We start from the raw sequence: 133,099 nt of genomic DNA, 5'->3' as shown, positions 1-133,099 counted from the left end.
ACACTCATAAACTATATCACAACATCCAATCCACCACGGGATTCCCAATTTCATTCCAAACACGCAATGGTGAATTTAATTAAGAATTATGTAACTGACCTTTTATCTCTCTAATCATAATTCAGATGAAATGAAGTATACTCTCAGCGGTTATCTTTGCCGAATTATCTAATTTGTGTGTTTTCTCAGTCACGCAATTAATATTGAGTTTAAATTGATGCGGATTTATCGAGTAATAATGAAAAAAAAAATGGGAATAAATTAACAGTATGGGATGAGATTAAGGTTGAATTAAGGTTAGACGGGTATAAATTGGAATTGAATTGATTTTGATTTGAATTGGGGCAAATTGAATGGTTTAATCTGTGACTGTTTGTTAAGAATAAGCTTATTTATTGTTAATTCATAATGATTCCATCCGATGCTTAATTTGGAAGCTTTTTAAAGGTTACACGGAGATCAGAGAAATGGTTCTCAAGACAGGATGGGTATCTGAGTGTTGTCTTGGCCTCCATCTTGGGAATTGGTTGTAGAACTCCTGTTTGGACTTCTAACGTCAGTGTTCATGTGTGTTATTATGTCTCATTTAGTAAAATTCTCGAGTAAGGCTGTTTTTTTTGAGAATTTCATAGCTTAAAATACAATTTTGGGTATAATTGACGAACCAGGCTATTCTTTCGAACAGCACGGTGCTGTAAAGTTTGAAGTAAACTGGATCCTACTGGATCTTGTTTCGTGGGTCTGGAAGTGTTCTGGATCTTACTGGATCTTGTTTTTTGGGTCTAGAAATAAACTTTACTTCAATTATAAATGATACACCAATAAAAATGGGTTGGAATCAGCAGTATCATAGCAATCAGCATACTCTCAAGTCTATCAGTCAACATAGCAATTTAGCGGCGATTTAGCGTCTTTATTATGATGTTCGGGTCTACTTCTTTTGGTACCACAGATACTTCTCGAAAAGACAACTTCAGAAATTTGCCTTAAATGCTACAAAACTTCCATAATCAATACAATCAATAACCAACAACATTTATCTCTCTTTTCATCTTTTCAGTTCCAAAACCCTTCCCCAACTAGACTTCAAAATGGCAAAATTAATATCATTTATGATTCTCTGTTGCATCTCCACATTTATCAATGCGCAGACGGTTACGAAGCAATGCAGAGGTGAGTTTCGACATTCAATTTATCATTATTATTTTTTTTTTTGACTCATACGGAGAGTTTGCACATCTTTTATGTCTGTTGTGGTCTTTCATTGTGTGACGCAAATTTAAAGCTAGTAAAGAGTCAACAGCCTATCGATTGCAAAAATTATTTTTGTATATAAAATTTGCATTTTTGTTGTTGAAATGAATTTTGATGACTAAAAATGAGTAAATTGAAGGTTAGGACATTTAACACGTATTAATAGGTTGACTATGAATGTCAATTAAGTTGTGAATTAATATATTAAATATTTATTTGGAAAATTTAAGTGATTTGTTGCATTTAAAAGGTGTTTAGGCATACTTAATTGCAAAGTGTTAACAAACTATCAACTAAGCAGATATTGCAAGATTTTAGATGTGAAATTCTCAGTATAAGTCAGTGGTGGACAAACTTTTTTGTGTCACATCACACCTTAGTGGTAAACCGCGACCGAAATACCACACGACGTACGGTTTATGGCATTTTCAAAATTGTCTGAAGGCAAACTAATGAGCCGCGGCACACAGGTTGCTGACCACTGGCTTAAAAATGTGCGAATAACATTTTAATTATATATAGACTTTGAGATTTAGTTAAGCTTATTTGAAGTTGCTTTTAAAGTTAAATATGTGTGAATTATAGTTGCAATTGAAAATTATTTACAAATCTGAATGATTTGTCGTTTTGTGGGATCTAAGCAGAGTATCTAGAAAGCAGCAGTTGCGTAGTGGTTAGAGTGTTGGCCTACTGAACCAAACGATCTGGGTTCGATCCCAGGGAAAGTCAAGCCGGATTCGGGTGTTTTTTCGCTGCTTCTACTCATTCCAACTCGATTTGTGCATTCGGGACACAAAAATTGTGGCTTCATAATAGCGAGAATTAATCGGAATCGAGGTCAAGTCGTGGCATCAGAAAAACACAGTTTAATATCTATAATTAGAATTAAAATCTTATTTAAAATCAATTTAAATTCAATTTTATCTTATTTGATTCAACATTTGATCTACAGATCTCATTATAAGCTAATTACTAATATAAATTAGCCTTCCTGACTTCTTCAACTTCTGTTTAACTCTTCCCAGAACAAATTAGTTCAATTATTATACTTGACGTCATGAATGACTTTCAAATCATTATTTCAGAAGCCAGTCTCAAAACAATAATGAGAACTTAAAGATTGTTTTGACTCATTTGAACTTTAACTTTACTTGTGATGCTGAACGTTTTTTTTTTGCGTAATTCTATCCAGAACTAAGCAATTAAAATTCAATTTAAAAGTTATCGAATCTTTTTTTATTATTGACTAAATTTTGCTAAATCATTCTAAGATGCCATAATACTGATTTAAAGCTGTTTTAATTTACATCATGTCACTTAACTAATACGTTAAGTCATCGGTGTCTTATCCAACACGTTGTGCTGTTCGGGATAAACAGCCAAAGAAATAAATATTCAAAATCTTGTTAAGTTATGTCTACATTTGCACAATAATTGACCAATACTGCAGTATTTACATAAAATGCATTAGAAATATCTCGAGATTCAAGTTTTTAAGTTTATTTAATTGACAATTTACTAAGAAAACTGTTGATTTGCAAATAATTATGTGCTAACTATTTTTTGCTGTCCACACAGATCACTCGTGATTCATAATTTGCTCAAGCTGTCGCCGGGAGCTAACTTTATCTTGATGATGTAAAAAAGCATTTTTTGCACAAATTTTAGATTGCTTTATGAAAGTTGATGGCTATTAATCTATCTGTTTGATTTATATGACATTAGGCATTATGACATTAGGCAGATCTTACTGCAAAAAGTCAATTTAGATCTGAATTGTGAATTTCTCTGGTCTGGAATGAAATTAAGAAATTATGCAAAAAACCCGTAATTATCATTAAAAATCAATCCCGAACAGCACAACGTATTCGTTAAGGAACGACTCAAATTCCGTTTTTACGGAAAAACGAGCAGTTGATATGAATGAACTATGAAGGTTAACTCGTATTGACGGTGAAAATGCAGTTCGCCGTATTGTGCTGTTCGGGATTTTTGTATCTAAATTGATTATTGCATGTTTATCAACCTAATTTCTACGCAACTTATCGCTGAATTATTGATTTTTTACTAATTGATAATCAATTCGTTCGACTTCCACGCGTACACGCGGAAGTTATAAGTCAAAAATATCATTCAAATCCTCTCGCTTGCATGACAGTTCCGATGATAATTCCATTACACTCCTCTATTTTGTCTATTAAATTATATTTAATTTGATGTCAATGCCTTGTTCTTGCTCTTGAAAATTTAAACAGGTTGAAATGCTCTGAGCATGCACAGAATACATCTTGTTCACCTTCAAATATGTGTGTCTGGTCTAATTCATAAACATTCTCAAGTATTTTGTTATAAACTTAGATTTTTAATTACTTACTTGCGGGTAGTTGACAAGTTTCATAACAATTAGGCAACAATTAGGTGAATGTTAAGTGCTTTTTGGAATAGTTGTTGGATTTTAGCTTTGAGGTAGTTGCGTAGCTTTGAGGTTGTTGCATAACTTTGAAGTAGATGCGTAGCTTTAAGAGTTTATGTTAATGGAATCAGATAAAGAGATCATCAAATGATTTTCTTGGATTTTAAGTCCTGTTGGCTCTGATATGCTAGTATTCTGAAGAAATGAACTTGATCTTGACCGATTTCAGTCAAATCCAGCCCCGCACTAGAGTCTAGTTGCAAATAATTCACATCTTATTTGATTTCTATTCAAAATCCACAAACCAATAATCAATAGTAGCTGTAAAAATCACACAAATAAAATTCACACGACATCACTTAATTAATATTCAACTTCCTTTTCTCATTTGTCATAATAAGGAAGTCAATAATATCAATGACCCTGCACCTGAATTGATTTTATTTAAATATGCTTAATTTAATTTTACTAATTTTAACTTTGTTTATTCATTTCAGGTTTTAGAAAACTAGACACAACTGAAGTATCACTCAGCAACTGTCAAAAAGGAATCTGCAAGTTCCCACGAGGCAAAACAGTTGAAATTGTTCTTAAATTCACACCGGATAGAGAAAGTAAGTTGATATTTTAGGTAAATTGATGCTTTAATCTTGTTAGGCATAAAATATGCTCATGGAGTTGAGTGTGCTCTTGAGTATTCTTGGTTAGATTACCCGAAAGGCACACGGAGTGAGAAAGTCGGAAATGTGCCACTAGGCTGATCTGTGTCTAGCTTCCAGGAGCTTCATATCTGTCTCAGATGTGCTGTGGATGTATAAGAGTCTATGTGCCCCATGATATCCATTATCAAAGCCTTAGCCAAAACCAATTTAGTCCAAAACCACAAATTGATCGACATTCAGTTACTCTGTCAATATACACAACAATAAATATGTCCAAAATCTCCTCAAATCCAATTCCATTCATAATTTACTGTGGATAGTCGTTGACATAATTATATCAACCGGCTGCTTATGTCACCGGTTAACAAATCATTTCAGTTTATTTTGATATTTACATATTGTTCGGAAGTCTTTTGTCTTCAATCTGTGTATATGACAAACTTTATGTCTTTTATGGATGTGTCAGCTTCCTAATATTCATCTTCCGCTCGCGCATACAAAACCAGATTTTAATAATCAAAACAGCATTTCAGACATCAAATAGCTTTGTTATCAAGTCATCAAACTTTAATTCCTCTCAAGTTCATTCAAACCTGCCTAGTCATCGACCAACAAGAATTTCCTGCAGAATTTAAAGAATCTCATTAAAAATTCAAATTCTATTTCCAGTCAAATCCCTCACAACAAATGTCGAAGCCAACATAAATAATATTCAACTTCCATGGATTGGTGTCGATGGCGCAAGTGCATGCAACAGCATATTCAATGAGAATGGCGAAAAAGTTTCATGTCCATTAAAGCCAGGTCAACGATATGTCTACAAAAATAGATTTGATGTTTTGACAATTTATCCAAGAATTCAAACTATTGTACACTGGGCATTGAAGGCTGGTCGACATGATCTCATCTGCTTCGAAGTTCCTGTCAGAATTGTTTGAAGGAATTTAATTTAATTAATTTTTAAAATTATTTTTAATGTGATAAGAATTTTGTTTTTAAATATTTTTGTGGTTGTTGAACATTAATTTCACTCATTTGAATCTTTTATGGGGGTTGTACGTAAGTGATGGTTCATTGGAAGTCATGAAAAATTGAAGAAAACCGGTAAATTTTTAAAAACCATTAGAAAAGTTTAAAATTTTGAATTTTTAAAAAATCGCTATCAGAATTTGAAATATTTGAACTTTTAATACGGTTTTCAGGGAGTTCAAAATTCAAATTTTTGAAAACCGTTACAAAAATTTGAAATTCTGAATTTTTAAAAACTGTAAAAAATGTGAAATTTGGAATTTCTAAAACCGTTACAAAAATTCAAAATTTTAAACTTTTGTAACTTGTTTCAAAATTCAAAATTTCACTCTTTTTTAACGGCTTTCAAAAATTCAAAATTCAAAATTCGCTTGGAAGATTTGAATTCAAAACAGCCATCATTTTCAAACAATCCCCACCCATTCCCATTTGTGTTTACCCTAAAAAAAACATGTGACAGTATTTAATTTGCATCTTGAATGAGTCAACTCACAAAAAAAAAACTTATTAGTTTGGTAAATTTTAAAAATAAACATTTGTGAACCAGTTTCATCTGTGTCTGAATCTGAATTTTAAATTTTTTTTATATATATATTCGGGGCTTTTTTTTACAGTTTTGCGCCTCTATGGGAATCTTCATTTTTCAGTATAATTTTGAGGCTCTTATAGTAAACATCTGACAAATTTACTGTTTTATTTCAAGGAATTTCAAGCTTTTAAAATGAAAATTTCAAACTTTTTAATACTTTTTGTGTTCCTTATCATTTTTGACTATGCCAATTCAGTCGGTTTTGTTCAGGACGCGAGAATTGAAGACTGCTCGACTGGACAGTGCATAGAAATGTGTCAATATGATAATTTAAAATTACTGCCGGATACTGAAGAGGTTAATGACGGAAAATGTAGGAAAGTTAAGTGCAATTCAGACTTTTCTGTCGTTATTAAATAGTAAGTTGATTTAATCCTTAAAGATGACTGATTTAATTCAATTAATTTTACTTTAGCTGCTCACCGACAAACGATAAATGCAAGAAGTTGAAGGATGGCACGAAGAAGATTCCATTCCCTTATTGCTGTGATGTTTGTCGTTATGATTCGTAATTTAGTGAATAATAAATATTAATTTAAGTAAACTTTGAGTTTTTGTGTTATTTTGAATGATTAGTTGGTGATTGGTGCTTGCAGAGCTTGAATTCGACATTGTTGAAGTCAATCCGACTCAAATCAAATCTAATTTATGTCGATTCTTGTCAAAAATTGAAATTAAAAGACAATTAATCGTCTTTCTGATATTTAAATCGTTCAACGGTCAAGAAATATTTGAAATATCAGTTCTAAAGTTTAGTACAGAATGTAAACATTCAGAAATTGTGAAAAATCAAAAGTGATTATTAATTTGTGTATTTAAGTAGAATCCGATGTGAATTAAGCTATTATTCGTGTAAGTAAGCAACACCAGAGCACTGTAAGTCAAGTAAGTAACAAGATTCATACTAAATAACAAAAATAAGCCATCCAAATACTAAAAACAAAGATCCAGTATTCAAATTAACTTCCAGAAATAAAACTCCAGCCTTAAATCATATTTAATTATAGACCATGATATAGATCCATAAAAAAATTTATTGAAATTTAAATATCACTCAAAAATAAACATAGAGGTACATAAAATATCAATCAGAATCGTAGTCAAATAGTATAAAAAAATAAATCTTTTAAGAGTAATTTTGAAGGTAATTTGTTGACAGTCAATCCACACATAATTTGAACATTATGGTAAGTATTAAAAATATAAGAATTTAGAAGGTGTAAATAGGAACTCGGGAACATGATATCATCTCCCTTGAATTCATTGTCCTCCAATATAAAGAGCCACTTGACATCTAAATTGAAGAAGAAAATAAGATTAAATTTTTGTGACTTGATTGGTTTTAATCATCGATTCATCTAGATTCCAGTCTTATCAATCACGTAGAAATTTTGAAAAGTTACTTTTCATACTCACCGAAGGCATTACTTCAGGCACGTAAAGCATGACTGTAAATCTCAATAGATTGTCTGTAACAGACAAACAATTGCCCAAGTTACAGTGATCAGGCAGAATTAGAGCTGTATGGATAGAAATAATTGGAAAGTTAGTGTCAAGAGTTAATGAATGCAGTATTAAGGATAGTTTGGATGTTGTAGATTGCTTTGGGAAGGCAGTAACGATTAAAGGACATTGTTTGTTAGGGATTGACCCGAATTGACTTAAGTAGCTTCTTCCAAACTCAAAAGTAAACAGAAACAACCATCGTGAGTCACTTGACTCTTAAAATACTCAAAAACACTTACCCGTGTACTGTGTACCTGCAAAAAATATTAAATTAACGACATTAATCTCTTGATAAAAATAAAAATCAAATAAACTTACCGCTCACTAGCCAATAAGCCTCAAAAGTCACAGAATCTGTCTCACTTGCATCACCTGTTGGACAAGTTAAAAGTAGTTAATCAATATAATGAAATTCGGAAGTAAGTATTGTATTATAATTAATTTCTACCGGTCGAAACCTCTTATCAAATCTTGTGCAAATTTCTTCTTATCAATAATTATTGATTTTTTATAAAATAACAAGCTTAATAGGGATTTAGTAAAGAATTACAAGATAACATTCTTGTTATAGACCGTTATAGATAAAGAAATTGTTGAAAATATATTCGATTATTTCCCTTTTCATCAGAACAATTGCAAAAAGAAACTACCAGAACATGATTGGACAGGCTTAAATTTCCCTAGATTTTTACACTGGATTGCCTTCACTAGATTGTCAGAAAAAGAATCAGGTCCATGGCATTTCTTTGAAACCTCCATAAGATCATGGTTGTAGTAAGGAATATGGGTGTCGAACTCTAATGATGAAAAATTCCATATCCGAACAGTATGATGCGTCGACTCACAACAGTATGATGCGTCGGCTCACATATTTCGCTTTAAAAAAGGCTCGAAATCAGCATTCGTCTAGATTTGAAGGCATCTTCGGGTCATGCCATTAAAGCAGTAACGCAGAGGTCCCTCAGTGAGATAATTGTAGCATTTCGTCCAATCGGTAAGAAAGCAGATGTAGCGTAGTGGTTAAGGTAGTAGCGAACCCAATTTAATAACCAAGGTTCTATTCCAGAAAACATCAAGTCAAATTTGGGGTGTCTCACAAATTGTGGCAAAGCACATTGCATTGATATACCTATGAATATTCAAGATTTACGCCCAAATAGCACAGCTTGACAGATATAATTGAGTATGATCTCTGTCTGTTTAGAACAGAGATGGGCAAATTGCTAGTGATGGGAATATTAAGGCTTCCTACCACTGGTTTTGGACAACGTGTTCGCTAGGGCACCGATGTGTCACTGTATTGACGGTTAGATATGAAATTGTTCTGATGACATCGTGACTGCTTATTTCGACCACATTGCGCTGCTCAATAGAGTCAATTAGACTAGCAGCTTAAAAGACACATAACGGTCATATTGACTATCAATCTTATTAATTAATAATGCGCGAATTTGCACTAGTTTAATGATACTTTTTTGAGAACTAATCGATAAATCACGAACAATCCAAAACAAAGAACAACTTTCAATCACTTTAATACAAAGTCAATCACTCACTTTTCTCCAACTCATAAGTAATCTCAATAAGATTCCCCTGCCTCACTCCACATGGAATACTGTCACAATAAGCAATATCCAACGTAATAATGTCATATTTGCTTCCTAAAATGTTCATAATCACAATTATTATCACTATAGTCCAAAACTGCACAGCTTAGGTCCCTTACCACAATCTTGAAAATCAAGTGCATTCTGAAATGCCTTTGACATTCCATCCTTAATATTAAGCAATGACAAAATTAAGACAACAAAAATTTTCTTGCGTGTAATCATTTTTCTGTGTATATTTAAGTTATTAGCACTGTAAATTTTAAGTCACAAAGAAAGTCTATCCACGAGCAGCACAAAACGACACAAATTCACTCGACAAAGTTCAGCAGCGAAATAAACAGAAACGACTTTTTTTTCTGCCAGATTTTTTTTATTTTGTTTTTATATAAAAGTGTATTTGACTATCTTCATTGTTATCAGTGTACGGTTAATTCCTTTTGATAAAAGCTTTTATTTCTAGGAGGATTAAAGTCACTGATGTCACTTTTGGTTTGCGATTCGCAGGTTTAGACATGAAATAGAGAATTGGATTTCACCATGGAAGATACTTTGTCTTTTAATTTTGCGTTCTGTGAAGGATTTGCAAAGACTTGCAGTTTTTTGGGAGAAATTAAAGTTCAGGATTTGGGAATTTATTAGCAGAGAGAGTCAATGTTCAATTAGAAGGAGAATTAAGGAATTTGAGAGGATTAATAAATTAAATTTCAAGATAAAATGTAATTTAAGAACCGGTGAATCAATATTGAATGTCATAATCAGGAATCAAGCTTAACTGATTCAACTTAACGATCAAATCAAGGATAAATCAGTGATAAAGTAACGACTTTCCTTGATTGTCAGAAGCTGAGATGACTTAACAAACAGCGAAAGCAAACTAACATGGAAACGGGATAACATCATCGCTGTGCTGGGTTAATTCGCGATTAATAATTGCTTGACTAGTAAGGTTGCGCTTGATACTCAGTTCCTACAGTTTAAAGTGGGATCAGAACCACTTCTGTGATCACATTATTGTCTGTAGTCTAGAAATTAAGGCCTGGAGCCACGTTTCCACTTCATATGATTTAAAAGGTATTTGAATATGCTAAGATAAATGGCTAGATTTATAACTAAATGTACCTACACAAGAAGCTAAGTGTAGACTGCATTTTGTCGTATGCAAAACCTAGATCTAGTATTAGCCTCAGAGCCCCAGCTACCCCAGAACATTAGATCTAGGTCTTTCTTTTTCCACATCAAAGCTTTGTTGTTCGTGACAAGTCTAGACATAAATAGTCTACCATGAAACTCAATTCCTTGAGAATTTAATTAATAAATATAAACTATTGTTGGGTATAAATGATTTATTTATTTGTTCCGAGTACTTTTCAATAGCAAATACCAAAGCTTGAAGTTGACTAGGATTTTGAATTCAAATCAACTTAAGTCAACTACAAGCTTAAGCATGTAGTCGTCATATTAAATTGTCATCTTTTTTCTTCTTTAATTTCATTCTAGCTTTATTCCTTCTCATCAACTCTTCCGAATATTTGCACTCCCATTTTGGTTACATGACTTTCTTCATGGTCTTGAGATACGAACATGTCAACACGATATCCACCAGGTTTTGCAAATGCCTTGTATTTGCTGCCGTTGCAGATATAGTCCTTAATCCAGTAGTTGCCCTGTTGAAGTTTAGAATTGATTTATTTTGATAAAATTAGGAATTTTAGATACTTACAGCCTTGATTGGACAAGTTTCAGGTGGTGGGAAATTTGATGTCTTTTCCAAACTCTCCCAGAAATATTGCTTGTAAGTTGTCTTCATAAATTCACAAAACTCTTTTTTTGGTATTGACATTAGTGGCTTTTCATCAAAGTTCTCACTTCCATCTTCATTGCGGTAGATTTGGATCCAGAACTGAAGTTCAAAATTGTCACAAAATGCTCGAAGAAATCAATTTGCCATACTTACATGCCACTCAGCATCCAAATCCACAAACAAATCAATCTCAGCATTTGCTTTAAAAGTTGTTTGATCTATTTTTTCAACAGATTTTAAGTCATATTTGAAGAGTTCATCACTGTCGTTCATTTTAACCATTTTGATGAAATGGTAGTCCAGTTCCTAGATTAATATTCATGAAGAAATTAGTTTGGTAAATACTTAAATGTTTTGGAGTGCTTTAAGAATTTGGAATTTTAGTCAATTTTGGGGCAGATTTAGAGGATGTCAATCGATTGTTAGAAGCTTTAAAAGCTATGAAGTGCTTGTGAACCAAAAACAATTCTTTGAACTAGTTTTCTTCAAGCTTCCCATCTTAAAATACTTCAAACTACTCAAAACTCTTCAATACTATTTATTTCGCTCTAAATCCTAACATTTCTCAAGAACCACTCACCTTACAGTCTCCATACCCAATTAACAAAGTGGAACAAAGTCCCACAAACGCTACGATGACTAACTTATTCATCCCAATGATATCAAAATTCAGACAATCATTAAAGCTAAAATATGAAATTTTTATGCATTTATAGATGTTGTCAATCAAAATTTTAGATCTAATGCTCATTAATGGATGATGATATCTGTCATCAGTGGGTGATTCTGTGGGATGTAATAATTGCTGGAATCGGCAAATCGATTGGTCTGTTAAACGATCTTGGGTGTGGTCTCACGCTGGGGTTATACTGGCATAGTGCCGGATTCAAGCCGAATTCGACTCCAAATCAGAGTCACCAAGTCAGAGTTACTTGAGGGACTTACTTACTTACTTGGGGAAGGCGCACGAGAGCCCATTGCAGTATATAGAGCTCGTCGATAGTTGAATCTGTCTTTAGATAACTTCTGCCACTTTCTAATTCCCAGCACTTTTGCATCGTTGCTCATACAGTATTCCCAAGAGCTCTTTGGTCTACTTGACATCTAGAACTCATTAAATCAACTGATTGCGAGTATTTTAGAGAATTTCAACAATTAACTGTGACTAATCCCATTACTGACTTCAAAACTGCTATCGCGGTGCCAATATCACTCTTTAATTTCATAACTTGGATTAATACACATTAAGTACTCCAATACATCTTACTGCCAAAAAAGGTGATTCCCAGTTTGCGACTTACAATCTCATATCTCAAATCAGTTCCAATCTGAATTTGCTTTGTAGAATTACACATCACATGAGCATTTCATTCATAGGAAGTTCGATTCAAATCAGTGAAATGCTTGTTTTTATAATGAATGTACATCATAACAATTGCTCAGCTGTTAATTTGACGACATTACTCATCATTGCAGATAATCAAACAATTACGTGGCTCAAATATTTTTGATATATATTTTAATTGTTTGTGAAATTTGTTAATTGTGAACTTGTTTGTTAAATAATTGTAAATTGAGGGAGATTGGTATCTGTAGTTGAAGTTGTTGTTGCTACAGCTGGCTCATTTGTTCGGAAATGTTCTGGAAGTTCATGCAAAGAGGACAAATTGGTTGATTGATCAGAATTTGGGGTTATGTCGGCGTTACTCAGACTTAAGGATGGATTTGGATCAAATCCAAAGTCAAGTCAGCCTAACTGACTACTTTGGATTCATTAACCGTCTTGTGCTATTCAAATGAGGCTGATTACTATCAAAAACCCTAATATAACCTCAAAATCTTCCCAAAATCTGTGCAAAACACTCACTACTTACTCAAAATAATCCTCAAAAATACATCAAAAACATCCATAATCCTCAAAACTTCCCGCAAAAAAATCCCATCGATTCTTTTGCACAAATTTTATGAATTTTTAATAACATTTTTTTAGCAAAACATTTTTATATTTTATCATATTTAGAGACATTTTTCCTCATGATTAAATCCATATTGGCATTTAATGTTCCTTTCATATTTTACTCAATACATTTCCATATTTATTGTACATTCACAAAATCTGCCTGTGCATGCAGGAACAGTAGCAGCAGAGACACATTAAAATCTCGTTAAATATTCATATGTAATCGCTCTTAAATATGCTTTTGATTTGATGGATTGAATAATATTTTTTTGTATGTGAACATAAAGAAGTAAGAAAAAGCAACTCCTTTATGGCTGTTTGGGTTTCTATGTGATGGTTGAATTTTTTCGTGGAAAATTGCCTAATTTCTGTTAGTTTGGACCTTTCTGGATATTTATCAAGAATAATATGACAATTTTAATGTTCTACAAGGGCATATCCACCTCATTTTAATATTTTGCCGTCTACACGATTTCAGTTGCCGCTTGTAAATGATTTATCTCTAAATTCAGTCAAAATTGTTCAAAAACACCGCGATTTTATTTCCCAATCTTCGATTTTTTACCCCTTTTACTTAGATAAAACGAAGCACACGCAACAAATTCACTGCATAAGCATGCCTGCTTACCATTTTCACAAACAATTGATACATTACACTCCATATCTCATTGTATCCCACCTCACATCGTCATCATCATTCATTGATGAAAAAAGGTAATTTTTTAATAAACTGTCAAGTTCATCACGGTCTACTGGTCCTTGACATTCGCTCATCAACTCCATGGAATTCTCATTTTTTTTTCTCTTCATTATGAGATGACTTTTAATTGAACTTTATTAAAAAATTTTTCTCTCATTTTCATCGTCAATTAAGTGGTCTTTTATGAATAAATTAAAATGTTGAGGAAAAGAATTCTTGACAAAAAAAAGTTAATTAATTAATGAAAAAAGTTTTCATCTTTCGATATTAACACAGTTTTTTATGAGGAAGATGATTATTGTGAAGAATGAATTTGGTGACTTGATGTCGTTCCGTGTGCTGCGTTTAACATTCGCAAATTGTAATGTCGTGAAAATTGTGAGAATCCTTGTCATATAGACAGTATTCTATAGAATGTTTGAGAGATCATCATGAGAATCGAACCCAAAGACTCACTAAAAAGTGATTCAGACATCCGATTAGTTGCCTACCCACTCGGCCACAGAGGCTTTCATCTTGCACTGGCAGATTCTCCTATGTATGGACTGACTCCCGAGATTTCATTCAGTTCAGACACCACACAGCTTAAGATGCTGACTTCCAGGCTGGCTGATTGATGGCCGAACGAATAATAATAAAGTAAAGCTCACCAAAAGCAAAAAGTCCACCAAAATCTCAAAAAACAACATTAAGAACAACCAAATCACCTGACATTCCGACAAAATCCATCCCCATTTCTCCCAATCATTCACAAATCTTCCCTCTCAAACCGGACGCACGAAGGTGTGCGTAATTTAATAATAAAAATGTTTCCATTGTTACATCATTATAATTGACCCCCATCTATTGATCAAAATTATTATTTCTATTTCCACCCTTCATCCATTGACTTCCTACAAAAACATCCATGACAAAATAGGAAGCAAATATCATTAAGTAAGGAAAATTCCAGTGAAAATTGCTTCCTTTAATCTATAGGAATCAACTTCAATATCCCTGTCTATATATGTGGATGAAGAATTCAATTCAATTTAATATAATATACTTTTACGGTCAAAATTGCTTTGTTGTCTCACGAGATTTGTACTATCGTGAAGCAGAGTTGGTGATGCAGGGATATTGGACTGTCTAAGGGTCGTTTATGAGTCCGAAGGTGCCAAATTACGATAAATTGCAACTTCCGGATGTTGGGAATCATCGGAATTTTTCCACACCCATAGCCCGAGTGGGATTTAAACCCATGACTTCCTAATTCTATGTCAAGTGCTCTTACCAACTGAGCTATCGGGGATTGTTAAGATGCTTGGCACAATGATCATTTAAACCTGTTTTTATACGTAGCATAGCCAATAAAGCTACAAAACCCACCTTTTCCCAACTCTGTCCAAAAATTTGATGAGACAGACCAGAAGAACAACGAAGACATAAAGATAATTCAACCTTTTATTTTTATTTTCTTTTGATTGTCCATGTGAAGTGCTTTTAATAATCATCGTACAGAACTCTCCGGACGACAATCCACAGCAAATTGCACTCATGTAAATTGTTTCAAAATTGACCATTTGCATGTGAAAATGTGGTTGTTGTTTGACACAAAAGAAAAAAGGAAGGAAGGAAATTGCGAAACAATTTTTTTTACCGTCGCCTGCTAATTTGTGAGTAAATACTTTTTAATTATTCAACAATACTAATTAAATAAGAAGTATGTTTGATGTGCCCGAGTGACAAAGCATGGACAATATCAATATTATGCCCGGGGGCTGGAGATATGTTTGACCACAAAATGTAAGAATTCGAACTTTTGGACTCTAAAGGGGTGTGAAACTATGAACAATATGAACTTCTTGACACCGAGGGGTGTGAAACTATGATTAATTTGAAATTTTGAGTCTAAAGGGATGTAGAACTAAAAAACATTTGAACTTTTAGACTCTAAAGGGTGTGAAACTAAGAAGAATTTCAACTTTTGGACTCTGAAGGGTGTGCAACGAAAAAAAATTGAAATTTTTGGCTCTAAAGGGTGTGCAATTAAGAAGAATTTGAACTGTTTGACTCTGAAGGGTGTGAAACTAAGAATGGTTTGAACTTTTTGACTCTGAAGGGGTGTGCAACTAAGAATAATTTGATTCAAAATATATGAAAAATTATGAAATGTTCAAACTTTTGTTCAGCAGGCTTGTGCTGCTCGGGTTCCATGCAAATTTTTCATACATTTTTCTTAGAACTGAAAAACTTTGAACCCTTTTTGATTTCATTTGATTCTTGGAATTAGAACTCAGGGTGAGAAATATTTCAGCAAACCTCAAAGTGCGTTGAACGGAAAATTTCTCCACTTGAACTATAATTAAATTTCATGTGTGTGAACGCAACAGAAATGAGTAAGAATGATTTCTGCGTATGAGAAATTAAAGTAATAAGTCGAGGGTGTAAGAATAAATATAAAAAAATGTCTATAAAATCACCTTTCATTCAATTTCATATCCCATTATATTCTACTTTGTGTTATGTTAGTAGAAAATAAATCCACAGCAACATAAAAAAAGGAATTAAATTTTGCACATTCGTGACAATATAAAAGGAGACAAAAAGAAGATCAAGAAGATTTCATCTCTCAATGCTACATCTAACAATGTTAGGATGTGATATGCGATGCGATTATTAAATTTTCCTTTTATGCGCGCTTTTAAATTAAAGAAAATGAAGCGTATGTGAAAATATAGAACAGCACTTGCAGTGTCGTAATCTCATCATCGATTTTTCTTCTTTCACTTCCTTTAATGTACATTGAATCCACATCGCTTTATGTCGAAAGAAATTTCATACAATCTTTTGCTATTTCTTCATTTTCAATACCAATTTGATGATATTTTGAACGGAATTAAATTACTTACCTACCTATGCGAGATTGTGTAAGATGTATGTGTCCTTGAGGAGATATTGGGTGGAAATGGAACAAATTTCACACCCCTTTAGAGTCAAAAAGGTTCAATTTATTCTTAGTTTCACACTCCTTTAGATCCAAAAGTTCAAATTCTTAATTTCACACCCTTCAGAGTTAAAAAGTTCAAAATTTACTTAGTTTCATGCCCTTTTAGAGTCAAAAATTTCAAAATGCTTCTAAATTTCAAACTCTTTCAGAGTCAAAAAGTTCAAATTCTTCTTAGTTTCATACCCTTCAGAGTCAACAAGTTCCAATTATCTTTAGTTTCACACCCTTTTAGAATCAAAAAGTTCAAAGTTTTCTTAGTTTCACACCCTTTAGAATCAAAAAAGTTCAAATTCTTCTTAGTTTCATACCCCTTTAAAGTCAAACAGATCAAATTCTTCTTAGTTGCACACCCTTTAGAGCCAAAATGTCAAAAAAATCAAACTTTCCTTAATTTCACACTCCTCAGAGTCAGAAACAACAATTTTCATAGTTGCACACCCCTTAAATTCCCAAAACTCAATCAAATTTTTGAGTAACATCCTCACAAGGACTAACGACACAACACCATCTCTACACATAATGGATTATTATATTAAATATAAAAATTTCCGATTGCCTAAAGGCATCGAGGTGTGGTGTGGCTTTTCTATGAAGTCAAAAAAAGAGATTCTTTTAATGGATTTCATTTCAGTATAGATAAATATTCACTTTAATTACATCATCAGGTTCTGTTTATTAAATTGTATCAAATTTCAAGTTGTAAAATGTCAAAATCATAAATCCGCAGAACATTTAAACAATTTTCCCGACGACGGCAAACAGTTCATTGTGAAAATGTTAGGGAGTGAACATTAAATCCCTGCTGTAAACATTTTTTACTCCTCATTTGCTTTATTTTATTTCAAAAAAATTTCTTTCTCATTGTAAACATGGCAAATTAGCACCAACAATTTCATCTAGAGGGGGTTGATGAGTGACTGAATGGTTAATGAGACGGAAAAATATTTTCTACGTCATTATTGGATGGAACATGCCACAAGGGTAAGCAGTTGGAATGAAAATTGTTAATAAAATCTTGCAATTAAGCACTTGACTCATCGACAGTAATTTGTTGATAATTAAAAATTGAGATAAAAAAGTCGGCAAGCCACCTGTCTTTGAGTATTTCTATTAGTCACAAGAATGTACACCTGGATTTTGTTTTGGTTTGATTAAGGTTGAATAAATTTTAGTTATTTTGAAGTGATTTGGGCATCTAAGAGGGTTATTGAGTATCCCTAAAGGAGTAGAGATGAGTCAAATGACCTAAACTGTGGCATTAACTAGAATATTGATGTCAAATCTGCAATGATCCTCATTTCCGGTCAGCAATCAAATTAATGATAAATTTTTTGAAATCTATGCAATTTGGCTGCTGGATTGGATGTGTAGAAAAGGACGCTGAAGTCCTTAACATTCTGAACTGATAGACCCGGATAGACCTGTCTTTAGACAAGTGCGCCTCAGCCAAGAAAGTATGCAATTTGGCTGGTAAACCTTAGGAGCGTCACGTTCCTGAGTAGGAAGGAAAGGGAGGTGTCGGTTGTCAGAGTTGACCTAAAGAATGGAAATTCCGAGAATCTCATTGTTGATTTTTGAAAAAGTTCGTTATTCTGTAACGTAATAACTGTACGATCATTTATAGGAATTGAACTTAGGATTCCTAATGTCGAAAATGTAGCGAACCACATTAGCTAGTGCTACTATACCAAGTCAAAGTCTAATTATGCCAAATCTAAGAGACTATCTTTCTGAATCACCAAAATTACCTACAACAGCCAGACTTGATTCTTATAATGTTAATATTGGTCAGCTTTAGCACTTTAGCACCATATATCAACCAAAAATTGAAAAATCATTCACATAATCTTATCAGTCGAAACTACCAGATGTTACTATATCTTAAACACCTGTGCCTTAAGCAATCATCAAAAAAAAATTTGATAATTTTAAACTATAAAAGTAATTCCATTTTTCCAAAAAACCATCAGTTCCAAAGTTCCTGTGCTTCAAACAACATTAAAAAAGTGAAAAAATGTTCAAATTAATCGCAATCCTCGCTGTACTTCCAGCAATTGCCTTCTCAGCAAGTCCAATGTCAACATGTCTTAGAACAAGTCATCCACTTCCAACAGCAATTTTCTTCGGTGGACGTGATAGTCCATGCTTAGCTGAACCATGTCCAGTATTCAGATCAATTGGATCAGGCACAACATACATTGACTTTACACCAAATCGTCAAATTACTGGACTTAGACCTGAATTAAGAGCACGTGTTTTGGGACTTAATATTCAACATCCACTTCCACAAGACATGCAAGACAATCCATTCAATTATCTTCTCGGATCATCAAATCCAATCGCTGCCAATACACCAGTTACATTCAATTTGACAGTTCCAGTTGAGCCAGATACTCCATTAGTCACAAGTGTAAACATCTTTACCCTTTTCGATCAGAATAATCAAGTCATTTTCTGCTACGAAATCCAAAGCGTTGTCAGGAATTAAGTTTTTAAAATGTCAAAGTAATTAAGTCTGTTTGTCCGCACCCCTTTTATGTGACCTGCTACACCTTAAATTATATTATGACCTTCTGTATATCCGAATGTTTTTGTATTATTGATAAATAAATTTATGTATTGAAAATTTAAAGGATTTTTAATTGAATTTTAGTCAATTCAAGTGTCATTGTCATGTAGTTGCTCAATTGGATCTTGATCATTGCCATGTAAGTTTATCTTATCGATATCCTAACCTACCTCAACTATTGATAAGGAATGTAATGGTTTGATAGTTACAATGTATAAGCTATTTGTTGTTTACGACATCAATATGTGGTGCCATAACAAGCAAAGGTCAATCCCGAGAAGCTCAAGTCGGGGTAATTGATTAAGGCATCAGTAAGTTGTGCCATGACAAGCAAAGGTCAGCTCCGAGTTTTACAAGTCGGGTAATTGATCATAATCTGGACTCAGGACGGAAATCGGGAATGGGATCGGGAATGACCTTCGGAAATATTCCTTATGAAAACATATGATTCTCGGAAATTCCCGGGATTATTCCCGTTTTAGGAAACCCTAGCGTGGCTCTGACTTGGTGTCTGATTTGGAATGAATTATTTGACAATTATTGAAATTAGCTTCAGTACTTAATCAGGGTGATCAATGTAGATGACAATACAACACTAGTGCAGTCAAGATACACTTGGAAAGAAGCTGTTGAGAGAGACAGGGTAGCATAGTGTATTGGTAATTGGCAAGGGGCAACCAACTAAGTATAGAGTCAACTTCAGAAGTCATCTAAGAGATACCATGGATCACAATTGATATGCACGGATACCGAAGTAAGTAAGTAACCAAGCACTTAACCATGGATGGTCCGTTCACTTATTACTTTACGCAAATCGACTTTAACCGTCTCTAAGAGCGTTTCGTAATAATTGAGCAATCCCAAACTTAATAAACTCACAAAATTATTCCATAAAAATGTCAAAATTTCTCAAAAAAATTCCACCTGAAAAATGAAAAATTGTTGCTACCGTAAAGAATCTTCAAAAGGAATTTCAGCAATCACAAAGAATAAAATATCCGATGACTACAAAGAGACAAAATTCCTGAAATATATTTAATAATTATTCACGAATATTTCCGATACAAATTTTATCCGTCCCCTTATTCCATCTCAATTTCTTTTGTATGTGCTATTAAGTAAACCAAATTACATGCATGCATTCAATCACTCAACCCCTCAATAATATTCAACGTAAAGTATGCGAATATAAAGGAAATTTTTTCATCCATGCGACATTTACAATAGATTGAAGGAGAAAATCATTTTTCCATGAACTTAATCGTCCGATTGTCAATTTTTTTTTCTCGTTCCTTGTCATTCTCATGTGAACCCAAAATCATTTAAATTCAATCAAAAGCAAAATAGATTGAAGACGGAATTATTATGTAATCCTCTATCGACAGATACCTTTTTTGTGATCGGAAAAATATTAAGGAACATGCTAGACATGGGAATAGATGAAATTATGGAAGCTGTAGCGCTTTTCTATAAAATTTTTAAGTTCGTTTACTTTTAAAACTGAAGAAACCGTTAAATTTAGAGCAAATTTAAATTTTTTGCTCATCTCGCATTTTTAAGGTTAAAAATCTTAACGTTCATAGCTTTTCTCATGAAATTTTCTGCAAAATCTTGTTAATCAGCAGTGAGCACATTTGTTTAATTCAAAAAATTATTAAAAAACTCAAAATTTAAAAAGTTAAAAATTTGAATTTTAAAAAACCGTTAAATTTTGAAATTCAAAAACACCAAGACAGTCAAATTTTCAACAAACCTCATTTTTCTCCTTTTCATGTTAACAAATCTTCCAATACCTTCCAAAATACACAACCTTAAAGTTTATTTATAGCTATGCATATCCATCCCTCCTCAATCATATGTGAATATTCTTTCCTTTGATGCCATCTCAGGTCCTGCTGAGTGATTTCAACTGCGGTCGACTGTTTGAAGTGTCCTTGTGGCTTTTCTTTAGAATCTTCTTCATCAATCTTTCCGGACACAAAAGGGAAATTACCTTTCAATGGACGTAAAAAAAAGAAAATTCATTGACAGTCGATGAAGGCTGATGGACAGGAAGCAATGGAAATATTAAACATGTACAAAGAGAGATTAAGGGAAAGTAAAATGAGATCAAATGGCATCAAATCAACAATACGATAATTCCAAATTGAGAAAAATTACGAAAATGACAATCAAGGCTTATGTGTGTATGTGAAGGAAGATGTAGGACTGCATATGAAGATTAAGAATTAAGCCTTGAGGAAGCATTTCTTTGAATAATTGAATAAGATTATGTCAATGTTAAGCTGACTAATTTTTATTAATTTTTATGGGAGAATGGCAATTAATATGATAAACAAAGGTGGGAGGATGATGAGTTAGAGGATTGATGAGTCAGTTTTGGTAGTTGAGTGATTCAGACCTACTAGGTGCATCTAACTGCAGATGAAAATTATGAATTTTCTTGACTTTTCATTATTCATTGTTTAAAAAAGCACAGTCTTGCAATTTTAGTCATTTTAAATATATTATCACGTCATTGACTTTGGATTATTTCATTTTCTCACACATTTGCTCACCTCACATTTTTGTGATTGAAAATCTCTATGTTTAAAGCTGTTTTGTTGAATTTTCTTGCAGAATCTTATAAATCAACAGTGAGCACTTTTAAATAAATCCATATTTCACTGAAAAACTCATAATTTCATTAAATATTTTCAAAATTTTCTATTTACAACAACAACTCGTCTGAAAAAGTCAAAACAATTCAAAAATCAAAGCCTTCTATTCATAACTAAAACAAAAGAGCATAAAATTTGATTTTCAATGTCAAATGATGTGTCGAAGGGTAAAATGTAATCAAACTGTTGCTATTTTCATTCTTCAATTTCCTTCCCTCCTTACTGATCTCATTCTCTGTTGACGTAAATATTTTGATTCTATTTTAGCTTCTGAAATAGATTTTTCCCTCGGAGCGTTTTTCACATCGAAGAAATTTTTGCGTTTCCCTTTTTTATATCAAAACAAAAATTTTATTCATATTCGCATGAATTTTTGTTCAATATGTAGAACAGTAAGAGGGTGTTTGGCAAGTGTTTTACGAGCATAATGTGAAGTACCTTCTTGAAATTGAATAACATACGCATTAATATTGAATGTAAGAGAATTAACTAAGAGTTTATGAATAATTCATTATTAGGATTATTATTATTATTAGGAATATTAAATGATATGGAATGGGATTATGGGAATTGTTGATACTTGGGATATCGCTGATGAGATTGAAGTCAGTTGTCAATGAAAATTCAACAAGTTTTGATTATTTGAAATTTATTACAACTGTTAAACATTCAAATTTCAAATGACAGCTAATAAAGCGATTCAATTTTTTGCAGCCGTTATTTTGGAAATTTGAAAATTTTTTAACCGTGATTTTTGAAATTAGAATATTTTTCGACCGTTAATTTTGAAATTTGATTTTTTGTACAATTTTTAAGAATACTTGTTGTTAACTTATTTTAAATCTGAAATCAATTTGATTAATTTTTTTACATCACTGACGTTGGATTATTCTCATTTTTTAAAAAAAATTTTCTCATCTCGCATTTTTGGAATTGAAAATCTTAAAGGTAAAAGTTTTTTTGGTAAATTTTATTGAAAAATCTTTTAGAACAGCGTTGAGCACCTTAATTTACATCAAAAATTCTCTTTATAACGCAAAACTCTGTTAGATATTTAAGAAAATAGCTTTATATGATAATCAACAACAACAAATGTTCTAAAAATTGGTCAAAAATCAACCATAATTTTTGAATTTGAATTTTTTGTGATCGTTTATTGCAAAATTTGAAATTTTTGGCAGTTATTTTTGAAAATTTGAATTATTTTGAGCGTTAATTTTGAAATTTGAATTTTTTGTGACAGTTGATTTTAAAATTTTGACTCTACAGTGCAAAAACTGCATTTCCTTGATGAAATGTTTAAAAGTTCAACAAGCAAAGTCCCTAAATTTACATAACTCACTCAAATTTACTTCCTATAAACAACAATTAATCATAAAAACTTCACAAAACTCAAAATTCCTTTTACATTTCCTTCCCATATCCACCAAACAAAGCACTAACAAGCAGCTATTATAAATTCACTCCACAAAATTCCATTAGGCATAATTTACATGCATATTGCCAATTTTCGTACGTCAACAACCACTTTAGAAATATTTTTTTTTTATTATATTAAATTTAATTATGCTACAAATTGTTTTGAAAATTGTTTGCTTATGCTCAATTGAATGTTGCAATTTAAATGCAAATTTTTCTCCATTCTCGTCGTCGACATCGAGTTGAAGTAGTTTGAAAATCAATTTGTATAGTAAAATTAACTTAATTTTACCTACGTACTTGAAGGAATATTTCCATGAATATTTAAACAGGCGACAAAATTGCGACTTTTTAATAAAATTTTCCCGAAAAAAAAGAAGAAAATTCAAAAAAGGCGGTCGCCATAGAAACATTATCACACAGCATCAGAATTTTCCACAAATCCCAGTTCATAAAATAGCGATGGGCGGCGTTTAAAGATTCTTTTTTTTTTGCTGTCTTCTTTGTGATTCAAAATTGAATGGAAATTTTGTGAAGGTGAAATTATGCGGAAAGAAGTCATTGTATGGTGACTTTAATTTGATTTAATTGAATGTGAATAGGGAAGTGAATGTGGTCAACAGGTGAATTGTAATTAATTTTTGTAGGTTATATGGCTTCGCTGTTGTGCTTTTCTGCATTGTAGTTTAAGGAAGTATGAAAATAGAGTTCATTAATCTGAGTTAAACTTTAATACAGAGTTGACAGGACTTTGGGAGTTCGGACTCCAAAAAGACATATCCATTGGATTCTGGACTTGGATAAAGGCGTCTCAACTTTGGAGTCCTGCCAGCTCTTTTGCAATCTCACCAATTCATGAGCTACTGCTAGTCAATACATGGATTTCTGCCATATTTAAAATATAGCAAAATTTGTTAATCAATCAAAAATCCGGCTTCTGATTGACGTGACACTGACTTGCCAGAGTTAGAGTTTGACTGGCCAGAGTTAGTCTTAGACTTGCCAGTCAGAATAAACGTATGTCATGCCAAAATAAAGCTTTGCTTTGTCAAAATCAGACTTTCACTTGCTACAGACAAACTTTGACTTGCCAATGTCTAAATTTCACTTAGTAGTATCAAACTTTGACTTGCCACAATCAGACTTTGAGTTGTTAGAGTTCCATCGTCCTAGTGCAGCAATTTGAATCGATTTAGCTATTTATGCTATTCGATTAATGAAGAATTTTGCTATAGTTATGTAAAATACTCATAAAAGTAGTCCAGAGAACTGTCTTAGAATTTAGAAAATCAAAATCTAATAACATTGAACCCCTGTTACACGCGGAAGTTAAATAAAATTTTAAAATTTTACAATAATTGTCAAATTTAAATGCTGTTTGGTTATTTTACAAGCTCATAATATGTTGAATAAGTAACTTTCAGCAATATTCTAGCAAAAGATCAATAGTTTGACATGTAATTATGTCCAAAAAAGCAATTTTTTTTTAAAAATAAAGAAAATTTTCAAATTGTAAACAAATATTTGAATTTTTAAAGTTTTAAGCTCTTTTAATTTACAAAATTGCTCTTCAAAGTTGTTAATTCAATTCCAGATATCGATGTCGACTTGAACTTTGTATGAAGTCGAGTCGACTCCATACCAAATCTTTGTCGAATTTAAGATTTGTTTAATACTTTTAAACGTTTGAAAATGTTCTTTAATTAATATCTAATTCGATATCCTATTACAGTTCATAAAACATAATTCCATATTTACATATCTTCATAATCCATCCATATTATTGTACCAATTAAAAACACAATAAACTCTACAAATCAAATTAATTCTCAAACAAAAGAAATTATCCACACTTGCAGTCATGTCAACTTCATTAAAGTTCATTATCGTCACATTAATTAAATTAAAAATTGAACAAAAGCAAAATTGAAAATCTATGCAAAAATAAAGTCCATATATTCATCAAAATTTCAATTCACAGACATCTCAAAATAGGCGTAAACAAATAAATATCGCAGAAATAAAGCATAAAAAACATCGTTGCAGGCTGTAATGAATTTTCAGCCCGACCAGAAAAATAAAATAATAAATAAAACAACTTGTTGAATTTCAATCGGAATGAGGCGAAGCACACACATATTTTGAGTATGTAGCATATTCATGTGAGTCAGCCAAAGAGACGAGAAGAAAATTTCTTTGCAGATTTTTCCCATTGCGACAGAGTGTGGAACAAGTAAGGAAGTTATTGAGGTTGTGGGACAAAAGCGCATTTTTTTTTTGAAAATGTTGAAAAATAACAATCATAATAAATTTGAAAAATAACGGTCAGAATAAATTTGAAAAATAACAATCAGAATAAATTTGAAAAAATAACGGTCAAAATAAATTTGAAAAAAATAACTGTCAAAATAAATTTGAAAAATAAAGAACGAATGACTGACAGTCAGACAAACTGAAAACATCAAAAACACTCAAAATTGACAATTTTCGCTCAAAAAAGTAAGCAGAAAATGCATGAAAATTCCAACAACACAATATCAGCATGTTTTTGGTCCAACCTACAAAGCCATGTTGCGATTGTGCGCACATCGCATCAGCTATTGTACATTCTGTGAGGTAAAGAAATTCTCAAGCTTTTAAATATTGAAAAGGAACGGAAAAATTTTCCACACATTCGATGGATGGAAGGAAAGTAAAAAAAAAAGAGAATTTTTCCACTTCTCGCATTGGTTGTGTTGTGTATGTGAACGCAGGACAAAGAAAAGGGAATTGTTGGTTATTGTTATTATATAGGAAAATGTGCAATGCTATTTTTTCGTCAGTTTTTCATCGTTCGCGGAAGGATAAAGACGGATTTTTTTGAAAAGAAAAGTTTTTTGGAGGATGTGGAAAAATTTGACTTAAAGTTGAAAGTTTGACTTTGGAATTTTGTGAAAATTTGAATGGAATTTATGTGTTCATAAAGGAATTTGTGATTGTGAAGCAATAAAAGTTTGAAATTAATAAGAACTATTAGCTTGAACTTTCAAAGGACTTCAACATAAAGTTAATAAAATATTAAAAATGGAAATTTAAATAGAATTAAAAATTTGAATCAAAAAGAATGAAATTTTGAAAAGTTTAGAATTTAAAAAAAACTCAAATGAAAAATACAAAATTAAAAATGAAATATTGAATTCAAAAGTGAGAAAAATAAAATTCAAAAAACTTAAAAATTTAAATAAAAAAAATAATAAAATAAGAATTCAAACCATTGGAAAATCGAAAGTTTAAAATTTCAAAACTTGAAACTTAAAAAAAAATTTGAAATCTAAAAGTTAAAAAAAGTTAAAGTTTGAATTTTGAAATATTTCAAATAAGAATTTTCAAAAACAAAGAATTCGAAAAGATTTTAAAATTAGAAAATTAATAATTGAAAATAATTAAGCAAATAAGATATTTGAGTTATAAAATAAAAACTATGATAAAATTGACTTTTATAAATTAAAAGAAGAATAATTTCAAAAATAAAAGAAAGTTTGAAGATAATTTTTAAAACAAAAAAATTCTTACATAAAAGTGTCAAAAATTTAAATTCAATCAAAATTTATTTTAATCAAAAAATAAACTTTTAATTTTGACAAAAAATAAAGTTTAAACAAATTAAAAACCTTAAAAACTAAAAACATAATTTTGTTAAATTTAAAAAGAATCTTGGCTGACATAAAATTAAAATAAAATTTAAAATTTTAAATTTAATTTTCAAATCTAAAAACTCTTCAAATCTTTTGTTCAAGAATATTAAAGAATAAATAAATATTCCTAAAAACCTAGTTTAAAGTATATTAAAACCTTTAAAGTTAAATCTAAAGCAACAAAAGAAATAAATTAGAAATTTAACAAGTCTTAAGAATTTTGTGAAATTTTTAAGAAACATTTGAAATTTGTAATAACTTGGCTAAAAATTACAAAATCATGGATTTTAATTTATAACAGTGAAAAGATAAGAATTTAAAAAAAAATTTTAAATTTTTGTTAAAAAATCAAAAACTTCCTGAAAATTTGAATTAAAAACCAAAGAATAAAAATTTAAAATTCAACATAAACTTGAAAATTCAGTAAAAAATGTGCTAAAATTTTCTGAAATTGTCAATTTATCAACAAAGATATAAATGATGCATTCCAATGGATTCCCCTTCACCCCCTCCACCCCACCATCATCAGCAATCTTATATTCACCAGATTCTCTAAGTGCCACACGATTCATAAGAAGCGGTGAAATTCCACTAGATTTATCAATTTTCAAACCAGTCCTAACACCACCAACAACTCCATCACCACCCCGAAAACAACCAAAACTCCTCAATTTAGATCTTAAAACTTTCGATGTTGCCAATTCCAAAAATTCATCGCAATTCCTCAAAACTATTTCAATTGATGACAAAAAGTATTTCCATAATTCAATTCCGTCGTCGATTGAGGATGTTAATGACAATTCTGAGGAATATATAGACATAACTAGTTCCGATAATGAGATGGAAAACTTTACATCCACATCAAGTGGACCAAAGCTGATTGAAAATGATAATTTACATTCAAGTGACTTAACGGATGACGATTCCAATCAGGATTCCCTTGATTCCGATGAGATTGTGGATATAGAGTCGAATGAAGACTCTGTAATCTTCTCATTGAATGACACGGACGACCACGGTGTGCTGGAAAATGGACAGCAAATATTCGAGGATCCAAAACATCACTCAAAGGCTATTCAAGGCTTTGCGATGCTGTTTGAGAAGAGTGTCTACACAGGTTCCGATAATTCCTTAAAAAAGTCATCACAGAATCGCCATCGACATGAACGGAAGCGAATGAAGCTTCGAAAGCAAATTGTTGATGAAGAGAATACAAGTCCAGTGTCGGGTACGATAATAAGGAAGTTAAATGATGGTGAGGAACTAGTCGTACGTAAAGGTGATATAGATCCAGCATTTAATATTGTGGAAGTGACAGAAGAAGCTAAAGCTGCGATTGCATTGATTGAAAATAAGCTTGGAAATTATATTTGTCAGCTGTGTCGGTCAATGTATGATGATCCATTTGGACTGGCTCAGCATCGATGTAGCCGAATTGTTCATATTGAATATCGATGCTCGGAATGTGATAAAGTGTTTAATTGTCCTGGTGAGTTGAATGGAAGTGGTTTGTAGTTGAGGATTTAGGGATGAGTTACTTGGTAGCTGTACCTAACATGTAAAGAGGCTGCCTTTAGGTACCCTAGTGATCTTTCTGTGCCATGGTGCAATGCCGAATCTAAGTGGAATTTGAGCAATTTAGTCGGCCTTAGCTTACAATTTAGATCAGTGCTGGTCAACCTGTTTACCGCGGTACATTAGGATATTGACAAAAATTGTTGGAAATGCCATGAACCGTATGTCGTGTGTAATTTCGATCAAGGCTTGCCACCAAGGTGTGCCACGAATAATAAAAGGTTGTCCACCACTGGTTTAGATCAATTGTGATTCATAACCTAGAAATTGTGTCATATCTAAGTTAATCTAACAGATTTAAGGCTCATAACCCTATTTGAAGCTACAAAATTGACCAAGTTTCAGTCCCAAAGCTTTAAATAAGTATTAAGCTTCAGTCTTGACAAAAGCAAGTTAAAGTTACTTTCTTACTGGCCGTACAGATCAATTGTGATCCATGGCCGTCCTCAGATGACACCCAAAGCTTGCTCTATCGTTGGCTTCCGCTTGTCAATCACCAATACCGAGACCAATAACCAATCAAGCTTTATAACCCAAAAACTAATAACATTTATAACCATTTCAGCCAATTTGGCATCACATAAACGATGGCATAAACCAAGAAATCAAAATTCTCAAAATACTGAAAAGAAATCATCGCAAGAGAAAAAGGATGAACCAAGTTCTGAGAAGAAAATGCCTTCTGAAGCTGCTTCAGAGATGGCTGGTGTTGATGACAAGTTTCCGTGTTCGCATTGTGGGAGGATTTTTCGAAGGTAAAATTGAAATTTTATGCTGAAAAGGATATTTTTTTGTGGATGATCTGTAGCTTTAATATGACAGAGTGACATAAATGACGAAGGCTGTTCCATGGAGGTTCTAAGGCTACACTGAAGCTTTGTTGTAAGCATCAAATGGAAGTCGTCGTGAATACCGCATGGATTCCTATTTGTGCATCCAAGTGGATACCTTATGACAGCCATTTGGATGCCATATGAAGGTAGCTTCCATTTGATGCTATTGAAGGAGGTTTAGCAAAGCCTTAAATGCTCCATACCAAAGCCTTATTCATTTAAGTCGCATGGGATCATCGAAAGATTCGCGTCCTAAAGTAAACTGTCCAAAAATCTAAATCTTCCTTATTCAACCTTTCCAGAGAATCCTACCTCAAAAAGCACATCATATCTCATCATACACCATCAACTGACACACCTTATCAGACTCAACTGACTCCAGTTAGCAGCAAAATTACCGAAATGCAAACTTTAGTTCAACAAAATGTCCATAAAAGATTCTTGGACTTTGAGAGAGAACGAAGAAGAATTCAGTCATTTTCAGAGCTGTACTTCCATCAACGATCAGCCTTTCAGTATGTGTGTCATCAGAGTTATAGGTAAGAATGTGAAATTAAGGTAGAAAAGCCTTCGAAGGTCAAAATTTGCTAAATTCAAGATTAATCAAGAAGAGATGCAAGTTGAGACTTTTGGGGGGTCTGCAGGAGTCAAAGGAAGCAATTTGGAAGTCTAAAGCAGTGCTGTTCATGCTGGGTGCAATGAATCACATGCTGTATGCTGTATAGGTTGTGACTTATCACCAAGATGCTGGACAACACTGCTGTAGACTCTGAATAGCTTTTTAATTACTGTCAAATTAGGTTTTGTGTTGCTTGGGGCTTCAGTTATGCTTAATATGAAATAATGTGGGACTTTGGGACATAAGATCCAATTTTGAGACACAATTAAGTTCCTGTAAATTGCAACTTTCTACAGATTCTCATTAATCCAGCTCAAGAATACCCAATTTTGCTATTAGTTCTTGTTCCTTAATCACATACTAATTCTAGCTCATTATCTAATCCACAGAACCCCTTACGACACCCTCGCCCTATTCCCAACATCCAATACAATCCTTCGTCCAGTCGCCCGTCGTCCAACATGGACAACATCATCATCATCAGCTGCGACAACTCAATTGCCAACACATCATCATCATCCACACTCGACAAGTGGACTTGCAAATAGTTTTGAATTTCCAATAAAAAATTCAATTCCGTTTTCGTCCGTGAATTAAAAAAAAGAATTTGTTTTTAATGAAAAATGTTAGAAAATAATAAAAAAATTATCGAAAAATATTCTAGAAAAAATGACATTCTTTTATTACTTCATCAACTGCCATGTGATGTTCATGCAGTCTATAATTGTCGAATTAAAATTTTATTGAATTTTTCAGCAAATTTTTCAATCATTTTTAGCTTTCATGTAGAAAATGGGATGTTAAGTATGAATTAATGATTAGGTATTGACATTATAATTTCTGCACATCATTTGTTAGTTTTCACGCATTCTGTTTGTCATGCTAATGGTTGGGAATTTTTTGTTAGAATGGTAAGTGGATATTAAAAGGATGTTAGGATTTAAGAGAATATAAAATTGCAGGCAATGATGGTCAAATGAATATATTAGCAACCTTATACTCTGGTCCAACTGTATCCTAGTTCCTTTGATCTTTTCTGGACTTTCTGATAACATTCATGCTGTATTCTATGAATTGTCACGCAATATAGAATCTTCAGACTTCCTAGCATTTCCGAGCATCACAATGTAATCGACAATGTGCAACTACGTCGCTGCATTGAGAGCAATACATAAAGATGCTCTGATGACTACTTGACGACTGATTCAGTTGCGGACTGAGGCATGAGTTCATAAGATTTAGAAAGCCGATGTTTGACTCCGAAGCTGATAAAATTTCAAGTGCACACCTTCATGTGGAATCCTCTATTACAACTAAATGCACTGCTTTTGACCAGGCATTGTGCCGGGATATGTGATAAGTTTAACAATCTATAATAAATAAAGGAAGTAACAGAATGCAAACAGCACTGGACTAAAAATTTGAACAAACCAAGTGACAGAGCAAGCCACAGAGTTGGAAGTATAGCATTATTTTATAGCATCACATACATAGTAGCATGGTTACATTAAGTAAGTCAATGACTATATTGGAATCAGTTGCATACTAGATTAGCAGACTCTCGCTGGTCTGGAATCTGATTTGTCATTATCTCAACGTCGTGTGCTTTCCGGGATTGATTTGATTTCACTTAACCAGGGTGGGTTTTCAAAATCATAAATCAAATCAAAATCATTTTGAAAAGATTTTAAAAATGATTTTGATTTAAATCATTTTGTTCAAAGATTTTTTTCAAGATTTATGATTTAAATCATTTTGTATGAAGATTTTTTTGTGATTTATGATTTAAATCAAATTGTATGAAAGATTTTTTTGGGATTTATGATTTAAATCATTTTGAATGAAGATTTTTTTTGGGATTTGAGATTTAAATCATTTGCATGAAGATTTATTTTTTGAGTTATGATTTAAATCATTTATATGGAAGATTTTTTTGGGATTTTAAAATCCCTCTGTATTAAAATCTTCCTTGAAATATTCCAAAAGTTCATTACATATCCACAGTTTCATTGATTGTTCCTAATGATGATCACGCAAACTGAATCTCATTTGATTTGCCCAATTCCTTCCAGGTTCCAATGCTTTTAAAGTCGGTCCTGACCGTTCCTGCAATGAATGTTTAAATGCCGAAATGTGACTATTGGAGCTTTTACATAAAATTGAGTTTGAGGACTTATCAAATTAACATATTCATACTGGATCTGGATTGTGTGGCTTTAAAAACCGTTACTGGATCTTTTAGATCCAATCATTTTAGATAAAAATTACAGCAACCATTGGTTTTATGTACTTTGAATGAGAACAATTTTATTTTAGGGGTTTCTGTTTCCTGTGGACTGTTGCTTAAGTATAAAGACATTTCTGAGGCATATCATGATCGTTCATGCCCGGATGTAGCTGGAAGTGAGGAATTGACTACTTCTAATGCTATGAATGCATGTTTTTGCGTACATTCATTGTGAAATTGATCAAAATTGGTTTAACTCAGTCACAGGACTGGATAGGCACTGGAACTGCCCAGTTCCTTTACATCCAAAAAAAAATTTTTTGTTCCTTTTTTATCAAGGAATCACCTCCAAAAGTTTGAAATTTTTTGCGGAACTGACCGGTTCCTTCGGTACCCAATGGTTCCAAAACATGTACATGAAGTCAAATAAGTATTCCTTTCAATTTAAGTAGTTTGCAGTTATTGGGTACCGAAGGAACCGGTCAGTTCCGCAAAAAATTTCAAACTTTTGGAGGTGATTCCTTGATAAAAAAGGAACAAAAAATTTTTTTTTGGATGTAAAGGAACTGGGCAGTTCCAGTGCCTATCCAGTCCTGTGACTGAGTTAAACCAATTTTGATCAATTTCACAATGAATGTACGCAAAAACATGCATTCATAGCATTAGAAGTAGTCAATTCCTCACTTCCAGCTACATCCGGGCATGAACGATCATGATATGCCTCAGAAATGTCTTTATACTTAAGCAACAGTCCACAGGAAACAGAAACCCCTAAAATAAAATTGTTCTCATTCAAAGTACATAAAACCAATGGTTGCTGTAATTTTTATCTAAAATGATTGGATCTAAAAGATCCAGTAACGGTTTTTAAAGCCACACAATCCAGATCCAGTATGAATATGTTAATTTGATAAGTCCTCAAACTCAATTTTATGTAAAAGCTCCAATAGTCACATTTCGGCATTTAAACATTCATTGCAGGAACGGTCAGGACCGACTTTAAAAGCATTGGAACCTGGAAGGAATTGGGCAAATCAAATGAGATTCAGTTTGCGTGATCATCATTAGGAACAATCAATGAAACTGTGGATATGTAATGAACTTTTGGAATATTTCAAGGAAGATTTTAATACAGAGGGATTTTAAAATCCCAAAAAAATCTTCCATATAAATGATTTAAATCATAACTCAAAAAATAAATCTTCATGCAAATGATTTAAATCTCAAATCCCAAAAAAAATCTTCATTCAAAATGATTTAAATCTCAAATCCCAAAAAAATCTTCATTCAAAATGATTTAAATCATAAATCCCAAAAAAATCTTTCATACAATTTGATTTAAATCATAAATCACAAAAAAATCTTCATACAAAATGATTTAAATCATAAATCTTGAAAAAAATCTTTGAACAAAATGATTTAAATCAAAATCATTTTTAAAATCATTTTTCAATGAGATTTAAATCAAAAATCAAAATTCAATTTGGGATTTTGATTTAAATCGCAAAAAAATCCCCCACCCTGCACTTAACTTAGATTAATCGTCACGGTGCAATCAGGGTAAATAAGCTTCTTTCCATAAATACAGCGACGTAACAGTGTACTTGATAATACATGCATTGTGCTGTTTGGGAACACTAATATGAAATCCTCTCAAAATATTTTAACTCTCAGCAATCTTTAAAATTCTTAATTTTCCTTAATTTTCCTCAAACATCTACCAATTCCTGTGGTTTCATCACAAATCTTGTAAAATTCAAATCCCAAAAGCTCTCAATTTCAACTGATAATTCCACAAAAGCTCCCACCTCACCCAAGACGCATCAAAAAGCTTTCAATTCAAATCTCAAAAATCCGTTACACAAAAGAAAAGAAAATTTTCTTCAAAAAATTTCCACGTCGAATTTTCCAGCTACCCACAGTGGTGTTTCACTAATACAACCACAAAGTTCACACAACCACATCCAAAGGATTTGTTTTTAATGAAAAGAAAAATCAGGGGAAAATGTGTTTACGGCGTAAAATCATCAGTCATTGAAAAAATATAAAAATGACAGATCATTCACTTATATCACTACATGGATGTGCTGTATAGTCAACAATAATAATAAGCGAGTACAATAGTGAGTTATTCTATCTAAAAATGGATTAATGATTAATTCCAGTTCAATCAATAGCTTAAAAAACTGCCAATTCATTTTTGGTCGATGGAAAGAGGCTATTCATTAGTTCCAATAACAACAACAATATCATTGCTCTATTCTGTGCAAGTGCTACATATCCAATAAATTTGTGCACGCGTAATGGAAATGAAAAAGAACTTCTGCATACATGCAAAACAAGCTATAGCTATAAATTTACAAGCTAGATAAGTGTTCAAGTTCAATGTTAAAATTTTTCTCACTCTAGTGCTTTAGCTCAACCCATTCCACTATGCCACATCACCAGAATAGAGTTTTAAGCCTTCTTTCTCGCCTCATGAAAAAAGTGGATTTAGGTTTGGGAAATTGATGCTATTTGTTATGTTGTGTCCGACTGTCCGCATATTGGGATATCTACTCCAAAGCAGCAAAAAAGCGACAATGGTCTAGTTGGTTAGGAAGTCGGGTAGTCGATTCAAAGGTCCTAGGTTCGATCCCACTCTGTGTTGTATCAGATTGAAGTAGGATGCAAGTTCAAAACTGCGTTCTAACCGGAGAACGACAGTTAACTTTTTTCAAAAAGTATTTTTTGTCGTTAAAATTCAATTTTTTTTTGACCGTTACTTGTCCTTTTGTTCGTAACGTAAATTTATGTTTTAAAATAAATTGAGTTCGAATTGTTCTAATGTCGAAAAACTTGAATTTGAGTCGACCACACTCTGACTAGTATATTCTTGTATACCTATCAGTGGAAACACCACATTATGTGCTAAAGACCTCAAAACTCCATCCAAAACACGAACTGACCTTCATAACTAGAACGAAAGAGTTTCGAAAATTAGACATGATCTGGGATTGAACCCAGGACCTTTGGCATGAGAGGCCAATGCTCTACCATTAAGACCACTGATGCCATTTCACTCATTGAGGTAAGTAACTATGTGCTTCTTAGGTTTGAACTTATTTTAAATTTCATTTAGCAGTTATTTTCAAATATTGTTTGATTGTTATTTTCAAAAATTGTATGAAAATTTAATTTCAAATTATATTTGACGGTTATTTTCAAAATTCATTGAACCGTTATTTTTGGCTGCTGAATTTTATGTGACTTATTTTCAAAATTCATTTGACCGTTATATTTCAAATATTTTTAGCCGTTGAATTTCAAATGATATCTGATCGTTATTTTTAAATTTCAATCAACCGTTATTTTTGGCCGCTGAGTTTCAAACCAATTTTGTCAATTATTTTTCAAATATTTTTTAACCGTTAATCAAAAATGTTACATCATACATCAATTCACTTCAAATAATGTGCTTCCATTCCTCATCTATGACTAATTTTCATACCAATTTAATACTTTTTTTTTCTTATCCATCCAAAAAAACCAAAACATCGAGTCGAAGAGAAAGAGCGAAAAAAAAAATCGTTAGCTTTAATAGTGCCAGCGATTGGTGAGTGAATGTAGATATCAACACACAACTCACCTACACATCGGGGAAGTACGATGAGAAAAAAAAAATAAAAAAAATTTCAAGTTCAAGGTTTCATATCAATGTGTTGGAGCTTTATTATTGTTATAGTCTCTCTCGCTCTATGTTGATTCTTATTTTTTTTTGCACATTCACGCAAAAATGATGATATCCAGCTTGTTTCGATGATAAGGGAAGGCATTTTAATGAAAAAGTTGTTTTTTAATGGGGAATTGTGAGATTGAATAGTTTGATAATGAAAAGTTTTGCTTGTAACTATGCATGTTAATTTTTTTACATTTCTAGCTTCCTATTTTACTACTTTGATACTGTTTTATTGATAGAAATGGTTGAAATGAGGGGTTTTTGATGTAATTAAAATGCATGGAAGTTAGGAATTGTTTGAAGTTGAGTGTGGCAGAAGCGCATAATGGCTGGGAACTGTTCAGCTTAGCAACCCGCAGCAAATTGCATTTTTCCGTCTTCACAGTGCCGTCCGTGCAACTTAGTGTAATTCCGTTGATACGGCGACTTAGCGGTGCCCTAGGGAACATATTCGGGCAGTTGACGTACTTAAGCAACATTTATGGCACTTTTTAAGGGCATCTTGCGGATTCAAAACTACATTCGTACCAAATCTAGATTTTCTTCGACATGATGACAGCCTGGTGCTGAATTATTTTACAACAATAAGCTTCCCGAGCTTATGAATCCATGTTGAACTTCAAGAATTTTGAAGCTGTAAAATACAGTCATTGATACACATCCTGACTAACTACGAGTTTCATCCCTGAATAGCACAAATTAGATAAGTAGACTGTAGCAGCAGCTTACTGTACATAGCTGGTAACTGTCCAGGTTTGATATAAAATTCACCACCAGTTTGGCCTGTCTCTGGGCGTGACATCATCCTGATGAGTCACGCCGACCTGGTTCCTGATTCAAATTGATTCCAACACCAAGTTAGACTCACACTAGGTCAACATTTTATAAAGTTGGATTGACTACAAAGACATGCTTGTGTTTAGCACTTTTAATGTCAATCTTGAAAGGAATCTGACGATAGAGTCAGCTTTAGGTGACAACTGAACGCAATTGTCAAGCTGTAGTTTGCGATAAGACAATCATTGGGGTAATTTAAGAAGTGTCATGGACCAAAGTTGATCTCTTCTGCTAACAAAGTAAGTAAATAATTAAAGAATCAAGCCTTGAAGGTCTATCTAGACTTTTGATCTAAATTTCAATGCAAAAGATGCAATTTCTCTCATTCTTCAGCATTAAACCTCATTTTCCCCAATAAATCAATACCTTTATAAATAAATCAATAATTCTAGAAATTCTCCATCTGAACCAATGCAAAAGTTATTCTGACCATAAAACCTTATCATATCACCAAATAATTCAACACTCAGCAAAAATTTTCAAAACATTTATAGCAACCATTGCCATATCAAATTAAATCGATAAATCATATTTTTACTTAAATTTCATAACACTGCAAAACTCATTCCAGATTATCCGATCGTCAACAAAAAAAAAAAGTCAACCCAGTAAAGGCAGCACGCTTGTGTAAGTACACAAATTTCAATTATATCATACATCAGCAGAGACATTCAAGTCTCTGGAATGAAACAACTATTATTATCTTGAAAAATATAAAAAAATTATAATTTTAAGTCACAGCAAGATGAAAACGGAGGAGCTGGAAAATATTGAGCCACAAAAGGTAGGATATAAGGTAGGTAGGCACATATTTGTAATGATTTTTTCTCTTTTCTACTTTTGCTGATTCAATAAGTGCTCTTTACATATGTGGGGTGGATTTGTCAGTGATGAGAGGGATGTGGAAGCGGGAGATGCAATCTAGCTGATAAACATGATTCGATTGATCGATCCAAAATCTGAAACAAGACTGCCGTGACTCTATATCCAATCCAACACTAACTCAGATTTACCTTGACCTGGGGTCAGTTTTTTGGCAGATTAATCGAGTTGTGGTGTTCGGGCTAGTATATGAGCTCTTAGAGTCGCCACCAAAAGGTTCCGAATAAAACAAATCGCTTGCCCGAGTAGCAAACTGTACCTGATAGGGGACCGCAACTTTGCTGCATTAACTGCAAGACGCAACTTTGCTGTATTAATGGTAAGACACAAAGTTGCCTTGATGTGCCCCTGATGACAGATTTCGAGCCATTTTCACAGATGAAATTGCGGTTCGTTGCATTGTGCTGCTCTGGTTACTTCTTACTTCCTTGGCTGGGATACATGGGAGAACATTGCTTCGTTTAGAGAACGTCTGTTGACAGCTCTAATTTTTGATAACCTTTGCCAGTTCGGGATATTAAGAACTGTAGTTGCTGCACGGGTTAGTCGATCTGAATTCAGGCACCAAGCTGACATGACTCTAACTTGTTGTCAGATTCGATTTAAATCTGGCATCTTGTCAGTCTTGGAAAGAGGCTGTTGATAGCGACAGTGTAGCATTTGGTATTGGGAATTTGGAAAGGCCAGCTAGCGATAGAGCCAGTTATAGACGTCAACTGAGAGAAGCCATGGATAACAACTGATCTTTATGGCCAGCGAAGTAATTGAGTAACAATCCCCGAATCATTACAGCTCATTGCCAGATTTAATTTGAATCTGGGACCAGGAAGTCATGACTCAGATTAGGTGCCAGATTCTGGATCGATTTCCCTCAACTCGACGTCATTCATTAACATCCCCAATTATTATTATTATATTATTTTTTTTGCAGATATGTACGTCCGTACTCACTACACACAGGCCGTTTCGCATTAATGCGCAAACTCCAACTTGATACTTTTTTTATATTTCTCTTCTTGTTATTTTCCCATATATACATATATACATAGTTCCAACGCAAATTGCCAGATGATTATTTTCAAGTTCAAGGACATATAAGATGTATGTTGTGACTATAGCGCACGTAATGAGTAAATGTAATGGCCACAAATATTATATGAATCAGGCAAGTCTAATTTTTTCTTCTTCACAACTGTATCATCGACTACAGACACACAGAGAATAATATACAGTATAACATTTATGCCTGTATATATTCTGTTTCTTTCTTTACTCTTCATCTATCCACCGGGTTCGGGTAATATTTTGATCGTTTAGGCATACTGTGACTCGAAAAAAATGAAAATATACATAATAATACACATTTTACAGCGGCTTGAAAGCGAGGGTAGACGTACTGTGTGTCGACTCTTCTGTCACTTCTCATTTTTTTATATTTTATTTTAAAAAAATTAAATTTTTTTTTGTTATTTTTAGTTTTGCAAATGTTTTTGTCTTAAAAAAGTCACAAAATTTGTTGTTTTTGGAACAGATTTTCATTGTGTTGATTTTCTGGCTTGTATGGAAAATTTGCTGCGACGCAATAGAAAATAATTGGAAAAAGAAGAAAAATGTTTGTTGTTTTAATGATGAAATTGGCTGAAAGTGATAGTTTAAGACAGTTTAAGACTTGGAAATGTTATTGATTATTGTGAAGAATTATTCAAAATTGTGTTAGGGATTGATTACTTAATGTGCATCTATTGATGTTGTTGTTTCTACACTAAGAGGTGCTAAAGAGTCTCCTAATACATCTCAGAGTGTTTAAGGTATGTATCTTAGGAAAATTTGTTTATTATGCTCTATATAAACTAGAAAATATGATTATTGTTGTATTTCGATCCAAGTGCTATAATGGCATATTCAGGGAGGGGAAGTTGACCCCCTGTTTTGTACAAATTGTTTAATTTGCTAAGGTTTTTCGTGAATTAATCATAAATATCACTCTACCATTCTTCCTCCAAATTGTTTGCAATCCATGCAATTTCAACACTTCTCCTTTTTGGCTACTCTCCTAGCTTATCAAGGCCTCATCCTTGAACTCAACCTTGATACTCAAGGGTAACACTATGGTGTGTATCTTAAAGCTCTTGCATACAATTCTTACAATTCAATCCCCGTATTGAAACCCTTCTTAATGTCAACCTTCTTCGATCAGAATTTGGTAGCAAAGATGAATCACGATAAAATGTAACTGATCGAGAATGATATCACGGAAAATCCCGATTCCGATAGCGAGAAAGCATACTGAACATGGTTTGAGGAACACTAGATATCTATTTTCGCTATTTTCCTAAAATAATTAAATTCATTTTCCAGTTAGAGTAGGATTGGGGCTACTAGTTAGGCTTGAGTATTCCTGAGAAACTACACCCAGATCGATATTTCTTTCAATTTTGTTCAAGGTCCACAATTAATTAAGCATATGTAATGACTAAGTTGAGTGGAATCTGTGGTAATTAATTACTTCGCTGATCAGTTATGAACGATGAACTCCCACAGGAATCGCCTGAAGCTGGCTCTATCGCTGTTTTCCACTTGGAACCTGTGATATCGAGTCATTTATAGACGAATCTGCCTGTACGACATTAAGGCCTTTGTGGCCGAATAGTTTGACAGCAGATGAGATATCAGTATCACTCTTTTGTGAATACTTGGGTTCGATTCCTACTAAAGACCGATTTCTCAATTGTTATGTAGATAGTTGTCGATATATGTCAAGAATTTCCTACAATTCTCACAACATTACGTCATATGACTGGGTCAAAAGAGTTATCCGGGAAAGGTTATTAGGATCGAAACCTTCCTGGATTTAAGATTGGCTAAGGAGGTGGAAATTGACTCCATGACCTTAATATTTTTTATTTTCCTAATAACTCCTATCTAACTTCTCATAAAACTCAAACGTTTAGCCCAAATTCTGAGAAATAATTCAAAATATACTCAGTATCTTACTTCTCAGAAGTGGATTCCCTTAAGGGTAATACCCAATAAGTACCTCAAATTGTAGAATCTCCTCTAGATATCAAGGAATCCAACCAAAAATTCAGTTTCATATTCGGAAAAAAACTGTGACGCATTTTTTTTCATTTATCACTAGAAAAATATTTCATTTCTCAGTTGTTTATTGCCGCTGTGTGTGCCACATCATGCACAAGAAGAAAGGAATTTTTTGTGTTTTTCTTTAAAAAAAATTTGAGGTGCTTTTTTTTGCACATTTCTTATCCACTCGCAAATGTATAATTCGCTACTCTTTTTTATTTCATATCTCATATTCATCCCATATAAAAAGAGAGAGATTCCATCCGTAAAATAAAGGAACAAGAAGCAAAACTGTGCGCGAAGTGTGAAATTCGAAATTGAAAAAAATGGAAAAAAATAATTGTTAAAAAAAAGAGACCACAAAGAACTTTGTTTTAATTCAATTAACAAGAATGTATGAAATGATGATTCAACTTCAAGAACTGGCCGTGATGGACGAAGAAGAACTGAAACGAATGAGGTGAGTTGATGCTTCTTATTGAATAATTTAGTATGAAAAAGTTTAAGTCCAGATAATTATTTTGGACTTGTGTTGCTTCTTGATCGGTTTTTTTGGGCTTGTTTGTCCAATTTGTGATGATTTTGAGTCATTTGAGTGAATATTTAAGTCGATATGGACTTGTTATGGTCCATAGGGTTCCTATCTAAGTGCTGGTAGATGATTCTATCACTAGCCATCATTTAATGGTTCCTATAGTCTAATTACATACTCCATAGGTCTCCTATGAAGTAGTTGGTACCTCTATCTACCACCAGTCATCACTTCCTCAAACCTAAAACCCAACAAAACACTAAAATCAACAAAAATTCTCCAAAAAACCCTCAAAATTCCATCAATTCACAAAATAATCACTTTTCCTGAAGAAAATTCCTCATTCCTTGCTAAATCCCCAACAATTTCAAACCTTTCCACCCGCACGTAAACCGAAAAAATATATTCATCTGAGTAAAAGTACTGCGTAGTATATGAGATAATGTTCTGGAAGGTTGTGGATAATTTCTTTTTATTGATTATTCTTGATGAGATTTGGGGTGTTGGTGGTGGGTTCGGGTGACCTAAGCTGGGTGGTGTTAACTGGAAGCAAATGAGCAGATGTTGAATAAGTTTGGAAATTGGAATATAAGTGGATATTGAAATTCTTTTGTTTTAGGAGTGGAATTAATGAAAATCTTGATTAGAATTTTCTGAGGTCTTGGTTTTGATGGATGTGACTTAATATCGACACCATGCCAGAGCCCTGTCTGTTTTTGGCCAGATTTTGTGTCGATTAAACAGCTTGTGCGGTTCGATTTCGAGAAGTGAGTTTGGTATCGGAACGAGACCCAAACGGGGACCGGGGGCAAAACATAGACCATGACAGAGACCAAGGCAGAGACCATCTCAGAGTCTCAGTCTAAACAAATCTAGAGACCAGGAAGTCTTGAACTTCTTAATATCGACAAAACCCTTAACCTTGAAGAAGTCTTAACCAATAAAATTTAAATTCTATAAAAAATTAACAACAATTTTATTAAAACTACAGCTAAAAGCTTTACCAAGCACGCAATGTGGTTAGATTTTTGACGTCATAAAATTTCCATTTATTTTTTGCTTTTTCTAATTCCTTATGGAACAAAAAAAAAAATATTTTATAAATACTTAAAGGTTAAAGTTTAAAAACTGAAGAATTGTATCTTGGGTGGCTTTTATATCAAAGAGCTTAATAGGTTATATTCTGGTGTCATTCATCTAAACAGGATCTTTTGTATCTTAGGATGTTAATCTTGTTATTTGGTTGCTTAAGGTTAATTGCAGTTGAATATAAATAAGCAGAACTTTGAATGATCCGAATGGACAAAAATAAGTTAGAACTGACTAACTGATCGAAATCAACTGTCATGGTGCCGTCACTACAACTTTGAGTATTATCGTTGATAAGGCGATCTAGTGGTGTCCTAGCGAACAAGCTGTGCTGTTCGAGCTAGTCATTAAATGGGCATTAACTTACTTATTATCTGGTATTAACGTATGCTTGTCTACTCGTATGAATTTTGGTTAGGAGAGCTATTCTGTAGTCAGGATCTTAGACTGGCAAATAATATAAAATTCAAATTTAAAAATGCCATATTTTCATAGAAAAAATGAAAAGTCAATTTTCTCCATAAGAAGAACCTAAATTGCGCATTACCATTTCTACATACATCTCCTCGGAAATTATCAATAGCAATATGATGATGCAATAGCTCATTCCGAATATGATGCAATAATTCACACCAATTTATATCAATTAAAAAGTATAAAAATTCTCATAGGGATGAAAAACTTTTTTTTTTATCTTCTTAATTATCAAGCAAGACACAAAAAAAGAAAATATAAATCATGTCAAATATTTACTTTAAAATGAGTCATAATTCACATGAAATACTTTAGTGCTTATCAGAAGAATTTTTTATTTGTTTCATAATTTTTAAGGAATAAAAATAAAAAGAATATTATACGCAAAATAAACATCAAAGAAGGATTTCATTCATGCGAGAAGGTATTCTCGGAAATGAATGTTTTTATTTTTGTATTTGCCAATTAATATACTTTTTAGCTATGTTTTGTAATTGGCTTGAAATTTCACTTTGGTTGGCTGGGTGGTTGACTTATGGAGTGATATCAAAGCAATTAGGCATTGTAGAGAGCTCTAGTTTGAAGTATTTGGTCTGTGCCAACTTATTATTGACTTATTGATTAGTTTTGTAGCTTAAAACTATGAAAAAATGCTAAAATTATTGATTTTTAAACTAGATATGCAAAAAACACGTGGAATTTTCACTTTCAAATTTTGAAAATATTTCAACCGTTAATTTTCATAATCAAATTGGTCATTATTTGCTGATTTTAAATTGTAAATACAAAATTTGTTAGGTGGCTGATTATGGAGTGAAAACACAGCAATTAAACAGCGTAGAGAGCTCTATTTTGAAGAATTAGGCCTGTTCCATCTTGTAATTGGTGTATTGATTAGTTTTGTAGCTTAATGCTTTTAAAAATGCTTTAATTATCGGTTTTTAAATTAAATATGCAAAAAAACACGTGGAATTTTTCCTTCAAAAATTTGAAATTGTTTGGATCGTTAATTTTCAAATTAAAACTAACCGTTATTTCTTGGTCAAATACTGATCCTCAGCCAACAAATGCGCTGATGTCCCACAATCAACCACAATCAAATTTTATCATTTCTTATGTCATACAGTGTATTTTTCTTACATAATTTTCACATTTTAAACGTGACAGATGGATTGAATATAAGTAGATATATTTTTAAACATTCTCACATGTTTTTTTAAGCCATATAATTAATCGATATACGAGTTAAAGTTGAGGGATTATTGAAGATTAATTACACTAAGCTGATTGGCAACAATGCGATCGACAAGATAAGGTCCATTACAATAATTAATCATATGATTAATATTATTCTATTTTTTTGAATGATTTCAATCAAATTAAATGAGTTATTTGAGGAAATATGTTTTGACATGAATTGTTAGGCTTGTGATGAGACTTCATGATGATTCAGTGACTAGCAATAGTGAGGTTAGACTTAGAATTATGGAAAATTCGTGGAATTTTCATGAAAATTGAGAATTTTTGAAATCTGATAAGCTTGTGTAAAGTCGACTAAATTAAGAAGCTTAACAGTTAGTTGTCATATAAATTCAGCCTACACTTTAACCTTTTGATACTTTTGCAATTTAATGCTATCGATACACTCGTTGCTGTACACATACTTTTGATGTTAATTAAAGGATATAAATAGACATCAAGTACTGAAGGTTGGCAACTTTCAATGATGAAACCCGGAAGGTTGGCCAGATCTAACCCAATTCTACCTCCAGGCCAGAGTTACAGTAGCTTGACCTTCCGGGGATGAATAAATACTTTAACATTTCCAGCCTTTACCAATTTGACATTTCAAAATAATTCCAAAAAGTTTCATATTTCTCTTCATTATTTATTAGAATCTTTTTCCAAAAAAATATCTCGAGTTTCTGAATTTCTCTCGAGGAATGTTGACTTCCTTGTTCTCATAAGCCTATTTTTATGAAAATAAATGCTTGTGACCTTTAACAACTCAAACAAGAAGCGGAAAAAGTGTAGAGAAGAATTTTTAAATAAAAAAGTCCTTTTTTAATCACTCGAGGGCTTCCGAATGAGGATATTAAAATTGTTGGCTTTGAGCTTGCTTTAAGCTTTAGTTTTATGTTTTTAATTTGTAGTTTGATTAATATTGTGATGGTGATGAAGGTCTTCGTAAGGAGGGTGAGGTTGAGACACAAGAGTCTTTGTGATCAATCTGAGCTTAGGATTTAGGTGGGTTCTATGTAGCTGCCCTGACAGGGTCGTGGTGGCGCCGTGAAGGATGATTTCGACCTATCGTACCCCTGAGCTATGAGCATGGTTCCTCCTTTACTCCAGATTGAGCTCATTTGATGTCTAGATCTAATGAATATCCCCAAGTGCCCAGGGTAACCATCAACTGACCTACATACCTAACGATGCCATATGACGTCATTAGAAATTTTCGACATTATTCTCTTCCAAATCTCAGAAAATTAATCAATTTTTCGCCAAGAAAATGAAAACTCCCCCAAATTTCTCTCTCGATACACGCCTTTCAGTATTCATATGGCATCTCTTAACCCATCAATCATGAGCAAAATCATGGAAATCCCCACAACATGAGCAATCGTTATCGATTTTTGGATTGTTCTGCAAATTTCCCTCTTGTTCCATTTCTCAAGAAACAAAAAACAAAACTTTAAAGGTAGTATTAACTTTCTTCTTATTGCACTTAACATTTTTACTACATATCCATAAAGTAGGCTAGTAATTACGTAAATATGATGGGGAATCAGAGGTGGAATTAGATTGTTGGTTTAGTTTTTAAAGGTGTAGTTAGTTGGGCATCAAATTTTGATCGGATATGACCCGATCCGGGGTAAAGAAAGGATTTCTGGGTCAACTCTGGTTAATGTGGAATGCTTGATCGTACGGAAAGTTCCGCATAGTTGTAATTGCTAGGGTCTTTTGACAACGTGTTCAAAACTATGCAAACCACTTGGAAAACGTATAACTCGTTATCTGGGTACACCCTTGTTCTACCTTATCCCCCTTGTCATGTCTTAGCCTCCTTGTCTTGTCTTAATCCCTTTGCCATGTCTTAATTCTTTTGTCCAGTTTTAACTCCTTTGTTCTGCCTTAACCCCTTGTCCTACTTTAATTCTTAACCCTGCATTGACCTCCAATCCTAGTTACCTTGCCTTGCTTTTACTCAATTCCCACGCCTTAACCTCCTTTCTCTGCCTTAACCTCCTTGTCATGAATTAATCCCTTTACCCTAGTTTAGCTCCTTGCCCTGCCTTGATCGCCTTACCTTTGTATAGCTCTAGGTCTGCCTTGACCCTATTCCCATGCCTTGACCCCATTCCCATGCCATAACCCCTTTGGTCTACCTCAACTCCCACTTTCTCCCTAACTATGCCCTGTCTATGCCAATGTGCAGAGAATATGAAACTAAATACACAAGAAAGCGAATGATGAAACTAATTGAAATATAATAAAGGAACTGAAGTACAGAACAATAATTTTTTCACATTAAATAATTCTTGGAAAATCCCACTTTCAGTTTTAGTCAGCCATAATGAACGTTTTGAAGATACAATGAAACCATTAGTGATGTTTGATTCAATGGAAAAATTTTCTTGGTATACAGCACTTTAGAATGAAAATGAAGCAATTAGTGCAAATCCCTGTGCTGCACATGAACAAAATTAATCGATAATTTTACCTGAAAACATTTAAAGGTTATCCACAGATTAATTGATACTTGATAATATTAAATTTATCCTCATTTTGTGCTGTGACTTAATCTTTTTGTCCTTTTGACCGTTCTCATGTTAATGGCTATTTAATTTAGTCATATAAACAAATAAAGCCATACAAGTTTTTTTTGGCAAGAGAATCGGAAATAACAAAGTCGTAGTCGCGTTTAGTCATCAAAATAAATATCAATTTAGAAAGTATTTCTGGTTTCGTCCAGTAAAAAAATACGGATAGACTTTGGGCTAAAAATAAATTATTTGCATATGCAAGCTCATTATCATCCCCAAAATTTATCGATTTAAATGTGTCGTTGATATTTGTTGAAAATTTTTGTTCTGAATATTCTAGATGATTCATATGATAAATGATTCATGATATGTTATTTTGGTAGACTTTATGGAGTTGATTGTTGTGTAGGTTGTGAAATCTGAAATCAAAATTGATCAATTAAGTGATAAAATGATGGAAAATTGACACTTTTTCAATTAATTTGTGGATTATAAACATTTTATTGCGATGATTTGACATTTAATAGCAATTACTGATCTAACGGACTTTTGAAATTCAAATTTGTTGTTTAATGTAGTTTCATTCCCTTTTTGTTTACAATAATATTTCAAAGAATGTATTTAATTAAATTTATCAGTTTCTGTGAATTAAATAACAAATCACTAACTAAATTCAGTAAGTATCAATCTCAGATAATCAATATTAACCAAATTAATTACCAATTTGTCTTTTAAAAGTACAAATATTGACAATCAGATTAAATTCAAATAAAAATTTACAAAAATTCTAACAAAATCAAGCAAAAAATCATTAAAACTAATTAAAATTCCACTTAACTTCCCGTTAGCAATAAGATAAAAGATCAAGATAGCTTGAAAGGCAAATAATAAACTACATTCACATACTTCCTCGACTAATATTAATGATCAATTTTATTAATCATTCATTAGATTAAATATGTGTAGATCTATTGATAATTAAACATTGCAATATATTTCCATACTCATTTTCCTTGGTATTCATTCCTCATTATACTGTAAATTGTACTACAATTCCTTAATTATTTACAAAGACTTGAATGACTGAATATTCATCAAATGAATGATTATTTAATAGAATCTCATATGAAATATTAACTATAATACAAAAAAATTGTGAATTTCACCATTAATATGATATAAGAGATATATGAAAGCTCGCACGTGACACTCGGGACAGAAGTCAATTAATCAAACGATTATAGCTTCAATTTCCCAGAAATTTTGAGTATAAAATATTCAATAACATCAATTTAAAGTCCATTATCGATATGTTAAGCATTTAATATTGTTCAATATTGTTGATTTTATCATATATTTTAATAGTTAAGAGGCAATTAATTGATCTTTAATTAGATTATGTATACATATGTATTGGTGCACGATGCCCTATACCCAGTCACGCGAAATGTGTTTAATATTATTGACTGTTGCATTTCATAGGCTTAGACTTCAACTCATTTAGAGTTTATTAGCTCAGAAATCTGTTAGGTACACTATACCTCAACATACCAGAGTACCGCAGCACACAGGTTACCCACCTCTGTCCAAGATCAATAACTACTTACTTCCTTGCACACGAGAGCCCATTGCCGCGCGGAAAGAATGTCTAAAGACAGCTCTATCCTTCGATACCTTCTACCAGTTCGGGATATTAAGGACTCTAGCGTCATTTTCATCCAATTCAAGAATTCTTCGGTCCAAGGTCAATAATTTCCATCAATTTTTCTATCCAATATCTCAAAAATCAATCAAAATTCAACTTTTTCCTCGTTATGAAAAGCAATTTAATGAACCTTAAATTTGGCACCCGTCCATATGTGACAAAAATATACTGTCGAGTGCCAATAATTTTCCATACACAAAATCCATCTTTCCATCCGTCAAAGGCTCCATCATTAGTTACATAACGACTCAGAATAGAATTACAATATAGTAAAATAATTGATTTACGTCAGAAACCAGAACAGATATCATAGATATACTTTGTAATTACTGCAATATTGTAAGCACATGCCATATGGGATGTAAATAAATCTTTTAATGTGTATATCTAATTTATTTAAGCAACAAGATGAATTTCTATATGAATATTAATTTCACAATAATGAGCAAATGTGATGTAAATGGCAGCCATTTTGACAGAGTTTTTTTTAAATTAAAAGAAGAATTTTTTTTTTGTTCGTTCTGCTTGAAAAGTTTTGAATGTAATTTAATCCATACAGAAATATCTTCCATAAGCCCTAAGACTTGTTCATATGAATTATCATCAATATCGATTTTTAATTGAATTAAATTTTTAATTATCATCCAGTCCTTCAAACTTTATTTCCTCACACCCCGCTTCACATCGACACACATAAATCTTAAAATATATATACATATATGTGCAATTGCACATCGAGATATCTCTTCGACGCAAATGCAATTATATATATTTTTTTCCTATGCAAGTCAAAGTGAGATAGCATGACACGCGATGGGATGGGATGATCGGGTGTGGAAAATTCCAGTGCACTTTTGGCATTGAAAAATTGGCTGAGCTAAAATGAACACGAAAATATTCACCTTGATCTTGAATGTTTTTTTGTTTGTGCTGTTGTTTTCATTCATTCTTGTTCGTCACGACATGCTGAACAATATTTGGTCTTTTTCAAATTAATGACAGGAGAATTGCTGTAAAATTATTGATTTTTATACAGAAATAACAAACTTTAACTGTTTTAGAGATTTTGAATTTCAAAAAACCTCGTGGTTAAGATTTTCTCACTTCGAAAAGTAAAATTCAAATCAAAACCATATAATCCAACATCAAGTTTGACTGTTTTGCAAATTAGAAGCAAAAAAGTGGCAAAAATCGACAACGCAGCCTTTGAAACTCAAATTCTCAGCTGTTCCACAGAAATTAAACATCATAATTATAGTATTATGCAACAATGCTCTAACCATCTCTAAATATAACTTTTAATGTACTTCAACTTTCAAATTTTCCTTTGATGTATCCATTCTCATTGCGTGTCATGTAAGAAGAGGTCTTGAAAAACAAGCTTAACAAGATGTTTTCTTACGGATATGGATGAGAATAATATTCATTTTTTTCTCGTTCTCATTCTCATTGTGCTTGAGTCTCACTACAGGAACCCCAAGCAAGTAATCATCAAAGCATGAAGAAATATTGTGAAAAATCGAAAATAGAATGAAGTTACATAATGAAAATTCCATTAATCATCTTTTTTTTTCACTCCCATGTTTGTTGTGCTTGTTGAACCCCGTCATTTATGTACTCTATCTACGTACACATCAACAAGATACACACATACATGTGCGAATTTGCAAAAGTCCCATATGTCAATTATCCCCCCAATCCCATCTGCTATTAACCTTGAAAAAAATATACTTTATATACTAAATATTTCGTCCACATAACAATTTAACTCTTGTGTTCTTGTTTTTTATGCCTGTACTTTTTTTTTGTTGTTGTCCATTGATTTTCTACTTTTTTTTTCTTTTTGGTACCGGGAGCAATCAAAACAATTGAATGATGAAGTCAAATTGAATGACGGAATGGCAACAGAACATTAATTTATTCTTCTTCTTTCTTTTTTTCCATTCGCTTATTCGTCTTTGTACTTTTAATAATATTTGTTACATAACAGTTTGGGGGTTCTGGATGGCCGTGAACTTGAGGAATATTGTTGAGCTGTGTGAAGGCTATGTGGATGTGTATGAAGTAGTGTGGGGGTTATATGGAATGGTTTTTGTGGATGAGTGAAGTGATTTTGAGATTGAATTGGTTTTAAGTTGGCTGTTGGCAGGGGCTTAGCCGATTATTAAGTAATTAGTGTTATTCGATGTCCTTAGATTCAGCAATTGCTTGAGATAAGGTTGATATCTGCATGATTATTGATCCGGACATTTCTAATTGACAATATTAAGTAGGTCAAGAGAATCTGAAGCTTAAAATACTTCGTAGAATTAGATTGTACCAGATTTTAGGTTATAATCTACTATTTTAGGTTATAACCTACTATTTTAGGTTAAAATCTACTATTCTAGTGTATACACTACTGTTTAAGAATATAGCTTACTACTCTACCAAGAATCTTCCTAAAAAAAATAAGATAATACATCATCTCATCCAATATTCTGATCTATATGACCCCTAACATCACATCCAAAAAGTACACATCATACGTCACTCTACATCAGAACTTCTCCATCTCCATTAATACAGTTGTACATAATAAAAACTCGTATATATATATAAATACATATTCCCAGAGGAACATTCCGAAGTCAAATTGTGTTGACATTGAAAAGATCAAGGAGCATTTTTGTTGTTTGCCGAATCACCAAGGCAATAATGTGAATAATTTTTTCTGTATTTCTTACCTCAACTTTAATTTTGTATTTTGTGAATCGTTAAAGTTAATAAAAGAAATTGCATTGTTTTGTTTATCATGCAAAAAGTTGAGTAATCAAAACTTTTTTTTTTGTTGTTTCTCGCCAATTCTTCTTTTCAATTCTTTTAAATTTAATGATAATACTAATGAAACATGCTGATGAATACAATCATAGTTGCTATACTCTTATTGCATTTGTATGAAGACTTGGTGGTAGGGAATTGTGGATTTTGAGGTTAGGGATAAGGCGCTGTTGGATTAGATTGGGATTGTGATTAGTTTGGAGTAACGGAAACTTAAGGGCAGCTATGATGGGTTGATAAAGGTTTCTAACAATATATGAATCGGTACCCGACACCGTAAACCCTATACAGATTTTGAGGTTAGGGATAAGGCGCTGTTGTGTCAGATTCGGATGGTGATTAGTGACGGATATTGGACATTCTGGGCATATTGACAGCTATGATGTGCTTATATAGGCGTCATACTAAATAGGAATCGGTCTCCGTTACCCTGTACCCAGCCACCCAAACCGCCTTCAATACCAAACCAAGAAAATTCTGAAAAACAAAAGAAAAAGCAACAGAAAACCTAAGTATATAGGTAATTAACATTCTACAACATTTGCGTGATGTCAGATTTAATTTTTTTTATATATATTCTATTTATTTCATCTGCAAAAAAGGCACAGATGATGTGTAAATATTTCTTTTGTATACACGATCTCATTCCACATATTAGATCAGTGAAAGGAAGAAAAAAGAAGCAAAAAGAAGTGGAATGAAACACTTGGATAGTTAAGAAAGAATTTGATAGCTCTTTGGATGGAGGAGAAAATGAAGCAGTCGAGCATAAATTGAAGAAGGAAACAACCAGCGATGAACTTGATTATGTAATATTAGCATGAAAACATACAATAAATGTATATATAGCGTGCTGAGGCATTAAGATGAAAAAGAAGAATTTCATAGCAATTTAATTCTGAATGTTGCTGATTTTTTTAAGAGATTTAAATAGGAATTTTGATCACTTTGGATGTGATTTGATTAGCATGAATTATTGATGATTGCGTAATCAACCTGTGTCAAGTTCCTTATTGTGTGAATTAATTTTTGGTTGATGTTCACGGTAAATTATTGAAATTTAAAGCTTTTTGTTTGATATTTGGACTTTGTTTCGGGATCATTTGATTGATTTGTTTGGATGTTTGGATGTATTCAGGAGCTAGTTGGATGGATTATTGGAAAATTCCATTGAAGTTTGAATATTTGATTGGAAATTCTATTAAATTTTGAACAATTGACTAGAAATTCTATCAAATTTGTTTGTTTTAATACTTTTGAGAATATAACAGCTATTTAATATTTGAATTGTATTTGCAATTGAAGTTAGTTGATTTTCCCCTTCATAGTTGCAAACCCTTTTCTTAGAAATATTTAGTTTGTTTTGAATCGTCAAATAATAAACATTTGTTTGTTAAAATCAACTTCATTGCTCTTAAGCTGTGTATTAGATAAGATTACAGTTCTGTCTGCTAGTTCACAGCAGATTCAACAAGTTTAAATACTGAATTAAGTGAGGAATTTTATGAGTTTAGTTGAATATTTCAATCACTAAGTTTCTAAATTGTTTGATTCTAACTAAACTGAGTTTCAAGATCCAGTTGGTCTGGTTTGTGATCAAGATTGCAATCTTACTTACTTCAGTAACTGTACAGATCAGTTTAGATTTATGGCTGTCATTAGATACTGTAGGAAGTTGATTCTATCGCTTCTAAGAGCTTCTTTGATGCTCACAACTTCTTCTGTAAGTCAAATTACATAAGAATTCCTGGATTTGATGTGTAGAAAAAACGCTAAAGTTAACTAGTTAAACTAGCAGAAATTCTCGAAGGTTAGAGCCGATTTTTATCTACCGTTTTCTTCATGCGGCAATGGGCCTCATGAGCCTCAGCCCTAGAAGTAAAAAGAAATGAGTGAATCAAATTATAACCAAATCCTCAAAACTTCAAACTCTTTCAATTCAACCATCCAACTTTCCATAAAGAAAATCAAATCCAGTAATTCAATCTTCTCTACTTCACTCCAGAACATCACAAAATTTGCAATTCTTAAATTTCAAATTCGCTTTTGCCTTCTTCAACATTTGATTTCTTTTTTCTTCTCATTTACTTTTATTTCAACTTTTTCTTTCATTTCATTTCATTTTTTTCTTTTATACATTCATACTCATTTAAAGTTTTACTTTTTTTATTTTGCACATTATGTTCGTACAGAACAGGACAAGAAGAAAAATTTTAAAATTAAGCAAGAAGAAATCAGCAAAGAATGATTTTTATATAGTAAGCATACAGTTGTTCTGAGGAGGTATATCTTCTTGACTTTATTGTTGCTGTTTCGCATTAGTTCTCCCGCATTTGACTTGACTTGTTTCGTTCTCTTTCGTTCTTATTCATTTTTTTTTCATAAATATTCTGGATGGAATTAGACATGACTCCAGGTTTAGTTTGCTGTGTGGCTGTGTGTGTGTATGTAATGATGATGATGATGCGAATATGTAATCGCAATGAGGTTGTACAATTTGCCTTTCTCGCTCTTAATTCTGTGAATATTATGCTTTGAGGTGGATTGGATGTTAGGTAATGATGTGGTGTAGGGTTGTCGGATTCTAAATTGAATATCTTAGTTACGTGTAAGGCTTATAACTCTACAAAGTATAATTTGTGATTTTGGCACCTAAATGTCTGTTTGGTGTCTAATTTGCACTAATCCTTGATTATGGCTAGTCAACACTACTGCTTTTTGCCTATTTGACATTTGGAATTGATAACCCTAGTATATATGACTAGCATATGATACCTTAGTATACATGATAACCTCTAACATGAGTTCTGGATATAGCAATCTAAACCAAGACTCCAGGAACCTTCAACCCCCAATACAAATTCAATTCCATATCATAATTAGCCTACATTCCCAAAACATCTAATTTCCCACCGTCCCAAAACACCCAAAACAATCCTCTCGACATAAATTTCATGTACAATTTATTTAACACAATGTAGATGAAGAAATATGAAATGAAGGAGGGAACATGTTCATGTAAATGGCAAGTGGAAAACTTCCAAGGTCACTTTTAAAAAGCAAATAAGAGATAGGAATGAGAGGTGGGAATTATTTGTCATAAATGTCATATGAATTATTATGTCACTGTGTTGTCTATAGAGATGGTTATTGATTAGTGTCATATGGTGATGATGTGGCGGATCAGCTAATGGGGAATTGGAAAATGGGAACGTGATTGAAGGTTAAGGTGTAGAGCATACTAGTTAGTATACTAGCTAGTGTAGTAGATGATACTAGTTAAATTAGTATAGGATACTACTTAGTATGCTTTAGTATACTACTTAGTATGTTTTAGTATACTACTTAGTATACTTTAGTATACTACTTAGTATGCTTCAGTATACTACTTAGTATGCTTTAGGATACTACTTAGTATGCTTTAGTATACTACTTAGTATGCTTCAGTATACTACTTAGTATGCTTTAGGATACTACTTAGTATGCTTTAGTATACTACTTAGTATGTTTTAGTATACTACTTAGTATACTTTAGTATACTACTTAGTATGCTTCAGTATACTACTTAGTATGCTTTAGGATACTACTTAGTATGCTTTAGGATACTACTTAGTATGCTTTAGTATACTACTTAGTATGCTATAGGATACTACTTAGTATGGTATATCCATCCTACCACACCACACTAAATGCTAATCACTACAACTCTAATAACCATCTTTAAATCATCAATCTTAAGTCATTCCCGCAATAATCACGTTACAACTTGTTAAAGTATCCAAACAAGCTGTGCTAAAAATAATTATTTTTCATCCATCATCAAAATTTATCTGTAGACGAATCCCTCCTCCCGAAAATTTTTCTTACTTTACATCTTTAGCCATTCAACAGAAGAGAAAAAGTCTATAATAAAAAATAATATACAATTGAAATAAGAGAAAAAGAAAGTAGATCATAAATGTGATGTTCCGGAAAATCATTTCTGTCATTTGGCATTTCTAGTTCTTCCTATTCATTCGTTTTACATTTTCATATTGATTGTTGGTTTGAAGAAAGGCTGAAAAAACATCACACAGAGATTTTTCAGAAGCCAAAAAGCATGACGTCATTTGGTTGTTTTGTTAGTGAATATAGTCATACTTGGCACAGGATTTATGCAAGTATATCGTGTAATTTTCATGTTGGGGATGTTCTAAAGTGACGTCTATGAATGCAAAAATCAATATTTTCTGACAATTGTCATTCAAAAATAATCTGACCGTTATTTTTCAAATATTTATTGACCGTTATTCAACGTAAACCTTGAAAAATCTCAAAAACTGCATTGACGTCACATCCAATCATTAAAATTACATCAGAAAACCCCCTAAAAGTGCCAACCTGCACTCATACATGCACACAATAATATCGACAGAACAAAAAAAAAATCCTTTCAGTTGCCAACACAGCAACTATCTGCATAGCATGCAATACAAATACATCACAGTAGGAAGCATAAAAAAAATCGATAATAATTCTATACATAAAGTACGATGTAAAATAGGAAGTAAGCATATCAACACAGTGTAAAATGCAATCATCCCACTGCCCCACATTACTTCTCTCTCTCTCTCTCTCTCTCTCTCTCTCTCTCTCTCTCTCTCTCTCTCTCTCTCTCGCTCGTTGTAGTCAACATCATTATTATTTCATACATCACATCAACTAGGGATGAAAATAATATGAAATTATTCCCCATACATCCACAAAAGTTTTACTACTCTTTTACATTTATGTCACTATATTAGAGTTGCATCATCCATCCATCCTGCTCTTTTTGGGTATGATGGATGGAGTGTTGTGATGTGGGATGAGTGATAGCAAGGCTGAAAGTGAAGAAGTTCTCATTTGTGAACCTTTTTTAAAATTAATATTGATAATGATTTTTTGTGGATGGTTGATGAATTGATGGTGGTTTTGTTAGGTGGGGTGAGGGATTGGATTGAAGATTGAGGGTTATATGATGGTTTTGTATTGTAGAAATTGTAGGATGCAAGGAGAAAAGTTGGATGATATTTAATCATAAAGCTTTAGCGTGTCGTTGTAAGTAGTGTAGTTGATCCTTTGGGACACCTCGATTGCTATTTTGAACGATATGCAATAGCAAGTTTCGTTTTTTGATGTGAAAATTGATCTTGGAAAGAACACAGCCAGGTCAAAATTTTACAGAATTTTCATAAAATTCCTTTCCGGGAACTAACAAGTCATAGTGTCATCTGAACAATTTTATCCTTTTGACATTTTGTCGCCCACACGATGAAGTAATAGCAATGTTTAATCAGCTACATAATGCCATTTAGGATTGTTTCTGAATATAAATTCAAAAAAGGAAGCAAAAAAGACATTTTTTATTTGGAACGAAAAGCCTTCATTACCATTTTCTTAGGATTCGAACCTTAAATTTACAGAATTTCGTTATTACTGCCAAATTCTCATTAATTTATGATATTTCTTGACTGCAATATTCCAATTTAAGTTCCACTTTAAACCCTCCCACATCAATGCACATCAAAGACATCTCCAACCTTCAATTTAAATCCATACTCATCTTCATGTAATATCTGACATCATAATTTGTAAATTGCTGCATGACATAACCTTCTTCCTCGCCATACCTCATCTATACTTTCATAATTCACCGTGAATTTTTATCATCCTGAGTAGGACGATGGAAGTGATCGCAATAAGGCAAAGAAAATTAATTTCTATTTATTTCCTCGTTTATGCGGATAAAAAATATTGAAATGAAAATAGATTCTTCATTCTTGGATGTAATATGCTGGCAAACACATTATCATGATCCGATATTTACATCCTTTATTGATGATGTTGTTATTATTTTGCAACTTAATTGTTTATTGGCTCGTCAAAATTTTTATATGCTTGTGACGTAGGTTAGAAATAAGGCAAAGATATTCAATTAAGATAGAGATTAGTGAGTTAAGTTACGGATGTGAAGCAAATCGGGTGAGAAAAATTGATTAAATTTAATTAAATTAAAAATTAGTTGAAAATTGAAGGTTTTAGTTTATATTGACGATTTTGTAGAAATTAGAATTAAAATGAAAATGACTTGATTAAGTGATGTGGTTAAGGAATCGTAAACTTCAGTTTGATGATATCAGAAGGTTAAGGGTTCGAAACCCAAAGTGGCATTATTTGAATGATATGTGAGTACAATTCGGATGGACCATCTTTTTTGTTGAAAATTTAAATTTTAAATACATGAACTAAGTCTATTCAAAAAATTTGGGTTGTCAAGTTCAGATCTTGATTCTTTGGATTAATGATGTCTTGTCCTCATATTGCTTAGTAGCTTGACTAATGCTAGACACAGCATCATCGCTAGAGTACTGCTAGGTCGCTGTGTTGATGGCAAATGTCAATATGATGCAAAATTGCTCTGATGGTATTGTTGCTGCTGTTCATAATGCATATTTGGCTGCACAAAAGAAGACTTGCAGTATTGCGCGGTTCGGGCTAAATGTTAGTTTCAAGCAAGTTCTTTGCTATTCCTTATGAGTTAATCTTGGCTATACGCTTGCTTAAAGCATCCTGTTTAACGAATTAGTAACCAAAACTCAAAATTACAGTCTTAATTCCCTCGATTCCACTAAACTCTAACCCCGCCTAACCCCATCATACCAAAATTCACCAAAATATAATAAATAAAAATATTATTATTCAATTCCAATATCCAAAAAGGACAATTTTTAAGGCTTTATTTCCTTAATCTTTTCCTTTTCATCTACGCCATTTTTACCCTTGGGTGGACTCCTTCCTCCCTTTTGTGTCTTCTTTTATATTTCAATATCAAAAAATTGTATATTTCAAAATCACAATTCTATTCAAATTGCCATCAAATTATTATTACTTTTTTTTTTATTCTTATGATATGACAATAAGTTGAAAAGAAAGAAGGGAACTTGTATTGTTGAAGGAAAATTCATGGAAAATACAACAACAGTGAGTAACATAGGAAGAGGCTGAAAAAAATTTCTGTGGGTTGAATTCGATAGAAAAAGAGAATTGAAGAATGTAAACATAGATTCATGCATATGAATAAAAATAAGTTGGGAAGTTACTTGGGTTGAGGTAGTTAGAGCGCATTTTTGGGGGATTTGTTACTTATGGTTTGGGAGTTTTTGTTGATGAACTTAAGTTAAGTCTAAAAATTTCAACCGATTGAAGAAAAATTAGTAAATTTTAATAAGTTCTGCTTGTTGGTTAAGCAAAAATTGAAATTCTAACCTCAAAATTGTTCAAGACTACTTCAGAGTCAAATTAAATTGTAGAATTAATGAATATTAAAATTCTAAGAAATATTTTCAGAATGCTGGAGGATAAGTTAATGTTATTTAGATTTTAACCTAAACATTCCAAAACATAACCTCAAAAAAGATAAAAATTGTTTAAAATATCATGCAGTTGACCTAATGTCATGAATTTCTTGAAATTCCACTTTACTCTGATCAATTTTACTATCCAAACTTCCAAGAATCAATAACATAACCTCAAAAAATTCTCAAAATAAACAATCAAAATAATCCCAAAAAACATAACCTACAAAAAAATGACATTTCCAAAGAGTCAAAGCAACTCAATCCCTTCATTCACAAAAATTGCAGTCAGATACCTTAGTATAAGTAAAGGAAAAATACAACATAGCATGTAAAAGAGAAGGAGAATGAGACAGAGAGGGAAATGAAATATTATATTGAATACTCAGCCCTGACCTTGTCCTTTAGATGGCATTTGCGAATGCGCAGTATCGCATTTCCCCTACTTTCTTCTTATTCTTCTTATTATTAATTTGTCAGTGTATAACATCATTGCAAAAACGGCAAGTGTATCACAAATATTAAGGAATTAATGACGATGATGATGATTTTTTGTGGAAGGTAGGATGCCACGTCGCAATATCGTAGGTAGAATAAGAAGATTTGTTACAAATATGCAAGTGATCCACACTTTTGAAACTTATGCTGGAAATTGCTCCATATTGATAAATATTGTGCAAAAAAAGCATAAACAAATTGATGATTTTATGATTAGGCGACAATCGGACGCGAACATCAGGAATCAACGATATTTTCTCCTTCCTTCCGTCTTGAAATGATGTAAGTGTGACGCCAACGCTTTTACATCAACTTTGACATTTGAAGCGATTTTCCAATAAAAAATTGTTTTTTTTCGGGAGAATTTTTTCCTCGCTTCCTTGTCGAGGATATTAGGCATTATTTTATGGCGAGTAGCCCACGCAAGGATAGGCTTCTTCTTGATTACGTCAAATTATTAGGACGCATGCTCTACGTATTGTGTGGATGATCTTTTATTTTTGTTTTGAAAAATTCTAGCAGATATTGTGAAGTTTTTGAAAGTTGAGGTTGATTTAGAAGGTATTTTGTGGTTGGAAGTGCTGTATTGATGTTTAGATTGTGTTTTGCTGAGATTTTTTGGATTAGTAAGTGATGAAAATGGAGATTTATCAAGAAAATGTAAGAATTTCAGTATTTACTAAATAACGGCTGTTTGAAATTCAAACACAAAGGGTGTGAAACTATGAAAAGTTGTAAATTTAACTCTTGGCTTGTAACGGCATTTTATGATTTGAATTCAAAAGATGCAAAGTGAGCAAATTGAAATTAAGTTCGTAACGATACTTTGAAATTCAAATGTTTTGAGAGTGTGAAAATCCAATAAGTTCAATAATTAAAACTAGACTTAAAACAGTTTTTCATAATTCAAAGATGTTAAGTTACAAGTAAGGTGATAAGTTAACCAACGATTTCTCAAAATTCAAATTTTGAAGGGTACAAAACTATGACAATTTTTCCTCTCACTTCGAAAAGTTTTTCTTAATTTGCAAGCTTGTAAAAGCTTATTTACATACATTAATACTTGAAAACCATTAAAAATAATGGCAAGATATAATTCTAATTAATCTAAACTCCTTCCACTGCCAAAATTACACAAAAATGAGCAAAAAACTGTCTACATTGCAGGTTAACAAGACCTCCAAAATCCCATTACACCTTAAATTACTTCTCTACACCCACAAACAATCAACCATAAAAGGGGACGACAAGGAAATTACATCCACTGCCCATGCATATTAAAAGTCAAATAATGAAAATTTGATGCTAATCTATTTATATACTCACATACAATGTGATTATATGTGCTTATTACATTACAATGTGAATATTATATTTTTTGTTCTCATATAAAAAAAAAATATTTAATCTCTCATCGTGTATAATTACACGAGGCTCACTAACAATTACATGCAATAAAGGCAGAGAGCAATTGAAAGTCAAATTTTCACGTTTTACTGAAACGCTCAGCTACACGTGACATTAAGATACATTTCAAATCTATTATTTGAGAAGTAATAATCATGATGATGAATAAGTTTTTTGTGACTTAAGTTTTACTTAGTTTCAATTTTTCGTTCCTTATTTGAGGGAAAATTTGAGGAAAAGCCTGAGGAAAAAGTTTGGAAATTTTTTTGCCACGTGTCAGTTTTTCATTGAATTTTAAAAGTGAAAAAGGTTTTGCAAATTGTAATTAAAACACTAAATTGCAGCAGTGGCGTAGTGGTTGGAGTGTTGGTCTACCGACCCTAACGACCTGGGTTCGATCCCAGGGAAATTCAAGTCAGAATCTTGTTCTTTTTCACTGTTTTAAGCTACACCAATTCGGTTAGTGCACCTACGACAATCATCCTCCAACTTTTGTGGATCTTATAGTTCCATTCTCTAAAAATAAATTGCAAACCTAAAGAAACCAACAAAAATCTAAAATAAATCACGTGAGGTTGCACTACGTAATGATAAAACGTGCAAATAAGATAATCGTGATTACAGCTTGTTGAAAATTTTCATAAAAAAAGTTCGATGGGAAAATAATATATGTTTACTGTTTTGCAAGCTATTAATGACACGAGTTTGCACTTTATTGCTGAATTGAATGAAATAAAATTGATTTTTTCAAATGCATATGGAAGTGTATTTTGGGGTCAGGTGGTGGAAGTTGAAGGAATTTAAGGTTTTTGGGGGAACTTGGGTTGCACTTGTGATGTTAACTAACCTTCCCATACTGAATACACCCCTGCAATAGACCAGGATATAACTTCCAGACTGTATTTACTTACTTACTTCGCTGGCCGTACAGATCAATTGTGATCCATGGCCTCCCGCAGATGTCGCCTATAACTGGTTCTATCGCCGGCTTCCGCCTGCCAATTGCCAATACCAAATGCAATGCTGTCTCTATCAACAGCTTCCTTCCAGACTGTACAAGGAACTAAAATATGAAATATTATGTAACCGAGTCAGCGTTGTCTTCTTTTTTAATAGCTAACCTTAGAGATAAATTGTGATCCATATTACTTACTTACTTCGCTGGTCGTTCAGATCAGTTGTGATCCATGACCTCCCACAGGAGTGGCCTGAAGCTGGCTCTATCGCTGGCTTCAAACTTGCCAATTTTCGATACCAAGCGCAATACTATCTCCATCGACAGACCTTCCAAGAGTTCTTTGGACGTCCAAGAGCTATTTTACTGTCCAGAAAGTCAGCTTTGAAGACTTTAATTAATGGAGTGATCCGTATCCATCCGTTATTCACGGTCTATTTAAGAATTCTTCCAAACATCCTTACAAATTCCTTCCTCAACTCCCTTAATAATCATATAATATTCATATCCCAAACTTCCTTTATTCCTCAAGTACTTTTTCAATCATAATAGTTTATAGTTCAAATAGAATTTTTTTCCCATCACATGAAGATGTTACGTTCTCAAGTCAGAGAGTTTGACGTCATTTAGTGTTTACACTTGCGGATAAAATGGTATGATGTCATACAAATCCAGAGAAGATACAAAGTACCACATCAAAATCAATATTTGTGGGATATTCTAGTGAAAAAGTACAAAAATAGATGCTGAATATGAGGCTTGTTGTTGAGGATGCGATGGAATTTTTGAGTAATTTTAGTTCCTCAGGCATAAAAGCTTACCTTGACCCAAATATTCAAACAATTCGTGACTGTAAATCTGCATACATTTCTCAAATTATAATTCGGAATGTTGAAGCTGAGTACGAATATGTGAGATATTTTCATGCAGCACATCCTCTTATTTATCCACAAATAAATTAAAAAAATAAGCTGAAAACTGAAAATTTTTCTTCATAAATCAATGAAAATAGCCACAAAATATGAAAAATTAAATAACAAAAAAATTCACAATACATTGATAAATTTTTATATATAATTTATATACAGTTTTTTTGTTGTTTTCGTCGACTATTCCCAGTCGATTCCCATATTTGTGTTCGGGAGAGGAGAAAAAAAAAGAAATCATTTGCATTTCAATAAAATTCCCAGTTGCTGACATCATAAATGGTCATATACATATATTTAGGAATCGGGAATGGAGAAAAAATAGCTTTCGATACTTATTTTTGTTTATTTAAATCTTGTGTTGGGCGCTAGAAATGGATTTGGGAATTCTTGGAAGTAGAACATGAAGATTGTGATTCTGAGGAAATTATGAAGTTGCAAAAATACATCAAAATTAGCTTGCAACCCTAACAGGGAAAGAGCATGCTTTCTTGGTATAGAAAGACCACTACGGTACTTAAAAGCGGTCTCTTTGCCTGTGGAAGGTAAAGGCACACGGCGTGAGAATATTAGATATTGATGTTTCCGACTTGGTAATATCCCAGACTCAAGTCAAAGTCATGCTGACCTGATGACAGTATTTTCCGACTTTTTCAAACCGTATATCATTCGGTGAGTTAATGTCTAGTTAGTGACTAGTTTAATAGAATTAAATCCATTCGGGCTAAGCTTAGAAGGTGGTTATAAGTGTGGTGTCTGAACAGAGTAGAATCTAGTGCATCTAGTCATATATAACCGAATCTGTCTGTACGACTATAAGGTCTTTGTGGCCTAGTGGTCAGGCAACAGATCGACTAACTCTATCACTCTTGTGTGGATGCGTGAGTTCGATTCCTACCAGAAACCGATCTCTCAATTCATTATATATACCAGTGGTGAACAAACTTTCGTTTTTCGCGACACGTCTTGGTGTTAAGCTGGTTAAACTGATGCTCCAGGCATTTCCAGCATTTTTTGGCGACTCACTATTATTCCACGACATACAGGTTGCCCATCCAATAGAGTCCAATAGAATGTTGTCAATATGAGAACGATTAGTAACACTGCTCACGACATTACAGTAACCAAATGTCGACTCGACTTTTATTACAAAATTTCAAGTTGACTTCGAGTTCAGGACACACAAAATTTTGATGTGCGATAAGAAGTAAACAAATTTTTATGATGAAATGATTCATTATTTTTTGACATTTGCAAATTTTTAATGATATCAGTAATAGAATATAATCATATAACAGTCATATGCCTGTACAGTAGGTTAATCGATCGAAAATCTGAATTTAGTACGGCGTGACTCGGTATTGAATGGATTAGCTTGAATCCGGCACAATGTCAGAGTCACCCCGACCTGGCCTAATCGAATTGAAGGCAGATTCGATTTGAATTCGGCTTTAAGTCAGAGTTACGCTGACCTGATGTCAAATTTTGAATCGATTAACCTTTAAATCCGGTACCTGGCCAGAGTCACGCCAATCTGGTCTAATCGATCAAGAATCCGGACTCAGGACGACGTGACTCAGAATTGATACCGAATCCGATATAATTCTGGTATTATGCTAGAGTCACGTCGACCTGGTGCCAGTGTTTTGATCGATTAACCTTTAAATCTGGTACCATGCCAGAGAATCCCTGACCTGATGGTCAGATTTCGGATTTGTGCTATTCAAGATAATCTCTTAAGTGCTGATGCAAGAAGAATTAAAAATGATAATCTACGAATTTGAATGAATCAAGCTAAAAGAATCCATTAATATACATCTAAAAGAATATCAGAAAATCCATATATAGAGCTAGAATTCAACAATCAATTTTAAGAACACTCGAGTGAAAAAAAAAGAGTAGAATAATAAATAATTGGAATCAGAGTGAGAACGACTAAAGAGAAAGCAAGTCAGCAAGAAAACTACTTTCATCAATGTGTGAAAAAAAGAGAATATTTAAGTAATAAAAAGTCCAAAGACTTGTTTTGATGTGGGTGAAATATTCACGACCAAGCTACACTCACACATCCAACCATATTCCTTCTTTCAAGTTCAAGATCAATTCAATTTCCATTGAAGGTCACGCGCACTAGCGATTTTGATTCTGTTTGTAAATAAATTTCCAACCTTAATGACACATTTCTATTGATTTGAGTACGAAAACTTGAATGCAGTCATTTATCAAATTATCTCAAATAAGTGTCTATAAATCATAATATATATGATGAGTAATACTGAACAGCTTTTGCTGTATAAACACACAGAGAAAGAAAGAAGAAGCAGATACAACAAAAAACATATGGGAAGCCTGGGCCAAAATTTTGCCTTGACAATGAAAACAAAAAAAACTAAAAAAAAGAAATCTTCGATTTTTTTTAGCGAGGCACAGAAAAATTTCCAAGCTTCTTAAGCGCACGTTTTTCCGATTTTTTTTTTGTTCAGCAATGTCATGCAAAGCACAATACATGCACAGGATGAGGGAGGGCAAGCATCAAATAGTTTTTTTTTTATATATTTTCACTGTCATGGCCACAGCACAAAATTATTGATTTTAAAATACAGCAAGCTCGTGCAAGCACTGCAGAATGAGATATTTGGTGCTGTCTTCTTCTTGTTCCCGTGTACTGCAAGCTTCATACATGACCCATTTTTATACATACATAAAAAAAACTGAATTCGGACAAATTCTTGTTTTTGGACTTCTTCTTCTTATTTTTTCCCATCCAATTGTATTTAAATCATCATCATCGTCATCGTCATTTATAGAGCCGAGGTAGAACGAGATGGAAGATATTGTGGCTCACTAATACAGATGCACAGTTGGCATCATCATCATGAAATGAAAACGTCGACATTGAACTTGAAATTTTTTTATATATATATTCATATATTTCTCCAACACACGAATACAGTCGCAGTTCATGAGTCGGAAAGACATTGAAAGGAAAGCTCTTTTTTTTCGTATTGTGTTTTTGCAGTTGTTCAGTTGGGAAGGGACTGTGAAGCGATTAAAATATTAAAATGGAAATAAAGCTGAAAAAATATAGTTTTTGTGAATTTTTACATTTTAAATCCAAATTTGGTGTGAAAGTTGAAGCTGCAAATTTTTTTTAAAAATTCTCAGATTTTTTTTGAATTTTTTTTTAAAAATAACTTTGTGAATTTTTTTTAAAAATAGAAAAAAAAGTCTTGTTTTTAATTGAAATTTAAAAGTATTAATCGGAAAATTTTCTCAAATTTCATCACACTTTTCACAAATCGGCGTAAAAATTGAAATAATTTTCAATGTTTTCAAAAAAATAAAAAAATATATAAATATATAAAGATATTGCGTTGTGGAAAATGATATCGCGTTTGTGCGTGTGAATATGTTTTTTTTCTCTTTTTTGTGTATACGTGCGTAGAGTGAAATTCTTTCACCGAAATTAATGTTGAATAAGAAGTTCGTAAAAGGCAAGAAGATGTGGTCAGAGTGGAATGTCCAATTTGTAAGTTTTTTTTAATTAATTTTTTAAATTAAAGTATTCATTAGGTGCGTTATGTGCTCTTGATTTAGCGAAAAATTGAGGTTTTATGATTCTAAAACTGAATTTATTTTTGACAGTAAAAATGTTGCAAAATATTGAAAAATTATTGGAAAATATTTCAAATTCGTTGAAAAATATTTGAAATTGGTTGAAAAATTTAAAACTTGAGGAAAAAAATATGAAATTTATTAAAAATTATTTAAAATGATATAAAATATATTTCACAACGTTTTGAAATTTGTTGAGAATTATTGATATGTTGAAAAAATTTATCGAAATTATTCAAAAATTAAATAAATTTATTTGAAATTGCATAAATTAAAGACTTTTTAAGCAATTTTAAATTGAATTGAATTTAAAATTTCATTGAAAATGTTGAACATTTGGGAAAAAAGTAACTAAAACTCAATTAAAAATGTTATAAAATGAATTAAATTAACAAAAATATTCAAAAATTGAATAATGTAATTTAAAAATTGCAAAAAATTAATACTTTTTTTAAACAATTTAAAGCTTGATTAAATTTTAAAGGGTTAAAAAATGATCAAAATTTGATTAAAAATATTTTAAAATAGAATAGAATTTTTTGTAAATATTCAAATTTTTAAATAAATATTAAAAAGTTAATAAAAATATTTTAAAATTGTTTAAAAGTTGTTGTAAATTTAAAAAAATTCTAAACAAATTGATTAAAATCATTCAAAAAGTATTTTAAATTTGTTTGAAACACTTCAAAATCTTTAAAAATTGTTAAATTTCATTTTAAAAACTGAAAAATTCTTAAAAGTCTTTAAAACTTCCAAAAAATCTTCAAATTAAATTCTCAAGTCTGAAACCTAACCTCAAAAACCTTCCAAATCCCCAAAAACCTATCCAACTACCTCCATACAACCTATTAAAACCTATAATCTCGTCCACAAAATCGTTACGATCATCACAACAACAAAAAAACACTCTGTTTTTTCACAACAAGCGCAGTTCGAAATTGCGTTTCAGAAAAAATTGAAAAGAAAGCAACAACAATGAATGAAAGCTCTTTCTCTCTGTCTCTCACAGTTTTTCCTCCATCGTACGACGTCACTGACTGAAAAAAAAGAATTCTTGTGTGGCTAAAAAATTAGGGAATGGGAGGAAGCAATTATTGTGAGACTTTCTAGAAGCCTTTCATTGATGAGACTTGCTTCTTTTGTTCGTTTAGCTGCCTTTTAAGCTTTTTTTTTATGAGAAAAGAATAATTGTGCTCATTGTTAAGACGATTCATCGACTGCTGATAACGGGGATTTTTTTAAGGTAGAGAAATGAAATAAAAGAACATGATGGTGATTATGTATGTGAAAAATAAGAGTTGAGAAAATGCTTATTTTATCGTTTTGTGGGGTAAGAAGAGCATTTTTTTTTGTAGTCGATGGACTGGTTTAATGTATGAGTGGTTAAATAAAGATGGAACTTTAGGTTGAGTTTTGCTTGCTTTTGAGAATTTCAATGTGTAACGGTTTTGTAGACATTTGAAATTTTGATCTAACGGTTTAGTAAAATTTGAATTTTATATTTAACGGTTTTGTAAAATTTAAATTTAGTATTCAATGGTTATGTAAAATTTGAAGTTTGTATTCAACGGTTTTGTTAAATTTAAACTTAGTAATACGGGTTTTGTAAAATTTGAATATAGCACTAAACGGATTTGTAAAATTTGAATTTAGTACTCAACGGTTTTGTAAATTTTGAATTTTGAATTCAACAGTTTTGTAGAATTTAAATCGTCAAATTTCAAAAATCAACTAATTTATGATGAAGAACTTTATGTACTTTAATATTTTTTGCCATGACTAAAACCAGCCAAAGCACATCAAACAACAATCCCAGTTCTCCCATTACTCAATTCCTCAATTCCCAAAAGCAAAAAGTAAAACTTTGCATTACAATATACAAAAGTCAATAGAGAGACTTCAAACAATTATCATACGATTCATCCCAGTCACATGACTAGGAATATTCACAATAGAATGAAACAAAATAAACAAAAAAAAATATAAAGCCTCACTCAGTCCCAGCAAACAGCGCATTACAATTTAGCACATTTTATATATTTTTTGTTCGCTGTAAAATCGCATTTCATTAACTTTATCAGAAACAAATACACCGTTATCAGTTTGTTTCAATAATATTAAACACGTAAAACTGTGTGCAAGAAGAAACGACGACTAAAAGCAGTCAAGAAGACATAATGTCTAAAAAAGGAGGTGATTAATTTCAATTAATTAATCAGTGACAAGTCATGATACTGAAAATGGCAACAAATTACACATGTGAACGCGATTATACGGGTGTTTTTCGTCTCTCAGTTTTTTTTTTATATATTCTTAACTCAGGTCTTGTTAAAGTCAATTTTGATATGAGAGAGTTTAATGACGAAGAAGAACTAGCGTCGTTGAAAGGAAATGTATTTAATTGATGTTTCTTTTTTTTGTTTTGTTTCGAGATGGAAACAGAACTGAATTTTTGTAATTGTTGTTGCTGAACTACATGAATTATAGTTTTGAGCATGGGAAATAAGTTCATGTAGATTTTAATTGAAAATTTCCGGAAATTGGTTTTTAATTGATACGATTATATGAAATATTGATTTACTTTTGTGAAAATGTTGATGTTGGGAATCGATTTTGAAATTGTTGGATGTTAAATTTGACAAATTTTGATTGAAAAAGGCTTAATATATGTAAATAAAGCTTGAAGCTTGATAAAATTTCACTAAACATTCAAAAATTGTGTAAATTTGGCAATAATTTGTTTACTTTCACTAAATTTGATCAAAAAAAGCTTGAATTTGATAATCACAATGTTTGATTAATCAAAAACTTTAAATATTAATGTAAATTTATCAATATTTACCTGTGAAGCTTAAAATTCTTTAATTCAATGTTTATTCTTTGAAATTTAAATAAAAAACAAATTTTCTTCTAAAAGGGAGAACAACTATGAACAGGGGAAATCAACCATATTTAGTTGCTCAGATTATTTAAATTTTGAATGATCGTTATAAATATTTTTCTATGAAATTCAATAAATTCGACAAATATTTGACAAAAACTATCAAAATTGAAGTTCTAGCTTCAAAATTGTCATGAAAAGTTGCCAAGTCACTAAAATGTATCATTTTTTATGCCTAAAAACCCATAAAGCCTACAAAATTCTTCCAAAATCCCACAACATTCTCAATTTTCTCCTCAAAAACCCCTCGCAAACATTTCAAGCATTTTCCATTTCCTCAATTAAACTACAAAGTATCGATTTGAATACAAACCTGCTTGCATAATCTAGAAATTCTCGTTTATTCTTTGAAGTATTGCGAAAAGAAACGGAAAGTTGAATTAAGTAAAATAAATACTACACTATTTAATTCCTCAATTTATATTTCCTATTATACAAAAATACTCACTTTTCACCTTTGGTCGGATCTTTAAGTTTCTATATAGATCTATCATCATACATGAATAGCAAAAAAAAGTTTTAATTCTAATTGGTATTCAAACAATGAATTGTGATTATGCAATAAAGAATGTTCTTCCGTCTTGGTGATGTCACTAGCTAAGACCTACGCTCTATCCATGAATTAAAGAATGAATAAATCGATTTAAGTTTTGAATGGGAAAGAAGATATAATCAATATTGATGAAACTGCATGAATAATTGAATGTGGGGTCGGTCGTAGATGATGTATGAGTGGATCTACATTAAGGGTGGCAAGAGGTGGTTGACAAGGGGTAACTGCTTTAAACTGGTGCAAGATTGCATCCAGTGACAAGAAGGAGCAATTTCCACATAATTTATGAAAAAGTCAATGATTACTTAGATTTTGTAGATTGAGGGTGACATGGGGTTGATTGACAAGGGGTAAATGCTTGAAATCTGATGCTACATGCCAATCCAAGTGATAAAAAGCAGAAATTCCAACGTAATCGATGCACAACCCCCCAGAAATAATGCAATTCGACAAAGTTTCATGACAGCCTTTATAAAAATTGCATTCATTTTCATTCCTCGTGCGCCACAAGTTTCTCATTTAAATATTCTTTTTTTGTTTTTGTTCGCTGTACAGAGTCACACGAAACATTAAATATTTGCAACAAAAAAAAAGCAAATGAAAATACATCCATATAATGGAAAAACGTGAATTTGATTGACGAACCGCCAATGAAGGTCATTTTGTGTTTTATTTTTTTTGCGAACAAATCACAGAATTGAAAACAGAGAACTTAGAACTCGGGCCAGTGGTTTTTCTTGATTGAAATTTAATACAGTAAAATTACTTGATAATTCGCGATTTTGAACAGATTTTATTATTGTATGTCAAATGAGTCATGGAGTGTATCTGATTTACGTAATTACATTCATTTGATATTTATCCGTCTATTTATGGATGTTATAAGGGGTTGTGTTCTTTCAAAAGCGAATTTGATACTTTTTTAGCTGCTTGTCAGGATATTTTAAGACTTTTCAACATTTTTTTTTTTGTTATAATATCACAAAAGTTGCTTCTTTTTCTAGTTTTTCAAGCTTGAAGCTTCTTAGAATGTATTTTTAGAACAGTATTTTGTTACTGAATGAAATGTGCGTTAATATTTAATTTGACTGGATGAGTACGACGAAATAAGAAGCTATTTTTGGGGCATATCGGAAATAAATACACCTGAAAAATTAATGAATCTCATTTTATTGATTCAGTTGTTTGTGAATTACGGAGAATTTGATGTAGATGAGCTGGTGCCACTTTTTTCTGATGGAAAATGTCGTTTTTGTTGGAATTTGATAGGATTTTGGGTGTAAATTTGCAAGAAAACTTTTTGAGGTGAGAAAAATCCGCCATTATGAATTTTCTCAAACTGCAATTTATTGATTTGAATTTTGAAAAACCGTTGAATTTGGAAGTATTTTAGATGAATTTTGACTAAAATTTTCAAGTTTGTTACAAAAATGCGTATTTTTGCCACTTCCAAAAAAATATTAAATTTTCAATAATATTCCATTTCCATTTCACACATTTACGGATGCGATTAAGATAAAAAAATATAAAAGTTTCACGTTTTTCTGCCACATAAGGAAGTCAACAACGGCAAAAGTCAGAGTGTGATTATTTTTCCATCACGTATTAACGCTTAAAGCTTCAACACAAGCAACGTCAACTTGCCTTATAATAATAATTGAAATGCTGCAAACAATTGAAACTTTTCCGTGATGTCAGTGATTTGGATGTGTCTGTAGTTTTGTGAATGAATGCTGCACACAATCACAATTAATAAATGTTGAGTAATAAATTGTTTTAAATTACCTACATAGTCATTTGATATGAAAATTACACGATTAAATTAATTATAAAAAAAGATTATTTAAATGAGGAGATTATCTGAGATCTTTTGGAATTTAATTATCTTTTTTGATAAATTAATTAAATTTTATGACAAAATTGAATTTTTAAAATTGAAGCTTTTAAGGTATTTTGCTAATTGAGATATTGCTGATGATCAAGATTGACAGAGACTGGTTGATTGAGTATGAATTTGGCTTATTCTGGGTAGTTTAGGACGTCATCTTAGAGCTTATTTAGGATAGTTGCTAGAAGCTACTCTACGCTAGCTGATAGCTGCTAAGAGCTACTCTAGACTAGATTCTAGGAGCAACTCTAGACAAGCTTGTAGGAGCTACTCTAAGCTAGTTGCTAGGAGCTACTCTAGATTATCTGCTAGGAGCTACTCTAAGCAAGCTGTTAAAGGTTCTAAAAAAAGGAACAAGACAAGAACAATTTCAAGATTCCCAGAGTTTGCCTCAATTTAGATCTTTTGTTGAATTTGAGACAACGGGAGTCTTCACTGGTTACTCGAGTACATTTTGTGGGTGTCTTGCGTACCCTTGGGTAGTTGCTTGAGTGTTCTCTTGAATAGTTGCTCGATTACAGCTTAGATATGGTCTTGATCACGGTTCTTTTGAAGCTTCTGATTTTACTTTAGTATGTTGCAATACATAGGCTATTCAGCACAGCTCTAGCAACTTTAGACATGTCTCAGATACTCAATATAGTTAACTAAACCATCCTAGCCTTGTCTCATCAAATCCTAATCCTTATTTGCATCCCCACACCCCCAAAAATCTCCCAATTCTCCTTCTATAACTCAATTATTCCTAAATTATCAATCACTTCATTTCCTATCCGCAATATAATTACCAAATGTTCATTATCAAGCACTCAAAAATAAATTGACTTAAAAAAGAAGAAGGAAATTTTTCATTCACAAAAAGAAAAAAAAATTGCGAGAAAAATAATACAGAATAAAATTAACAGCCCATTTTCAAGGCACAAACACAATATTCATACATTCATACATTTTAGTCGATAAAAATATCCAAAAATATCATATAAATCAAATTAGCAATTTAAAGAAGAGAAAATACGACAAAAAAGAAATAAATTTAGACATTGTTAAGGAATTCATAACTTGGCAGTGATAGATGAATATATCGACATTTTTTACATTTTATGAGATTTGAGATAAATTCTTTAATGATTACGTCATGGGATGTATTATATGAGGAAAGATGGAAAATGAGTGAAAAGTCACGACTGAATGTTGACTCGTGTTGGATTATTTAGTACAGGAAATCCTCCGCGAAAAAAAATTTGTTGTGAGATGTGTTTTGGGGAATTTGAGAATTGAGTTTGGGGGTGGATTGGTATGCTTTGAGAGACTGTATCTTTAAGGTGAGCTTTACTCGCATAGCACAAGTCAGTTAATTGGTCTAAAATACGGCTGCAGGATGGCGTGACTATGGTATGGAGCTGCATTTTAATTGGGGGGTAATGATTGGTGTACATTGAGCAAGGGAAAGTGTATCCACGGAAACTGGACTCGTCAGTTGTTCATCTATTACTTTATTTACTAAGGTGCTTACTTTAAGGTATATCTTACCATATAGACAAGTTTAGATGCATATCTTGGGTAGGGGTAGGTGTAGATGTAGGGTTATTCAGATAATCGGGTAAATCGGATAGTAGGTATACTATTCGGGTCCAATTTACCAGTTCTAGAAGAAATTCCAAATTAGGAATTCAACCTTGGATCTTCGACCTGTAAATCAAATGCTCAACTAACCAAGCCATCAATGTTACGTCAATAAATAATGATAAATAGCCATAAATAGCTCTTAATTCTCAACTTATAATTCCGACTAACAAGCAATCTATAACAAGAAGTCACAACAATCTTGCAAATATTTCATATTATTTTTATCAGACACCATCCTAAATTCAATGAATTTCGGGTACCCCAGACAACCATCCAATTTTATCGAAATACGTCTTCAACATCCACACAGAAAAATCATTCAAATAGCAACAATCTTCAACCTTATCTCCCCAAGCAACTCATAAAAATTTACATTTCAATTCATTTCCAAAGTCATTCCTCACAATAGCAAATCATTACAGTGCAGTTTTTATACACAAACTATTTGACCGCCCTCTCAATTATAATTGCCGTGCATGCATGACGAATTGCATTTTGTTGCTATTCAAATTCGCTAACTCTTATTCATCATTCTCGTTTGACTTTCTGTTGAGAATCTACAGCGTTGTGTTGTAAATTACAATTAACTCATCACCTTTACAGGAAATGTAAAAAAAGATGTTGATTAATTTGCACATACGTGAGAGATAGAATGGCTTTTTATGGAGTGAAAATGCGAAAAATGCTGGGGTCTGGATGGGAGTGATGGAAAGTGTTGTCAAGTGTTGAGGGCGCCCAGGGGTAACGGATTCTTGGATTGATTTATAAGATACCCTATAGTATGAAGTGGAAGCTCTAGAGTCTGAGTAAAGCGCCCAAGTGGCCCATGCTCTAGAGCACCCTCAAAATACCAAGCTCTTTAGAGTATGCGCTCTTTAGATTAGTTTCTAGGGCGCCCTAGTGCATGATATCCTAGTAAAAGTCAAATTTTACTCAAATCTCTGTGTATAGTCCACTAATTTGTAGTTTATGAATAGGATGCCATACATACAAGTCTCTAAATATGCAGAGTAGAGTCGTCGAACTCTCCATTGTGGCCCGATGGAGTTTTAGAGCTGTAGAGCTCTCTATAGTGACAGTATGAGCAGCGATAAGGTGATTAGAGTAGAGTAACCCAAATGCCAATTGTAAAGACCAGCATAACCTCAAAAATACTCCAAATTTTCCTAAAACACGAACTTTAAACCCCAAAATTTCAATTTCCATCTCCCATAACTTCCATACAGCCCCCCTAAAAAGCACATTTTGAATATAAATTTGATTTAATTTTACAACATTCAACCTTGATGATATGAAAAAAAATAAATAATAATTGTAGCTTTTTCTTTTCTGCTATAAATGAATATTCATTGCAGTTGGCATAATTGTAATTATAGAGGCATGTGAATTTTTTATTTTATATAGCTACAAATATCACGAAAGTCATGAATCCTTTATGTCTTTTATTTCTATTTTGTAAATAATTTCTCTATTTTCCTTTAATTTTTCATTATGCTAGGACTGCTTTTTTATAGCTTTTTAAATTACAAACAATTACAATGGCTTTTTATTTCTGCTAATTGATTTCGAAATGTTCTGGAAAAGTTTTTTGATGTAATGATATAAAATTTTATGACTTAATGGGGGATTGACTTTATTGTGATGCAAAGTATATTGTGGAATGCATTAAGGCGTAGTTTTGAGATCGAATTTTGAATGTTAATTCGAATTTCGAAATTAATTCCGAATTTTGAAATTAATTCCGAATTTCGAATTTAACTTCGAATTTCAAAATTTACTCTGAATTTCGGAATTGATTCTAAATTTCGAAATTATGACAAAATATATTTCGCAATCAAAAGTTAAGTCGAAATTACTTTAGAATTTCAAAATCATTTCGAAATTAATTTCGAAAATTGGAATCCCGAATTTCGAATTTTTCGAAAATACATCCATTTATTACTTCAAATTCCAAGTTAGCATGCAAAGCTAAGTTAAAAAGTTACACTGAGTATTGAGTTCATAGAGATCCATAATGACACCAAATTGACCTTGCATACCTCCCTACACCTTCCATATGGATCACAATTGAGCCCCAGCCAAGTCACCTAAATATCAATAATTCATCCTCAGCCTTAAAAAACTCCTCAAAGCAACAACCTTCTCCCATAACTACCTAGTTTCATAATTGAACATTGCATAATTAAATCCCATTCCAAGGTCTATAAAGGAAGCGCTGAATCCATACGAACGAAAAAAACTTCATGCAATATGGGGAAGCAAGCATATACATTTTTCCGCAAAATAATCCTGGGTCAAGGCTAAATTTTCTTTCATTACTTTCATGCTGTGTTAAATTTCCTCTTTTTCTATCTTTGGAAACTGTTCGTTGTTATTGCCAACGATGCACTTGATTGAGATGAATTAATGTGAAAATGGTTGGATGTATTTATAGAAATGCTATCATTGTAATTGAATTGGAATCTAGGTTTTTTGAATTATAAAAGGATGGCTTTCGAGAAGTGGCTTTTATTCATTTATTATTAAGTGTGTTCATGGAAATAGTTTTCATGTCATGGTCTTTGGTTGTTGATGAATTATAATGCAGAATCAATTGCAATGACTGAACAGAGTGGAATTCGTTGTCCTTACTTACTTACTGCTGTCCGTACAGTTTAATTGTGGATCGATGATCCCCCATTAGTTTGCGATTGAAGCTGGCTCTATCGCTGGCAACTGCCTGCCAATTGCCGATGCCAAGTGCATTTACATTTCTATTGGCAGCGTCTTTCTATAAGTTAGGGGTACCGAGTCATATAAAGGTGGATCTGCCAGTTCCAGAGTAAAGCCTCTATGGCCGAGTGGTTAGGGAACATAACGGATATCTGTATCACTCTGCTGTGAGTTCGTGGGTTCGATTCCCACCAGTTACCGGTCTCTTAATCTTTAAATAGAATGTCATGGATACGACAACGATTCCCACAATGCTTAGGACATTACATCCACATATATAGAAGCCATTTGATTCACACAGCTTCTCTGGAATCCCTCTGACTGATCTTCCTTCCTTTATATAGCTTTGTAATTCAACTGTGATGCTAAAACCATTGTCAAACAGATCCTTATCAATTGACGATTTTCTATCCAAGGATTTCGAGTGGGAATCAAACCCACATCATCACAATCTTAGCAACTAGCCTCTAGCCTTCTCTTCCAATAATTGATTGACAAATTCGCCTACACATAGCTCGATATTCCAGATTTCTCTATAATTTTGACAAAACATCTCCAAATCAAAAATAGATTCAATTTCTACAGAACCAGTATGAAAATAGCCAAAGCTTCTGTATCCAGTTTCACTTTTTAACTAGTTATATCCATCCACAACGATAAGAAGAACTATAAAAATCCACTTTAAATAATTGATGACGTACTGTAATGTCCATACTCAAAAAAGACAATATCTTCCGTATTTATCATTATTTTGTTAAGCTATAGACCAATTACTCATCATTGCTTTTCTGACATTTGAGGAACAATGTGCTTGATAACCATTAATATGCTCAATTTTACCGTTTATTAATACACTTAATGGATGTATGCATCATAATTTAAATTGGATATTTAAAGATCTGACTGGCATTTAAAAAACGATTGTTATATCCAGCAAAAAAATAAAAAAATCTCTGGATTATTTTTGGAATCAGTTCTTTCGAAGGTCATTTGAAAGGTTGATGTCATAACTTAAACTAGAATTTGGCTGGATAGAAGATTCTTCAATTTCTATTAAAAAGTTCATAACCGGAACGAGTTTCATTCTTATTTCTTTTGTTTGACTTTCATTTCTAGATTATGTGTTGGCATTTTCAATGAATGTGATAGAATTCATATTTAGTTCAAGGTTAGCTCAATGCTAAGTTGTGTATTTTGTTGACTGGGAATAATACTGAGAACTTTTTCCAAGTATCAAGGGGATTTTGTGATGAGATTGGGAGCTTATGGATGTGGATTTTTGTTGAGTTTGAGGATGGGGGTTTGAATTGGTTGGTTGTGTAGGCGGTTAGTCCCTTAAAACCGAATCACTATGACTTCGACTCAAGGATTATAAGTTTGAGTCTCAATATTGTAATCTTGAACTTTTCTGAGCTAGAGTTGCTAGAAATGAGAGCTTACTGCCTGTTTTTGATGAATATGCAGCTAACAGTAGCTACTTAACTACTGATTCTAGATCCATGGACTCTGAATTAGTCATAATCACATACATTTGTGACTTTATGAGCTTAAGCTCTCTAATCTCTAATTAATTTATCTAAAACGACTGCAATCAGCACATCCTAAATCCATAACCATTCCAATTCTCCCAAACCTTCTCAACATCTAATTCCCATCATGCAAGTCCATTCCAATCAACTAACAATCCATAATTTAGCCAACTATTCTAGTTTCTCCATCCGACGACTATCATTAGAACTATTAATTTAATTCTAGCGTACATAAACCAGCTTATTAGTTCTAAATTGCTTTGCTGTTGCTTAACAAAAAAAAAAAGTGTTTGTTCACTGTTACTAGGATACGATTCATCCGTGTCATTAAATTAAAAAACTAGTCATGACACTCACACATCGATCTTTTTAATTTCTATGAATTATATAATCCCATCTCATAGATTTTTCAATAATCATATTTTTGTCAGATTAAAGACTTTTTTTTGTTGGATGTTGAGTGTTGAACAATTTATTTAAGTAAGAAGAGATTGTTGAAGTGAATTATTTTTGGAATAATTGTGGACTCAATTAAGAGGATTGAATGGGTATTGATAGAAAAGTTGTTTTTTGGGGGATGTGGGATGGTTTAGATGGAGTATGGAGTATGGAGTAGGTTGAGGTTCTTTGCTGATGGTCTGCTTAAAATGCGGTTAAGATGGGTTTTTAGATGGTTGAGTAGTCGGTATAGTACAGGATAAACAATATGATTGATGGAGTTTGATGTATACTTTACTAATATAGTTCAGAATACTCACAAATTCTATTAAGATATCATTAAAGTTCTGTAATATTTCTAACAGGGTTCTACTGGATCATTGAGGGGCAACCTTTTGATTTTCGTGACCCAATTTCGTGGTAAGCCTCGACCAAAACCGCACAAGCGTGCTGCGGTTAACAGGTTGCACACCAATGTGCTAGACCATATACTTGGCTTTACCCATTGAGCCAACACAATATCCTAGAACTCATTGGGTACACCCTTAGCTAAACTTAAATAATAAATTCTAATTTATAGAGGATATAGTACAGTTTAAAGTCGACTCTGATTAAATAGAAAAGTCAGTTTCGAACTCTAGGACAGACTTAGTCAAGGATTTAGTTCATATCCTGGAGTATCTTCTGGATATTACAAGAATGAATTTTTAACTGTATTCCTGAGCCAGCTATAGTCCTAACTCTGAAGCTAAGCTCGAAGTTGATTTGAATATTCTGCAGAAAAATCGACTCAAATCGATACCAAATCCAAGTCGATTTCTAGCTCTGATCTAAGATTAATCATCCAACCAGCCCCGATTTCCTTCAATATTCTGAAACAAACCTTAAATATCCACCAAAAAAGCGCCTCTAACTCTTACCACATCCACCACAAAAACCCAAACCAAAAATAACTTCAATATTCATCGCACGCAACAAGAAAAATAAAAAAAAGTTGTTATAATAATAAATAAATTTTTAAAAGGAGTCGTGATGATGACTAAATAATTGAATTGGTAGAATACAAAAAACAAGCTAAACAAGAAGAAGCACTAACGCACAAAATAGATAATAATAAGAAGTAAAATAATATTCAGATAATTAATAGTCATCCTTCTATTCTCCATTCTCTTTCCTTTAGATTCGCATCCAAAGCAAGCAAAAAATTTGTGTTTCATCGTCGCTCACATGACGTGTATTTTCATGTGCTGAACTGATGGATGGGAAGCTTCAACCGCGAGCAACGTACATTCTTTTATATATTATTTTTTTGTTTCTTCTTTCTGTTTGTGCGCTGGCATGATCTTGAACTTGAACGACCATCAAAACATACATTCCAGTCGAGTGGTGAGTCAAATTAATATTTTTTTTTCGCTCTCTCTCTTTCTCTCTCACTTTTTTTGCGCTCATTTTTTTGTGTGTTCTTGTTTCGGTTTAATTTATAAAATGTATACAAATGGATGAAACAATTTTTGCAAAGCAAATAAGTGAAGAAGAGGAATTTTTTTAGCATGATTTTGTGAGAGAATGGGGATTGGAATTGGAGCAGTTTGGGATGATTTGAGGTTGGGATGAGTTTAGTGTCTTGATATACGCCAACGACGATAGTTTCAAGGGATGAGATTAATTTCTTGGAATGCAAAATTTAGCTTCAAGGCATGAATTTAGCTTCGTGGGATATGATTGGTTAGAATTTGGATTTGGTTAGTTAAAACTAAGCCTAATTGTTTTTAAAGAATATGTTCAGTTATTGTAAAACTGAGAACTATAAGAAGGATAAGTTCAGTAGGTCACACTATGGTCAGTTTTTCAGGATAAGTTCAGTTCAAAATGTCTAAATTCTTGTTGATTATTGCTGACATTTGTGAATATATTGAAATGTTAAGCTACAAAGCTCTCTGAAACCTTCAAAATAGATTTTTTTGGCATCACTAAGCCATTGTTAGGGATAAGTTCAGTTCAAGTCATTTCAAGACATTAATCTTGAAACTTAAAAATCCAAAAATTCAAATCGAGTGAGTGTTGATCGAACAGAATATGTATAATACCGAATAATGAGTCCCGGATTAAGATTTGAACCCATTTACAACCGCATGCTCCTCTCACTGAGCTATTTAGGGTTACTCGAGTGTATGGCAAAGTGCTATTACATTGAATATCCATCAAGAAGTGATCCCGAGCTTTACAAATGAAGAAGGCTTCGTTACAGAGCTTTTAAGGTTTTACTAAACCTAGTTTTGGCTACCATATGGACGTCATATGAAGGTGGCTTCTATTTGGTGTTAATACAGGAAGTTTAGAGGAGCCTTAAAAGCTCCTTAGCTTAGCATTCTTCATTTGTGTTGCTTGGGTATGTCACTCCATCGACCTAAACCTCCACAAAATTCTAATTCAAACTTCCTTAAAAATGCGTCTAAATCCCTTCAAAAATCCCCCAAAATATCCTCTTCACATCACTAAACTTTCTGAATGTAGAACAACAACAGATCAAAGCTCACAGAAAAAGAGATTTGTCACGGTAATATTTTTAATTTTTATTTCAGAATATTTAATGCTTGTCCATTGTCATTCAAACTACACGACATATGATATTAATGATTTTTTGTTTCATAAATCTAGACACAAAATTTTTGTTGATTGAAATGATTCTTATGGATGATAAATCTAAAATTAGAATTCGCAACCAAAAAAAAGACAATCACGATTCTAAAATTACAATATTAATGATTATTGCTTTGGTGGCCGACATGTACAGTGACGACATCTATCGACTTTATAATGAAATATAAAGCTTCATAATTTATCCACCAGATGACAGACACTGTCTCATCCGAGACACAATAACATACCTAAAAGCTCATTCCGTAATGGGGTACCCCCTGCGTTCGTCTTGTAAATGAAATTAAAATTGATGAACACAGCATTGGTGGTATCTCAATTCGTATTGATGCAGATTCTCAATCATCAACGGATGCAAAGATTGCCAAAAAAAAAAATTGTGCAGCCTAGATACCTAGATTTAAATAAATTGAAATCAAATGTGTGAGGCAAATGAGGAAGGAATTCAAGTCATGCCATAAATGATCATCGAATTAGCAATTGACATGTCAATAAAAGGCCACGCAGAGATGAAAACCGCAATGCAATAAGAAATAAAAAATGCAATGGACAAGAAAGTCATCGACGATCAAATTACGTAATCGCAATAAATTAATTAAACTAAATTGTCTAATTATAGCTGCCTCAATGCACATTACTGACGTTTTATTTTTTCTTTTATATTCATCGACCTCTCTTTGCAAGACCCATCTGCACATACATTTAGATGTGATATTAGCAAAAACATACACGAGTGTACTCGAAGGCTGATGCACACACAAATATGTTGTGTTTTACGTCGTGTGACGATAATTGTGGCAAAAAATGCAATTTTTTGTGTGTCTTCTTCACAACTTTACATCTCTCGGTAAGTAAATGATCTATTTACGTTTAGACTTAAGTCTAATTATATAAAATATGCACTTTTGTGTTTTGATTTATATGAACATATTTTTTATTTTTAATTTTAATTCAAAATACGAGAAGAAAAAAAAATGATGTTGACGTAATATTAAGTATGCATACGTACGTCATACGATATAGAAATGACCTTTTTAGTTACACACATACACGACCTCAACGTATTTATGCATTTGATCTCTTTATTCTTAATTGTTGTGACAATGTTGCTTTAACAAAACTTTAGTAGGGATATAAAGGTTCATTAGTATGTAAAACATTCTGGTTCAGCTTTGCTTGTTATTTTAACACCCCCGTTGTTGAACTAAAGCAACATTGAAAGCATGTTGAAGGTGATTTTGAAAAAATGCTAATCATGGTTTTAAAGTTGAATCTGGAAATTGTTGTGGGGAAGTTAATGGGGTCAGTTTCAAGTCACTTTGTCTTTGGTCATCCAAATCTAAATCTGGATATCATTTCATGAGATTCGAACGTGCATTTATCACTGGAATAGTACCGAGTAGTAGTATTAGTAATAAACTACTGGTAGACATCGTAGATAGAGTTTCAAGAAGTTTAGGTCATGACAAATTCTCTGATTGAGACCAAGACTTAGATTCGGATTGAGACTACAAGGGAAATCACCGAAGCAGTCTTAATCCCGGTGTTAGTCTAGAAAAATTGTTGAGTCACCCACCCAGTTTCGGTCTTAGTCTAGGTCTTGAGAATATGTCGAGTCTCAGTCCTGGTCTAGGTTTTAGTCTCGATATCGTGAATTTGTCGAGTCTCAGTTCCGGTCCGGGTCTTAGTCACGGTCTCGAGTCTGGGTTATTGTCTCGGTCTTAGTCTCGATCTTGAGAATATGTCGAGTCTCAGTCTCAATCTCGATCTTAGTCCAGGTCTTGAGGATTTGTCAAATCTCAATCCCAGTCTCAGTCTTAGTCTCGAACTCATGCATTTGTCGAGTCTCAGTCTCAGTCTCGATCTTAGTCTCGGTCTCGAGATATTGTTGAATCTCAGTATCGGTCTCGGTCTTAGCCCCGGTTCCTCGAGTTCCGGTTTATTTAGTCTCAGTTCCGGTCCTGATCTCAATCTCAATCTTGAGAATTGGTCGAGTCTCATTCTCGGTCTCGGTCTCGGTCTCCAGACTAATCCAAGGACTGAGATTTGAATCCCATAAATCGACAGACATAGACTCAACAAGATTATTTCAAATCTAGGTCAGCTTCCTCACTAAATAATCATCATAAAAACAATCTACAGTCATTTTGTAGTCATCTAAACCAAAGAGACTTGTAAATTATTAATAGAAAAATTTCCCTAAAAGCCACAACATTTTCTCTAAATCCTCACAACACCTTCCATTTCACTGATCAATAACCACACAATAATATCCAATATGCGCCTTAGTTTTCTACAATCAACCACATTATAGTCGCAGTAGCAACACAAACTTCAATAACATTTAATAATATCGTGGGTAAGTACCTTTAATTAATTTTATTAACTATTTCTGTGCGATGCATAGCGAAAATAATTAGCTGCTTTTTTTTTATGAGAAAGCATAGATTTTTATGACAAAAATTCCATGTTAACAGGAAAGAAATAAAGCTTCACTTAGAAGCGCAATATGAGCATAACAATGACGAAAGAAACAAAAGCATGTAATGCGGTCTCTTTTGCTGCTGCAAATGCCACAATGACATTCATTTGAAAATGAAAAAATAAACTCTCACTTGATAAAAAGCCATTTTTTATGCTCTCTAGTCACATGTCACAACATCAGACTAAGTTTTTATGAATTGCTAAATATTAAAATAATCATCGACCTGGTCGAAAAAAAATTCTACGTCAGTAACGGATAGTTTTTGCTAGTTTACTCGAATATTTTCCATTATGCTATATGATTTTATATTTTTATCTTATAGAACTCGCCGAGACACACAATTTGGTACCAATTTTACACCTTTTTGATGCTTGGTTCCTTTGTTAGAGCCATTTATATGACCGTTACTGACGAAGAATTTTAGGGATTTGGTAATTTGAGCTTACGAAGCCATTAATAACTTTCGTTGTGTACCAGCTAATTTAAAAATTTTTGGACTTAATTGTGTATGAGCTTCTCGCTGACATTTCTGACTATTAAATTTATGAATTCAACTTGTTTAAGATAGTTAAATTAACATTTTTGTTTAAAAATTTTGTAACGGTTGGCCATAAATTTGAATTTTTGAACGAAATTTAGTCGGCAAAATGAATGTAAACAAACAAAGATTCATTGAAAACTAATTAATGAAATAGAAATAAACTAATATTCAGGCAGAAAATGATTAAATGAATTTAATTCTGTGCGATGATCGATTTTAATCAAAGGTAATGGAATAGATTTAATGATTTTTTTTCAATCCAAATTTTTGTTGCATTCACACAAATTCTTCTATAATATTTAAATTATGAAAAACCGTTATTGAAATTTCCTCAAATTTTCGACCAGGCCGTCATAATATTGTCATTATGATAAGCCATTGTTTTCCATTTCGTTTGTCTTTAAATGAAATGCTAAATGAGATTACAGGAAGTTTGTCAGATCGTACATGCCTATTTTCTCATGCGTCAGAGTTGTAGTTTTGATGGGTGCGGTTTGGATGGTTTTGAGATTCTTTGAATTGTTTGACCTAGTTTTGTACTTCATATCACTATGTTGAGCTTGTTAAGGGATAGTTTGTGATGAATATGAAAATAGATCAGATGAGGTTTGGTATCTGGAGTATATCGACAGTTCCTTGCATACTGTGTATCTACTTTGGTTGCAATTGATTCAAATCAGTTCCATATAAGCCCTTAAAGCTGTATTTATGGCTATGGTTTGCATGATCATGCTTACTTGATTGATCTTGATCTGATCTTACATCTAACGTCAATATATTCATACTTTGGCTCAATAGATTGCAATTTTTAACAATAGAGATGACAGGACTCCCATTTGGAGGTCTTTCCAAGTCCTGCTAGCTCTACTTAACAAATTGACGTGTCTAAACCTTCAATATATCAATCTATCCTACCTAATTTATTCTAGAATACAGATTCATACTCAAAATCTTTGCAAAGAGTCGGCTAGGAACTAGTTGCAAAGATCTTTGACTTAATCCTTACAAGAAGAGTCAGCAACGTGAGACAGACCTGTCATTCCCTAATGACCCATCCTAACCTTCAACCATACATCACCTCCCCCATCAAATTTCGCCCATTCCACACCCTCAAATCAACAACTCTGCCTACACATCTATATTATTTCCATATTTGTGTGAACATATTGCTAACTTTGTTGTCATGCTTTTTTGCATTGTGGGATGTTGTTGTGAATTGAGTGAAATAAAGTAAAGAAAAATATGGCATCAAATTCACCATAAAGCAACAAACAGTGATGATGATGAAAACTATTTACCTTAATAAGAGACATGAAATCTCAAAAAAAAACTTCTTTCGAGAGTGCAAAAATTATATGTTTTCTATGTTTGATTGGCCGTTACTAAACTGTACATCCCATATAGTAGCTATTGTGGATGATATTTCAATATTATTATGTATGGATGAGTATTTAAAATGCAATACAACTCATTATGGGAATTTTCTGAGAAGATTCTAGAAACTATCAATCAAAAAGTTAGTTCTGTGAATGGAAGTAGAAGTAAACGCAGAAGTCGGGAGTTGGGAGATGAGTTGATGGTTTTTGAGTGGATTGAGCGCTTTTTTGGTGGATATTGAGTTGAATTCTAAGGGAACTTGTCAAAAGTTGAGTCATTTGGAGCTCTAATTGAGTGCTTGACTTGAATTAGAGCCGTTTCCTAATCAAAGGCATTTGCATTCGATTGTCATTGCCTTTTCACTTCAAGCTATCCCATAAATGAGTTCTAACTCGCTATTAATAAGTAATACCATTTGTAGCAACTATTAAAGATCAAATAGAATGAATATCAGCTCCAGGCTATCGTGTGGGTCAAGATATAGCTAGCTCAGATCCACATAACCTTCAATCTCTTCTTTATTCAATCTAATAGCAACTGAAGCCTAGAAGTCCAAAATACCACACCCACACCCTCAACAGCACCAACTCCTTCATCCTTGATATAAATTCACATAAATCTTGCATTAAATTAGCAAAACATTAACAATTTGTCACCCTTTCAACAACTGCATCGATATAAATCTCCATATCACGAGTCCCAGATCTCCCAACCCGCAAATCACTCAAAGTGCTCAAAGTCATTTCAATTACCATTTCATACTCAATAAAAATCAAAGCAAATAAAAGCAAAGTTTAATAAAAAAAAAATCCAGTACATTCTGTTCATTTTCATTAAAATAGCTTGAAAGGCAGCAACAGCACGAAAGAAAAGTTAATGTTAATGCTTCTCACTACCTTTTTGTGTAGCACACATAACTATATTTCACATATGATTACTAATTGGAGTAAGTAGCATATTGTATATTGTGCTGGTATCGCACATATGGAATATAAAAGATGCTGAAAGAATGAGTTCAATTTCATTCTCTGTTAATGCATCTTTAAATGTCAATATTAACGCTTCTTTTATTCCACGCCATCAATTTCTGTCGTGCTTTCATTTTTCCACTTTTGATTTTCATTAATGCTGCTCAGTTTCACATAATGTAGGCATTTAATATAATCATTATCAACATGAATTTTTAGTTGACAACAAGATCATGCAAAGACATTCAATTTTCTCTATTTCTGCACATTTACAAAAGTAAAGGCAAATTCGTGTGCCTAATTTGATGTCAGCATTATGATTAAGTGTTGACTATTCACAATGATCAGTGTAGGATGTCATAAACAACAATTAAAAGCTCCATCAAAAAAATTCATTTTTTACTGTATTTAAGTTTTTCTTTTGTTTTGTTTTTATGACGTGCATATCTGCTGTTGTTGTATGTATTATAACTATTATTATTTATTCGCTTTCCGTGTAGGTTAAAAGCCTGAACAGCTCATTCTATTGTCGTTGCAATTTTTTTATTATTGGAAATTAAAAATTATATTTGATGAATTGGCAATATGAATACGAAATTCTTATTTTATACTTGATTGCATAATTTTTGTTATTAGAATTCACTTAGTTGACAATAGAAATGAAAATTGAGCTCATTTCTCAAGCAGTTGATCGCAGAAATATGGGTAAATCTATAAAATTGTTGAATTTTTATGATTTTTGATGTGAAATTTTGCAAAAAATTTGAATCAAGTCTCTGGAATTTGATATTTCATGCTTACTGCTTGCTGGTGACGATGTTCTTGCTTTACTTATGCTTATACAACAGTTGAAGTCCACAATAATCAGTAAATTTAATTAAATACATTCTTTGAAACAATTTTCTGCTCGACAATGCAAAAATGCAAACACAAAGGGTGTGAAACTATGTCTGCTAATTTTAGCATATAAAATTTGAATTTTAGCAGTCCGTTAATTCAATATTTGCTCTAATTAATGAAATCTCAAGAGAAAAACAATAAAATATACAGCACAAATTATCAATAACAACTTCTTAAGCGACACAATCCAAGCATCCATATAGAATTTATAATTTGAAGATAAGAAAACAGTTAGAATTGAGTAAAAAAGATGTAGTTTGTCAAGAATAAATGTCCTACCTGATCTGCTCTAATTAAGACACTTGTAATCGCTCAGATAAAACAATTAACTCATTCTCGATTTACTATGTCGAATATGTTGATTCCAAAAACTCAGTTATAATCTTAAGTGATGCTTCACAGCATCAAGAGATTTACTGCATCTTGTTCAGCTAAGTTCTACTCAATTAAGCCAACAAACTTTATTTTTCCTATCATAAACTTCATTTTTCGGATATATCTAGCTGATCTTCATCAACATCAAAGAAGAATTTCCTCAAAAAATTCCGCTAATTTGTCTTATTTCCAATCTCAAATCTAAATCTATAGCGAAAATTGATTTAATATTTAGGTCAACACCAAAAAATCAACTGGAAGCAAGAAAAATTCCCATCAATCGTCATATCCGTTACAAATCTCTCCATAAATGCATATATGAGACAACTTATTAGCCTTTTATTGCGTGCAATAAATTTTTTCATGTGAAATGATCATCATAATAATTATTGAAGAAAAGGTGCACAAACAAAACAAACATTAGAAAATTTCAATTACAAACTTTCCATTCCAATGCTAATAACTGTGTTGCCTTGTCACACATACGCTAAAGAATGCACTTATCAGTTTGATGACGGAGGGAATTATGGATATGAAAAAAAGTGCACTATTGGAAGAGATAATAAATCAGTAAATGTTGACTATATCTCCATCTCATTTACACTCTTGCCAATATCTATCTCTTTACATGCACTTCCATATCGGTGCCACTTACTTTGAAACTGTGTGTCTTATTTGCTGATGAATGACTTGCATCAACAAAAAATATAAGAAACTGTTATTGTATGTACGTTATGTAGATAATTTTACTATTTCAATATCCATTCAGTATTTTTTTTTACCTTTTTTTATCGCAGTGCTGCACACACACACAATGATCTTTTTACTTTTTTACTTTTTGGTGTGTACTTTTCGGCTCGACCCGAAAACTATTTTTACTTGAGAAGAGAAGCAAAAAAGCAAAAAAAAAATTTTAATCACAAAAAGAAATTTTTTTTCGCTGTTCAGTACTCAAACGAGTACTAGAAATGAGTAAAAATTGAGCTTTCGGGTGTGCAGTGACGGCTGATTGATCGAGTGGTTTGGAGAAATTGATCGGTGGATCGATGGATTTTTGTATTTGGAATTTTGAGGGATTATCTGGAATATTGAGGAATTTAAGGAGAAATTAGAGACTAGAAGCAGCTTCTGAAGTTGGTCAGAAAAGAATAGTCTTATGCAAAGCTTGATATTCATGAAAAATGACAGTCAACTTAGTCATTTGGTACTCCTTTGATCAACTTCAAGCTCATTTCATGTTGAATGATTGCTAAACTTAACCAACCTAATCTATGTATTTAACTTAAAGTCAGAGTCCATCGAGAATCTAAACCTAATTTACGGAATATCAGACATTTCATAGTAATTGGTCTGGGTTCAAATCCCATCAAATTTGAGCATTTTTACTTAAGTTGTGCCATATTCCAGGAATTCGTTCTAAAACTGGATTCAAAATCAAATTTCAGTGACTTTAACTGCAGGGCTGACCATCTAATGAGCCTTGGTACAATTGCTCTCCTAGGATTCCAAAAACCTTAAATTGGTCACAAACTTTGTCTAATTATTTTATGTTAGAGGACATTCATTTATGATGTAACACGAAATATCAATTTTTGTACATCCAAATTCTCCCATCCTGCCCTATTCTGTAACAAAATCATCAACATACTTATGAACTAACACTCAAGTCTACCTCAACACAGAACAAGTTAACCACCATTACACAACCTTAGCTCTCAAAATCAGTACAAACAACCTCCAAATATTAACTAGTTCTAAAAGCGTCAAATCAAAAGTCACACAAGTCTATGTATAAGATTAGCAAAAATAAAAATCATATCTTAATTTTTACCGTATAGCACATTTTTACATTCCGTTGTAAAGAATCACGCTGAGTCCACATGCTAAGTTATCCGAAATAAAAAATGAAAGCCACAGGCATTAACACATATTGACATAAATCTATATAGAATCTAGCATGAATATTCTAATACTTGAGCGGGATGATTTGGTCGATAATTGGGGATAAGTCAGTAGTCACGGTGCCGTTAGCGTAACTTTGAGTACGGCGGCATAGAAGTCGTTGTGCTGCCCGGAATAGTCTTCAAAAATTCATAAAAAATTCCAAAAGTTTGCCAAAATCTGATCAAAAAATCTAAGCTTAATTTGAGTCTATTACAATCCCACTTTCCTACCCATCCATCCATCTAGTCATGCCATGCCACTGCACATTGCAAAAAATAGTAGAAAGAAAAATATCTAAAAAGTAGAGAAGTGAAAAAAAAAGCCGAACCGAAAATAGACGAAGTAAGTTTCGCGGTTCTCGCGATCGACTGTTGGGCTTATGACTGTATGTCTATATACATATACATACCATGTAACTGTTGTATGAGATTGTGAACAAAATAAAAAAATATTGGAATGAGTTTGAGTGAGTATTAGAGGGAAAAAAAAAATAAGAAGAATAAGAAGCAGTACACTATAGGAGACTTTAATATGAAACATTTTTCTAATAGTTAGTCAGTCAGTGTTAATTTAATCATTGAAAGAATAACAACGGCAAATTGCGACTTTAAAAAAAAATTAAAAGACTTTTTATATATTTTCAAATGAAAAACTAATTCAGGTCCGAGAAAAATGAGAAGAAAAACAGTAAAATTTGATAACAAAAGCCAAGAATATAAAGTCGCAATTTATCGTTTCATTTTTTGTTTTAAAGAAAAGAAAGAGCAAAAATAAGTGTGGAAAATTTCTTGTGCACTAAAAAAAAAAGTCGACTACAGGATTTATTCGAGAGTATCATACACAAAAAAAATATATATTGAAAAAAAAAAAAATAATAAAATTTGCATCATGTGAACAAAATAGAAATTCCATTCGGGTGTGCAAAAGGTCCATGTGGGAATAAAAGCGAGAAATTCCACAGACACAAAGTCACAAAACGTGGTGTAACGACTTAAGATAATGAAGGAATTGAGCATATTATCGTGATATTTGTTGGCATTTTTTTATGGGATACAATCTACGAAAAAGAGTCAAATTGACTGACTCATTCGGGCTTTGAGAGAGTTGCGGAGCTTGACGTTGAGTTGGATTTTTTGTGGCAAGTTCGAAGTCGACTCGAATTTTACTTGAAGTCATGAGGAATTTTGTCGACTTTTTCATACAAAATTCAAGTTGACTTCGAGTTCTCTGTTTATGTGGCTTCATTCAAGTCACTAACAGACAATTGTTTCAAAATTGAGGATACTTTCTTTGAATATACTGAAGATCATGACTTAACTGCAATCCCTAACAGTCAAGGTGTCCGCTTTTAGGTACCGTAGTGGAATTGAAGACAATTCCTTAACTACAGTCCCTAAAAGCCAAACAGACTTAACTAAAATCCCTAGAAGCCAAATGGACAGCTTTTAGGTACCTTAGTGGTATTTCTGTACGGTATGAAAGCATGCTTGATGTCTGTTATGGAATCTAATCCCTAACAGGCAAATTAAATGCCCTCGTGATACAGAAAGACCACTAAGTTACCTAAAAGCAGTCTCTTTGCCTGTTAGAGTAACTAGTGAATTCTAAGTCTCGAAAAAAGAGAGCAGCTTCAGTAATTATCACACGATGACTAATTGACATGTAACATATTTATTTTGTTTCTGTGCCTTCTCAAAATTCACGTCATACAGAGATTTTTTTTGTAGTACATACATACAGTAAATGGTGTAAAATTAGGCAATCTCAAAAGAGAACTTCACGAAAACTGAAAAAAAAAAAATAAAATTATTCAACGTGGAAATTTTTTCATGCCAACTGGCAAGTTTCGCGAGTTGCACACAATTGCAAGCTATAGAGTGCAGTAAAAATATCTATTGTAGCTTTATATTTTCTGTTCAAGGCTTTTTTTTTAATACATTTTCTAGCCCCGTTTCATATTCTTAGTGCGAGAAAAAAACATAAATGCATATATAACCCATACCCAGACAAAATTGACAAAAACCCCGCGAAATGCGGCACATACAACAAAAAAACCTACATCACCACAAACAGGAAAACTGAATGTAGGTAATCAGATTATATAATGGAAGTAGATTTTTTTTTTCTTTGCAATACTTAATGCAGTGTTTATAATTAAATTTTACACAATTAGTTTTCTGTGCTACCCTCAATGACGTCTCATTCAGTTGCTGCTTTGCAAATAATTATCAATAATTTTAAGCTTGTCTTCCCAAATTTGGACACAATGATTGCAAAAGAAGTAAAAATAAACAACGAATTGTTTAGAGTTTCTCAAGTCATTCTCGACACTTTGTGCACTTCGGTGCTAAATTTGCAAACTATTACGCAAGACGTCACTAGCAGGAAGTGTTTTTTTAGTGTTACATCAATCGCCTGTGCAATTTTTTTGCTTCGGATGCACTTTGCGAATTTTATTTTATTTTTTTCTTCATCTCCGCGATTGATCACTTTCAAGTTTGTCACGCTTCATGCCAAAATAAGAAGTGATTTTTTTTTTTATTTTGGCTCAGAATCGGAATCGTCACACGATCAATGTACAGAAAAAATAATATTTTATTTACTTATCATTTGAACTGAGTTTACTGAGCATACAATGTATTAACTTTATTGCTGTTTCGCTCTCTTTTATGACGAGGAGTCACATTCATTTGAAATGTGAAAAATGTGGTGATAAGAGAAATTTCGAAGGTCGATTGAGTTGACACTTTGGGAAGTGATTTCTCTGACGAGTTTTTGCATTTATGGATTGATGGAAATGAGGGGCGTTGACTCCTAGCCAGGAGGTCTATAGTTTGGGAAGTCTCTACTGAGATGATGACCGAGATTTCAACTAGCTCAGGATTTGAATACCTATACAGTTAGTTCCAATAACATACACTGCAGTACACTGCATATAGACCTGTATTACTCAGGTATCTTACCTTACTGATTACTAAGAATCAGACCTCAATGGTTTAAAGCCTAAAATTTGTCAAAATATCATGGCAATTTCCACAAATATCAAGTTTATAACCAGCAATAAGGTCAACTGAACTCAACCAATTATATTCCTGGTATTTACCATTTTAAGAACGAATAATTCAATTTACCTTAAAGAACCAATCAATAATGTCACTAAGACATAAAATTCCATTCTTCCAATACACATTCCTCTTCAAAAACCTTAAAAATCCAACCTAAACCTTCATATTTACTCAAATATTTCTTAGAATTCTTCCAATTCTCTAATTTGTCATGCAAAATCATGATTCAGCACGGTTGACTGAGCATTTATTTGTAAAGAATTTATATGTGATTCTTAATGCTAAATATGGCACGGAAATGACGATTAAAACTTTTTATTTTATGGATATGTGGAAGAAGAGAGAGAATTTTTTGGGAATTATTTAATTGTTGATTTGTCATTTGAATTTTTGTTGAGTGCATTGGGAGATTTTATTGATTTTTTGAGGAATATTGAGATTTGATGCAGGATATTGAGTCTTGATAGAGTTTTGATAGAATTTTGACAAATTTCTTTGAAAAAAGTCAAAATTTAAAGAAATTTTCAAAAAATTCTTCAAAAATCCTTAAAGATTTTGTATTCTTCTAAATTACAGTAAATCCGATCGACACATGACTTAATTGAAATTCCATTTGAAATTTTTGTGAATCTAGTGCGAATCAAGTTGAAAATTGCAAAGAAATTCGAAAATCCTCTCAAAATTTCTCCAATTTCTCACCAATTCCAACCATTCTAATTCAAAATATTCCCACAAAAACTCTTTCAAATCACTATTAACTCAATCCAATTCCAATTCCAATCTAGAAACTCAATATAATTTCCTCAACTATATAGTGCTACTATCAATGTCATGCGGTTAGCCACGAATGTTTCGACAAGTCTTAAACCACAAAAAAAAAATCTTATCAAAAATTATCACTTTCCGAGAATTTAAGTGACTTAGCCTACATACGCACGCAATGTTATATATTTAATAAATTGTAAAGCGGTTGAAATTCTTTAATAAATACTTTCACACATTAAAGCTTAATACAGATAAAAATCGATAATTATGCAAATTTTTTCATTCGTATTCTAATTCTTTGTTTCATCAGCGATCGGCTGATTGATGTCAGGTTGCAATATTTGAATAATGAGTAATTTTTTGAATTGATTTTATAATAAGTAATGGGAACTTTTATTTCAAAGCTAATTGTAATAATTGTGCTGTATATTGGTCATAATTGAAACACAAGTTAAAGTCGTTGTTTCTTATCTTTTAACTGAAACTATCTAAATGATTTGTTTTTATTATCTTTCATGCTTGATTAAGTCATACTAGTGGAAATGTGTTTTCTAGATATTGTCAATGAAATGTTTTTATCTATTACTTAATTAATGGGGTTGTAGATGATAGGATATAATTAAAGTTCATGGTGTGGGACTCGGTAATGATCGTTGATGTAATGGAATTTTAATGAAATATCAAATTGAAAGAAATTAAGAAAATAATGTTGAAATTTTGAATTTTTTTGGTTGAAAAATTTGAATTGAGTGAATTTCAAGAATTTTTATGAATTTCAAGAGTTTAAATTAAAAGAGTTTCAAAAATATTTTAAATTTAAAGAGTTTCAAAAAAAAATTGAAATTAAAATAATTCAAAAATTTAAATTTCAATAGTTTGAAAAATTTGAATTTTCTTAATCTTCAAATATTTAAATTCTTTTTATTTCAAAAATTTGAATTTTTTAAACTTAAAAATTTGAACTTTCACATTTTTAACACTTCTTAATTTTTTAAAATTTAGATTTTCATAATTTCGAAACATTTAAGGTTTCTAGATTTTAAAAATTTGAATTTTCTTCATTTTGAATAATTTGAATTTTCCAAAATTTGAAAGACAATTTAATTCAAATCTTTTAAATTTAAGAAAATTCAAATTTTTGAAATTTGAAAAATTTAAATTTTTTGAATTTTGATTTTTTTAACTTTTAAAGATTTGAATTTCTTTAATCTTTGAAAATTCAAATTTCTTGATTTCAAGAATTTAAATTTCAAAACTTTAGATTTCAACAATTTGAAAATTCATTTTTGTTTTCAAGTTTTTCTAGTATTTTTAAAAAACTCTCAAAAATCAAAACATCAACTAAGTTCCAAACAGGCTTCACACAATTCTTTCTCACAATCTATTTAAAAATCACCCACAAAAGCCAAATAAAAAACCGCAATAAGATCGTAAAAACGTTCCATTCATCAATATTCATGACTTCTATCGATTACTACTTAATCAGGCATTGTCTCATCCAAAAGAAACTGGTTTTCATTTAAGCAACTCGGAATTTAATTAATTTCTATGACTCATTAAAATAATATGTGAGAATATTCATTATTTATCACATTTTATGCTTAAAAAACTGATGAAATTTCTCAGTAAATTAAGTCTAACTTAATGACACATTTCATCATAGCTGGTAGTTTATCTAAAACTAGAAAATAAATAATTTGGTGCTCAGAGAAAACGAAAAAGGTTAAAGATCAGATAAATTAAAAAAAAAAAACAACTTTCTGAGGAAATGTAGCACAAGCGGTAATGAAAAATGACTGAAAATATTTCATTAATAATTGTGGAGCCCATGAAATTGCGCAAAATATTGATAGCTATCATATCAATTATGTCTTATCTCTACCTTCACAACTTCACATAACATTGTCAAGTTTGCTGATTGACATGGCTTGGGTACTTGACAATTTCATTTTCTATTGGTGACTTTTGAGGAGTTTGAAGGGGTTTTGATGGGGACTGGTTCATTAGTGACGTCTTAATTCTAGACTTGAATTTTACTGAAGCAAATATTTCGCATCTATTGAAGCAAGCATTTCGCATCAATTGAAGCAAGCATTTCGCATCAATTGAATCAAGCATTTTGCATCAATTAAAGCTAGAGTTTAGCATCTGTTTAAGCAAATATTTCGCATCAATTAATGCAAGAGTTTAGCATCTACTGAAGCAAGAGTTTGGCATCTACTGAAGCAAATATTTAGCATCAACTAAAGCATGAGTTTTGCATCTTTTGAAGCAAATATTTCGCATCAATTGAAGCAAGAGTTTTGCATCTTTTGAGGCAAATGTTTCGCATTAATTGAAGCAAAACTTTGGCATCTTTTGAAGCAAATATCTCTCTTAAATTGAGAATATTGACTTAGTGATGAAGCAACTGAGAAATGACTCAAGTCGCTGACTTAAGACAGTGCAGCTTAGATCCATTCAATTGGAAACCTCAAGATAACCAATCCATCATGTCTGCACGCCCCCATTAGTACCATTGAACCGTAATTAGACCACAATTAGAGACAAAGCATACAGATAAGCCATAACTAAACTCAAAGTACCCCAATCTTCAGTTCCATTTCTCTCCAAAGATCTATCCAAAAGAAACATAAAGATTAATCTGTATTCAAATCTGACCATAACTGATTAGTTAATCGCTCTTTTCATTATCCGAAAAAAATGGAAATAAAAAAAAAAACCGAAAATTCACCGCCATAAATAAATTTAGGTCAGCAAAACTCAACAAAAGCCAGTCAGTCAGCAAATAGAGCAAAATATAACTTTTTTTTATCAATCATTCAGCTTGAATTCAATTAGAATTTGAAATTCCGCACCTAGATTTCTAAAGAGTTGAAATTATCATTTTTCATGAGAATTTGCAGCTATAAAGGCACGGAATGAAGAATCAATTTCTATTTAATCGAAATCACAATTAAATGTGCATTTTCTCTTGATTTTCTAAAATAAACATTCATTAAATACCTTCATTTACACACGGCAATGTTGGTTTTTATATATTTTGTGCAGCACAGCTAGAAAAACTAGTGCATAACAAAATTGCACTCATCTAATTCCGATTTCTGCATCAAATACAGACGAAAAATCTATCACATGTTGGTATAAAACCGTAATGCACACGATGAATTGATGTTTCGATTTAATGTGCTATTAATTAAATTAATTTCCATTTTTTGATGTATAGCTCGTGTTCTTCATACATAAGTGAATCTACAGCAGTTGCTCAGTTAGATGATTTTTGTGTTATGATCAATGTTTTAGTAACTGGTGCACAAAAAATTGGCAAGATTTATCTCAATTTTTCTTTCATCTGCTTAGTTTGCGGTATGCAATTTAGAAATGCAAGTAAGGAAGGCACTTGTCGAGGGTGAATAAGGCGCATTTTAATTAAATTTGCAATGTCTTGAGGATTTTTTGCTTTATGGCATGCAACTTAGGGATTAAAGTTAGAATTGCATTGATAAAGAGATAATAAGACGCATTTCGGGAATTTATTAGGTTAGGACAAGTTAGAAAAGCACTGATGAGTCGTAAAGTAGACGCATTTGCTCTAATTCTGGTCTTTCGATGGTTATGCGGAATACTGGTCATTATTACAAGTCAAAAAGACACTAAACAACTGTGCTACAAAACGCATTTGTCCCATTTTTGCTTCATTATTGCCAATTCAGTTGAAATCATCCACAATTGCTCATAAATCGTAACATCAGAAGACAATCAATCCCATAACCACAAATTCTGCCTCACCACAACCAATCTTATCCTATTCCACATCAGAATCACATCCAATAAATTACAAAATCTAAGAAAGAAACTTTTTCTCTTCGGAAGCGTAAATACTCGTCCATCAAAGGCAATGCTGCCACTCGACAAAGAAGTCTAACTTTATACGAGACATACTTTTTTTAGAGTCATGATTTCCGTTGCCATTCGGTCTCAAGTCAACATCGTTGTGGTCATCAATGAAAGTTGTTTTCATATCTCAATATTTAAACAAAAAAAAAGACTTCTCTTTCTATCCAACTTCTCCATTAATAGCTGTCATTCCATCATTTCTAAAAGAAATGAGTAGAGAAAATAAGAAGAAAACTTGTTGTACTTAACATAGCGTAGAAATTTCATGACGGTGAAGGAAATTGACTTTTTTTTAAATAGAAATTTATGCTTGTATAGCAAATAGAGCAAGGCATCTGAACAAGTCCTAAGCATAGCTCGATAAGACTTTCAAAATGAGACTTTATTGAGTCAGTAGCCAATTATGACCCATTTTTGGATAGTGTCACTAATGGACACATAAGTAACGCCTGTCTGCGTATCTAAAATTATTTTCTTTAATATCAAAAAGTCTTGGACACAAAAGAAAGTCAACACAGTAATTCGATGACGAGCGTAGAAAATCTACGCATATATGTGGTAATTTATTATGCAAACATTCAATTACAAGACTCAGTCAGTCTATAAGGAGATGTAGATATGGGTATATTGAATATAAATTGAGAGAAACGATGGTTGCGGTGTCGGAACAGAGTTGGGTCTTTGGGTGTTTATGTAGGATAAGATAGAGTTTGAAGTGAGATCTTCCGGGTGGAATGGGGATGATATGTTAACTTCTGGGTGTAATAGGGTTGATATGTTATATTTTGCGTGTAATAGTGATGATATGCTAACTTCCGCGTTTAATAGGGAAGATATGTTAACTTCCGCGTGTAATAGGGATATGACATTCAACTCTAAGTTCAGATTTGGGTACGATTCCTTGTGAAACCTGGCTCTTATGCCTATAGACATTATGAAAAGGATAGATTCAATACTGAGGGCAATAATACCAATGATTGAAGCTCCTTCTTCATCTACTAGCAATTAAGTTCAATATTCTTATACTTTGAGTCATAAAACTGGAATTAGATTAGACAATCAAGCATTATTTGCTATCCACGTCCAAAATATCCTCATACTACAACTTCTTAACCCCAACGTTCCACTTCCAATCACTAAACTCAATCGATCGCCATGCAATTTATCCATTACTCGGTCACAGTTACCGTAGGTCAATGAGTCAACTACATCTAACTTATATCAACTTACTAAGTCCAACAAAGTTAATTCTCTCATAAAAATCCATCACGATATTCTGCTCAACTTCATAAAAAAGCTGAGTCAAGCTGCATATGTTACAATTTACATGATCAGAATTAGAAAAGGGCGCGTTAGCCCTGAACCAACGAGCTTGCGATAATTACTGCACACAATATTTAAATTGCCGCCACGGAACAAATTTACAAGCTCATCGAAGCTTGTTAGTCAATAATAATAATAAATGACAATGTTACACAGTCAGTCACATTCCAGAACTGAATGTTATCTGCAATCGTGTTTTGAATTCTTTTATTACATATTAGTTGTGTATTTGCCTGCTTTCGACCATGAATTGATACCCACAATCAAATCGAGGGCTGTATAGGCAATGTGACACAAATTAACGAGTTGATTTCAATTGCATTTTTATTAGATAGACTTGACTTTTTTGTGTATGGCGACCATATGTACATATGCGCATATGATAGATTAGTTTAATGATGTAATTAGAAGAGTGAGGGGAACTTGGTGGGTATTGGAGGGGGTTTAGTGGCTGGTTAGAGGGTTGGCTGGTTATTGCGTGATTTTGAGGCAATTTGGAGTGAGTTTGAGTCAAAATTGAGGAAATTGTAGGAAATTCTCATAAAATTGCAAGCTTTAAGCTACCTTAAAGTAGATTCCATATTAAGATAGCAAGATTGACACCCAAATTGCCCATCCTGAAGGTTTCTACCCCTCATAACCTAAAAATCACTCAATTATCCATAACAGCCCCACATATGCTCAATTACATCAACATTAAATGACTTCATTTGTCAATAAATTCCTCAAAACCAACAGTTGCGATTGTTGTGAGTTGCCAACAATCGCAACCTGTGCTCAATATTTTCCACCATAGAAAATCGACGAGGAGCGATGCAAATTAGCTACATAGTTGCATTAAAGCATTTTTTTCCATTACAATGGTTGCATAAATCACGTGAATGGCTTCTTCTCGCACCTCATAATGCGATTTTGCATAGAGTAAAAAAAATGAGGAACACGTCATTCATTGCCGCGTGCTTTTAATGATGGAAATGGAAATACATAACACAATAATATTGGAACAATGTATATGTAGATGCAATTCCCACGATGGACCTTGAAATATACCTCATTAAATTCTATGAATTACATAAGTATTGTTGCTGCATTCTCAGTTTACAATTATATTTACTGCACTCGTTACATGACATAATATTAGGCAATACGAGAACTGTGTATGATGCAAATATCCCATCTCGAAACATCGGCTTCTATCTTTAGTGACTTTTTGATCTACCTGAAATTTTCTCTTTCTTTTTGGTGGTGTTTGTGATGCCCGCGGACATAAATCTCATTTCTATTTTGTTCCTCTATATTCATCATCACACAATTTTTATCGTCATCGGCGTAGTTTTGGAGTGCGTGTCAGTTGCGCATTTACATGAACATTTCCGTAAACAATATATTAATATTTATGTGAGGGATGGCAATTTGTAAGCTGTAAATGCACATTCTGATACGCATTTAGAAACTTAATTCTACAAATATGGACTTTTTGATGTTCTATTATTCGACAAAAATGGCAAAGCGAGTAGCTTGACATGACTGATGGACTAGAATGACTATGAAGGATTGCGATGTCATTTGTTGGCTTTTATTTTGCAGCAGTTTGAATGAAGATCTGGAAATGGAAATTTTTGTAAGATTTTTTAAGGATTTGGTTGGTTTTTAACTGACAAATGGACTGTATTGTGCTTAAAACAGGCTGTCTTGTTCTGACTTGACTGTCTTGACCATTAAACAGTCTTTAAGTATGAAACAGACATCAAGTTCCCACAATATAATCTACAAAAATGCATTAAAATGCACTACGACAATTAACATTACTTTAGTGTTAATCCTATCAGCATTTGTACAACTAAACTGGCACGAATTGTTTTTAAAAAAAAGCAAGCAATATTCATGACTGCCAAAAAAATTACGAAATGATCAATTGGCTACGATTTCATTTCTGTAATAGCTCATTTGTAAAACTATTAATCTAGTTAAAATGTAGGAAAAATGAGTTTTGATAATTAATGAAAAATGTCAAAACATATTGTGGGATGGTAGAGCAGATTGTAATGAGTCGGAGCAGAGAATTGAATCTGGGGCAGAGTTGGCAGAACTCCAATGTGGAGGCACTTCCACTGGATTTGTTTCTTTGGAAGGCTCCTTTTTGAAATTTTGGTATCCAGACTCACGAAGTCCTGCTAACTCTGTTTTTGGGTATCGAACAATATATACATAAGCGAATCTGTCAGTGTAAGAGTAAGGCCTATGTGGTCGAGTGATTAGGCAAGATACTGGATAGTTGTATCACTATATTGTGGGTATGTGGGTTCGATTCCCATCAGAGACCAATCTGTCAATGATCATTTAGAGCAGTGTTATTCAAACTTTGTGTCATGCTAACCTTGCTAATTCCAGAGCTACATGTCGTGTGGCTAATGCCAGAGCCACATGTATGTTCTTTTCTAATCTCCAAGGTTTTGCCCTGGCACAAAAAAGTTTGGACAACACTGATATAGAATGTGATCATATATAACAAGGATTCTCACAATACAGACACTACAGTTAAAATTGAAAGTTGGCTCAACTGAGAAGCTTACCTGTCCTAGCAAGCAAAGAGTGTTCTCTCAAGAGCCAGAGTAAGGTGAGAGCAGAGCTGGTGTCGAGTCGACTTGAATCGACTTTTCCATACAAGATCCAAGTCGACTTTGAGTTCTTGGTAAGAATATCGCTAGTAAGCATGCTCAACTTGAGAATTTAAGAAGATCAAGCTCCTCGAGAACATGCTCTTTGCTCTGCTTGACCAGGTGTCTCAAAACACTAATATTTGGCATATATAATGGGATCTAATGCTGTCAAATATCCAAAAACCACCAAAAATCCTTAAAAATTCTTCAATTTTCCACCAAAAAATCCGCAATTTTTACTTTTATAATTTTATATGTATTTATTATAATTTTTATATCACAATATTTTTATAATTTGTTAATACCTTAATAAATATATATTTTTAATCATCAACACACTTGTTATGCTTCTTCTTAACATTTTACGATTATTTACAAGATCAAATGGAATTTTTGTCATAAAAATTTATTTCCACACTATAAAAATAACTTTAAATGACCTGAAAAAAAAAAATAAAATCTACGGAAATTTGACTATTGAGTGACTTTTTGCATCTCTGATTTTTTCTTTCCCTTCACGTGTATTTATAGAATCAATCGACTGATGCATCATGCGCTATACTACAACATATATTCATAAACCTTTTAGAATGTGCATAGCTGAATAATTTTTTTTTTTCTTCTCGTATTTTTTCCGCTTCGTTTAAAGCAACAAAAACTTTTTAAGTACCTCTCGCGAATGAAACTATTATTATGTCTATTTTTTCAGCACATCTACTATAAAGAACTAGTGAATGTAAGTGAGCAACCTTGAAAAGGGTCAAATGATGAGTGATGTACACGATAACAGGCAATGATCGAATGAGCTAATGTGAGAGACAATCTGGCGATATTTCTAAAAAAAGGAAGCAGGGATGTGGTTAGGGGGATGATGATTATATGAAGCTTATTTACTGGTATAATTCGAGATGGGATCAAGATATCCTGAGATATGGGAAGTTTTTCGAAGCTGAGACATTGGATCCATCAAACTTAAGTATTCCAAGTGGAACAAGCTGCTTCATATATTATTAGTCGACCTTATGTCTTGTTACATACTTGATATTTAGAAATTGTCATTAACATTCAAGCACATCACTAGACAAAGAGTCGACCAGCATACTTAAAATTTACTAAATTCTAAGATTTATCACAAGATTGTATACAATTTAAAGTATGGTTGACTCCTATGGAATTCTGGGATAAGTTCCCGGTTGTTAACTTCTATGGTCTGCTAATAGCAGCCTATTGCACTTGGGTATGGCTAGCATGTACATGAAAAAATCGGTTCATGGAGTTTTTCTCATCTATAACAATCGATACACCTCAGTAGACAAAAAGCTTACTATCAAGACCAGAGTAAGCTGAGAACAAGCAGCTCACCAGTATACTCATCTAGCATATTTAAAGTAAGCAAGCTCTCGAGAGCATAATCATTGTCTATCATGGACACCAAACATTCCTGCCACAATCTTACATCAAAACATAATAATAAAATGTTGTCCATATGGCAGCCAAATGAACAGAATAATTAGAATCATATGACAATTGCTTAGTATTAGACAACTGATTCTCACAGTCTAGCGGAAGCAGTTTAGTTCTACTTGTACTGTGTGATAGGTAGTGACAATCTGTTGAGAGTCATTTGTAAGCTACTGCTAAGTAGACGCTGCTTGGTTCTAATTGTATTGTCACATTTAAGAGTTTGCTGATCGTAAATGTATGAATGGTACTAAGTGCTTCAATGTGCTGAATAGTAGCTGTATACCAAAAATGCACAGAAAATCCAAATTCTCAACCTAATCTTCCAGCAAACACTTCATAAAGCAGCAGTTAGTCTACATTCTTATCTAACTCCGACTCTGATCACCAATAGAATGAATCATACATTATTGCCTCAACTCCACAATGTATCTAGTCACAACAACATATTATCACAATAATAAACTTTAATTTAGATAGATTGTGAAATAATTGGAAGGGACATTGTGGCAAGCTATACAGGTTTGGCTATTTATATGCAAAAAATATTTGCAATTATTAATTGCGCTTTAGAGTCACAGCCCAGCGAGATGTAAAGTATATTAAAAAAGAAATGTCATAAGAAGCTACGAGATTTTGGCACTATTTTCATCATATTATATTATTAATAAATTTAACTGCGCAAATATACTTTATATGAAGTGCAAAAATAAACACTTTACAGCTGTAAGTATTGGTGGTGGTTGTAGTGGGGTAGAAGGAAGTAATGAATAATTTTTATTTTTCAGTATCAACAATTGTCATTGAGATAAAGGAAGCCTTATTAAAAGGTTCAAGTTTGAGGAGAAAGTTTTTAGTTCTTTGAAGCTGATCGAGTGAAAGTGAAGCTGTGAAAATAATTAATTGAGATTAATTTAAGGATTATTAATGAGATTTTAGTGATAATTCAGCTTGATGATCTGTGGATTCATTGATTTAGCAGATTCTGAGTGAGAATTTCGCAAGATATAGCAAAACAAACTGATTAAGTCATTAAATGCTGATGCTGGCAATTTCTTGCTAATTTTTGCAATTTAATCGACAATAATCACATCCGTGATGCTAAGTTCATCAATCTGCATTAAGTTCCACTCATTTTCAACCAAAATTCATCAAATAATCACCAAAATAAGAATTTACAGCCTTCAAAATCTACAAAACTCATCAAAAAATCTTCAATTCTTTAAGCTCCATCCGCTTTGGCAGTGTGTTTAGCTGGTTGTGATCGCAATTGTCTCTAATTTTGCATGAGATTTTATTTGCAAATTTAATTTCACAACCCTATTCGCCCTGCCCTAGTGAATGAAACAAGTCAACAGATGATCAGCAGAAAAGTGTGAAAATATTAACGGTTTTCGTGAAATAATGTAAGAAATGTAAGCAACCCGCAGTGCTTGAAATTGGAAAAAGCTGAGAAAGTTTTTGAGAGACAAAAGCTTAGAAGATTTGAATAAAATGAATAATGACTTTTTGAATAATTTAAAATAAAGCTTTTTGAAATTGAAGCTTTTAAATTTGAAATTTATGCAGTTTTTCTTTTTCTTGATTTTTCAGTATTGTGCTGTTTTGCCTTTTAACATTCAGAATTCATGAGGAATGTCAGATCTACAGATTTAAATATTCCAAGTCTGAAATTTTTCTCTGATTTGCTAGAACTGCTTAGTTTAGAGTTGGCAATATTCCAATATATAGACGTCTTAAGTGCAATCCGGAATCCACTTTTTTGGAAATTCTACTGCCTGTAGATGCACCTTTTTGGATTTTTGTAACAATAACTCCCACTGATAATGCTAGATTAACGACGACTATTCAATTGAAGGATCTTCTATAGACATTGGAAAATAGATTCAAATCTACTCGACTTCATTTAAAATTTGAGTTGACTTTCGAGCTCTTTGTGATGATGTAAGGTCCGTTGTATCAATATTCCAATGCCATGCTAATGTTATAACTTTCGTTTCAATTTACAGATCACTAATCTATTTTTTAAGCAGATTATACCGACGATCAGGATTGCAGTTACTGTAACTCAATGCATATCTTGAATCCACGCACATTTTTATTCACAACAGACAAACTTACTTCCTTCGCTAACCAATTAAAACAATTGCAATTTTGATGTTTCTAATATCTTCATCATGAACTAACTGAGCTATTTTACTGATTACCGATAGCTAATCCAGAAGAGTTTGGATCAAAACCACAATTTTCTGGAAAAGCTCACCAACAATTTAATAAAATTCAATTCGAAATTACCTTTCAAACTTAAATTACAAACTGTTACTAAGTCGCCAAATTTCAACGAACTACATAATTTATGATCCAACATTTATTTGAATGTACAAAAAAAATTCAATTTCAATGACTTAATTACTATAATTTATTTTCTAGTTCCTAAAATGTGACAATTTATTCTTTATAAAATTACAGCTTAAAAGTATGAATTTTTTTATGTTATATAATTTTGAAAATTTATTGAGTGTAAAAATTTTCTATTTAATCAGTTCCGCAGTTTATCTCTGCGCATTTTTAGTCAATCCATTCGTACATTAAAATCAAATTTTAGACCGGTAGAAGTTACTCTTCTAAAATTTCCATAGATTTATTGCAATAAATTGGAAGTAAATCTCAACCATGAAAATCACTATCATATTTCTTTGTGCCTTCATCCCTCTGGCATGGAACAAAGTTGCTCCTTGTGCATCTGATAAAGGACCACTTCCAAAATCTATAACGATCGCCAATTGTGATAACAGTGAAGTCTGTGATTTTGTCCGAGGAAGGTCAATCCTTGGTGACTTTGAATTTGAAGCTAGTAAGTTGATTTGACTGATTATTTGTAGCAGTGTTGATTTAAAATTGCCTCAAATTTTGAGGATTTGTGAATATTTGACAAATTCATGGCAGACAATCAGCCTTGTAGCTTACAATAAGACCCTAAACTTAAATTCAAATTTATTTTCAGAATCTGACATATCATCACTCTATCCCTTTGTCTACATGACCCTCGGCAATAACAGAAACCTCAAAGCCATGTCCGATGCACCCGATGATCGATTTATTGGCTGTGATTGGCTTCTCGATGGCTACAAATGTCCAATTGCTAAAGGAAAAACTGCAGTTTGGAGATTAAATTTTCCGATTCACAAAATGGAAGATCTTTCGTCCGGTGCTATTGAAGTCCAAATGAGATCACAAGACAACTCCACGCAGTTCTGTGCCGTTATTTGGGGAAATGTTTATGCATTTTAAGTCAGTTTTATGGCATCAGAAGCTTTGGTTTTAGAATCACTGATGTACATTCCTGTAAACATTCTTGTAATAAAACTAATTCTGATGATGGATATCCGTGAGCTTCAAAGTGTAATTGAATGGCTTTACAGTATTCCTGAAATTTCTTCTTGGCTTCATTGGGGTCAAGTTTGGAAATTTCATTTTTAGACTTTTTAGCCCACTTGAGGATCTTTTTGTCCATCGATTTGAGTGACTTGAATTGTGGATAGTCTTTTGTGCATGCTTCACATTGACAGTGGAATGAATATTGTTCGTAGAGTGTGATTTGACGTTCTGCTTTTGGTTTGATTAGGAATGTGGATCTGAAATGGAAGATTTAGAGATTTAGTTGAGTTTAGCTAGGTTCGATTCCCATCAGAGACCTAAAATCCCAACAATGTCCACCACAATTCCAAGTCACTTACCTATAGCAATCAAACAACTGCTCCCCCTTCTTTATCGGCTTATCAACCATTATCACAACCTTATCATACACATAACATCGGTTGATATTAGGCGCACATGAATGATTTATCAGTGAAGCAAATGTGTAACATCCAACTCCTATCATTTGAGGCTCTGTGTTGTAGGATTTTTGGATTGACCATCCACAAATGCCATGGAAGTTGCAGTCATAAAGTTGAATTGCTCTGGCTATGAAGAATTCGATAAAATCTGAATGTTTGTTCCAAATATCCAGTAATTGAGAATTAAGTCTGAATATTATCTCTGGTGACTCACTCATTGAGCTTTTGTCACTTCTAGCTAGGCAGAATGCTGATAGTAAATGATATTTTGCTGCTGCATCTTCATTAGATTTGGAAAAGTCAAAATCATAGACAGAAGTTGAGGAATTGATGAAATTTGAAAGGAAATTTTGAAGATCTTCAACTGATCCATTGAATATATTGAGTGCCTGAAAGAAGACTCTTATTGCCATCTGCATTATTCCAGTCTTCAACAGAATGTCAATGATTCCACATTCATAGTTGTGGTAGCTTGTCATGGCATAGTCTCTGCACTTCTCAGAACAAAACATTGCTGTGGATTGAAAATTTCTGTAAAAATTGAAACTAAAGAAAATTTAGCAAAACTCACTTGAAATGCAGTATGGACACGGAATCAAGTCCATCAAGTTGTCTTTCAAGCATACTGAACATCGTTGAAATTTATTCATTTCCGGACAACTGTCATATCTTGAGTCACTCTTAATGATTTTAAAATGCGGTTCCTCAATTGCCAAAATATCGCCAACATTTAAATCTTGTGTAGTCACAATATAGCGACCGAAAATGTCACTCTGTCTTAATTCAAGACAATTAACGACAAATGGTAGGCGTGGATTTGCTTTGTATGATAATTTTACGAATTCGAAAGGATTTTCCGTCACTTGTTGCTGTTCAGCTTCAAGTTCATGACACTTTTGACTTCTTTTATCAAGGATATGGAAGTTATTTTCAGGATATCCATTAAGTTTTGCTAATTCGATGTTTTTTAGACATTTTTCATACATTTTCATCTCAAAATAAACAGCAGATCGATTTGCATAAGCCAGTCCAATTGCTTCACTTCCTTCTGGTGCATAACATAGACTCTCATTGTACTTGACAAGTGCATCGAAGAAGTTTCTCTGGCTGTAAAGTTTATTTCCATCAACTCGACATTCGCTGGCTATTATGATGGATTTTTCCATTTCTAGATTTTCGGACGGCATCCCTGGAAATGAATAAGAATTTCTGGATGAAAATTCAGCATTTGAAAACATTTTCTTAATGTCTGTGGCGTAGGCGTGTAAAAAATCAATTGTATATCATGGATTATTAAAGTCAATCTATCATCGCGTACGGAATGTTTGGAAAGGCATCAACATTGCATTAAAGTGTGATGAAAATAATTTCTCAGTCTCGGTTCTGTAAACTCAGTCATATATTTGCAAGAATGTGATGCAACAGCTGTACAGGTGCCAAATCTTTGGATTCATGTAGAATAAATTAATTCAAATTATCTGCATAATTTTCACCGCCTGTCCTTCTACTGTCTTATTTTTATTATGAGAGCAATTTCTTTATTAAAAATTCAATTTGACATTAAATTTCTGCGAAGGAAATGCTTGCCGATTTTTATGGGGCAGAAAATGTCGTGAAATGGAAAATCAGCAGTAAATTTTTCACACGTATGTAGTTCATTGTTTCGCTATCAGCCAAAAAAAATTCGTTCATGCTGATTATTTTGGGATTTACTGACGTAAATTGCTTCAAGCTCATGTGATTTGATACTTAAGCAGATAGATGCTTGTTTCATAAATTTGGGATAATTTTATAATGTATCCCTGATGTAAATTTTCTTAGTTGCACTGAGATTTACACAGAGTGGACAGAAATCTGTTAGAACTAGTTGTTGACTAGACATTAACTTGCCATAATCTGATCATAACGTGGTTTTGTCCACTCGGTACCAAATATTGAAACCTGAATAGGATAGTCTCACACTTGAAATTGGTAATTGGCAAGCGGTAGTCAGCGATAGAGCCAGCTTCAGACGTCGACTGAGGGAGGCCCTGGATCTCATTTGATCTGTATGGTCAGCGAAGTAACTAAGTATGGGACAAATAAAGGAAAATTCAATTTAGAAACGGAGCCAAAGCGACTTAACATTGATTTCATGCATAATTTCATGTATTTTTGATACAATGCCATGTGAGGATCCGAATTTATAACTAGAAATTTGGTATACTAATTATATTCAACTTGGAATGAAGGCTAATTATCTTGTTGAGAGTTGAAATTAAAATTAAAAGAAAATTAACAGCATTTGAAGAGTAACGGAAGTTCAAATTCAAATTCAAATGGAAAGTTCAAAATTTTGAACTTTGAGCATTTTTGGCGCGAACTATTTAGTGTAAAATGAGGAATTTTTGGAGAGGAAATTTATTCTAATTTGAAAACTCAAAGAGGAAACATCTAAAGGAAATAATAAAGGCTAAATCTAAATGAATACAATATTAAGGAATTGTTAAAGACTAACTATAAGGAAAAGATTTAGAGAGTTCTTTTTAGTACTTAAAAAAATAAACTAAAATAAAATGAGGTTATTAGGGAATACTTTTAAGTACTAAGGAAGAATGTGGTCAATAAAGAAAAACAAGATCGGGAGTGTTGAATACAAATATTTTTGACATTAAGCTAACAACTGTATGCATGCAATGGCTTAAAATGTCTAATGTAGTACGGAAGAAAATTGCACGGCACATTTCTCACCTATTTTAACAGCTCTAACTGTTCTGTATCAAAATTCTTCAAAACCATCTCTTTTTATAATAAAACACATTAACATCATTATTTTACCTTGTCATCTTCATCTTCATCCTACTTCTTATTTCTAAATCTCAACTTATTTTCATATTAAATAAATTATTCGTGCTGTATTAATGTATATTTCAGGTAAATTTCATCTTATTTAAATAGTTTATTTTAATTAATGAGACATGTTTAAATAAGCTGCTGTCTTAAAGGTACGCGAAAAATATCAAAATTAAAACAGAGACAATGAGGTCTTGTGTTATGTAAATCTTTTGGGATTATGTCGATTGCCCATTTTCATTTGCCCACTGATTGTTTGCCCACTGACATTTTCCCACTAGTCTTTTTCCCACTGGTACGTTTGCCCACTGGTACTTTTGCCCATTGATTTTTTCCCCATTGATTTTTATGACAAAAAATAGACTTGAAGTACGGCATCTTTTGCATTTTAAATGCACATGTCTGCAGTTTTCAACTGTTTCTTACAGTTCGTCAAGTTTGCTGTCCTCGCAATTTTGGACGAACCCAACGTTTGCCCACTTTTATAATCTTCTTAAGCAATTTTAAAGATTTTTTTTTGTCAATGCTATGAACATATTGGCAATTGACAGCACTTAAAACAGAATCTTTAAGTTTGTTGCTATAAAAATAATTCAAAAACTAGAGGTGGCCAAACACTATTATGGTTATTATGGACTTCATTACCCTTAACATTTTAATTAGTTTAAAAGTGTTTTTCAAATATTTTATTCAAGTAAATAAATATCTGGCAACGCAACACTAAATTTATTATACAGTTTTTTTATTGAATGGAGGTGATGACTAATATTATGATGCTATGATGATGATGATATGTTTTGTGAGCTAAATTATGAAGCTGCTATAAATTTGATGTGTGAATTTTTAATAGTTGGCAGAAATTAATTTTTTATCAAACAGAAATAAATTTTGGGTCAATTTTGAATTTTGTTGCAATTTTTGCGCCTAAATTTGCCAATGATTTAATAGACTTGAAAGACTTTTATAATTGATTCTTAATGCTTTTGTATCTTATTCGATTTTAAAATAAATTTTGACAACATTATCATTTAAGATTTAAAATCCTTCAAAATTTGAAGTTCAAATTAACATTCTTACAATTTTGGACATCCACAAATCATTCCACAAAATTATTTTAAACAGGAAAATCGCAATCAATTTTAAAAATATTCCGCGGTTAAATGTGTTAATTCTCCTCCAAAAAAATCTGCATATCCAAACAAAAATCAATCATCAAGACCATATGAAATGTATTTTTTTGTGAAAAATAAACAGGAATTATGAAATAAATAATCTGGCAATTTTTAGTATTTGATCTGTGTTAATTTGCGACAGTGAAGTTTTAAACAAATTTATTTCCAGCTTGATGATGATTGAAGAGATTCTCTTTGAATGTAAATCTACTTTAAATTGTATATGGTTAGGAAAAATCGAGTGGGCAAACGTACGAATGGGAAAAGCTAATGGGAAAATAACGGTGCTGAAAATACCAGTGGGCAAAGAAGCAGTGCAAAACTTGCATGGTCAAACGTACCAATGCAAAAAATCTTGGGGAAAAAATCAATGGGCAAAAGGACCAGTGGGCAAACGTACCAGTGGGAAAAAGACTAGTGGGAAAATGTCAGTGGGCAAACAATCAGTGGGCAAGTGATCAGCGGGCAACCGAACCAAACCCAAATCTTTTAATCTTCTATTAATTGTGAAAAAAAGTTTAATTTCCTTTGATATGCTTTATTTTGGGAAAATATCAGAAGATGATTTAATTTTAGAATTACTTATCTTCTCTACAGCAATAATGATGATGATAACCGGATTAATAAAGTTTACATTATGAAATTTTGTATTATTTTTAGTTTTGCAATGTTTATTTTAGTTTTATACTTGAGAATATAGTTTACGCTATGTAAATCAGTGGTGGGCAACCTTTTTTAAACACCGACAGACTTTCTCTCTAGAATATTGTTCGCGGTATACCATATTAGGTTCCATATTAAGCACTGAATATGGGAGGACTCCATTTCCACTGAATTCCGACTTTGTAGTCCATTTGGAGTTTGACTCCAGGAATTTTGACAACTCTAAGTCACACTAAATCGGAACATTAACTTTGGCTTATGACAAAAGAAGTTAAGAAAAACGAGATAAAAATAGACTTGGACAAAAACCGTCGGTCTTCATCTTCTGCATTTTAAATGCACAAGTCTACAGTTTTCAACTGTACCTTACAGTTCGTCCAAGACTGCTGTCCTGGAATTTTGGACGAACCAAACAAAGCCACTTTTGAATCACTTAAGTTATTACAAAGATTTTTTGTTTGTCAATTTTTAACATCAATTAAGAACATATTGGCAATATACACATTCTTACAAACAAATGCTTAAGGCTGCTACTATAAAAAAAAATTCAAAAACTATAAATGGCCAAAATATTATGAATATTAATATATTTTAAGGACATTTTAATTAGTTTAAAAGTGTTTTTCAAATATTTTATTCAAAAATATATTTTGGCTCGCAACACTAAATTTATTTATTACAGTTTTTTTTTATTGAATGGAGGTGATGACTAATATTATGATGTTTATGCCTATGATGATGATATGTTTTACACTGTACTAAATTATGAAGCTGCTATAAATTTGATGTGTGACTTTTTTAATAGTTGAGGTAATTAATTTTTTATCAAAGGAAATAAATTTTTGGTCAATTTTGAATTTTGTTGGATTTTTGGGGAAATTGACAATGATTTAATAGATTAGAAAGACTTTTATGGATTGATTCTTAATTTATTTGATTTTAAAGTCAATTTTGAAACTTTTTTTATAATTTCAGATTTAAAATCCTTCAAAATTTGAAGTTCAAATTAACATTCTTACAATTTTGGACATCCAAGGTGAATATTAAAAATTTTGCATTCCACAAAATTATTTTGCCGCAGGAAAATCGCAATCAATTTTGCGTATTCCGCGGTTAAATGTGTTAATTCTGCCGCGAAAAAATTGCATATCCAAACAAAAATCAATCATCAAGACCATATGAAATGTATTCTTGTTGTGAAAAATAAACAAATATCCAAGATAAATAACTTTCTGGCAATTTTTAGTATTTGATCATGTGAAAAATTCATGCGACTTGAAGTTTTAAACAAATTTATTTCCAGCATTTTAAGTTACGTAACATTCTATAAAAGGAAATACAAAATTGATCGATCCTTAATTTTCATTTTACTAATCCACTTCTAAAAGTCTTCAAATTGCATAAAATTAGTTAGGGGGAAACCTGTATTTTTTCCAGAATTACTCGTCCTGACAAGGAGCAAGCTCGTGGCTGACAAAATTAAGTTGAAGATAACTGTTCATTTGAATTATTTTCCCGAATGGACAAGTTTTTATTTGAACAAATTTCTTATATAGGCGTCATTAATTGTCCTTTGACTGTTCACTCTCGTTTGCATAAAAATCATAAGTATTCATAAATTATTACACATTAAATTTCTTTTGAAATGCACAGAAAGTATTTAGGTCTCACACTTTATTGACATAGTTTTAAAAATGCAATTATTTTTTTCCATAATTTCTTTTATGTTTCACATGTGACTTCACATTTCAAAGTTATAGTTGCTCAATTAAATTTAATTATTCACATTCTTTTTGTACTTATTTTCGAATAATTATTAATTTTTGTAACCAAACTCAACTTACTATTTTTCCAAAAATTCCAAAATGCAAGAATGAATTTGAATTTAAAAAACTTAATTGTTTGGAAATTTAGAATTCAATTTTTGATAAAACCAATTTTAAGTTACGTAACGATTTATAAAAGGAAATACAAAATTTTCTTAAATCCTTGAATTTTCAATTTACTAATCTTTTAAAAATTCAATTTTCTTATACAACAGCTCAAGACAAATTCTCTCACTGCACACGCCACGTCCACCGCGCTGAAAAGCTCAAGTAAAACTGAATACTGCGTGCAAAAGGAAAGAAAAAAAATTTTAAATGGAAATTTCATCGATTCTATTGCGACTAAAATTTCCTTTATTCAATCATAGACGAAACTCATATTTATTCTTTTGCATTTTAGTCTGTATACATTAACCGAACTGATGAAGGAAAAGATTATCATAACATCGTTATTTTTTTTTTGTCTGAATATAATAAATGTTTGGGTGGGTCGAGGATGAATATTTTGTATGTTGAGGTAGTTTTTGCGTTTATATTTGCGAATATTATTAAGTGACGGCGATGATTGTTTTGATTTTTAATGAGATTATACTGCATATGTATTGAGATTACTTATTTAAATTAATTTGATTTATTTTGAAAAATCTCGTTCCATTTTTCAAAATTGACAGAAATTCGAAACAATTAAAAATCCATTTTTCTTTTCTTTTCAGCTTGTATATTTCCGAACCATTTAGTGAGAAATTATCTATCGATCTTTCATGTTTCTGTTTCTAAATCTTCTTCAAATTTTGAATTTTTAGGTGTTTAAACATTCATATTTTCTTATACAACAGCTCTTAGAAAAATTCTAATAACTGTTATTAAAACGTCCACCGCGCTAAAAACCTCAAGTAAAACTGAATACTAAATTTTAAAAGTTTTTATTAAAATTTTAAAAAAATTCATTAAATTTTAAAAAAATTTGCGACTAAATTTTAAAAACCATTTATTAAAATTTAGACGAAAGTCATACTAAAGTTCTTTCAGCATTTTAGTGCTGTTATACATTAACCGAACTGATGAAGGAAAAATATCATAACATTCGTAAGGTTTCAATACATTTTTTTCATAAACCTATGCAGAAATGTTTGGGTTCAAGGATGATGATAATTTTGTATGTTAAGGTCAGTATAATATGCGTTTATTCCCTTATGCGAACATTATTAAGTGACTGTCGATGAATGTTTTGATTTTGAACCTTGAGATTATGATCTGCAGTTATGTACCCCAAAAGCTCACTACTGTTTGCACAATTAGCATTTGATTTATTTTGAAAAACTTTCGTTACAAAATTTTCAATAACTTTTTACTAGAAACTTTCGAAACAATTTAAAAATCCATCTTACTAACTATTATCTAAATTTTAGCTAAAAATATTTCCGAACCATTTAGTGAGAAATTATCTATCGATCTTTCATGTTTCTGCTCATCTACAACTACTATCATTGATTTATGAGTTTTTAAGGTGTTTAAACAAGCATATATTGTGTATAACATGAATTATCTTTAAACCTAAATAGAGATTGAAGATCTTTCTTCAAATATTTTGGTTTGATGACAAATTTAGAAGGCATATGGCGTAGAAAACCGGTCTTAGATGAGATTCGATGTTACGTCGGAGTCATCATGTACCAATCGGGGCTCTTCCTGATAGGCTGTTGAGTTAAATGATTCATCTTTTGCAACTAACTAATTATTGCATTACCGATCCAGAGATCTTAGGTTGGAAACTTTTTCAAATCATATACACTGGAAACGCGGCTAAGATTTCCAGAAGTCTAGGTCTTGGTAAATTTCCGAGATCGTAACCTAGACTACCGAGAGTACCAGGGAAGTCTCGGTCTGGACAATCCTTAGACGCGGATAACAGTCTCACTTTGAAAGCTATAGACAGTAATGTCATCAAAAGAGTGCTTATGATTCCACTATGATCTGTTGGTTCGAGCGGGAGGTCTGGCGAACACTAACTCGTTAAACTGTCATTACAATTTTGGCGCATATAACGTTGCAACTTCGGCTCTTAAGGTCTCAATACCTAATATTTCCAAATTATCATACAAAACTAACCAACAAACCCCTTCAAATTTTAAATTTCCATTATTTAAAGCTTATATGCGACACAATTTATTTCGATCTACTATTGAAAGATAATTTTTCTTTCATTACTGTCCATCATCATATGTCATCTGCTATAGCTGATCAGAAAATTTCACCAAAATGTCTAAAATAATGAGAAAAATTTCTCTTCGACATTTATCAAAGAAAGTCATCTGATGCGTGAAGTAAATTCTTTTCTTATCTACTGTACCGAGCAGCATAAAGGGGCTGGCTTGCTAAGGCACTGATATGTCGTTGTATCAATGGCAAGTCGCGATATTGCCTTGACGGCGTAACCCATTTTTACGGCTAAATTAGCAAAGAGCAGCCAGTTTAAGACAACAACTGAGATAAATTATGGATCACAGCTTATCTCTACATCCAGCGAATTGCAGTTCCCTGGACTGTACCGCTCGGGTGCGCATACGCAAAAGACAGCAAAAAACATTTCTGTAAATAGAAAAAAGAAGAGGATTCGATCACATTTTCTTGCATTATTTCCTCATCAAATTAAATTTTATCGTCTGCAGAAATATTCAATTGATTACAATGTAGCATGTAGTATGTACAAAGTTAATTGAGAATAAGAAGAAGTTGAAATATTTGTGCTGAAAATAGATTCACGATAAAAAAATAATTAAAATAATTGAGAAATAAGAGACAGAATGAACTTTTCAACTTGATTTACGCCAATTTTATTTGCTGAAAATTTATTACCTGCGTTGGCTTGATTTATGCTCTACGTGCTTAATAATAAATAAGGAACTGAAATAATTGAAATTATTTTCTTTTTGTGAATTCTTTTAAGCTTGAATAATTATGAATGAAATGCTTATTTTGTAAACAAAGACACAATACTGGCGATTGTAGAAATTTAAGGCAGTCGGAATATAGTTCAAGACTTATTGATAGAAAGCACAAATCTTATCAGAAGTTAGCATTGCTCTAAATAGATTAGTTCAATTTGAACTGTCCTTACTCATGGAATGTTTGATTAACTTGACCCGAAAATGTGTCGATTGTGTCAAAGGTCAGACGATAAGTAGCAATGATGCCTTGGCCCTTAGGAAGGTGATGGCCACGAACGTTGATACCGAATTTGAACTTCCAGGTTCGAGTTTCATCATTAGTTTATTGATTTTTCGGAAGTACATATAGTTCAGCTTCTTAAAAGTAGCAGTTTGATAAGGGAAACCAATAACCAGGCAATGAGATGTAAGATTGAAATCATGAATGCTGTATGTCAGAGTCACACTGACCTGTAGTCAGATTTTTGATTGATTAATTGTTTTTTGCTATTCAAGATGATATTGGAATGGATCTGAATATACATATTGTAACTTACTGAATAATTGGAACAAAAATTGACATGAATACTGGTTGAAATATCTAAATAAGGATTTCAATTGATTGTTGGACGCACAACTTCTTGAAGTGGACAAAATTACATCAGAACTAGTCATTAAATGAATATTAACTTGCCTTTAACAAGTTACGACATATTTTTGTCCACTCGGATATCGTAGGAATTGCGAAGTTTACAATTTTTGCATCAAAACTTGCTGTTTTTACAATTTTGAAGTTTTTGGTTCCTAAATTGATTCCATAAATTCTTCTGGTCATTGTTTTCAACCTCAACTTTGACTTAACTTAATCTTTAACATCAGATTCCTCCAATAATCATAACATAACAACAGCATTCCACTCATATCTTACATTCTCCTACTTAAACCATAATATATCATTTTCTGAAGCTATATTCCCACACAGCAAGTCGTAAATCAATTTGATTTACATACATTTCTAAACAAAACGTGAGGATGAATGAATAGAATACCGCGAAAAGTGCATCTCAATCTCTTAAATAAAAGAATTAGAGAGTGAATGAAAATGAGCATGAAAAGTTGTTGAAGATTAACATGACTTATAATTATTATATAGCTGTAAATCATAAATTTATAGAGGTTTTAGGTGACAATCATTAGGAAAGGTGACAAAATGATTTTTTCGCAGAGTTTATTTTTATGGCTGAGATTATTATTCATAAATTCATAAGAAATATTCAGCCACTGCTGTTTAATCATAAATTTAATCATCTCATCTGTTTTTCATAAATTTCTTGCTGTTTTTTTGGCTGTGAGCAAAATTTTAAAAATGATAAATTTTTATAATTCCAGTACGAATGAAAATATTCAGTAAGGATTTACAAATTGGATGTTATAAATTTATCAGAATTTGCAGAAATGATCAAAATTGATCAGTAAAATATATTTGACTATTCTTGGGATGTGGCGCATATTTTTCTGATGCTTAAAGTTAAATCTAGGAGTCAATTACTTGATTAAGGCTTGTTACTTCCTTACTTCCTTGGCTTGGGCACACGAGTGCCGATTGTCGCGCGTAGGAAATCTTTAAAGACAGCACTGTTCTTCGAAACCTTTTGCCAGTTCGGGATATGAGGGAATCTAGCGTCCATTTCAACATATCCAATCCAAGAATTCATAGGTCTTCCTCGCGATCTAGACCGAGATATACTCTAGTAGAATTCATAGATTGAACACTTGAGAAAGTGAATATACTAACGTCTAGTTCAAGCTTATTAACGGCCACTTGAGAATGTTTCCAATCTAGTCTGGTTTGTTAGCAGAGTTAAATCTGAGACATAAATAGCGAATCTGCCATGATAACATTCAGGCCTCTGTGGCCAACTGGTTACGCAGTAGACCGTAGAACTGCATCTCTTTTGGGAATACGTTGTTTCAATTCCCACTAGAGACCGATGTCTGTCTCTTTAAATGACAAGGATTTCCACAATGATCACGATATTTAATCTCGATTCAACCCGGCTGTTACCCTTACAAACTATAGGAGCACCATAATTTATAACACATACCTTGATACTTTCATTATATAAGCATGGAATCTTTAAAAAACTGCATGCACAACTCTACTTCTATACTCATTTATCATTAAACATCCAAAAACATTCTCAAATCAACCTAAAAAATTTCAAAAACACTCGAAAAATTTCCCAAAATCCACATTTAAATCCCCAAACGATTGTAGATTTTTGTGGATAAAATTACGGGCATATTCGCAGCGAAAAACACAAGCGTACGTGCAACGTTTTTTCCTATTTTCCTTCAGTGTTCTTTTGACTTTCTAATCGTTCATTCACTCTTTATTTTTACCGAACGAGTTAAAGTGTTATTTAATTTTTTGATTCCGTTTGATTTATTTGGATGAAAAAATACATAAAGGATTAACAATCTAGTGATAAAACTCAAGTCACGCATAATTAGTGTCCATAAAGACATCATCAATTAAATTATTACAAAATTAAAGACTGCAACGCATCATTTCGTGTCATTTTTGTAAAGAAAGGAACTAAAAGTTTATTAAGATTTATGTGCTATACATCCACTCAGCATCGCAACACCTCCAGTGTAAACAAAGCTAATTGAATTAACATAAAAATTATTATTCATTAAGACATCCTCTAGATTAACCCATACACATAAATAAATACGAGCAGGTGAGCTATAAATATCATCTAATGTACATCACATCTCATTATCCACGAGAACACTCAGTCATCACCTACCGATGCTATGGATTGGGGTTAGGGAAATGTGAAGATTTTGAAATTTAGGTATTGTGACAACTAAAAATATGTAGATGAAGATTGGGTTATGTCCTTTAAATGGTGTGTAAATGGACGATATCTCAAAGCTAGTGTCGTAAGGAACTGATTTTGAGTGACTCAATTATAGTTTTTAAGAGAAATGCATTCAAAACTTTTTCAAAACGTAGAAGAATTGGTCAAAAATGTGTACTGCACTGTTTTTTTTGATCCTAACTTACTTCGACATTTTTAAGCATTCCTTGAAGTATTGTATCGAAGTAAACAAATGAATAACAAATACATGATACCAAATGGTTGTGAAATCCAGTCGCAGTGTTTCGCGACCATTGAGTCTTAACCAGAGTCTTTTTTCGAAATCACAACGATTTAGACCAGAGGCTGATATTTTCTAGCAAGGATCTAACTCTTTGTTTATAAGGGTTTGATGCAATCACGAGGTTGCGGTACATCTAGGCATTCACGACTACCTAACCCTGGTCCCGTTAAATTTGGAGCCGTTTCACTTGTTAAATCACAGAATACCGAACTATTTTCCAAAATGAACAATTGGATTCTCGGAATTACGATTGATGTAATCAGATCCATTACTTTCTCCACCCTGATCGTATCAGCTAAACGGCTCCGTTGCAAGAAATCCTAAAAGCTAAACTGTATCCCTAAACTTTTTCATAATTTTCCTCCACAAAAACCGCCCAAACAATCAAAAACCAATTACACAGTTTCACGATCCATTACTTAATTAATGAACCTTTAAATGCACATTCATATCCGGCGGTAAAATACCTCTCTGAAATTAAATCCCTCATTTAATTGTTTTCATTTTTAATCGCCCTAGATTTATCGCAAAACATATTAAATTGTCACTTAAAAACACAGATGTTGAGTTTTCATATCAACTGGCGGTTGCGAGAAAAATAAGATGTAACAAAAGAAGCGATGAGAATGAGGAAAAATAAAAGATTATGAATATTTCCTACATCATCGTGTTATAAAAATCTCTTTTTGGATTCTTCTTATTTATGAAAAATTAAAATTATCTTTTCGGAATATTTTTAAAAACAGAACTTCTTCTTTTATGTGAAAGTGAAAAGGAAAAAGTCGTAAATTTAGTTGATTCTGTTATGTTGGGTCATATTTCAGACGCATATTCATTATAGTTGAGGCAAATTATGATTGAAATTGAGTTATTCAAATTTAACGGCTTTTTGAAATTCAAATTTTACTAACTCAACAATTTTTGTTATTGATTCTGTAGTTTCACACCCTTTTAAAATTATAAAAATTGCTGAAAATCAATTGTTACTTAGAATAATATTAATTCTCAATAAATACCATCAAAGTATGCACTGGATAGTCAAAATGACTTAGAATCTTCACATCCAAACCTCCAATCCATGCTAAAAGACCAAAATAAACAAAATGAAAAACACGAGTACAAAAATAAATTCTTTGGATATAAATAAACTATATTATGTCTATTTGTACACATCTTTCGCTAAATGATCGTTAATTATTTTTAGGCATCAACTTCCATTAACATGATTGACATTCTTGACTCATTCAAGTCAAGTGAAGCGGCTGATTCAAGTAGATCTGAAGGAAATAAATTGTATTGTGAACGAAGCTTCTTCGATGCACTTGTCAAGTACAATGAGAGTCTATGTTATGCACCAGATGGAAGTGAAGCAATTGGACTGGCTTATGCAAATCGATCTGCTGTTTATTTTGAGATGAAAATGTATGAAAAATGTCTTAAAAACATAGAATTAGCAAAACTTAATGGATATCCTGAAAAGAACTTCCACATCCTTGATAAAAGAAGTCAAAAGTGTCATGAACAGGAAGCTGAACAGCAACAGGTGACGGAAAATCCTTTCGAATTCGTAAAATTATCATACAAAGCAAATCCACGCCTACCTTTCGTCGTTAATTGTCTTGAATTAAGACAGAGTGACATTTTCGGTCGCTATATTGTGACTACACAAGATTTAAATGTTGGCGATATTTTGGCAATTGAGGAACCGCATTTTAAAATCATTAAGAGTGACTCAAGATATGACAGTTGTCCGGAAATGAATAAATTTCAACGATGTTCAGTATGCTTGAAAGACAACTTGATGGACTTGATTCCGTGTCCATACTGCATTTCAAGTGAGTTTTGCTGAATTTTTTAAGTTTCAATTTTTATAGAAATTTTCAATCCACAGCAATGTTTTGTTCTGAGAAGTGCAGAGAATATGCCATGAAAAGCTACCACAACTATGAATGTGCAATCATTGAGATTATACTTAAGACTGGAATCATGCAGATGGCAATGAGAGTTTTCTTTCAGGCACTGAACATGTTCAATGGATCTGTTGAGGATCTTCAAGATTTCCTATCGCAATGCAGCAACTTAACATTCTCAGTCTATAACTTTGATTTTTCAACATCCAAAGAGGAAGTTGTGGCTAAAAACTTCCTATTGTCTGCTTACTGTCTGGCTAGAAATGACAAAATGCTAATAAATGAATCACCTGAGAAATTATTCAGGCTGCACCCTCAACTGCTGGAAATGTGGCTTGTACATTCAGATTTTATAAAGAAGTTCTTTTCGACAATACTAAAATTAGGTGATTCTAACTTCCACGGCATTTGTGGATGGTCAATCCAAAAATATATGAATCAAGAGCCACAAATGATTGGCGTAGGTTGCTATCCATTTATCTCATTGATCAATCATTCATGTGCGCCTAATGTACATCGAATGTACGCTGAGGGAAAGATGTTTATTATGGTCGAGCGGCCGATAAAGAAGGGTGAGCAGCTGTTTGATTGTTATAGGTAGGTGCAAGTATAGAGAATGCTTCTATTCAGAGTTGCAAATCAGGTGCTTGTGACAGACAAAAACTGTACAAATTCTTGATAATTTTTTTGACACAGTTTTGAGGTCAATGTCCTTAATTAGGGATCTATAGCCTACCCTAGCGGCACATCCGACTAGCATCAAGTCTTCTATTAATATTCCATTCCATTTTAGAACAACTTTCTTCACACAACCGAAAGCAGAACGTCAACTGATCCTCCACGAAGACTATTCATTTCAATGCAAATGCGAAGCATGTACCAAGAACTATCCACTGTTCCATTCCCTCAAATCAATGGATAAAAAGACACTAAAGTGGGCAAAGAAGTGTAAAAATGATGTCGCAAAGCTCGACTCAAATGAAGCAAAAAAGAAGTTTCAAGAATACTGTTCAGCTATTCAACTTTATCATGAACAAAATGGATTTCCGTTTGCTGAAATTGTTTTATTGCAGGAATGCTTGCAGCATTGTTTATCGATTGTTATTAAGCCAAAAGTTTTGTTTGCGTAGGAAAAGGTTGAAGATTATTAAAAATAGACTGATTGTTTTTATACTGCTGCGTAATTTTAGGACGTTAATTGGCCATACGTTATGGTTCAAAATTGTTTTAAGGTTAAGGATGTAATAGATTAAATGCAAGTTGAATAGATAGGAACGGCCTTTGGCAAATTGTAATATTGAAGAATGGACAAATTGTTACTAGCTGATGTTGTAGCCAAATTGAGTTCGGCATAGTTCGTTAGAACCGATTAAAACTTGTATGAAATGTTATACTTCACAAGTGTTAGCAGAAAAAATCACCTTCAATTTATGTTTGGCGAATTTAAGCCCGAACTCCATTTTTTGTCAATAAATATATGTCGAAAAAAGAGTTGCCAAACAGGCACCTGTGACAAGCCTGTGAAAAACCGTACAAATTCTTGTTAATTTGGTTTTTCGCACAAAACCATACAAATTATTAAGAAATTGTTGGATTTTGGTCTGTCAACTCTAGTTAAGCTCACCCATTACGGTGCCGTCAGGACAACCTCGCGTATAAACGTTATTAAGGCGGCATACCGTTGTCCTAGCGACCACTGTATGCTGTTCGAGAAGTCGACTTTGACTTCTATACTCGAAAGTGGGTTACTAGATTCCGTTTAATAACATTTATATTTTATTAAATTTGAATATAAGTTTACATAATACCTAATAAATAACTATAAATCACCAGACAATAATAACATGAAATAATTCTTTCGTCCAAATACATAACCAACGATATAATAAAATTAATAAGGAATAGAATTTTGATAGTACTGAATCAAGTCATATGTTCTTGTTCTAAAGTTTTGATAAGAATTTTTAATAATTCCATACATGTGTGCTGCCGCATCCTTGCTATTTTTGTTAGATACAAATCGTTGCTTTAGCAATGCAATAGTCTGTCCACGAAAACATGGAAGTCCAGTATCAAGCATAAGACTAACCAGTGATACTATAGCATCTTGATATGGACGAATTGCCAGAAAAGCTTGAACACACAATTCACAAAACCATTTAAATGGTGCTGCTTCCATTTTACCGCCCATGATCATAATCATCTCGTCTGTTAGCTTCATATCAGGTTCAAAACCAATATTACCGCCAGGGCTGCTCTCAAACATAAAGCCAAAATCTGTATATAATGGATAAGAATCATTAATAAAAAAGAAGTCCAATAAAATGTCAGTTCCTTACCAATATGTATGATGTGACCTTCTGTATCAATCATAATATTACCATTATGTCGATCCTTAATTTGCAACAAATATCCAATAACAGAATATGCAGCCATTGATTTAACAAAATTACTTCTTGCCGTCTGGAATTCCTTGTTGGTTTCGTCCCCATAATTATGTAAAAAGTATTCATACAATCCAGTATCTGTCTGCCGTCCAAGTTGATCTCTCGACTTAGCATTCGGTACACATTCAATAACTCCACAACCAGGAGATGTAGCAACAACACGATATGGAAATAAGAACAAATCAAGTCCAACTTGACGGAATACATTCTTAAAAATGGATATAACTTGAAGTGCCAGCATGTCCTGTCGTACATCATCTCCAACTTTAAAAATAGCTGCTTGCCATCCTTCAACATGCAATGACAATGACTGTTTTGTTGGAGATGTTGTTGTACTTCCACCTGATACTTCCATTGCCAATTGTTCAAGTTCAGTGATTCCACATCGTCTAACTTTAAATCTAGCTAGGTATGGTGCCTTTGCAGCACTTTGCATTGGAGTTCCACTATTGTAATCAATGTCAAGGACCATTGCTTCAGGATTTGATGGAAGATAACAGCCACTCTGAACATCAATCTTACGAAGTGCATCTAGGCATGCCTTCTTACGTGGCTGTCCTTTTGCAAAGCCACGAATTTCACCAGACACGGCAGTAATCTTACCGAAAAAGTCAAATTCACGTTCATAAAATCTCTTAGCTGGACCTGACAATTGAGATATTATTGAAGTCACAAGCGAATCAAGAACATCAAACAGAACTGGATCCTTTTGGTGCATGTCTTCATCCATATACATATTAGTTCTCATATTCCAAATCAATTGATGAGCGACAATTTGAGATTTTTTGGCAATTTGCTTAATAAATTCCGTGACATATCCCATAGTGTCATGACGAAGAGCCTGTACAAGCTGAGGAATGTATGGAAGTACAGCTTCAGCTGGATATGAATGCAATGTCTTAACAGCATATTGAGCTGTTAGTGGATGAGTTGGATATTGCCGTGAAAAATATGAAAGTGCCTGAATTGGACCGACTTTTGCCCATGTCAGCATGTAATTTAATTGTGATGAGTCAGCAAGTAAAGTCTTTGTAGTCACAAGATATTTTAATGCATCAGGTATATGCATTGCAGCCATAGGATCAGCCAAGACTAATTTCGAGACTTCGTCGTCAATGACTTCAACATTGTTGATTCTTTGTGATAGATATACAGCAAGTGATGGATTATATACCCAAGCAAGCTGAACATTGTCCTTCCATAGATTAATCTTTATTGGCCGTGCCCGCCAAGTCGCTAATGCTTCTTCAGTTTTTGGATTAACTTGCATTTCTGGATTAGCCAGTGGATTATACCAAGTCACAAGAAAATCAATCTCAACTGCCAATAGTTCCAAAATCAGATTCCGTTTCTTCATATAATCTTTATCATATGAATCCTTCTGTCCAACACCACGTTTAGGTCTCGTTGTCTTCCTCGACAATGTTGACGTCGAGTGTGGAATTGTATTGTACCATCCAGCAGCTCCACTTGTTGATCTCGTTACATCATTTCCAGCCATTGATACTGAATCACCATAAGACTTTCCAACCGTCAAATTTGTTGTTGTAGTTCCATTTAATTCATAGTCACTTAATTCTGATGTCATCAAATGCTTCTTTTCTGATCTCATCGTCTGCCAAAAAGTCATTAAAATGGTTATGTCATCAAAGAGAATTTCACGTGATTGTGATGGACATTGTGGTGCTGCACAGAAGTAATCTAATGCATAAAAGTAAATCCGTTCACGTAAAATGTTCCTTGATAGACTTTTTGGGATTGTATTGCCTTGCAATAAGCTCAATCCGCATTGAAGAAGCTTAAAACGACATCCAACAGTTGAGATGTTCCTGGTTTGCTTCGAGTGCTTATCAATAGGTAGACATCGATGGACGAGCATGCATAGCATCTCAACCTTATCACGATTGCAGTACTTAGCTGTATCCACCATTTCCGATATTAAGTCAAGCCATATCATGTGTGGTCTAACATTTATTGGCTGTGGAACTAATTTACATCCATCGTATGCAGCTAGTGGACTTGTGACTTCATATTCCTCTGAGAATAATCCAATTTTCTTATCAAATGTAATTTGCCATGCTGATACCATTTCACGAATGAAACTTAGTTCCAAATCTTCACGTGCTGTCAATATCCACTGCCAGCATTCAACAGCTGTTTCGACAGTTCTTTCTGTGAATATTTCAACATGTGATGATGAAATAGCATGAAGGAGTTTCCCAACATTCTGATCATAAGTTGAGTATGATATCAAATAAGCAGTTCCTCTCCACAACGCGCCTTTATACTTTGTCTCATTCTTCTCTCTTGTCGCATCCCAAATTGACTGTGTCAACCGCTCACAAAGTCCCTTCTTGCTCTCATCATCCAATACTGATATTAAGCCTGCAATTTCACCGGTGCATTTACTTCTGAGACACAAAACAGATACAAATTTTGATGTACCGCGACTTCCACTGTTCGTGCTCTTATACTTGACACTTGATACACAATCAGTCAACCATGATCGTATGACAGAATCAAATGCTAATGCCTCCTCACGATTACTAAAATTTGAAAATATATGACTTTGACTTTGATACTGCTGTAAGTGACTACGTGTATAATTTGGTGCCCATTTCATAGCTTCATTGAATATTCCCTGACAACGATCACTAAAGTCCTTAAAACGATTTTCACGTGCCGGCATATTGTCCATAAATTGTAATGTATATGATGTCATTGGAACTTGAACAATTGGAATTGGTAGATTTGGATCAAGACTCAATGAGTATGCAAGTAATTGAAGGATGTCCAACATACTCCAAAGTAAGCTTCGACTCCACAATAAATGTGGGAATTTATCGACCAATTGTGATAAATATTGATCAGCAACAAGCTGTATTTGCTTATGGATGTGATTGAAATAGACGAGTAGCATCCTAGCTTGCGATTCCAATACTTTTTCACGTTTTAAGTCATGATCGACTAGTACGGTACGGAATTTTTCAAATACTTGATCACCAATACATTTTACGCATTGCCACATGCCGCATTTATCCTTTTGAAGGACGGGATCACATAGATACGACAGAATTGGATCTAAACTTGGTTCCGCTGCATTTTCAACACGTAAAGTCTCTAGCCAATATACACTTAATAAGTAAGTACATTGAGCAAACGATAGCTTATGGATGAAAGCAGTTACTTCCGTTGGTGGATGATCCAGCAACAAAATAATTTGACTTCGTAGCTCATTTAAGCTTACAGAATCTGATCGAATAGCTGACGAGTAATTCAGTTCTCGCATTTCTGACTTGTGTGGAGTTTGGGAGATTAAAAGTGGTGACTTAGCTGCAATTTCCTGTACGCCTTGAATCCAGTCACTTGGCCATAATCGTGCATTTGTGAATCCCATAACGACACAGTACATCCAAAAGTCTTTAAATAGCTTATGAAGTCGCGTTTTTGGTGATCTAATTGGAGGAAGTCGTCGAACTGTAGTTGCAATAACTGGAATCAACATTCCTAAATTTCCAGCACTACTTGATGCCTTTTGTGCACCTTGAGAATTATCATAGCTTCTTTCACCTTCAAGACCAATTTGAACAAAAATTTCCATTAATTTAATTAGCAGTTCCAATGTTTCAGCTTCTCCTTGAATATTTGCAGCAATATTTCCTAATGCATTAATTACAGCATCTGAAACATGCTGATATTGTCTCCTTTTATCAGGATCTGAACTATAAGCTAATGATGCTGACTGTACAATCACTCTCGAAAACATTTTCATAATTTCATCAAAAATGTCAGCTTCACAGTTGCTGATTATCATGCATCCAAGTTGATCAACAATTAAGACATTCTGTTCATTAGCAACTTTACAGAATCGCTGAATGAAAAACTGCAAAATATTTTGTGTCGTTTTTGGTGTGTCCTTTAATGCAACAGCTACATGTCCCAACATTACGATGATATTCAGTGACACAAGGTTCGACTCATTCTCATTCTTTTCAGCTATGAACAGACGATTCGAGACATTTGCAATTAATGCAGGAACACAATATTGATCTGATGGATGTGCTGCCCGTAGAGCAATGCTTAAATTTTCAATAGCTGCTTCTCTTAATGCTTCAAATGCTGAGACGGGTGATTTTGTTAATCCTGGCCTATGCTGAATGTCTGATATTTGATGTTCTGGACTTTGTACTGGAAGTAGATTTAAATTTAAGTACGTGATTTTCAAGTAGTAATCATTGACTTACCGACGATCCTGTACGGAGTAATTTCCTTATCTTTCTTCTGTGCAATCACTGCTTGACTATGTAGCTTTGCTAAAATCGGACTAGGATCGACCAAAAAGTCACGTAAATATGAAATTGAAGTTCCAGCAATTCCGGGAAATTTCTTAGCTAATTTTCCTAATCCTTCCAGGCACACCATCAATAACGGCATATGATCAAGCATTATTTTATGTCCAATATTTGTATCCAGCTTTTGATGTAGTCGCATGCACAATTTGTCAGCCTCTATTATTATAAAAATACAAAGATCATATTAGTTTAAAGTTCAGGTAAGGTCAATAACAAGCGGAACACACGTCGATATTAAATTGACGTTCATGGATCAAAAAAAGACACTCAAAACAGCAAAAGTATGTCATTTGCTTAAAAGGTAAGGGCAGGGGACAAAATCAACTCGATCACTCAAGATCTACCTAAATGGAGGAGCTTATAAAGATCTTGATGAAATGAAATAATGTCAAATATATCACCGACTGTAATAAATTCATAATTGATTATAAATTAAGTTTTCAACCTGAGCGGCACGCTTAGGCAAATCTCATTTCTGGTACCTATGCTGTGCTACTCGGGTCATCAATATCCTTTAGTTCTTACCAGTTTCATCACGAATAGCCCAAACCAAAAGATCAACACATGCTGCATTAGCCATAACATTTATCTTGTATTTATTGACGACATTGAATTCACTTTCATTCCTCTTATGATCCTCATGCTGCTTATTATTTATTTCAGTTTGACCGTTAAGGAACAATTGCTTGACAAACTCTTGGATATCCTTTGTGAACGGAGTCGACAGTTCGGTTTGATTTTGGAGTAGTTCTCTTAATAATGTCACAATCACGAGATTAATAGTTTCTGAGAAGCTTTTATATCCATAAGTGTTATTTTGAAGCAGTCCAAAAAAGTCTTCAGCTCTTTCGTCCAAATACTCCAAAATTTCCTTAGCTAATAATTTCTTCGAGAATGCAAAAATCTGCTGTAAATGACTTATTGGAAATTGAATTTTTTCACGCTTAAGTTGCGTCTCTAAATCACTGTCTTGTTCAAATGACCTCATGTTGGGAAATTGATTGAAGCTTGATCCGAATTTAGTAAAGAAATATCTCGTTGGATCGTATGGAACTGAATAGTAACTAAATAACTTCTTGTTGGTCACTGGTTCACTTTTTCTTGGTGACGCTGATGGCGTTGAGCCTTTCTTTGCTTCCATTGCCTCAATATTTAAAGATCCGGACATTGATCGTGGAATAATTGGTCGAAAATTCGGTGAAAATTTCTGTCTGTCATTTAGCATTAGCTGATCTGGATTTGTAGCTTTGACAATTGGTTTCTCTGGTGGTGGATACATTCTACTAATCAGTGGATCATTGATTGTATATCGTCCGATTGCTCTCGACAGACCTAATAATATTGGAACTGTATCTTTACACAATACTGTTGATGATGAATTCTGCTTGGATATAATGATATTGGTCAGTGTTGCAAAAGCCTCAACTTGTGTCTGAATTATCTCTTCACGACGATCTGGACAGCATACACTTATGTCTGACAATAATGTATTCAGGCAGAACGAGAACTTTTCAGTTGACGGAAGTTCTAAAAATAAATTAATTATCATCACTGGAAGTTAAGAATTGCTGTCATTAAGACTTACTGTCTATTTTCTTCTCCATCAGCTTCTGATCTTCCTCTTTATGGATTGACTTTGGAAGTCCTTTAAGCAGTCGTATCAAGTAAGGAACAATTAAATGTTCATACTGATATTCACTTTCCAAAAAGTATAATCCAAGTGCAACAACAGCTTCATGTGCTCTTGAATCGATGCAAAAGATGCCTGCTGAGCTTTCTTGTGGACAGTGCTTGAATAATTGTTGGAGCTGGATGTTTTAGAGAAAATTTTTTCAAGGCCGATTATTGATTATTTTCTGACTCATAATTTTTAATGTATGTCATATTTACCTTATCTTCTGGTGTTGGATTCAGCTTGGCTAAAGTCCTTGCCAGACATTGTATCGTTTTTTGATAAAATGTATCACCTCTGAGCTCCATTTCTAATTAATTTTATTAAATTTTATGGAGCTCAAAAATTTTTGTTGTTTTTTTTCACTTTCTGATTTTTTCTAAGTTGGCTACCCCTTAAATTTGAATGAAAACAAATGCGAAGGGACGAAAATGTGCAAGAAATTCTTCATTTTCGTAACGAACTTTTCGTTTTTAAATTTTAATTTAATTGAATCTTAACGGGTGAAAATAAATGAAAAGGATAATTTTGTTGAAAAGTGTTAAAAGTCTTAATTACAGTGGAATTAACAAATGATTAAGTAATTTGAGTTGATTGCTTTAAAGATTATTAATTGATCGTGATGGAATCATCAGTGAAAATAGGTAAAGTGTTGTTTTAACTAGAATTTTTACTATTTACCAATTATTTCGAGATTTATAACTGTAAGAATGATTTATTAATTGATAGAACTAAGCTCAAGCAAGAAAAGCTAGAACTCTAAGATGTTTGGTAGAAAAGCTTTCATCGTAAACCAAACAAATGTTGTATTAAACTCTCTTATCGAATACAAGTTTACAATGCGCAAGAAACAATATGTTGTAGACGAACGGCACATGCCGAAATTACCTATATGATGGCAAAGTATTGGAAAGAAGGAATCTGGAATCTTGAGGGAAAATAATGTGAATATTCAAAACAATGTTTTAAGATTACATCCACTTCAAAATTATGGACATCCAAAAAGAATTCTTCGTTTTATTTTTATAAAAAATTAACAAAAAATGGTATCAAATTGTTTTTATCAAAAAAATGCACACGCGTTCAATCAAAACAGAAGAACACTCTAGACATCAGCACCAGTTGCTCTGATTGTCATGTCAGAGACATTAACGCCATATGGTAAGGCTAAAAGGTATGCGACAGTTTCTTCGAGATCTTCTGGCACTAAAGTTGGATTAACATAAAGTGTCTTCTCGTCATCGAGTGAAAGTCTGGCAATTTTGAAGATGTTTGTGTTTTTGACGACGCCAAGATTTAAGTTTGTTACACGAACCTTACGATTCTTTAAGCGATTCAATTCATATCGCATAACCTGCAAAGAAAGAAGAGAAAAAACAATGCATTATTTTTGCGATAATTACGTGGACGTAGAAGAAAAAGCACTCACGTTGCTTGTTGTTGAAATTGCACTGCATGCGCCTGAATAAACTCCAAGTTCAATATTGGACATTGGTGTGAGAAGATTTGAAAAGTTGGAATTGATGTTGATGATATATCCATAAGAATCTCTTGTTTCCATTGACTTGAAAGCTAAACGAGCTGTACGTACAGCACCAACAAAATCGACATCGATGTTGTATGCCAATTCTGAGACGGGCTTCTCATAATCCAAAACTCCGATGTTTCTGTATGTTCTGGCTGTATTGACAAGAACATCAACGCCGCCGAGAGTCTCCACATACTCAAAAGCTTCAGTAACGCAATCATCTTTTGTCACGTCACATTTTTTTGAGTATATTTTTGCGTCTTTTAATTCTTCCTTCAATTTATCGATTGCATCAATTTCAATATCTAAGCCGACAACCTTTAATCCTGCCAAAGCAAGCTTCTTCGTTACTGCATATCCAATACCGGAATTTGCACCTGTGACAACAGCGACTTTGTTACTCCACTTATCCATTTTTCTAATAGGCTTGTTCAACTTTGCTTAACTTGGGAAAATTTGAAGGAAGAAATAAATTTTGCTTCGCACTCAATGAAGTCTCTCGCACAACTAAAATTGGAAGTAAAATTCAATACTTGACTGTTCTATACAGTTCCAGATGTATATAGCACTACAACATAAACAACACACAAAGTTGGTAGAAGGGAAAAAAGAAGTTGCGTTTTAAAAATATTATTTTTATTTTTGTTTGCCGGCTTAACAACTGCACTGCAGTTGTATTAGTATCCTTTCCATACCCACAACACATGCAGCCATAAAAATTTCAGATGAATCTCTATTGATGCTCACAAATCTCTACCTGAGATCATTGAAAACATTGCAGGATGAATTAAAATGTGTTGATGAGCTTAGGTCAGTTACTTTGCGAAATTTCACGAGAGACTTTGACTCGCAAAATGTGATTTTTTTTTATCAGCACACACATACTATCGAAATCCTTTCACTTTCCACATCATCAACATAAAATTTCAAATAATACATCATGTACGATGCATATCTCATTGGTTATTTCCTTTCCAGTTATTGCACATAATGATGTTTTGTTGGAAATGCAATGAATATTGATCATGCAGTCTGTATGCTGCAATTTAGTTTCACGTTCTAGTCTACACATTTGTATGATATTCGGGTAACTGTTATTGTAATTCAGAAAGAATAAGAAGCTGACGTGGAAATGTCGGGGAGGATTTGAATGAATGTTTTGTAGCGTATGGATGTTGATTGGATGAAAAAAGAAAGCCTTTTATTATTGAATAACCAGATTAAGGTGTTGTTTACATCCAGTTTCAAGTATAGTGGAAGAAAGTTGATTGAAAAGTATAACTTTGATGGCTGAGTGGATTCAAACCTGATCAAGCTAATATTGCATCTATAAATCAGCAGACAATGAGCCTTAACTACACATCCGTGTCCATACCATCATAATTTGTTAGAACACAACACAGCAAACTTTAGAATCTACATACTCAAATTTTTACTCAAAAACCTGACCGGCATAACTACGTTTTGCAAAAATATGAGTATTTTATAGAATCTAGTAATCATTAATATACCAAAGTACCATACTATGGTCAAAAAATACATCCTTGAACTATATTATTTTGATGAGATAATACTCGTTGTTTGCTGTATGGAAACAGACTTTGTGATCTACCAAAAAAAAATTTTTTGGGAGAGAATCTTCATACATTGTTGAATTTTGTGTAACTTTATAATTTTGATATTGTGTTTTTTGAGACTTGTTTGTGTTCGGAAGTGAGTATGTCATCTGCTCACAAATTATGCTTGTATATTCGAGTTTGTTCTAATTGGATGAATCTCATTGATTGGAAATTTCATACCCTTATTGTTTAATCACTAATGGCATTTAATATCTAGGAGCTTAGCTGTTACCCATATGATACTCGAAATAAACAAAATTTTGACTTTTTTCTGTTTTTGTCACGTAAAATAGCTGAAAACAAACGTCACGGTGTTGTCACGTCATAATGCTATCAACGCAGCTACGAAAAGGTTCACCAGCAGCTACATTGTGCTATTTGGGATTGATTTTGAGTTTACATTGTAGCTGGTAATCACTAAATGCTAGTCGGATGACAACTGTAGCTAGTTTTGAGTAAATAAATGCAAAGTAAATCTGTGTGCATTGTGCGAATCCTTGTCAAATTGACAGCACTCTATATAATGGTTGAGAGATCGGTGTCTGGTGGGAATAGAACCCGCGGACTCATAAATGAGTTAAACAGATCTCTAATCAATCGCCCACAAAGGACTTACTCTCGGATTAGCTCGATATCCAAGATTCCAGTCTGTTCAGACACCGCAAGGATACGTTTAAGCCCGTATACACATTCAATAGCAATAGAAACTACAAATGATCACAGAAATCAATGCCTTCTGGATTACCGAGAGTTCAAAAATATATATTCCACACTTTTCGATAAGCTACGGTCTGCTTCGGTCTCCTAATTACCCTCATAAAGAAGAAAATTCCATATTAAGTAATTTCGATAACAGTAATTGACGTTTTTTGATAGGGCATTTTTTCTGCTTCCTTATCTTGCCCGGCAAATTTATTTTAGACGTAAACATGATTATCTAATCATTGTTTTGTTTGGAATTCCGCTGTGTTTGTTTTGGAAATGTTGTAAATAATATATAGTTTGAATTGTGTAATCGATCGCAGTTGTAATAGATGTAAATAAAAAAACACATGTGGAGCTATTTACAATGTTTTGGAACTGTTTTGAACATATTTTGATCCAATTTGGTTCTGTTTTTTAAAGAAATTTTTGAATACGTGACTAATTTTTTGGAAAAATTCGAAGGTTATTGACCAGCAACAGAGACTTATCGACACAAACAACTGACGATGTCGCGTCGATACAATAAAAGGTGCGGCATCGCATGTTTGGTGCGACA

The 133,099-nt window shown here is 32.7% G+C and overlaps 9 protein-coding genes and 2 long non-coding RNA genes across 14 annotated transcripts in view; 6 read left to right on the top strand and 5 right to left on the bottom strand.

Annotated features, from left to right (window-relative positions):
* Positions 1-5,928, top strand: part of Npc2b (Niemann-Pick type C-2b) — a 7,373-nt gene extending 1,445 nt beyond the window's left edge. The window contains exons 2-4 of the mRNA XM_070634441.1: positions 1,061-1,173; positions 4,165-4,281; positions 4,999-5,928. Of these exons, the coding sequence (XP_070490542.1) occupies positions 1,092-1,173; positions 4,165-4,281; positions 4,999-5,267 (468 nt within the window). The 5' untranslated portion in view covers positions 1,061-1,091 and the 3' untranslated portion in view covers positions 5,268-5,928. The remainder of the gene's footprint in view (positions 1-1,060; positions 1,174-4,164; positions 4,282-4,998) is intronic.
* A 63-nt stretch (positions 5,929-5,991) lies between these two features.
* On the top strand, positions 5,992-6,491 carry LOC139086442 (uncharacterized). Its single transcript, XR_011544016.1, has 2 exons — positions 5,992-6,306; positions 6,363-6,491. It is a non-coding gene; the product is annotated as an uncharacterized lncRNA (long non-coding RNA).
* Positions 6,492-6,933: 442 nt separating this feature from the next.
* Npc2f (Niemann-Pick type C-2f) lies at positions 6,934-9,410 on the bottom strand. The gene is made up of 6 exons (XM_070634485.1): positions 9,180-9,410; positions 9,010-9,114; positions 7,772-7,825; positions 7,693-7,707; positions 7,364-7,467; positions 6,934-7,241 (listed from the first exon to the last, which is right to left on the bottom strand). Exons 1-6 carry the CDS (start codon positions 9,283-9,285, stop codon positions 7,158-7,160), a joined length of 468 nt encoding a protein of 155 aa, XP_070490586.1. The 5' UTR covers positions 9,286-9,410; the 3' UTR covers positions 6,934-7,157.
* A 1,019-nt stretch (positions 9,411-10,429) lies between these two features.
* On the bottom strand, positions 10,430-11,146 carry LOC139086530 (uncharacterized). Its single transcript, XM_070634994.1, has 3 exons — positions 11,018-11,146; positions 10,784-10,963; positions 10,430-10,727 (listed from the first exon to the last, which is right to left on the bottom strand). The coding sequence occupies exons 1-3, from the start codon at positions 11,144-11,146 to the stop codon at positions 10,563-10,565; spliced, it is 474 nt and encodes a 157-aa protein (XP_070491095.1). The 3' UTR covers positions 10,430-10,562.
* Positions 11,147-18,527: 7,381 nt separating this feature from the next.
* Positions 18,528-19,001, top strand: LOC139086529 (NPC intracellular cholesterol transporter 2-like). The gene has a single exon (XM_070634993.1). The coding sequence runs from the start codon at positions 18,528-18,530 to the stop codon at positions 18,999-19,001; it is 474 nt and encodes a 157-aa protein (XP_070491094.1).
* An 8,247-nt stretch (positions 19,002-27,248) lies between these two features.
* On the top strand, positions 27,249-30,459 carry LOC139086528 (uncharacterized). Its single transcript, XM_070634992.1, has 4 exons — positions 27,249-28,324; positions 28,976-29,165; positions 29,546-29,782; positions 30,252-30,459. The coding sequence occupies exons 1-4, from the start codon at positions 27,313-27,315 to the stop codon at positions 30,457-30,459; spliced, it is 1,647 nt and encodes a 548-aa protein (XP_070491093.1). The 5' UTR covers positions 27,249-27,312.
* Positions 30,460-38,890: 8,431 nt separating this feature from the next.
* Positions 38,891-103,801, top strand: LOC139086227 (uncharacterized). 2 transcript variants are annotated; one of them, XR_011543989.1, is made up of 5 exons: positions 38,891-39,334; positions 40,858-41,067; positions 78,639-78,844; positions 80,801-80,963; positions 101,126-103,801. It is a non-coding gene; the product is annotated as an uncharacterized lncRNA (long non-coding RNA). The 2 variants fall into 2 exon arrangements; XR_011543990.1 differs by lacking the exons at positions 38,891-39,334; positions 40,858-41,067 and adding an exon at positions 65,198-65,685.
* Positions 103,802-104,227: 426 nt separating this feature from the next.
* Positions 104,228-112,187, bottom strand: LOC139086226 (SET and MYND domain-containing protein 4-like). 2 transcript variants are annotated; one of them, XM_070634612.1, is made up of 4 exons: positions 111,806-112,187; positions 106,288-106,905; positions 105,615-106,230; positions 104,228-105,512 (listed from the first exon to the last, which is right to left on the bottom strand). In XM_070634612.1, the coding sequence occupies exons 2-4, from the start codon at positions 106,901-106,903 to the stop codon at positions 105,176-105,178; spliced, it is 1,569 nt and encodes a 522-aa protein (XP_070490713.1). In that variant the 5' UTR covers positions 106,904-106,905; positions 111,806-112,187; the 3' UTR covers positions 104,228-105,175. The 2 variants fall into 2 exon arrangements, with proteins under 2 accessions (XP_070490713.1, XP_070490712.1); XM_070634611.1 differs by lacking the exon at positions 111,806-112,187 and having other exon boundaries at positions 106,288-108,060.
* A 5,334-nt stretch (positions 112,188-117,521) lies between these two features.
* On the top strand, positions 117,522-122,552 carry LOC139085893 (SET and MYND domain-containing protein 4-like). The gene is made up of 4 exons (XM_070634078.1): positions 117,522-117,883; positions 119,515-120,145; positions 120,202-120,817; positions 121,014-122,552. The coding sequence occupies exons 2-4, from the start codon at positions 119,533-119,535 to the stop codon at positions 121,348-121,350; spliced, it is 1,566 nt and encodes a 521-aa protein (XP_070490179.1). The 5' UTR covers positions 117,522-117,883; positions 119,515-119,532; the 3' UTR covers positions 121,351-122,552.
* On the bottom strand, positions 121,974-129,073 carry Pi4KIIIalpha (phosphatidylinositol 4-kinase III alpha). 2 transcript variants are annotated; one of them, XM_070634075.1, is made up of 7 exons: positions 128,910-129,073; positions 128,605-128,827; positions 127,545-128,546; positions 127,364-127,423; positions 126,912-127,175; positions 122,560-126,855; positions 121,974-122,497 (listed from the first exon to the last, which is right to left on the bottom strand). In XM_070634075.1, exons 1-7 carry the CDS (start codon positions 128,997-128,999, stop codon positions 122,112-122,114), a joined length of 6,321 nt encoding a protein of 2,106 aa, XP_070490176.1. In that variant the 5' UTR covers positions 129,000-129,073; the 3' UTR covers positions 121,974-122,111. The 2 variants fall into 2 exon arrangements, with proteins under 2 accessions (XP_070490176.1, XP_070490177.1); XM_070634076.1 differs by lacking the exon at positions 127,364-127,423.
* Positions 129,074-129,654: 581 nt separating this feature from the next.
* Positions 129,655-130,744, bottom strand: LOC139086119 (farnesol dehydrogenase-like). The gene is made up of 2 exons (XM_070634443.1): positions 130,121-130,744; positions 129,655-130,045 (listed from the first exon to the last, which is right to left on the bottom strand). The coding sequence occupies exons 1-2, from the start codon at positions 130,631-130,633 to the stop codon at positions 129,797-129,799; spliced, it is 762 nt and encodes a 253-aa protein (XP_070490544.1). The 5' UTR covers positions 130,634-130,744; the 3' UTR covers positions 129,655-129,796.
* Between the last annotated feature and the right edge of the window lie 2,355 nt (positions 130,745-133,099).

This window comes from Chironomus tepperi, unplaced genomic scaffold (assembly GCF_022539635.2).
Source record: "Chironomus tepperi strain 1889 unplaced genomic scaffold, CSIRO-AGI_Ctep_v1 contig_85, whole genome shotgun sequence".
NCBI classification, from domain to species: Eukaryota; Metazoa; Arthropoda; class Insecta; order Diptera; family Chironomidae; genus Chironomus; species Chironomus tepperi.
The sequence above is the reverse complement of the archived record's forward strand: the minus strand, read 5'-3'. Positions and strand labels throughout refer to the sequence as shown.

What these genes read in the sequence shown, in the direction of transcription:
- Npc2f (XM_070634485.1), bottom strand. Translation starts at nt 9,285, where the DNA reads ATGATTACACGCAAGAAAATTTTTGTTGTCTTAATTTTGTCATTGCTT. An exon ending in ACTTGATTTTCAAGATTGTG is followed by an intron (nt 9,115 to 9,179) that starts GTAAGGGACCTA and finishes TGAACATTTTAG; the next exon opens with GAAGCAAATATGACATTATT. An exon ending in TACTTATGAGTTGGAGAAAA is followed by an intron (nt 7,826 to 9,009) that starts GTGAGTGATTGA and finishes CTTGTCCAACAG; the next exon opens with GTGATGCAAGTGAGACAGAT.
- LOC139086530 (XM_070634994.1), bottom strand. Translation starts at nt 11,146, where the DNA reads ATGGTTAAAATGAACGACAGTGATGAACTCTTCAAATATGACTTAAAA. An exon ending in ATTTGGATGCTGAGTGGCAT is followed by an intron (nt 10,964 to 11,017) that starts GTAAGTATGGCA and finishes TTTGAACTTCAG; the next exon opens with TTCTGGATCCAAATCTACCG. An exon ending in AAACTTGTCCAATCAAGGCT is followed by an intron (nt 10,728 to 10,783) that starts GTAAGTATCTAA and finishes AAACTTCAACAG; the next exon opens with GGCAACTACTGGATTAAGGA.
- LOC139086529 (XM_070634993.1), top strand. Translation starts at nt 18,528, where the DNA reads ATGTTCAAATTAATCGCAATCCTCGCTGTACTTCCAGCAATTGCCTTC.
- LOC139086528 (XM_070634992.1), top strand. Translation starts at nt 27,313, where the DNA reads ATGATGCATTCCAATGGATTCCCCTTCACCCCCTCCACCCCACCATCA. An exon ending in TAAAGTGTTTAATTGTCCTG is followed by an intron (nt 28,325 to 28,975) that starts GTGAGTTGAATG and finishes TAACCATTTCAG; the next exon opens with CCAATTTGGCATCACATAAA. An exon ending in GTGTGTCATCAGAGTTATAG is followed by an intron (nt 29,783 to 30,251) that starts GTAAGAATGTGA and finishes TCTAATCCACAG; the next exon opens with AACCCCTTACGACACCCTCG.
- LOC139086226 (XM_070634611.1), bottom strand. Translation starts at nt 106,954, where the DNA reads ATGTTTTCAAATGCTGAATTTTCATCCAGAAATTCTTATTCATTTCCA. An exon ending in GTGTCCATACTGCATTTCAA is followed by an intron (nt 106,231 to 106,287) that starts GTGAGTTTTGCT and finishes TTCAATCCACAG; the next exon opens with CAATGTTTTGTTCTGAGAAG. An exon ending in CAGTTGTTTGATTGCTATAG is followed by an intron (nt 105,513 to 105,614) that starts GTAAGTGACTTG and finishes CTTCCATTTCAG; the next exon opens with ATCCACATTCCTAATCAAAC.
- LOC139085893 (XM_070634078.1), top strand. Translation starts at nt 119,533, where the DNA reads ATGATTGACATTCTTGACTCATTCAAGTCAAGTGAAGCGGCTGATTCA. An exon ending in GTGTCCATACTGCATTTCAA is followed by an intron (nt 120,146 to 120,201) that starts GTGAGTTTTGCT and finishes TTCAATCCACAG; the next exon opens with CAATGTTTTGTTCTGAGAAG. An exon ending in CAGCTGTTTGATTGTTATAG is followed by an intron (nt 120,818 to 121,013) that starts GTAGGTGCAAGT and finishes ATTCCATTTTAG; the next exon opens with AACAACTTTCTTCACACAAC.
- Pi4KIIIalpha (XM_070634075.1), bottom strand. Translation starts at nt 128,999, where the DNA reads ATGGAGCTCAGAGGTGATACATTTTATCAAAAAACGATACAATGTCTG. An exon ending in TTATAAGCTCCTCCATTTAG is followed by an intron (nt 127,176 to 127,363) that starts GTAGATCTTGAG and finishes TTATAATAATAG; the next exon opens with AGGCTGACAAATTGTGCATG. An exon ending in TACTCCGTACAGGATCGTCG is followed by an intron (nt 126,856 to 126,911) that starts GTAAGTCAATGA and finishes ATCTACTTCCAG; the next exon opens with TACAAAGTCCAGAACATCAA.
- LOC139086119 (XM_070634443.1), bottom strand. Translation starts at nt 130,633, where the DNA reads ATGGATAAGTGGAGTAACAAAGTCGCTGTTGTCACAGGTGCAAATTCC. An exon ending in CAATTTCAACAACAAGCAAC is followed by an intron (nt 130,046 to 130,120) that starts GTGAGTGCTTTT and finishes CTTTCTTTGCAG; the next exon opens with GTTATGCGATATGAATTGAA.